Source organism: Typha latifolia, chromosome 8, assembly GCF_019914945.1.
Source record: "Typha latifolia isolate L0001 chromosome 8, TyphaL0001v2, whole genome shotgun sequence".
In the NCBI taxonomy this organism is placed as follows: Eukaryota; Viridiplantae; Streptophyta; class Magnoliopsida; order Poales; family Typhaceae; genus Typha; species Typha latifolia.
In genome coordinates this window covers 8,370,631-8,487,777 of record NC_133093.1, presented here as the reverse complement: position 1 = coordinate 8,487,777, position 117,147 = coordinate 8,370,631, and the positions used below count along the sequence as shown (strand labels likewise).

General features: G+C 35.5%; 10 protein-coding genes across 20 annotated transcripts; 9 read left to right on the top strand and 1 right to left on the bottom strand.

Annotated features, from left to right (window-relative positions):
• The first annotated feature begins 18,332 nt into the window (after nucleotides 1-18,332).
• On the top strand, nucleotides 18,333-19,117 carry LOC140794014 (auxin-responsive protein SAUR71-like). Its single transcript, XM_073145821.1, has one exon. The coding sequence runs from the start codon at nucleotides 18,411-18,413 to the stop codon at nucleotides 18,768-18,770; it is 360 nt and encodes a 119-aa protein (XP_073001922.1). The 5' UTR covers nucleotides 18,333-18,410; the 3' UTR covers nucleotides 18,771-19,117.
• Nucleotides 19,118-22,152: 3,035 nt separating this feature from the next.
• On the top strand, nucleotides 22,153-36,588 carry LOC140794090 (probable LRR receptor-like serine/threonine-protein kinase At1g56140). 3 transcript variants are annotated; one of them, XM_073145951.1, is made up of 24 exons: nucleotides 22,158-22,391; nucleotides 23,387-23,573; nucleotides 24,032-24,103; nucleotides 29,455-29,526; nucleotides 29,624-29,695; nucleotides 30,301-30,372; nucleotides 30,480-30,551; nucleotides 30,637-30,708; nucleotides 31,166-31,237; nucleotides 31,337-31,408; nucleotides 31,498-31,566; nucleotides 31,709-31,780; nucleotides 31,905-31,970; nucleotides 32,225-32,290; nucleotides 32,994-33,038; nucleotides 33,129-33,193; nucleotides 33,301-33,680; nucleotides 34,212-34,413; nucleotides 34,495-34,656; nucleotides 34,736-34,854; nucleotides 35,027-35,237; nucleotides 35,421-35,652; nucleotides 35,738-35,888; nucleotides 35,998-36,588. In XM_073145951.1, exons 1-24 carry the CDS (start codon nucleotides 22,280-22,282, stop codon nucleotides 36,382-36,384), a joined length of 3,102 nt encoding a protein of 1,033 aa, XP_073002052.1. In that variant the 5' UTR covers nucleotides 22,158-22,279; the 3' UTR covers nucleotides 36,385-36,588. The 3 variants fall into 3 exon arrangements, with proteins under 3 accessions (XP_073002051.1, XP_073002050.1, XP_073002052.1); XM_073145950.1 differs by having other exon boundaries at nucleotides 22,153-22,391; nucleotides 34,212-34,656; XM_073145949.1 differs by having other exon boundaries at nucleotides 22,154-22,391; nucleotides 32,994-33,193.
• Nucleotides 36,589-39,488: 2,900 nt separating this feature from the next.
• LOC140794091 (probable LRR receptor-like serine/threonine-protein kinase At1g56130) lies at nucleotides 39,489-57,377 on the top strand. Of its 2 annotated transcripts, XM_073145953.1 has the most exons (24): nucleotides 39,489-39,673; nucleotides 40,934-41,117; nucleotides 41,571-41,642; nucleotides 42,261-42,332; nucleotides 42,416-42,487; nucleotides 43,191-43,262; nucleotides 43,373-43,444; nucleotides 43,531-43,602; nucleotides 44,043-44,114; nucleotides 44,232-44,303; nucleotides 44,399-44,467; nucleotides 44,615-44,686; nucleotides 44,813-44,878; nucleotides 53,239-53,304; nucleotides 53,762-53,806; nucleotides 53,897-53,961; nucleotides 54,064-54,443; nucleotides 54,980-55,181; nucleotides 55,271-55,438; nucleotides 55,518-55,636; nucleotides 55,822-56,032; nucleotides 56,214-56,445; nucleotides 56,531-56,681; nucleotides 56,804-57,377. In XM_073145953.1, exons 1-24 carry the CDS (start codon nucleotides 39,553-39,555, stop codon nucleotides 57,185-57,187), a joined length of 3,111 nt encoding a protein of 1,036 aa, XP_073002054.1. In that variant the 5' UTR covers nucleotides 39,489-39,552; the 3' UTR covers nucleotides 57,188-57,377. The 2 variants fall into 2 exon arrangements, with proteins under 2 accessions (XP_073002054.1, XP_073002055.1); XM_073145954.1 differs by having other exon boundaries at nucleotides 53,762-53,961.
• A 4,841-nt stretch (nucleotides 57,378-62,218) lies between these two features.
• Nucleotides 62,219-75,915, top strand: LOC140794089 (probable LRR receptor-like serine/threonine-protein kinase At1g56130). Of its 2 annotated transcripts, XM_073145948.1 has the most exons (24): nucleotides 62,219-62,511; nucleotides 64,983-65,172; nucleotides 66,773-66,844; nucleotides 67,291-67,362; nucleotides 67,460-67,531; nucleotides 68,044-68,115; nucleotides 68,228-68,299; nucleotides 68,386-68,457; nucleotides 70,921-70,992; nucleotides 71,079-71,150; nucleotides 71,240-71,308; nucleotides 71,450-71,521; nucleotides 71,645-71,710; nucleotides 71,970-72,035; nucleotides 72,488-72,532; nucleotides 72,623-72,687; nucleotides 72,790-73,169; nucleotides 73,624-73,825; nucleotides 73,912-74,076; nucleotides 74,155-74,273; nucleotides 74,465-74,675; nucleotides 74,770-75,001; nucleotides 75,101-75,251; nucleotides 75,352-75,915. In XM_073145948.1, exons 1-24 carry the CDS (start codon nucleotides 62,388-62,390, stop codon nucleotides 75,745-75,747), a joined length of 3,129 nt encoding a protein of 1,042 aa, XP_073002049.1. In that variant the 5' UTR covers nucleotides 62,219-62,387; the 3' UTR covers nucleotides 75,748-75,915. The 2 variants fall into 2 exon arrangements, with proteins under 2 accessions (XP_073002049.1, XP_073002048.1); XM_073145947.1 differs by having other exon boundaries at nucleotides 72,488-72,687.
• A 2,956-nt stretch (nucleotides 75,916-78,871) lies between these two features.
• Nucleotides 78,872-85,623, top strand: LOC140794088 (urease accessory protein F). 7 transcript variants are annotated; one of them, XM_073145939.1, is made up of 4 exons: nucleotides 78,872-79,009; nucleotides 79,186-79,442; nucleotides 84,173-84,372; nucleotides 84,495-85,623. In XM_073145939.1, the coding sequence occupies exons 3-4, from the start codon at nucleotides 84,305-84,307 to the stop codon at nucleotides 85,231-85,233; spliced, it is 807 nt and encodes a 268-aa protein (XP_073002040.1). In that variant the 5' UTR covers nucleotides 78,872-79,009; nucleotides 79,186-79,442; nucleotides 84,173-84,304; the 3' UTR covers nucleotides 85,234-85,623. The 7 variants fall into 7 exon arrangements, with proteins under 7 accessions (XP_073002040.1, XP_073002046.1, XP_073002042.1 ...); XM_073145945.1 differs by having other exon boundaries at nucleotides 78,874-79,009; nucleotides 84,490-85,623; XM_073145941.1 differs by lacking the exon at nucleotides 84,173-84,372 and having other exon boundaries at nucleotides 78,875-79,009.
• A 549-nt stretch (nucleotides 85,624-86,172) lies between these two features.
• On the top strand, nucleotides 86,173-89,893 carry LOC140794518 (uncharacterized). The gene is made up of 4 exons (XM_073146613.1): nucleotides 86,173-86,646; nucleotides 88,566-88,754; nucleotides 88,889-89,495; nucleotides 89,596-89,893. The coding sequence occupies exons 1-3, from the start codon at nucleotides 86,461-86,463 to the stop codon at nucleotides 89,231-89,233; spliced, it is 720 nt and encodes a 239-aa protein (XP_073002714.1). The 5' UTR covers nucleotides 86,173-86,460; the 3' UTR covers nucleotides 89,234-89,495; nucleotides 89,596-89,893.
• A 939-nt stretch (nucleotides 89,894-90,832) lies between these two features.
• On the top strand, nucleotides 90,833-94,469 carry LOC140793453 (4-hydroxyphenylpyruvate dioxygenase). Its single transcript, XM_073144934.1, has 2 exons — nucleotides 90,833-92,299; nucleotides 94,081-94,469. Exons 1-2 carry the CDS (start codon nucleotides 91,131-91,133, stop codon nucleotides 94,265-94,267), a joined length of 1,356 nt encoding a protein of 451 aa, XP_073001035.1. The 5' UTR covers nucleotides 90,833-91,130; the 3' UTR covers nucleotides 94,268-94,469.
• Nucleotides 94,470-94,866: 397 nt separating this feature from the next.
• On the bottom strand, nucleotides 94,867-102,779 carry LOC140793452 (peptidyl-prolyl cis-trans isomerase CYP59). The gene is made up of 14 exons (XM_073144933.1): nucleotides 102,580-102,779; nucleotides 102,257-102,361; nucleotides 101,908-102,025; nucleotides 100,996-101,046; nucleotides 100,807-100,904; nucleotides 100,400-100,499; nucleotides 99,629-99,748; nucleotides 99,453-99,530; nucleotides 99,164-99,210; nucleotides 99,024-99,079; nucleotides 98,578-98,618; nucleotides 97,096-97,201; nucleotides 95,778-95,901; nucleotides 94,867-95,623 (listed from the first exon to the last, which is right to left on the bottom strand). Exons 1-14 carry the CDS (start codon nucleotides 102,675-102,677, stop codon nucleotides 95,104-95,106), a joined length of 1,662 nt encoding a protein of 553 aa, XP_073001034.1. The 5' UTR covers nucleotides 102,678-102,779; the 3' UTR covers nucleotides 94,867-95,103.
• Nucleotides 102,780-105,614: 2,835 nt separating this feature from the next.
• On the top strand, nucleotides 105,615-107,444 carry LOC140793320 (uncharacterized). Its single transcript, XM_073144732.1, has one exon. The coding sequence runs from the start codon at nucleotides 106,351-106,353 to the stop codon at nucleotides 107,272-107,274; it is 924 nt and encodes a 307-aa protein (XP_073000833.1). The 5' UTR covers nucleotides 105,615-106,350; the 3' UTR covers nucleotides 107,275-107,444.
• Nucleotides 107,445-109,861: 2,417 nt separating this feature from the next.
• Nucleotides 109,862-113,430, top strand: LOC140794457 (uncharacterized). Its single transcript, XM_073146491.1, has 3 exons — nucleotides 109,862-110,495; nucleotides 110,696-111,329; nucleotides 112,132-113,430. The coding sequence occupies exons 1-3, from the start codon at nucleotides 110,167-110,169 to the stop codon at nucleotides 113,170-113,172; spliced, it is 2,004 nt and encodes a 667-aa protein (XP_073002592.1). The 5' UTR covers nucleotides 109,862-110,166; the 3' UTR covers nucleotides 113,173-113,430.
• Nucleotides 113,431-117,147: the final 3,717 nt, after the last annotated feature.

The following is a 117,147-nucleotide window of genomic DNA, read 5'->3' as shown; positions in this document are numbered from 1 at the left end:
TTATTTTAAACTACTTTATTTTTTATAGATACATATAATTTAACCCAATTTTTATTCTAACCGCAGCCATAGAATAAAGAATATTTTATTTCCTTTGAAATAAGAAACTATGTATTAAAAAAAAATTCTCATGTGATCTTAAAATCTAATTCCACGTTATCTTTTAACGTTAATTATAAAATATTTAAATACTCGTTATAATCGAGGGATGAAGAAATAAATACAATAAAAAGAAAAGGCTGAGAGAGAATGAAACTACACGGGAATAAAGTGATGTATTTTCAAAAATAAATAGGTTTTGAATTTTATTAATAAATATTTTAATAAAAGAAAAATAAATTAATAAATTAATATCAAGATAATTTTTTATCCGATTAATATACTAAAATATGATAATGCTTATTTCACAACCAAATCGGGCCAAAATATAACATGAGAAAAAAAAAGATATCATATCTCTCTCGCATTATTTGATAAATAATCCCTTTTTTTTTCTTAATCTTTGTGCCACATCGATCCACTGCCTTTCATTTCACTAAACATAAGATAAAAGAAAGAATCTCTTTTCAAAGAAAGAATTTAATATGCCTGGCTAAACAAGCCAGACACACACACACACACACACACACACACACATATATATATATATATATATATATATATTCTGGTGGGATTCATCAAAGCAATAGACCAATTAAAAATTTGAAAGGTAATGGCATGTAATGCCCAACCACCAAGTGACCCACTGGATCAAGTATTTGAAAGATCTAGGCCATTTTAAAGGACCACTTTTATCTCATCTAGACATGCATGGGAGTCTATTTGCTTGATCCATAGTTTTTCTGAATTAGTGACAATATCTTAAATATCCTTTTCATCAGGTATAAAATTCCTTTTCATTAGGAATTTTATATATCACATAAAAAGTTCACGATAGGTATATAAAAACGGTGATAGTTCAGAGGGTCTAAATATAATTATTTATTTTTTATATTTTTTAGTTAATATATTTTAATTATTTGGATGGAAATTCTAGTTATTTATTTTAGTCATAAGTATAGAGAATAATTTAGTACAAAATAATTTTATACATAAGTATTAACGAGGTTTGCTTAAATGACCGAGATTACCAAACTGCTTAAGATTCTTAGAAATAGTGGTAACTAAGTTAATGCTCACGGAAACTACTACTGGAAGCAAACATTAGTTAATCGATCCATTAATTCTTATTCGTACATGTACATGTATATGAATCTTTGTATACAAAGGAAAAAAGAACAAACAAAAAAAAAAACTATAACTATCCCTTTAGTTTATTTATTATAAATTAATATTTTTTAATCTCTATACTTATGCATAAAATTACTTTGTACTAAATTATTCCCTATGATAGAGTTTCCATCCAAATTAATAAAGTTTGCTTGAATTACCAAGATTACCAAACTGCTTAAGATTCTTAAAAATAGTGATTAACTACCACTGGAAGCAAACATCAATTAATCGATCCATTAATAATTCATATAGGTACATGTACATTTATATGAATCTTTGTATACAAAAAAGAAACAAACAAAAAAAAAATTATAACTATCCCTTTAGTTTATTTATAATATTTTTTGGTTAATATTTTTTAATCTCTATACTTATGACTAGAGTTTCCATCACCAAAATTACCAAACTACTTAGGATTCTTAAAACTAGTGGTAATCAAGTTATTATTGCTCACAGAAACTACTACTGGAACTGGAATCAAACATGAATTAATCGATTCCATTAATTCTTATACGTACATGTACATGTATACAAAGAAGAAAAAGAAAAAGAAGTACACATTCTATTCTTCTACGTTAGGAGACGAAGCTGATCACTTTCTGGAAATATGCAACATCACAAGGAATACTAAGCACCCCTACCTGCTGATGCCCATACTCTTCAGCTGCCATATCTAACAAAACCTTGATGCATGGACTCTTAAACACTCTCACATGAACTAAAAACTTCTCCGTTGGTCCTCCAGTCTTTCCGACGATCACCGGGACGTAACCTTTGGGAAAACTCCTCTCCGGTTGCTCGTCGCAGCTCTCGAGTAATCGAGGGCTTTTATCCATAGCCTCCTTATCTTTCTTCTTCCAGTGCACCATCCTCTCTTATCAACTAGTAAAAAGAATAATTAAGGTGCATAGATAGGTAGGGTTAGAGCATGATAAGATAATGAAGCTAAAGACATGGAGGTCTTATTCTTATATAGGACGAAGAGAGGTTGACCACTGCTGCATTAGTATGCCAAAGGATTTAATTTGGTCTAATTTGCACGGTTGTTGTTGTCTCCTACGCAAACTTAGTCAAAACACATTAAACAAACGAGCCATCAGTTTTAGGAACGTCGAACGAGAAGTTTTGACGTAGATGGTTTGCTAGCGGGAGGACTGTAGGAATGTACTACAACTGAGTACTCGGCAGCATGTGATTGGAAATCATTCATGTCCTCCCCCAAGTATCTGATTAGATGGTCATAAACAATTTATTTCCACGTGTCCACCAACCGACGTATATATTATCATTCTACGAGATTTCTTTGGAAGAATGCACACACACACACGCACGCACACTAAAATGACTACAACGTCATGGGTCCAAATATTAAATAAAAAATATATATAGTTTGCATAAGATTTGCACAGGTACTTTGACCCATATAGCCTAATCAAACTTTATCACCATCATCAACCAACAAAACCATCATCTTCTTCGTCATCTTCTTCGTCATCACAGTCATCGTCCTCACCAACACCGTCAAACTTATAGAATAAGACTGTATAGTTATTCTAACGTACTTAAAAATGTAACTAATTATATTATACTTATGAAATTAACAAGTTTAACATGGAATTAACTTTCTTGTGTTTAAATCTTTAGGTAATCAAAGATGGATTAGCCATCAAGGTTGTGGTCAAACATTTAAGCGGTCTACGGTCAGCTTAGGATCGTAGTTCATGCAAAATTTCACACTCGGAGGTGCAAGTTGTGGTCCATACTCCAATTAATAATCTGTACATTTTATTACCAATTTGGACGAAACTTCCCACTAATTAATCTATGGTCAGAGTTTGAGTCATGGATTTTTCCTTTTCGGCGCCGTGTTTAATAACTCCTCACTAGTCACTACTCCATATATTTAAGTCCATATATATAGAGAGAGAAGCATAAGAGCACTTATTGATGTTAGTGACGTGAAGGAACAAATACTTTCTTTTTTTATTTTTTTTATTAAAAACACTTAAAATTTTTTTAATCATTCATATTATATCATATCGATATTTATTGGTAAACCCTATATTATTCTTTTATTTTCTAAAATAAAATTTAGAGTGCACTTAAGAGGCTGCACTTGTGCAAATTATGGCCTCCAACTCTAAGCTTCTATTCACTTGTGAAATAAAAATAGCCCTTTTTTTTTAATAAGCCTCCTTATTTTAACATAATAATTAAATAATAACTTAGCTTATTTAGTATACTAATTCATCGTCCTTTCAACTCTTATTACATATAATTAAAAACCAATTTAACAATAATTTAAAATTATTATTTTACTCTTAAAATTAGACAACATCTAATTACTATAACTACCTCACATACAATCAAGGATATTTTTATTATTTAGTTTAAAATATTACTAATTCCTAGTATAAATATTCCTCGTTACTTTAATATCAACTTTACGTCACACCAAACATAATAATTATTCATTATGTTAATATTCAATTAAATAATAGAATAGTTAGTACTATTATTAGCTCTCTTTTTCTAATATTAAAAAAATTAGAATATTTCTTCTATAATTGATCTTATTTCACAAGTGAAGTGAAGTGAAGGAGTGCATAGGGTGAGACTTTTGTAATCACTAGGCTTAATTTTTAGAATAATTCATTTTAAAAAAGCACTCACTCTCATGGCATCGATTTAGAGGACGAAAGGGAAGCTCAGATACTGTGTTCATTCACCTGCTTTAAAAAGATTAAGATATTAAAAATATATATAATTTTTATATTTTATATTGTAACATTATCTACTTTAATGCCTATCTCGATTAAGATTTCAGTTTGGTTTCAATTCCGGCCCCTAGGAAATAAAAATTACAAAATTTCGAAAGAAAATAGATTGGTTTCTTATCCATAGTAGTCCAAAACCAATGTCCAAATTGCTGGTTGGTTTAGACCTTGATTAATTACTAAGCTTAGCCTTTAGAGAAAGAAAGAAAAATACATAGATTATCAATCTTCATGGTTTGATGAGAATTCTTTTGTCAAAATTTATCAGAAACATTGTATATTTTAGTTGTTTATTGTTCGACTTCTATATTTTGTTTTTAATGTCTTAAAAATATTCTAAAAATTATCGCCTAACAGTAGCTAACGATTACTTTGAGAACTAAAAAGAAAATTAAAATACCTAAAATTATCACCTAATAACAGCAGCTAACTGGGAATTAAGAGAAAAATTAGGAAAGAAAGATCATGACAATTAACTTTCAAATCTATCGCTTTACTTACCTTGCATCAATCTAGACTGTGGATTTTTAATCGATAGTCAAGATAATTTACATCTTAAAACTCATATTTGATTAGCTATCTTACGGGTTACATCCTAAAATAGTGCATATAATGCAGAAATGACTCACTATATTACAATGAGGGAAATCTAGAATATAGTCGTTAATTAAATTTGTGACGCACTAATGACGTTTTTGACCCGGTAACGTCTCGCTATCTTAATAAATACCTTAATAAATAATTATACCTAATTATTAACCATGATTAGCTCTCACAATCAACTTTTTATACGTAGCATACCTGCATAGTTTATTTTTTTAATGAAAAGTACGTAGATTGATGATTGACTCGATTACTAGAATATAAAATGTTATATACCTATATATATATATATATATATATATATATATCTATGCCTATTAAATTATGCCTGCAAAAATTGATAATTATGTATATACCCCTCCAAAACTCATGTTTATTCATGGATACACATCAAATTTAATTAAATATTTGTTTGTAAATATTTGCTTTATTTAAGAGTTTTTATATTAATCCATCATTCTAATTACTAAGATTATAAGTTATAGCTGTCGAAAAGTAATATAAAAGATACCCACATAAAAAATTATGGATTCAAAGAATATAAAATTTAGAAGAATAGACACAAAATAACTGTTATTATGTAAAAAGCCCTATATTAAAAAGGATTAATTAAAACCCAAGGCTTTAATCATTTTTTTGTGTCACTATGGACCCCTTAATTATCTAATATCTTTCAATACTTTGACAGAATAGACTGAGAACATCCGATGATTATCTTACTATCAATTATCCTTTCTTTCCTTCTTTTTTTCCTGTAAACTAGGAGTGAAATAATTCTTAGAGCACCTAAAATTTACTACATGATATTTTCTTAATGAAAAATTAAGTAGACAACTAACAAAATGGCATTTGAAGGATTTTATATAGCTTAGATGATCAATGTACTAAGATAAATAAAAAATCTCCATGTGAAAATAGGCAACGGTTAAGATATCTAAACATAATTATCTCTATAAAAATACATATATAACATTATAATATATAAATGAATTATGTATAACATAAAGAGTAATTTTTCTCAATCTACAGGGAAAAATATAAACATATAAATAAATTTGCCCAATCTGTAGATATAATTCTGAAGCATCAAATGCATGATTCACTCAATATTATCGCATGTTAATATAACATATAAAGCATTTCAGTTTTTCTTTTTTCTATCATAATTCACTTCAATAGATTTCTCTTCTTACCTTTGAAATACTTCCACAAGAGAGAGAGAGAGAGAGAGAGAGAGAGATTAATACTTCTAACATCTATAGCCTTCTTTTAATTAGGAAAATTGAAAAAGAAGTGCAACATAGTTGGTAGTAATTAATCACTTAGCCCCTCTAGAGATCAACTCAAGCACATTCTTAAAGTGATCAACCTCACACGCTATCCTAAGAACCCCTTCTTGTTTATAACCAAACTCTTGAGCAGTCCTCTCTAGCAAAGCCATGAGAGATGGATGGTTGAAGAGCTTGAGTTGCACCACAAACCTCTCCATCTCCTTCTCCACTCCGACGAGCACCGGGACGTGCCCTTCCGGCACTCGCCGCTCCGAGCCCTTGCCCCCTTTTCCCATGCTCGTCATGCTCCCTTCCGGCCATGGCTTTATATCGCAGTGCAGTATGAACTGAGAACATGGTAGGACCAATTAAGTATGATATTTTTGACTGAGAGAAATTTTGTAGAAGGTTTCTAGATGATGAGTTGGTGATAGAACTTAGTTTTGGGTCATGAGTCAGTATTGAGCTACTACTACTAGTCTACTGCCAAAGTGCGAATCGTTGATAAAAGACTCAAAGAGAGTCACCATCTTGTGATGACTTGACTTGGCAAATGCTTGTGTGAAGACCAAACCACTGACAGGAACAATTAATTTCCATGTCTTGGAGAATAAAAATTAGTTGTTTTAGTTCTATTAGTATTAACACCTGTTATTCGACTCTAAATTTTACTTTTTACTTAACCAATAATTATCATATAGATAAGTTAAATTAATTATGCAGTATATATATATATATATATATAACTATAAAACTTCTGTAAGTCGATTTTAATGAGAAGTATCTTGATAACTTAATATTTTTTTTTTAAATAATAAAATAATCTTTAGGTATCATAGTATATCTATAGAATTCACGTTAAGTTTTTTTTGTTTTTTTTTTTCAAATCAATATATATGAGTCGTATTTTGTTTTTAATGTTTTTAATAAATTTCTCTACAAATGAACAAGCCTGGCTTACTCTTTTTCACTTTAATTACTTTAATAACTAAGATCTTGATATAAAATTCAACTTGTTAGGTAAAGAGAAAAAGTTTATTTGCATCCTACTGTCCTTTTCACTATTGTTATCTATCCATTATTATTTTAAACTAAGGGAATGATAATTTTAAAAGAGTTTAGTTATTCTTAAGAATGTGATGATAATTATGAATATGATATTTGAAGATCATTTAGTGGCCATTATGCACACAAAAAAACTAAATATAAACTATGATCAGGTATCATAAAGTCCTAAAATAATCAAACAGTTTAGAAGTTAATAATTCTAAGTAAAAAAAAACTACATTGTGGATGAGATAAAGTAGCGTTCAACTCCCAAAGTCTTTGTCTTCGCATTCCAAGTCTCGTACTCAGTCTATGTTTTCTTCGTTATTAGATTCGGATCTATCGGTTTTACACTTCTCTTTCTATTCAAAACTGAGGAAAAGTCTACTTGATATTTTTACAACAATGCTATTAATTTGTTAGTGGCATAGTAGTTTAAACTTTTAGGTTAATTACAATTTAAATTTTAAATCTTGAAATATCCGTCTTTAAATATACGTGCCCATATCGTGGATAAAACTCACATAGTTTGTCACTATTCTATATATTATATATGATAAATATCTAAAAATTTTACAAATGGCACAAACAAAAAGACGCCCAAAAATCTACGATCATCTAGTTTATTTTACAAAAATATGTAAATAAATAAATTATAAAACTAATATATGTCAATTTTTTCATAGACTCAAAATTATCTACTAATCTAAGAATATTTCTATTAAAATATGGTAAGCATAAAGTCCAATAAATATGTACTCCAACAATTTAAAAATAATATGAAAATAATATAATATGGTATACAAATGCTAACCATAATTATAATAATGTATTCAATCACATACTTATCATGTCCATAATTATAGCCCATATATATTATTAACAATAAGCATAATTCGGAAATATAAACTTTTCTTTCGTAAGCTCATGTATAGCTACAATCATAAACATTAACATCCACTAAGGAGGAAAGACATTTAGCGGTATAATTATTTACCCAACACTCGGCAAACAATATAATCGATAGTTCATCACTGTAGACTATGGACCTCAATCCAACCCAAATCCACAACCTTAGGCTGGGTCAAACTTTACCCAAGTGTCACACTTGAGTTGGGTCAAATCTAACCCAAATCCACAGCCTTCTCTCCTTTTTCACTCCCCCTTCCCTCCACTAAAGATAGTAGAGTGAGGAGGAGTTGGCTGTCGGTGAACATCGTCGCAGACAGTCAAGGCCAACATACCAAACGGCACCCACATGTGGGAAAAGAGCACATGAGGTGCGGACCAAGGCAAAGATGGAGAATGAAGCCCATCTCAATTAGAAAGAGTCCGACCGATTGCCTACCGTATGATAATAGTTATGATTATAGACAAAGAATCATGTTTAAATTCTATTATACATGGATACACAAATATTCCTACTAGATACCATATTGCAAATCACCTCTTTTGATAGCTTCTCAATTATATTGGACTTAATTTCTGCGAGATAATAATTTAGATCATAATGAAAAATTGTACATGTTTTATTCATTGTTTTAGAAATATTGTCCGCCTAAAAACAATCTCAAAAAAGGCTCATTTGTTGTATTTTTGCAACTAAATTGGGTGCATTTCAAAATGGGGTTTTTGTGATTTAGTTACATTTGTTTTTATTATTTATAATAGTGGACTCTAATATACACTACATATATAAAATATACATACTTTATTATAATAAAATGTGCATTAAAATTGAAAGGCTATATATATAAGTAAATTGTCAAAAGCTCATCTCAAAACACACCATCTAAAATGGTTTCAGCCATATTTACAAAGTATAACTAATTTAATCCACCGTGTATACTATTAATTTTCTCTCTCAACTATGCAAGTAATATTTAACAAAAAATAATTTTATAATACATAATTAACTAGACGATGCTTATGAATCTTCAAATACAACATCTATGTATTTTTCTAATACATATGCATTTCCAGATAGAAGGAACCAAAATTAATCTTACATAATTATTTCAAGAGAAAGTTACAAAAAAAAAAAAACCTACATATTATAAATAAAGCACTTTCTTTATTATTTGTAAATAAAAGCCTCATATTCGTTAAAAGAAATACCTATCAATACCAGAGTTAAGTTTACTTTAATTAGAATCCGAATGAAAGATTGAATACTTCGTCCATTTTAAATGATATTATTATATTTTTTCTATATTATATTTATCTTACTAATCTAAAACAATCTTTGAGACTAAATAATAGTAATTTTGAATCCATTGATTTTGTGGGATATAGAATAGTTTTGTAAGAAGAAATTTTGGGATTCTGTGTTTTGGATGTAATTTTAGTATTTTATAGATTTAATTTAGGGCTGTAAAAATAATCGAGTCGGCTCTAGCTTGAGTTGATAAGTAAAGCTTGATCTTGAAACTAAGCTCAAAATTAAATTAGGGCCAAGCTTAATCTTGAGTACGGCTCGATTGAGTCGGCTCAATAAGACTCAAATATATATATATAAAGATCTAATGACTTAGCTTCTTTTAGTATTTAGTTATATCAAACCATTATATTCTCTCTCTCCCACTACCAGCCCACTCAATGCCGACACCGACAGCACCAACTCCGCACGCTGATACCTCCGTATGACGGCACCTCCGCACATTAGCACCTCCGCACACCCTTGTCAACTCTTTCCTCCGTGTCGGCACGCTGCTCCACGCTCTCATAGTCTTCCTCGATTTCGATCGTCCCTAATTGAGCAGCTCGTTTAAACTCGAGCTCAGCTCGAGTTAAAAATAAGCTCAAAATTTGTTCAAATTGAAATTATTTCAATTTTAGCTTGATCAGAGAGTCAAGCTCAAAATTAATTTCAACCCAAGCTTGATTATAGCTAGGCTCGTTTACAGCTTAATTTGATTTGATCCTATTTTATAGAAAATTGATGTTTTTATTTATCTCCAAGATATTTTGGAGGCTTTTTATTCTATAAATAAGCTAATATGATGATCAAAATAAATTACACCTATCTATCAAACAATAGAGTGGCTTGATATATTTTTTTTTTTGGGAGATAGAGGATTCTATTTAGAAATAAGAAAAGAGTTAACTTTATTTATTAGGTTTTTTTACATATTTGCCCCCAAAACTTTTAAAATATCATATTGTAAAAAAAAAAAAAAAAAAGCATGGGCCATAACCTACATGGGCTTTTAATTCTCTTTGTTAAATAAGTTCAAATGTGGACATGGAGATAGAAACATAAATTTGTCACGAGTCCTCTTCAATACAAGTAATTTTAACATATAAATACATTTATCTCAACAAGAACAACAAACAACAACAACAAAAAAGTTGGTTTAGAAGTACAGTTGACTAAAGTGGTAGATCTTATCTCTCTACTGTTGTAGAGAAACCGTGACGTTTGGCGAGTTGCTATTAGGTTGTGTGTGAAGGTGGGCCTTTGTTTTAGCTTAGTAATAGCTCTTGTCATATTATAGATAAACAGGCAATGGCCAATGGATATTTCTTGCCTGCCATAATTATCACTTAGCTGGTATTTTATTCTGGTGATGGCTGAGATAATCAATTTTTTTTTAAATATGTTTGGTTCATTTATGATGTTTGATAAAATATAGGACTTTTTCTTAAGGAAAAAAAAATATAATATAGGATTCAAATCATAAAATACTCATAATATAGGAGTTTTTCTTTTTGTGAATAGTCCTTTATTTGCGTAAAGATACTAAGTCACACCCTATTCGATCGATCGATAGATAGATAAAATTTAACCTAATAATTAGGTTAACTAAATTGTAGAATCTAATTAAACATTGAAAATAGCTTGAAGACAAACTATTTTACTTTGTAATAGCTTGAAGATACTAAGTCACACCCTATCATTTTGATTATTTTAACAATAATAAAAAGAGAAGGCTTTATTTTAACAATAATTTATTAGTTTCTCTAGATTTTTTTATAAAGAGTAAAAACTAAATATTATGCTAAGTAGACTCATACAACAACATAGGCTCTTTTAGTACTCAATAGTTGTGATGATCATCTAAAATATCAAATTAAGCTCATCTTCTTTGTGGTATTCGCCATCCCTAGGGCTAACACTTGCTTGACAAATAAACACAAAAGGACACAAGTTGGTAGATATCCTCATGAGACTTTGTGACAGTGGGAAACTCCAAATCAAATCTTATACTTAGGATCATGACCAAAGCACGGAAGAAAACCTAGCAGTAGTCCTTTGCCATGGAAGTAGAAGCCAAGGAGGATGGCGTTTGGCCAAATTAATATGTAGTCATGTGAGTTGTGAGTAGTATTCCCATGAAATCTTCTTTGGGATTCCATCAAACTTAATTTTGTATTTATCTTAGAATTTTTTTTTTTTGGGGAGATGTTTGACTTCTTCATCAACATCTATATCCAAAAAAAATAAAAAAATTAGACTAAACTAGCCCTTTCAAAAATATTATTTACGCATCTATTACACTTCGAAACATAAATATATAATTATATATATTTTATCACGTTAGTAAAATCTCTGATTAATAGTTTTGTAATCCATCTCATTTAAGTTTCGAAGTAAACATATAATAATAAAAAAACTTTAATTTTTTTAGTAAAATTTCCATACTAATGTTTATATTTCAAACTTAGAAACTCAACAAATGCTATAGTAAATATAGTGATTTGTAATGGTTATATTTATTGTTTATATGATTATTTTAGTTTTTTTATTCTAGATATTTATTATTTTATTTCTATATTTTTATTTTCAATATCTCAAAAAAGTCATGAGGTTAAACGACTTAATAAGTTTGTAAGGTTTAGGTAAAAGAAAAAGTGTTACCAAATATTAACGATAAATTTTTAGAGTATTTTTATTTTTGTTATAAAAGTATAGAATATTCTATATTTCATCAGGTCACATAATAAAAACCACGTAAAATGTCTGGCATATAGACTCTATTTATTTCATAGAATAAGAATATATTTATTCTGGTATAAGCCTTCTTATACTAGTATAGCAAGTAAACAAAACCGGCTCAATAGCTAAGCAATTGAGATAGCTGGCTAGGGCCCCACTTAGAAAGATTATCCTATTTTCTAAATACATATAATTTATTATATATAGAGATGTACTTTTATAAATAAGTTATATTCTCCACAGATACATTTTCATATAAGTAGATCACTTTGTTCTATTTTAGTAATAAAAAAGTAATTTTAATGTGTATTATAATTTTTATAATTCAGCGTTATTTAATTTAGGTAATAACCTACTTAGAATTTTTATTTAGTACTCCTGTAAATATTGAGAAGACTGTACAAATAACCACCACTTAAGTCTATATCAATATAGTAATATATTATTTTAATTATTTATTATATATTATATTAGTATATAACTAAATACTATAATAACTATGACATGGTAGGTAAAGAACAACACCTCAAGCAACCAGAAAAGATCCAAACTATATTATATATAAAGCCTTCCAAATATATCTCTTATCCCAACGAGATATCATTAATATTCAAGGATTACGTGACAACCCAAGTCATCAGTCAAACAAATATTTCGTATCATCTGTGACAATACCAAAAAAGCTTCTAGATTATTCATACTAGTGGTATTTAATATAATATAACATTATAAGTGCATTACCTTGTTATGGTTATAATAATAATTATATATATATATATATATCAAATTTATGGTTAGTGGAAGAATAAAGTTAGGCCCGTGATCCGGACTGTACGGTCAGACGAAAAGGACTTTTGGCCGTTTCGGAAGAAGTTAAAGCTGACAGGTTGTCTTATTAGTGAATCGTGTCATGTTGTTGTTATAAATATATCTGTTATGAAATGACATTTTTACCCCCCTTGTATCGTCATCCGATTAGGTCTTCATATATTTCATCCTTTTATAATTTTATTTATATCACATTAATTTTTTTTATAATTGGGCTAAATATATTTTAGCATCCAATATTTATGTCTAAAATTACTTTACTCACTCTGGTGTATATTTTAAAAAGTCTCAAATTAGCCGTTACACTTATAATTAAAATGGGAGCGTTAGTTTTTCTGTTAAATTTAACTAAACGGTAACAAAATAACTAAAATACCCCCTTACATTTATTAGATAAAATATGTATATTTTTGAGATAATATTGTTAAATAACTAAATAGTCATTCTGTACAGTTAAATTAAAAAAAAAAAAACTAGCAGTCTTACTTTATTTATAATACAAAAATTTGTTTGATACTTTTAAAGTACACAGAATAAAATCATGAATTTAAATATAAGTACAGGTTAGTAATCTATTTAACCTTTTATAGTTATAAACAAACTAATAATAATTACATTTTTTATTATATAATTAAATTAGAGGTTGAATTTTAATATATTTATTAGAGACAAAATTATAGAAGGTTAAATAAGATTTTCAAAGCATCTAAAATAATAATAATATGACAAAAACATATATCTCATTAATATATTTATCATATCTTTATCATCTGAAATTCGATCGGTATTATTTTATAATCGTTGAAATCTTATTCAATCATCTACAATTTACTATATAATGAATATTTTAAATTCGACTTGTGATTTAGTTAAACGTCGATATGATTGTCCAAATAGACACACTAGATAAATAGATAGATATTTCCAGCCATCGACACCAGAGGAGCAATAAGTGACGTTGAGAAAGATCTCTAATCTAAACTATAAAGGTCGCGAAGTGACACAATAAAATAATACGAGGATGCATTTAGTGAGTTATGTTCGTCTTAATAAAATAAGTTAAATAGATTTAACCGTTCAATATTTATGTCTAAATTTATGTGTCATAATATGTCAAGTCCAATATTATATTAATATATACTCTATTTGATTTGTGTTACTCTTTGATAATTTATGAGAGGAGGTTGCTAGGTTGAATTATCATGCTATGCGTTCATATATTTGATTCATTCTATCCCATTTTTCTGAAGTATTAACTGACTTTGCTAATTTATGTAACGTAGGGGTTTAGCCTTTCTATTTAGTTCATAACTAACTTAAATGAAAAATATTTATTTAAAGACTCATGGACTATAAAAAGATATTTTTTTATTATTGTCAGTACTGACCGAATATATAATTATTATTTGACCGCTATATTATTATTATTATGCATATATAATTAATTTAACTCATCTATATTGTATCTATTGGTTAAGAAGTTAACAAAAGTAATAGATATTGTTGGCGTCAATAATATTAAAAGAATTAAAAATTTTATAAATTTGAAAAGATGTAGAGTGTTTGTGGGCATAATATTACTCACGTATTAAAGCTATAAAAAAGTTTATATTTTATTTCTCGTACTTAGATTTAGATTCACTTTACCGTTACGTAATTAATTTATTTAATTCGTATAACATATTTATTAACCATTTTTACATCCGCCTAAGAGGTTAATTTTTGTTTAAAAAAAAATCGGAAATATATAATCGTAAACTCGATCGAACCTTTTGACGGTGGCGGAATGAATCTGTGCTTTAAATTTTGATGGCCAATTGGCTAGTCCACTTGCAGTGGTATGATGCTCCTCAGTGTCAATCTGAATGCCACGTGGTGGGCCCTGGAACGTTTAGCTCGTAAGTGAAGGATCAAAGCTCTAGCGAAAGTTAAACTGCTGGAGGCACATCACAACGCACTCCTGGTGCTCATCACGTGGCCGTGACAACGAAGCAACGCGCAAGACCACCTGCTAATGTCGGGCTAACGAGCTTCAGTCATCACGTACTCCGGCGGATATTCTACCTTAACTTGCACCGTCCTATACGACAAAAGGATTCGATGGCCGCGTAGAGTAGCTCACTGTGCGCACGTGAGCGGCTGCGACGAGATATTAATGGGGCCTAACCACAGATCGCGACCGTCTACTAAATGGAATGGTAAATTCGTGAATAAAGTGAAATAAGAGGACCTTTCGTAGCGCTCCTTCGACTCGGAGATTATTTTAATGGCATTTAACGGTCTCGGTGGTGGTTGGGACCGCGTCGTCCATCCAACGGAACCGAGCGCGTGACCACGAATATGGTGTCCCCGGTGGACCAACGGAGGAAACCAAAGCCGGTGGATTCCTGGAGCGCCACGTCATCATCTTACCCGTACGGACCATTGCACTACCCGAGGTGGCAGCTCCTTTTACCAAACGTACCGCTGAAAGCCGACCTAATTACAGAAACACCCTTGCTCTTCTCTCTCTCTCTCTCTCTCTCTTGACGTAATTGCGATAAGGCCAGCAAATTACTCTACTACAAGGTTGTCACAGTCTAACGTGCAAACGACATGCAACCATACTAACCACCATGCTCGGAATGGAATGAATAGAGCTGCACTTTAGAGAAGGAAGCAATTCAAATATCTGGTACTCAACTTTGATAGCTACTGTTTTCTAATAATCAAACCCTAAAATACTAGGTTTCGCCGTTAAGGTTCTCTTTGTGGGTTGCATAGGAGAACTATATATATGTGATATTTTTTCTAAATGTTAGATGTGATGTTTTATGATAGTGTTGCCATTGATTGTGACTAATTAACTAGTAGTGCTATAGATATTTGTGTTAGGTTTTGTAATTTACAAATCGGTGACTAAACAAAGTTAATTATAATGTACTTTTTTAGTTTTTGCTGTATAAGCTATGACATAATGTCTTATGGAATTTAAAAGAAAAATGGAGTTGTGCGACAAAGATTGAAGTTCATTTTAGCTCGTTCAAAATTCGTTTGAATCTTGTTTGAAGTTCGTTTGAAACCTATTTGAAGCTTGTTCGAAGTGTGTTCAAAGATTATTTGACAAGTTCGAACGAAATTTTCTCGAGAGCTTCCAAAAAAAATATTGAGTAGTTTGCTCGAAGTTATTCAAATAAGACTTTCCCGAGAGCTCTAGAAAAATAACGCTGAGTAGTTTGTTCGAACAAACGTCGAACAAATTTTGCTCAATAACTTTATAAGTCATTCAAAGCAGTTTTCAATGGGTTTGTTCGAACTTGTTCGAACATGTCGGAAACCTTTTCAGTTCAGATTAGAATTTGAGAACCTTACCTTTCAGGGGCTATAAAAGGGAAATTTTTTAAAGAAATGGATAACTCCTAGAGGTAAAAAATCTCCTCGGAGATCATTCAAAGGAGGAGTTAGGGAGATTAATATTTTATCTTGTTATAATTCTACTATATTGAAGATTCAATTCGACATTGTCTCAACGGTAATAGAGGTAAGTCTACAACGTTAAGGCTTATCAAGGTTAGGTACCAAGCATGAGAATCAATGTATTGAGGGAGAGTCAAGCAAAGCATCATTAATAGAATTGTAAGAAATAATAATCGGGCTATAAATATTTTGTAATTTTTATTTTTATAATACTTAATTTGTTCTCATAATAAGAGATTTGTGATTTTTTACCCTTAGTTGAGAAGAAAATTTTCTACCTTAAAATTGTGTTTGATTGTAATTTGTGTTTCGTACTTTAAGAGATAATCAAATATTTTCAATCTGTGTCAGTAATACTTGGATAGTGGCATGCATGTGGTTTGCATAGTGAAGTACATGATGACATGATTTGCTAGCTGAGACTCACCTTATAATGTATATATGCTCCTGTGATTGTGACAAGCATATTGAGCATATATATTTATAGCCTACTTGCTATTCTTGTTATACTCTGGCAATATTAGCAGGAAAGAAAAAAAAAAAAAATTGGAGTATGAGTATATATATTTATAGCTTAATATATATATCTAGCATTGTCAAAAATATGAAACATTAGCGAAGCAGCAGCCAGAAGGTGGTGGAATTATGCTATTCTAGTATGGTATGGCTCACCTAAAATCGAGTCAATCTACCATGAAATTGGCAACATTAATAGCAAAATGGTTGTAGAAAGTTCTTGCACCTACTCATCTGACCAACTCTAACCTAATGCTACATTTAGAATTACAATACTCAAATCTCATTAATTGCCATTTTTTTTTCTATTACAGGGCCAGTAACCTAATAGGCTTTTCTATTATATCATAACTTGATTTCCATAAAATTTTCAACTTTTAGTGACATTAATGAGTTTTAGAAATTAGGAGAATTTATCAAAAACAATAGTGTCATTTTTAGGCATTTAAAGCAAAACATAATGATAAAAAAAAATAAATATTCAAAGAAAATATGAAAGCTAAAGTGCCTTCCTGGACATTTTAGTCAGAATTAATGGTGAAGATAATTTTCTGTGAATCTTATTAAAAATTTATGACTACTTTGCCTTTTGTATTATTTCTTTTCTCAAATTTTTGCAATGTCTGGAATGTGAAAAATGAGAAATAAAAAAATAGATTTCACCAAATTACTTTTATATAATTGGTTGATGTAAAACAAAAGGGACATTTTTTTTTTACTTTAAATTTTGGCATAAATTGTATATTTTTTCCCCAAATATTTTGTGGGTGAGGTGTGTATGCGGTAATAAAAACGAAAGATAGATTTTTTTTTTTTTTTAATATAAGTCCCTGGAAACTAGCAACTAACAAGGGAAGCGCCAGAGGAGAGAGGGGCAGTTTGGTCAAATCATTCATATGGCAGCTTTCCTCACTCTGCTGCTTTTGTCGGAATTACGGCGATAAATGGGATGTGGAAAGCGGGACCCACATGCCACGTTTTACAATAATCGTGTCGCTCACGGACGCCGTACTACAACGGACTACGGAAGCAATAAGATATATATATATATATATATAAATATATCGTGCTTATTCGATATCGGCGTTTTCTCGCGATCCACTGGGAATCGAGCTAATCCCGCGGTCCAACCCAATTGAAAATGAACCGGTTCTACTCCTCTTGTCTAACGGGCCTGAACTCAAACCAAACCGGGCCATAGGATTATTTATTCCATATTATTTCCCTTCATTTAACTTTTAAAATATCCTTAACTAAAGTACTAGTACTATTAGAAACTTCACAATAGTAATTGAACCCGGTTCTTAAATAAATAGCCGGTGGGCATCTTTAAAACGTATCGTCGGAATGTAGTAATCCCCAAAAGCGAAAAGAAAGGGTGAACGATATTTTTTTCTCTTCTCCGTGGGCCCGTGAACTTGGCAGGGACACGTGGCAATCACCTATGAGGGGAACAAGCTGTTTCCTTCTCGTCCAATAGATCTCTCCCTCCACACTAATACCCGCCGAGTACTCTCCTCGTCCTCTTCGTACCTCCTATTATTCCATTTTCAATAAATCCCAAATTTTTTACAATTTTTTAAATATTTCCCAACTAATATAAATACCCCCATAGAGCCAACATTTCGCCCTGCTCCTTTCACCTCTCTTTACACTCCTGTCGATCGATCTCAAGCCCTAACTCTCGCCGATCTCCGAGCGATGAAGCGCCTTCTCCGGCGGATCTCGAGGGTAGCGGACTCCTCGCAGTACCACCATCTCCGTCCCGGAAAGGCAGCGGCCGCGGAAGAGGGGTGGATCCCCCGCCGCCGGCGAACGCCGGAGGGGCACGTCCCGGTCTACGTCGGCGAAGAGATGGAGCGGTTCGCCGTCCGGGCCGATCTCCTCGGCCGGCCGGCGTTCGTCGAGCTCCTCCAGCGATCCGCTCAGGAGTACGGCTACGAGCAGCGCGGCGTCCTCCGGATCCCCTGCCCCGTCCCCCTCTTCCGCCGCGTCCTCCTCTCACTCTCCGACGACGCCGATATCGCCGTCGACGAGCTGTTCAGGTCGCCCTCCGACTAGATCCACGCCCCGATCGCATCCCAACCTTAGGGATTCTCTCGGATCTCGTCTTGCGCTCTCTCTACTCCCCCTCCTTTTCCAATTTTTCCCTATGTTTCCAGTTTTGCCCCTTGCTTTGTTGCTGTACATAGGTGGCAGGCTGGCAGCTGAGACGGAGTAGTAGAAGGGTGGTCTGGGAATTTTCCAATTTCTTTTCTTGTCTTTTATGATTTTTGTAATTGTTAAAAGGAGAAAAAAAGAATTAGTTATGATTCCAGATTTTTAGCTACCTGTGATGTAATCGTCAACTTGCTGATATTTGTAGTCCTGTAATTATTATACGTTTAATGGACTGAAAACTTAAGACATTTTAGCCTCCCTAAATTTGACCTAATTTATTAGTAATATTCTTTTGCAGAGAGAAATCTGGGAAAAAAAAGGACAACAATCCCCCTTTCAATCTTCTGAGTACTATCATTTAACATCAGCGGTTTTTAATTCCTCTTTAAATATTAATAGTTCATGAGCTGATAGGATATTTATTATCAGGCTACACAAAAGAGTCAAGTAGTAATGGTTTTTTTAGTTCGACAATAAATTATTTTAGAAAAGCTGACGGTGAGAAGCAGGGGAAGAGATTGAATATAATAATAAAAATAATTATTAGAATATATTTTATCCTAATTTAATTAATGGGTTGTGTAAAGATTACAAAGCCATTTAGATACATATAACTGCTACATAAGCTGAAATTTTTTTGACGGTACACTAACGAAAAAGTGACATTATAGTTTAAAAAGCTGAAATTTAGGGGGTCTTTATGAAAATTAGGTATAGAGGTGTTGATGTAATTAACCCTAATAATAAAACCAAAGAGTATCAACTATTTTCCATTAATTTCCCAAAAATTGAACATACTCTTTTCCTCTATTTTATAAATTTATGTAGTAAGATGTTCTAGAGCTCTTTACTTTAGTATATGGAATCCTAATCTCATGGAACTTTCAAAGAATACAACGAAGACTCAAATTTGGATGCCAACTAACATATTTTCTATGCCAATTGCCACCCATGGCTGTGCATGTGCTAAGTCTTTGCCTAAGAGCAAATGCCAACTGCCTCGTAACTGTGGCTTGTGGTGGTGATGATAGGCGAGGAAATTTAATACACACAACCTTAGTCAATCATTAGCTGGTATACATTAATAAATCACCTCTTCTAATCATTATCAAGTGATATAATACGTTTTGGATACCTTTCTCCCCTTCTTTTGTGGGCTTTATTAAAAAATTAATTCAATCCAGAGAAGACTAGAGGATAGAATCCCAAATAATGTGAAGAGAGGAATGCTTTATGCACCCATCCATCTTTACTTAGTTTAATCATGTTAAGATATGATCAGATTTCTCTTTCTTTATGCAAGCTGGAAAATTCACTTGAAATTGGAGTACTAGATATTAAGACAATTATACCTGAAATAATGGCAATCTGGAACTAAGTTTTGGGCCTAATTTGGAGCCCGGCCCAATTATTCACATCCTTAGCTAATATCCCCTTGGTAGATTAGCTAGAATAATTTTTGGGGGAGTGTTTAAATAACACTATATCTTAGTGATTTTATTTTAAATCCTACTTTTGAGCTATTTGTAATTTGATAAACTTTTTTTATCTCTATAATCCTAGATTATGGTTTATCTAACTCTATGAATGAAGTTATAAAAGTATTCTTGAGATTCTAAAATCTCGCTAAAGAAATTTGGTTTTTGTAACAATACTTTAAGTTAAAAAATGTAATTAGAGGTTAAAAGAGAAGATAAGAGTATTTCTTAAAAGATAAACTAGTCTCAGTAAAGAAATATTTTAATTTAGATACTGTAGTTTATAGATTGGTTAGTCTAAGTTAATTTAGGATGTTGAATTAATCATAAAACTACTAAAATATATAAGACGTCATTTGAAAATTATTTTCCATTTTCATATTCATTCATGGAATATCTACATAGATTTAAAGGAAAATAATGCGTAGATTTAAAGGACGTTTCCAAAGAAATTGTAGCAACTCATTTAGTCAAAAGGTGGATGTGATAGTAGTTGGTACAATCCTTATACTTTTATCTTAGTTGACCATTCTTAACATAATAGAAAATTTATTTTGTATTAACTTTATAGCATTTAATTAACATTTAATGTATCCTACAAAGCCTAACAACATCAAAATGAAAGATTAAAAAACAATTGAAGTCAATGAGCTACTGGAATAATTAACCTATCAGATGCAACATTTCAATACATGAGTGAAGGAATCCCTAGAATAATGGATAAATACAAACAATATTAAACTATTTTAGAAGGATTCTCTGACCACCATTTGAGATTGGATGAGTACGATGGAAGATAATATTATTCCACACAATAGACAAGTCAAATGGGCTTCTATATCTTCTATTGAACTTAATATTTCTTATTTGATATTATATTAACTCACTAATGAATTTATAATTAAGTTGTTAGATAAACGGTAAATTTTTTTTTTATATCTTTTATATTCCAACAAGACCCAAAATGTGGAAAAGAATAAGTTGTATTTTATTTTCTATTTAAACAACATATATATATCTACACAGATTTAACTCAGGGATCTCCTGTTCTAATACTATGAGATGATCATCATCTTCATCTTCAAAACACAGGCTTACTAACAAATTCATTAATTATTTTATATCCTAATAATCTTAATTTTCTAAAATTCTTCCCAAGTTGTGGCAAATGAAAGCCTGTTTAAAGCTTAGAGCTTTTTTAATTTATTATAGATGTATACAGAGGTCAACCCACACCCTACTTGTATTTTTCAAATCCTAACCATCCTAACTCCCTCGAACTGTCTGTTATACCCTTTCATTTAATATTAAAATTTCTATTAATAAATAATCTGTCTGTATTGAATCATCATTCTTAATTTTTTTTTTTTATCATTTATGAGCTCGAAGGCTAGATATGAGTTGAACAAAGGCTCCACTGAGCTTTTAGCTGTCTAGTATAGATTTCAAACTATATGCATTGCCGAACACCGAGACCTACTCTAAGCCATTGCGTTGCTAAGCTGTTCCTCCAAGTAATCGCACTGTCGAGCCATCAATCGAATCGAGCCAAGCTATCAAACTACTAACCACCAAATAATTTCTCCATAATTTTATTTTATCATCGTTCTTAAAATTAATAAAATTATTGGTTCTTAGATATATGTATATATATATATATATATATATAATTTAAGAAAAGAGGAGAAAAAACACAAAGGTAGTCGTTGAGGTGTGAATCCATGCCTTCCCATCTTTTTCCCTGACAACACCTTGATGCAACCAAAACACACAACCTCTTCCACATAAGAAGTCTCTTAAAATACATCAATATTCCAATCCGAAGACATGCCGATGTCAACTTCAACTCCAAATTAATAGCTTAAAAGCAGCCATCATCTCCCCCAACTCTGCCATAGAAGAGAGGAGGAAGGAGGAAGGAGAGAAGAGAGGATGATGGTGGTGTTAAGATTCCTACTGCAAGCTTTTGTGCTCTGCCTCATTCTATGCCTCTTCTCCTCTGTGGAGAGAGCTGCAGCTCAAGCTAAGACTGACCCATCTGAAGGTATGCATCTCTATCATCTTGCTCTTTTTCGCTCCTTCTTTGCCAACATATAGTACGGAAGCAACGATTTGGATGGAGTTTTTAAGAAGATTAGGATTGATAGCAAGTGATTTAGTCAAGTAGTTTGATAGGATTTTCATACTCGATCCTCTCTCTCTTTTTTTTTTGTAAGAACTCGATCCTTTCTTCTAGCTCTCTTTTTTTTCTTGATTTTTTATAGTAAATATTGTAGCTATTTTTTAATTTTATTTTTATCATTCATAAGTCCAAAGTTTAGATATGTTCCAAGCTAAAAACTATCAAATAAAATTTTCTATAATAATTATTTAAAATAATTTTTTCGATAATAATTATTTGCTGGTTGCTTTTTATTATATATATATATATATATATTTTTTTTTTTCCTCTTTATAATCTCCGTACACTCCCTTTTTTTGAGTTAAAATACACTCACATCTTTATCGTATGACTCCATCGGCCTGCTTAAAAATAAATAAAAAATGGCGACTGTTGCTGTAGTCAAATGAAATCTTGCTTTCATATTTACATCTATTTGACTTTTTAGTTATTTTATAAATATTTTTATATTCGTAGCATGTCCGAGGGAGTCACTTGGTGTAATAAATAATAAGACTATCTCGTTGTCATAATGACTCCCATAATTTTCTTTTAATACATGAGAACTCTGAGTTAAGTTAAGTGAGTTATTTTTTATAATTAAGAATGTCATTATATAACCTAATAATTTTCAAAAGGTCATTATGAAAAAGGATAATAATTCAGGGGTGAAAAGCTAATTATCACTTTATAACATAGCAATATTTGATAAGAAAGAGGACACTTTATTTGAAATCATAAGCAGAGGTGACAGGAAATTATTGGGCAAATTTGCTATCAGAGTGGATAAATCATAATGACTATTGTGTGTTGCACGTTAATTAGCATGATTATTTGGGATGATGCTAAGATGAGATCAAATGGTAATGCCACTGCAGTGGTGGCGCTGAACACAATACTGGGGAGGTGGGGGAAGAAGGCTCAGTCGACTTGGAACATCAGCGGTGAACCCTGCAGCGGCGCGGCCATCGACAACACTGAGATTGATAACAACCCGGTGTTCAACCCGGGAATCAAGTGCGATTGCAGTTTTGATAACCAAACTACTTGCCACATCGTCAAGTTGTATGATTCTTTCTCTTCTTTCTTTTCCTTTCCTAATCTATACTTATCTCTGATGTGATAAAAGATTAACAAGTAATTATAATCTTCTATTGCTGATGCTTTGTATGGCGTGGAAAACATGATTTTACATAAATAAAAAGAGCAAATTCGAACATCGGATTACCATTTACAGGATTAGGGGATGTTTTGGGGGAGATGTAGTAGTAGTTTCTTTTATGCAGACAGATGTGTTTTACCTGCGAGAATGGATGCCAATACATTACTAGTGGTTGAGTTAAACAGTGTTCTTTAAAAAAAAAAAATCTTTGCCTTAATCTGATGCAACTCTCTGAACTTCTCATGCCTGATTGGTTGAGTACTTGATCAACAAAAGTAGGGATAATGCTCAATTATTTTATTTTTAATAAGCAATTCATACTCTTTCTCATGGGTTACTCTCTTTATTTGTGTGCTAGCAGGAGAGTATATGCCTTGAATGTGGTGGGTCCAATTCCTCAGGAGCTTCAAAATTTCACTTATCTTAATAACCTGTAAGTTCTCTATCTCTATTGCCACATTCTAGGATCTTAGGAATTGGAAAAAGTTATATGTTAATACCAAACTTATTGAGAAACACAAACATATATAAAAAAAAAAAGCAGAATGAAAAAAAAAAAAGCAATGCAAATACACAAAAATTTTATGTGGAAAACCCCGTAAACGTACGGGTAAAAACCACATATCCTTTTTCCTAGGATGAAATCAATCATTAAAAGTGTTGCAAATACAAGAACCACTTAAATACTACCCATTGAATTTTATAATTCTATCAGAAGTTTTCTTGGCAGTTAGAACCTGCGATGAATTGCTTTAAGTGGTTCATCAACTCAATCTTGATGACTCTCGAAATTGGGCATCTTGTCTCGGTGATCCTTGAGACTCCTATTACAGTTCATCATATGATGACTTTACATCACAATCCAAAATCGAAATCATAACTGACCATGTACCTCAATATACTTGAGATACATGGATTTTCAAACAGGCTTGGATTACTATAGAAAGTCGCAGAGCGATCTATGTTAGAACTGTTATCTAAGTCACACTAATCATCGATTATACTTTTTAATAATACCTATGATCATTAAATTTTCTATTTGCACGAAGTACAACAATTGCACAAGTCATATATTTATTGGTATCAGGACAGATCCACTAAAAAATGAATTTTCCCAGATAAGGGCAATCCACCGTTAGACCTTCATTGCTCAATGAATTAAATTATCCACACCGAAAGCCAGAATGCGAGCATACCTTAAATTGATGGTGGGTTGCGTGCTAGCTATAGCTCAATTTATGAAATTTGTGGGGTTTGGGTCTTAAGTCCATACCGTTTATTGGGTCTTAGATTGTGGGCTAACTAAGTCCAACCCAAATCGAATTATTGGGTGGCAGTCCAACCCAACTCTTTGGGCTTAATTTATCCCATTTTAGCAATTTAGTTAGTCTTAAACTTTAGAAATCATGATATTGGTCAAATTAAAATTTGTTATTATTTATTTTTAAAGGTCAACAACAATGATCAGTGAAGCACAATTCTTTAATATTCTCTAATCACAAAGAACAATCCAGCAAGTCTTTTCTAGGGCTTCAAAATGTGTTCTCATTGATGAAACTCAAACTAGGGCTATTTGGCTTATATGTGTGTAGAGGGTGTAAAAGAGCTGAGCTTGAGTGAGCTGGGTCTAGCTCGGCTCGGCTCGATAGAATTTTTCCTAGCACAAGCTCAAGACGAGTTGGATAAGACTGGCTCGAGCTCAGCTAGGATCATCTCAAGCTCGAGCTCGGCTCGGTAGCTCATTTATCCTCAAGCTTCTCATAGTACAACCTCTCCTGAAAATTTATACTCTAACTCTAATATACGAGATAACGGCTTACCGCGAAAATGCAAAAATAAGGTAAGCACAAGATTTTTAAGTGGAGAACCCAGTAAAATCTACGAGTAAAAAATCACAGATCTTTTTTCCGGGGATCAAATCACCACTAAATAAACGTTGCAAATCCCACAATTTTATATGAATTTTTCTTGCAATCACTGAACAGGACATCCGATTTCGAGGGTCACTAAGATTGAGGTGATAAACCTCTTGAAGTAATTCATCATGGGTTTTAGCGTTCATCTCTCGTGGCGATGTATCCCTCGACACAGGCAAAGAAGAAGAAGAGTAAGGTTATCGCTCCTGTGGCATTGGTAGGGTCCTCGCCTAGAGTTATTGTAGTTCGATGCGCCGCCAATAAGACATGAATATTTTGGCGGCAATGGTAGCAAGGTCGGTTAGAACCTTAGGCCTTCCCTTGCTTTGCTCGAGATGAAGAAGAGGAGGGTTTTGGCGGTAGCAGAATGGTGGCGGAACAATTGAGGTGTAGTAAGTGAGAAGATTGGAATATGAGAAGTTGGAGAAGGAGAGTACGAAGTGGATAGAGTGGTCATGGCCTCGTGCACTCATGGTGGCTTGTCCATGTGTTGTCACTTCCATAGTAGTTATAATGAAGAATGGAAGAACAGGATTTTTTACAGGATTCTTATGTACTTAAGGCTAGGCTATAGTCATTAAGGCTTATATAATAATAATAATAATAATAATAATAATAATAAATAAATAATAATAAATAATAATAATTTTTACTGTTCAAAATGTTGTGGCACTGTTCCAACATTTGAGAACTAGCTTTGTACTGTTTGACACGTTTTAAGCATTCAAACACCCTCCCAATGGTGCAAGTTCTTACAAACCATGTGATAAATGTCACGACCCAAAATAGGAATCATGACCGGCCATGCATCTCAATATGCTTGAGATGCACGAAGCCTTATTAATACTCTCTACGTGTACGATGGCAAATTAAATAAATAAAATGAGAACGTGCTTTATTAAATTTTATAACTAATTGCAATAAAAATATAAAACAATGTTAATGTTTTTGAGTCTCTAAACTAAATAAATAAAATGTCTAATCTAAAGCATAAAATCAAAAGAGCGAAAAGGTAAATAGGTGAAACCTAAGTGGAAGTGGAGTCCGAATACATCTCGCTCAGTCGCCCCGCTGACTATTACCTGAAATAAATAAACAAAAACAAAAAAACAATAGAACCCATGAGCTAACAACTATAGCTCAGTGAGTGGAATCCACTCACTAACCAAATAAATTTTAAATTCATATTAATGCTGAATAAATTAAACTAAAAGCAACAATATCCGTCACAATATGCAATAGGCATGCTCTCTAAATAATAACAATGATAACAATAGAGAGAGATGTTACAACTTGTAACCTTGCACGTTTTCAACATATTAACATCTTTTGATATTTATACTGTCATATGTCTCAATAGGTCTAAACCCTATGGATCCACATCAACTAGAAGTCACCTCGAGATGACGCTCGAGACTTTTCTTCATAGCTGATTCAGTTAGGGTCATCAGAGGGTATCATCCTGTGATTAACACACTCTGTCTTTTCCTCTAACCGTTGAGAAAAGTTAGAGTCACCTAGGAATTTTTCTCATTCATCCTAGGACTGTTCCCTAGCCCCACCAGAGTTACCTAAGAAAGTCACTGCAGTGATCTAATTTAGGACTTTCCCCTGGACTTCCAAATAGACTTGAGTCACCACGGAAAATCGCAAACGATTTATACCGGGATTGTTCTCTAATTCGTATCAATACTAGTGTAATTTTTTTCTTTTCACAAATTTCAATATTTGCACGAAGTATAGTGATGCACTGAATATAATAATTAAATGCACACAGAAAATAAAACAATTAAATTTCCGCACGTACGGATGAAATAAAATAGATTTGCACATAGAATTTGCAACAATTTAATTTTTACACATAAGGGTGAAATAAATAATTTGCACACAGAAAATTTACATGGTCTGACACAAATACGAAATACAATGAAATAAACATGTGAGTGAACCCACTCACCTGAGTCTAGGCAAGACAACCAAAATCTTAAATCTCTAACTCACGTACTAAAAATCGCCACCTTAAACAATAAATAATAATCAACTTTTTAATTTGAATAATAACAATATTTTTTTAAAATTTAAAAACCAAAAAGAACTAAAATGGGTTTAAAATTACCCATTGGATTGGGCTGGGCTGCTGCTGGCCCGGCCCAATCCAAAAAGAAATCAACTAAATCGAATTGGGCCGAGGCCCAGCCGAATTAATTGAATTGGGCTCGGCTAACCCACAGCCCACCAAAATAATGGTTCGGGTCGGGTCCCTTGGATTCGGATTCAACCCGACCTGAATCCAAACACTTAATGGGAGAAAGCCAGACTCGGGTTGCCCGAGTCTGTCTTCTCCAAACCGAAGAGAGAGAGAGAGAGAAAAAGAGAGAGAGAGAGAGAGAGAGAGAGAGAGAGAGAAAGAGAAAGGAAAAAGAGAGAGAAAATGAGAAAAGGTGCCGGCGGTCACCGCTGACGATGAACCACCCGCCGCACCCTAACCTCCTCTACACACTCGCGACCCAGCATACCATGAGAGGTGGAGGAGGAACCGTAGATGGCGGTTGACGGCTCGACTCAATGGCCGGCGGTCGACGGCTCAACTCAATGGCCGGCGGCCCTGGAGTCGTCTCCTCCACACCTCAAGCTATGAAGACTTCAGGGGAGTGCGCCTACGACACGAGGTCAACGACGCAAGACTTTGGCATACGAGCAACAGCGACCCGAAGCCGCCGACCGGCGTGAGTCGCCGATGAAGCCGAAATCCCAAATTAGGTATTTTCGTTTTACTCTATTAAACTTTAATTAAATTTGAGGGGTGAGAGAAGGCTTATGAAGGAGTCACGAGGTGGTCTCCGATGGCTCCGACGACGCTCCAGTAGGCCGATTCCACGGCGTGACTCCGTCGGCGAGAAAAGAAAGAAAACAGTGGAGGAGAAGAAGGCTGGGAGGGGGGTGTTGAGGAGAGAGAGAGGATTATGGTTAATTTATAGATTAGAAGAGAATCAAACCTAATCCGATTCGGATTAGATGAAATCCACCCTTATCTGCGCTTCGTTGCGTACCGGAGAGGGAGAGGGGAGGGGCTGCACGTGCAGAGCACGTGCACCCTCCTCTCTCAACCCCAATTTTTTTTTTTCTTTCTTTCTAGTTCTAACAATAAACAGAAATTCAAGCCTTCTATAATCATGTGTCATGTGCATACAAAATATTCTAAATACATTCAAATAGGTTTTTTTATACACGAATTGCCAACACAAAAAATCTTACAAGAATCCTTGGTTCTGTTGAGTGAGGGTAATTTGTATCATGGTTTGTAGTTTCTTTTTCAGTTTTGATCCCCAAAGGAGGAAAATTTTGATCCAAGTGGATCGACTTCTGCATATTTCTGTCGGGAACCAAGGTCACAACCAGAAGTTTTATTGATTGCACCATGACCACTAAGTTCTGCCTCAGTTTTGGATAAGTTTCGGTTGAAACTGTTCCGTCTCATATGAAACTTCAAACTATGATTTTTCATGCAAACTAAGCAGAATTTCTCTTGTTTTTAGTTTAGATTCATATAGTATACTTCTAGGATAGAGACAGTAGTAGTAAATGCGTGTATTCTTGATTCCCAGAACTATAGAACTCAATGCCAGTAAGGCAGCAAACATCAGACTATAGTACTCCCACTAGGCCCCTAATATGTGGCAATTTACAGACTACTGAGTCTGTCATGCTCATAAAATTGTTGATAATTCGATTAATTGTCAGGAAATTTCTGCCTTTTTCTATTAAATATTCAGATATGAACATTGATCACAAAATCTCTTTTTTCTGGTAGCTAGCACCGATGTGCATGCAATTCTGATACTAACATGGTGGTGTTATGTATTTGCAGGGATTTAAGGCAAAATTACTTGTTTGGTCCCTTACCAGCATTTATCGGAAACTTCCGTGCCATGCTATATTTGTATGATTTGTTTGGAGGAGACTGTAGATGGTAGCAACATAGTTATGAATCATGTCTTTGGTGTTGTCTTACCCTTTCCTCTTCTTTCCGTTACTAGGACTGTTGGGATTAATTCATTATCAGGTCCCATACCAAAGGAGCTTGGAAAGCTTCAGAATCTCATCTCATTGTAAGTCAGCTCTTGTTGCTTTCCCAAGCAACTGCTTAATTTCCAGAGATAGGACTGCTTGTCATGATGCATGCTCGTTTTTCTTTTGTACATCAAGTAAAATGGTGACATCTGTTTGTCATTATAGTATTATACAGTGTATACTGAGAAAATGGTTCCCACAATCCTTCCAGAGAAGCATTTCCATTTTGATATAGTTTGTGGTGTCCAATATAATGTTCATATGTTATTTTCCCTTTTGAGATAATAAATTACTCAAGTCAAGAATACTCAAGTTCGGATTGTTTGTCATGGTAAAATGAAGTTAAGGATACCTCTGGAAACCAACCATATAAACTATAAATTTGTCACGCTCTTAAGATTGTCTAGATTTTATTTGATTGAAAAGCATGGAACTTGTAGGCTGAAATAGGGTTTGCTTTTCAAAGATTTGGCTCATTGTGCAATCAGCTAGTTGCTTCTAATGTAAATCATTCTTGGATCCATTAAAAGCAAACTCCATTTCTCTTTAGAATCTATGCATAAACATACAGTATTGTTGATCCATTACATATTTCCATCTTTCTGGACAACTATTTGAAAGATTTTCTCTAATATTTTCTCAGGGGGCTGGGTACTAACAATTTCAGTGGATCAATCCCTCCAGAGTTCGGAAATTTGACAAGCCTAGAGCAATTGTGAAGTATCATTTCCTATTATAGCATTACATCTCGAGCATTGATGAACTACATTATTCTTCTCTCTTTATGTTTAGGCCAGTTATAATGGACAAATCTTTGTGCAGGTACCTTAGTAGTTCTGGTCTTAGGGGTGACCTACCATCAACACTATCTCGTCTTAAAAGGATGAGGATACTGTAACATTCATAAAAGCATATAATATTTACTAACATATGAGGAGATAAATATTAAGCATGTTGTGGGCTGTCATTGTGGTTGCAGGTGGGCACTAGACAACGATTTTACTGGAAAAATACCCGATTTTATTGGGAGCTGGACAAACATGACTGATTTGTAAGTTCATTTACTAAAGATTGCATTTGCATATTCAGTAATAGGTAATAACTATTTTAACTACATGATACTGAATTGCATGGAACCTCTTCTTCATATTTTTGTCATGGTAAATCCTTATGAACTCACCTTTTGTTATATGAATCCATCCATCTCTGAGCAAATTGCTTGTGTAAAGGTTCAGTTCTATGCACTTATTTAGAGTTTTCTTCAGATAATAGTTACTAATTCATCGACAGTATTAGGTTCTAGTCAATAATCATATAGTCATTGCATGTCATCCAGGGACAGCATAGAATATTCTAATTGAACTAACAGGGTATCTTTTCATATTATTGCATTATTCTCTGCCCTTAAATTTCAACCAATTTAGTTTCTCTAATTTTCATATTCAACTAATAATTTCTGAACCATATGTTCTTTCACTGAAGTACTGATTATTCAGTTGCTTCTGCAGGAGATTCCAGGGCAATTCTTTCCAAGGCCCCATTCCATCGAGTCTTTCTAATCTTGTTAAACTGACTAGCTTGTAAGTCTCTGATATCTTGATATACATCTTTTAGAATGTAGTAGAGGTTCCAATTATCTTAGATAGTATCATTAACATATTTAATTATTTGTTATGCAGGCGGATAGGTGATATAATAAATGGAAGCTCTTCTTTGGCCTTCATAAGTAATTTGACTTCTTTGAGCACTCTGTACGGTCCAATACTCCATATTGTAATTTATATTTGATGCACTTCTATATGCATTTAATAAGACCCGAATATTCATTTTCATGTTACAGGATCTTAAGGAATAGCAAGATATCTGATACCATTCCAAACTTTGCCACATTTACAAGTTTGCAAAAATTGTGAGATTTCTCTAATGTGTATGACTTTTGTTGATGATGTTGATGCCTAATAGCAATCTTATCTATGGATTTACTGAAATAATATGCTACTTTTTTGTTCTTTATGTAGCATTACAATGTTTAAATATTTTTGACTGTCCAGGGATTTGAGTTTTAACAATATAACAGGCCAACTTCCACAGCCTCTCTTCAATTTGAGTTCACTCGTGTACTTGTAAGGAAACAATGATCTGTCTCCCTGCAGAAAATTAAGCTTATCTTATTTCAATTTGTTCAATTAATTTTCTCAAGGAATTAAGCTTTTTTTTTTTAAATTCCTTTGATATTTATTTGAGCAGATTTCTTGGGAACAATAGCCTATCTGGTAGCTTGCCAGTTCAGAAAAGCACATCACTTGTCAATATGTATGGCTTTCTATTTCACTTTACTTGAGATAGCCTCAAAATTTTACTGTTTCTAAATTGGTATACATGTTCTTATCCTCGATCAAATATTTCCGACTTTTATCTAAGAATGTTGTTCACTGGTGTTTATCAAATATCAAGCTTTCCATTATTAAAAATTCATCTATGTTTTTGTTCTTTACAAATGAATGTTCAACATCTGTTCTTCCTTTTTCTTTTTGCATATTAACTCAAAATAATTTGTCTCCTTGTAGAGATTTGTCATACAATCAACTTTCAGGGAGCTTTCCTTCTTGGGCTAGCCAAAATAATTTGCAGCTGTAAGTTGTAGGACTGAAATCTTCTCATTCATATTTCTTAAGTTACTGTATAATGTCAAGCTGTCTCCAATGTTTAGATTCTTTACTTATATGATGGAGAAGAACGAAACCAAAACTTTCTACAATTCATTAGAAGGTTAAACTAAGCTTATGAACATCTCCCGACTCTTCTTCTGCTGCAACATGATGCCAACATTTCTGTATTTTTCATGCCCTTACTGGAAAAAATGGAGGTTTTCTCTGCTATTCTTCAAAATATGAAAGGGAAGCAATTTAATTAGGTTAACCTTTTTAAGAAATTAAAAGAAGAAGTGTGCTTAGTTCACCATTCTTTTTGTCTTTCTATCTCACAAATGCCTTAAACTTCCAAGACTTGAGCAGTTAGATAGTAATGGTTTTTATATTTTATACTCTAACGCTCCTCCTCATGTCTAAGTTTGTGACATTTTGGTAGGCCCAAGAAATAGATTTGGGGGTGGAGATCTTATATTTTTAAACAATAGAGGAGCCCAATAGATCCAAACTTAGAAATTATGCTCTAATACTATGTTAAAATACTAACTGTTCTAAAAGCTCAAGCTATTAATTAATAGTGGTTTCAATATTTTATACTCTAACATGTGAAATTGCACTGATTAGATCTGTTATAATTTTTTTTGAAATGCCATTTCTCCATAAACTCGATCTGGTGCATTCTTCTCAGGAACTTGGTGGCAAACAACTTCGTGATAGATAGCTCCAACAGTAGGTATTTACTACTTTTTAACTCTCTATGTAAAATTTCAAGTATTCTTCTTCTCCTCAGCATTCTCTTTAATTTTGCGGTGTTGTCGGACAGTGGTTTGCCCTCTGGATTGAATTGTCTTCAGCGAGATACACCATGCAATCGTGGTTCTCCTATCTGTGAGCCCCTTCCTTTAAAATTTTCATCAGCTATTTTAGTTAATAATGGTTTAAGTGCAGAGGTAAACTTTTAAGTACTCATCTGCAGAGTACTTGTTAATTTGCAGATTATTCCTTTGGGATAAAATGTGGTGGTAATAGAGCAATAACAGCATCTGATGGAATTGTATATGAAGTAGACAATGCCACTCTCACGTCTGCATCATATTATGTAACTGACCCAACAAAGTGGGGTGTAAGCAGTGTTGGAAGCTTTGCGGACTCCCCGGTTAACAATTATATTATTAACAGTTCATCCCAGTTCCAGAACACTTTGGATTCGGAATTGTTTCAGACTGCAAGACTCTCACCTTCATCCCTTAGATACTATGGTCTTGGGCTTCAGAATGGAAATTACACTGTCAAACTCCAATTTGCTGAGACAGCATTCCCCGACTCCCGAACTTGGAAAAGTGTGGGAAGGAAGGTTTTTGACATCTACATTCAGGTTGTTATTTGCTTAGTTAGATACTGCACGTACAAGTTTGACAATTATGTATTGAAAAGCTAAAGGTACATCAATAAGGAAAAGGGAAGAAAGGCTATACAAATCAAATTGCTAAGCTTGAGACTGAAAGCATCAGAAGTATATAGCAAACAAATGAATAAATAACTCGTCTTTATGCTTGCCGTACATTTTGACCAATTATTTAGTCTTATTATGCATATCATAATTTGGTTCTCCACATGTTAGGCTTGTAACATTTAAACTTATTTCTTTCGGAACTTGATCTGTGATGTCTATAGCCCATTAGTAAAATCAAGATGAAGATGCCTTGTACTGTCACTAACCAACTGGGAAGTTCAAGTAGGTTAGCACTCGTTGATTTCAAATCTCCTCTAAGATCATTCCAAGAATTTCACATATTAGTTAGTGAAAATCTGCTTTAGGATATAAAATTAGCAACCATATCTGTTCAGATTTTGGAATTATTTCAGATTGTCATGACTCTAAATATTTATTGTTCATTTGCATTAGGGTGATCTCAAAGTGAAAGACTTTGATATAAGAAAGGAGGCTGGTGGAAAATCTTTTACAGCTGTTGTGAAGAATTTCACAGCTCCGGTAACCAATAACTTCCTCGAAGTTCATTTCTTTTGGGCGGGAAAGGGAACTTGTTGTGTCCCTACTCAAGGCTACTATGGTCCATCCGTTTCAGCTATCAGTGTATCTCCATTTGGTACTAGCTTATGCAAACTTATGCACATAATTCTGAGAAACAATGTGATACATCTTACTAATTATTGTTATAATTATTCAGACTTCACTCCTACAGTCCCTAATAAAGAACCAAGTACTAGCTCAACAAAGAGCAAAGCAGGTCTAGTTGCGGGAGTTGTAGCTGGTGTTGTAGTTTTAGGATTGCTGACAGTGCTAGGAATATTTATATGGAGACAAAAAAGGCAAGAAAATGATGACAAAGGTAATACATATTTCTGAATAATCATCAGTAGTTACATTATGGAGGACTAGACTAAATGAAGCTTGACTATTCTGGACAGAACTATTGGAATTAGTTGGAAGGCCTGATGTCTTCAGTTATGCTGAACTTAGGGCTGCAACAGTGGGCTTCGTTCAATCAAATATTCTTGGAAAAGGAGGCTTCGGGACAGTGTTCAAGGTCTGCTATTTTCCCCTTGCTTTGTGTGAAAGAACTCCATTTCCCCTTGTCTATCTTATTGTGATCTTATGTTATTAATCATACAATTTGGGATCTCACAGATAGAAGTAGATCTTATGACCCTCAAAGAGATACATGCAAACATTTACCTGGACTAATTATGTTTTCGTAGGGTAAACTGTCTGATGGAAGAACTGTAGCTGTAAAGCAACTATCAGTTACATCATCCCAAGGAAAGAGTCAATTTGTGGCAGAGATTGCAGCTATATCTGCGGTGCAGCATCGGAACCTAGTGAAGTTGTATGGTTGCTGCATCGAGGGAAACAAGCGCCTCTTGGTTTATGAGTACCTTGAAAACAAAAGCCTTGATCAAGCAATCTTTGGTATCTTATACAAAAATCACTCACTGTTTTCATTTTCCAGCAAAATAGTAGCTAGGCAAGCAGTGCTCACAGTAATCTCACCAACAGTTAGAGAAATAGAATTCATTGGAGAACTGAACTGCACTGCCTATCTGTGTCATTGAGTAACGAAGTTCAATACTTTCTCAACTCTGTGGATCACAGGGAAGAACAACTTGCGCATTGATTGGCCAACACGCTTCGAGATATGCTTGGGAGTTGCAAGGGGTTTAGCTTATCTCCACGAGGACTCCAGTGTGCGGATTGTACATAGAGACGTCAAGGCGAGTAATATCCTACTTGATGCTGATCTTAACCCAAAAATCTCTGACTTTGGGCTAGCTAAGCTTTATGATGACAAGAAGACTCACATTAGCACTAGGGTTGCTGGTACAATGTAAGAAGGCATCATCAAGCTGTTATTTAAGATCTCTTAATACAACCATGTCTAGTTTTCATAAGCTGATATTTGTTTTTCTCAGTGGTTATCTCGCACCGGAGTATGCAATGAGAGGACATCTCACTGAGAAGGCGGACGTGTTCAGTTATGGGGTTGTGGCCTTGGAAATCTTATGTGGAAGGCCAAATTCTGATTCAGACCTCAATCAGGATAAGATGTATCTTCTTGAATGGGTAAGCTAGTTCTTCATTTAATTAACTTGACAATATGATTCACACCATACATTATAAAGGTGGTGCAAGAGCTCTCTAGTACCATAACTTTTCTGCTCTCTTGTTGCAGGCCTGGCAATTATACGAGAGCAAATGTGCACTCCAAATGGTGGACGCGAAGCTACCATCATATGAAAAGGAGGAAGCCACCCGTGTCATCGGTGTAGCGCTTCTATGCACGCAGGCATCACCACTGCAACGACCATCAATGTCAAGGGTGGTGGCAATGCTGACAGGAGATATCGAGGTTAGTGAGGTTACGACGAGGCCTAGTTACTTAACAGAATGGCAGTTCAAGGAGATCACTAGCAGCTTCGCATCTGACTTATCTGGAACCTCAACACAACAATCTGGAAATAACCAAGTGCTATCAAGCTCAAGCACAGAAGCTACAATGACCAGAACGCCATCACCTTCTTGGCCACTGATGAAAACAGTCATTACTGAGGAAAGGTGACTGTCCAAGTTAAAAGTGATCTCATATTATCAGCAAACACAATAAAAAGATTTGATTGCAGAAATTTTTTTACTTGAACAATATTTGAGACTAAAGCTTATTCATAAGGCTAGTTCCAAAGCATGTAAAATATCAATTAAATATGTATGATTGCAATCTTTGTTGAAATGAATAACTTCTGTATGGATTTCTTTTGCCTGCTTATTTTGGTGTTTGCCCATGGTAGAATCTCTCCTTCCTGACTGCTTCTATGTAATATGTGAAAAGACAAGTAGAATTTTTCGATTAGGCTAATTTACTGAATTAGATCAAGATATTTTGAGAACAATGGTGGAGTTGGAGTGATTTAAAAACGATGCAGTGGTTCCCAACAAATGCTTGATTCACAATGTTTCAATATGATTCCCTGATAATTAAGGAATTTATCCGGGCATAAGCCTCTGAAAAGGGAGGGGTTTAGCAGGAATAAAAGGGTCAGATAAAGATAAAAGGATCCATCGAGATTATAATAAAATACACATAATTTATAGAGGAGAATGATGCGCACAAGAGCTTATTTTTATTATTTTAAAAATTAAAATTTTTTTTTATTGCAAATGGCCCCCCTAAGGAGTGACTCTTGCTATAGTCAAATGAAATCGGTGACTCTTTCTATTGTCAAATAAAATTGGTGAATTTGCACTAAAGACAATTTATTTTCAATCTTGGACGACATACTCACTTCATGTGTTTCCAATCTTGTAGCAATAAAAAAAATAAAGTTCTTGCTACATCGTAAGGGGGATTTGATGTCGGTGTGGAACATTTCTCCGGGTCATTTTTTTTTTGTTTCTCCAAATGTCTCTATGTCTCTGTTTTTCCTCTGTTGTTTGGTAGATTTTTTCCCACTTAACTCAATTACCACTATGATTAAGAAGCCTAAGCACTGCCAAATGGATCACTCTTCAAATGCCAAAGTATTCATACTCCTCAAGTCGGACAGGAAACCAACAATTGATCATTAAAAACATTAGAAATCACGGAAATCCCGCCTAGTTTATGCAATTTCTTTAAAGTGCATAACAGAGTCTTGGTGCATGCGAGAATGAAGACCATAAAATTAATTAATTTCTCAAAAGAGTCTTAGTTTGAAACGCATGATCAATATAGCATAAGACCTAACTACTGTGCTAGATTGACTAGATATAACTAAAATCGTTACGGAAGTGTTGGTCGTTGAAGCCATCGAGGTCGAAAAAGTGGCCATCTCTACGTTATTGACTTTTTCTTTTTGGTAAAAAAAAAGGTATTATATGACCTCAAAAATCTTGACTATATTCATTGTGTGTGTATATATATATATATATATATATATAAATAAAGAAAGTTGGCAGACTAATCATATCATTCAATTCAAGCAACCAATTACAAGGTGATACAAAAAAAGAGAGAGAAAAAATGAATAAATGCTTTAAGAACAAGTCTCACACTTGGCTGTATTATAGATTAAATAGCAGATGTGGCAGAGTAAGAGCCTCATAAAGGGGAGGAATAGAAAGCTGAAAACAAAATTACGTATGCTAGTCTCAACTGCATTGATTTAGTTGAGACATCATAGTTTGTTTTTTTCTTTCTCTCTAATAATAATAATAGAAGGTAAATAAATAGAAAAAACGGTGGCATAATTGGTGTGTTTGGGCCCTTTAATCCTTTATCCATGTCTGAAGGTCTAGTCCAAATGACTAGGCTTCCATTTTTTATAGATGAGAGAGAAGTTGTCCTCCTCTACCTACTTCTTTTCAAATGTTTAGGTAGATGATCGTTGTTAGTCTTGATGGATGTCTCTGGACTGCCTCACTTGGTCACTTGGTGGGGGTAGTTGACTCAGTGCGTGGGACTGCCATATTCTTTTCTTTGAATAAAATAATGCTTTCTTTTATTTTATATTTAGTGAAATAAAAGGCTCTGGATGTGCCACCAAGTCCTAAAGATTAAAAAAAAAGATTATCTATCTAATAATGAAAGGGCTATATATATATATATATATATTACAAATTGAGCTCTATATTTAACATCAAGCATATTAGATACAGATCGGATAGTGCTCAACCCATATTCGGATCCATATTTTTAGTCTGGATACGGATTCGGATACGAATGTTGGACGGATAGCAAAATTTAAAACCATATCCGTTTAGTTATATCCTAACTAAACGGATATGGATAATTTTCGCATCAGATCTTAAATATATATTAATTGAATTTAAAATAATTATAATATTTTATTTAGATATAATTAACACAAAATTATTAAGAGTTTTACAACAAATAATTTTTTTGTATGTCAAATATATAAAATTAGAGAAATTAATCTCTATAAATAATATATAACGTATTATTAGTAACAATATTAATATTTATTATTTAAATTAGCAAACTAAAAACTGTAAATCATTTAAAAAAATATGTGGGTAAACTGATATCTGAAATCTCTATCAGAATCCGAAAAATATATCCCACCGTATCCGAATCGTATCCGGAATTTTTTTTAAAAATTCTATCCGTATCCGAATCCGTATCCGAATTGGATAGAAATTTGATCAATTTTCACCCCTAATTTGGAGACTTCTTGATAAGTAAATTCAAGCATAGCATATTTTAACTCAAGCTTGAATCTAGCTTGAAATAAATCTTAGGTCATTTATATTTTATAAAATCAAATCAAATATATTCCTAAATTAAATCTTATTATATATATTATTTGGATGGAGAGAATATGAGATAAAAAGAAAAAAAAAAGGAGAAGAGAAGAGAAAATAATTTTTACTATGTTTGGTATGAGGAGAGAAAATAAATATTTACTATTATACCATTCTTCTAATATTTAATAAAACAAATTAGCACAAACTGTTATATTAATAAGATTATTCTTTAGAATAAATAAAAGTAATATAAACGAGTGATAATATCTACAAGCCATAATATCCAGCAAAAACTAATCATTCTTCTTTAGATAAATATATTAATAAATCTCAATAAATTTAAAGTATCTCCTCCTACCCTTGTGAGTTGACCCATGACCATGCGAAGGTCTCTCTTGAGATAAATAACCCACACCAAAACCCCAACACACACACATACACACCAAACTCTGCCACACAAGGGAAGAGGAAGGAGAGAAAAAGCATAATGGTGGTGTTAAGATCCCTACGCACTTCATCACTGCAAGCTTTTGTGCTCTGCCTCATTCTATGCCTCTTCTCCTCTGTGGAGAGAGCTGCAGTTCAAGCTAAGACTGACCCATCTGAAGGTATGCATCTCTATAATCTTGTTAGTTTTTGCTCTTTCTTTGCCAAAACATAGTAAGGAAGCAACGATTTGGATGGAGTTTTTTTCTTCTTCTTATAGTTTTATTTGGGTAGAGATTACTATGAGATAATGGAGCAGGTTATCTGCAGGAATTTCCTGCAACTTGGCAACCTGTCATTTACTGCCAAACAGACTAAAAATCATAATTTTTTTTAATAATCACCGTGCATTCTCGTCCTTATCATGTAGTATGAGAAGGTTGAAATGGGCTCTTAAAGAAATATTAGTTTAGGGAAAAAAAAAAGAAATGTTAACTTTTTACTCGAAAAAGAAAAAGAAAAAGAAAAAGAAACGTTAAGTTAAACTCCCATATTTTATCGTATGATTTTATATTGAGCGGCGGGTGGACTCGTGGAGTCGTACGATAAAACATGGGAGTTCAACTTAACGTTTCTTTGTCTTTTCTTCTTCTTTTTTTTCGAGTAAAAAGTTAACATTTCTTCTTCTTCTTCTTCTTCTCTAAATTAACCTTTCTTAACGGCCCATTCCTAAAGAGTGATTCTGGCTATAGTTACATGAGTTCTTCGTTTTTTTGTTAAAAGAGTTCTTTGCTTTTTAAAAAAATCGTTGCTTTCATATCACATCCATTTGAATTTTTTTTTTTTTTTTACCTTTTGTTAAACATTTGACCTTTTTAGTTCATATGGCATTTGAGGGATCACCTGGTGAAATAATGAGACTATCTCCTTGCATTATTCAATGGGTATGAGTTTGAATTATGAGAACAATATCACATATTTTGTATGTCTTGGCCTCTGCTGCGTACCTTTAAAACCATCAACTAGTTGACTTATAAAACCTTCACCTTATCCCCAGAGAAATATTTCGTACAAGGCCAAATAAGATCCCTCGTAAAGCTCATTTAAAGCAGCAATGAGGGATCTTATTTGACCTTAGGTGAGTCAATTGATTCAATTATACTCAATTTTTCTCTTAGCCTAACAATTTTAAGCTGTGGAGTGGAAAAAATTAGAGAGTGAAATTTAACGTAGCAATGTTTGATAAGCAGAAGACAAGTGTATTTGAAATCAGAAAGTAATCAAATTGATAGCCATTGGAGAAAATAACAGAAGTGACACGAAATAACTGGACAAATTTGCCATCAGAGTAGATGAATTACAAGAGATATTGATATGCTCGATTAGCATGATTGTGTAGGATGATGCTAAGATCAGCTTAAGTGATAATCTATGCACTGCAGTGGTGGCACTGAACACAATGTTGGGAAGATGGGGGAAGAAGGCACAGTCGAATTGGAACATCAGCGGTGACCCATGCAGCGGTGTTGCCATCGACAACACTGAGATCGATAACAACCCGGTGTTCAACCCGGGAATCAAGTGCGACTGCAGCTTTGACAATCAAACTTGCCATATCATCAAGCTGTATGCTTCTCTTTCTTCATCCTTCTTATCTAATGTATATGTATATATATATATATATATATGACGTGACAGAAATATAAAAACAATATTTATACTATTTCATTGCTTATGCTTTGCATGGAGTGGAAAACATTGCTAAGTGATGATATTGAGAGGCATGACAGAAATAAAAAGAGTAAATTTGGGCACCCAATTGCCATTTGCAGGTTGAGGGGTTGTTTTTGGTAGAGTTTGTTCTTTGTATGTAGATAGAAGTGCTTTAACCTACAAGTAGGAGTGGATGCCAACATAGTAGGGGTTGCATTAAGCAGTGTCCCTCTTTTTTTTATTTGCTTTATCTGATTCAAGATTGGTTGAGTATCTGATCGACAAAAGTAGGGTAATGTTCAGTTATTTATTTTTACTAAGTAATTCATAATCAAATGGTTACTCTCTTTGTTTGTGTGTTTGCAGGAAAGTATATGCGTTGGATGTGGTGGGTCCAATTCCGCAGGAGCTCCAACATTTCCCCTACCTTAGTGACCTGTAAGTTCTCTATCTCTCTTTCCTCAATCTAGGATTATGAGAATCCGTAGTCTGTAGTTTTTGTTTCGGTTTTGACCCATAAAGAAGGGGAATTTTAACCCAAAAGGATCGATTTCAGCATATACTGATTGGGAACTAAGGTCAAAACCAGAAATCTTATTGATTGCACTATGAACACTGAGTTCTGTGTCAGTTTTGGATAATTTTCAGCTGAAACTGTTCCTTCTTGGGCAAAACTTCAAACCATGAGTTTCTTCTTTTTGTTTTCTTAGTCTAGAGTCATATATTAGGATTTCTAGAATAGAAAACATTCCTTTCACTAAGCTTATATAATAAACAGAGTGGTAGTGAATGTGTGTATTATTGATTACCAGAACTAATAGAACTCTATGCCAGCAAGGCAGCAACCTTCAGACAAGAAATAGTGCTCTTCCCAGTAGGCCTTAAATGAGATTGGCGCACTCATGAAATGGTTGATGATATGATTAATTTTCAGGAAATTTCTGCCTTTTTCTTGTAAATATACAGATATGAGCACTGAATACAGAATCTCTTTTTTCTAGTTAGCTAGCATGAATGTGTTTGCAGTTGTGATCCTAACATGTTATTTATTTGCAGGAATTTAGATCAAAATTACTTAAGTGGTCCCATACCAGCATTTCTTGGAAACCTAAGTGCCATGCAATATATGTAAGATTTGTTTCAGAGTAGACTGGAGAATAATAGTATGTCTTTGATGTTGCCTTATCCTTTCCTCTTCTTTTGATTTCTAGAGGTATCGGATTTAATCCATTATCAGGTCCCATACCAAAGGAGCTCGGAAAGCTTCAGAATCTCATTAAATTGTAAGTAAGCTCTTCTTACATTCTGAAATCTGAAGTGGCTACTTAATTTTGCAGAGATAGGACTGCTCATCATGATGCATGCTCATTGGTATCTGTACATCAGGAAACTGCATGGTTACATATATTTGTCATTAGATACTGAGAATAGCGGCTCATTTGACTCAATCCCTCTAGATGAGCATTTGCATTTTGATATAGTTTTTACCATTCCAGTATAATACTCATAAGTTATTTTCTCTTTTAAGAGAATAAATGCCACATATCAAGAACATTCAAGTTTGAACCATTTAACAAAGTAAAATGAAGGTAAGGATATTTCTGGAAACCAACTATATAAATTGGTCAAGATCTTCATATTGTCTAGATTTTATATGATTGGAGAGCTTGGAACTTGTAGGATGAAGAATTAATTTCTTTCCAAAGATTTGGCTCAGCATGAAATCTTGAAATTTGTTAGTTTTTGTAAATATAAAACATTGAGGGTTAATTATAAGCAAAATCATTTCCTTTTTATTTTAGAATATATGCATAAACATACGTTCTTGTGCTATCTTTATAGAGAACTTTTTGTAAATATAAAGCATTGAGGGTTAATTATAAGCAAAATCATTTTCTTTTTATTTTAGAATATATGCATAAACATACGTTCTTGTGCTATCTTTATAGAGAACTTTTTGAATTCTTTCCTCTAATTCTTTTTCAGGGGGATCAGTTTATGCAACTTTAGTGGTTCAATCCCTCCAGAGTTTGGGAATTTGACCAAGCTAGAGAAATGGTTAAGTTTCATTTTCCATTATAGCGCTAAATCTGCAGCATTAGTGAACTACATTGTTCTCCTCTCTTCATGTTTAGACAGTCATAATGGACAAATCTTCTTATGTGCAGGTACCTGGATAGTTCTGGCCTTAGTGGTGAGCTACCATCAACACTATCTAAACTTAAAAACATGCAGATAATGTAACATCCATAAAAGGACCTATTATTTACTATATCTATGAGAAGCCAAATATTGATAATGTTATGGGCTGTCACTATGGTTGCAGGATCGCATCGGACAATGATTTTACCGGAAAAATACCAGACTTTATTGGAAGCTGGACAAACATGACCGAGTTGTAAGTTACGTAGCAATAGATTGCATTTGCATATTCAGTAATAACTATATAACTACATGATACTGAACTGCATGAAGCCAATTCTTTATGTATTTGCCACCACAAATCCTTATAAACTCATCTCTTTATCATATTATATTAACTCATCAATCTCTGGGTAAATTGTGTGTTAAAAGAATCAGTTCTCCAAACTTATTAACTCATCAATCTCAGTATTACATTATAGTCAATAGTAGTATAGTGTCTGCATATCATCTAGGAAACAGCACATAGTACACTAATTGAGCAGCAGGGTATCTTTTCTATATTAGTGCATGATTGGGTTCTCTTTAATTGCAACCAATTTAGTTTCTTTGATTCCCAATGCAACTAATAGTCTAATACTGTCTAAAACATATGTTTCGTTCCTTGAAGTAATGATTGTTGAGTTTCTTCGGTAGGAGGTTACAGGGAAATTCTTTCCAAGGCCCCATTCCCTCGAGTCTTTCTAATCTTGTTCAAATGACCGATTTGTAAGTGTCTTATATCTTTTTATATCACATCTTTTATGATGATGTAGAGGTTCTAATTATCTTCAATTGTATCACTGTTAAAGACTGCCTAACCATATTTAATTATTTATTATGCAGGCGGATAGGTGACATAATAAATGGAAGCTCTTCTTTGGCCTTCATAAGTAATATGACTTCTTTGAGCACTCTGTACGGTCCATAGCTCCTAATGTAATTTGTATCTAATGTACTTTTATATGTTTTTAATAAGATTAAGACCCTAATATGTGGTTCTTATCTTACAGGATCTTAAGGAACAGCAAGATATCTGATACTATTCCAGACTTTTCCACATTTATAAATTTGCAGAAATTGTGAGGTTTCTCTATCGTGTAGGACTTATGTTGATGATGTTGACGCTCAATAGCAATCTTATCTGTGAATTTATATAAATTATATGTTGCTCTTTGTTCTTTATGTGGCATTAAAAGTTTAAAATTTTATATATTTTAACTGCCCAGGGATTTGAGTTTTAACAATATAACAGGCCAACTTCCACAGCCTCTCTTCAATTTGAATTCACTAGTCTACTTGTAAGGAAACACTGATCTCTCTCCCTCAGAAAATTAAACTTATCTTACTTCAATTTGATGTTCACTTAATTTTCCCAAGGGATTGAGCATTTTTTGTGTATTTTCCTTTGATATTTATTTGAGCAGATTTCTTGGGAACAATAGCCTATCCGGTAGCTTGCCAGTTCAGAAAAGCACATCACTTGTCAATATGTATGGCTTTCTGGTTCATTTTACTTGAAATAGCTACAAACTTTATTCTTTTTGTGCTGTTTGTAAATCGGTATACATGTCTTATCCTTAAATAGAATCCGACTTTTATCTAGGAATATTGTACACTAGCTTTTATTAGGAGAAGGTGGTAGAAAACTCTAGAGAAGATTATTCTTTTGATACTTAACACAAGATGAAGTAGATCAAAATTTTAAACTTTTTTAGTCACTTACTTCCAATGATGGTTGTGCTGACCGGCACGGGGTGTGCCGACGACGTACCATCACATGGCACGAGGGGTGCCGCACGACACCCCTCCTAGCAGCACTTCACTGAAGATTCTTTGTCATCGTAGTCATTGTTCGTTGCTTGTCATCGCCCATCGTGCCCGAGGTCGCTGATCGCGACGCGGATGCCCTAGCCTTTGCTAGCTCGAGAAGGAAGACAACTCGAGTGGGTTGGGTTGTCGGGTCGATTTCGAATAAAAACTTAAGTTACAGATTATTCGAAATCAACTTGACAACCCAACCCACTTGGATTGTCTTCCTCCTCGAGCCAGCAAAGGTTAGGGCATCCACGTCGTGATTGACGACGACAAGCGGCGGAGATGATAACAATGACAAAGTGCTACTAATCTCCTTCCTCTTTTTCTCTCCCTCTCTTGCGGCACGGCTGGCAAGTGCCACGGCATATGTCGTGCCATGGCATGGCCATCCATGCTTACTTCACTTACTTGCCATTATATAAAATAAGAGCACATATATATAGTGATTTATATGACTCTTAGTTATCCTATATAACTCTTAGTTATACTATGTAACTCTTTAATTTCTAACATCTACAAAATTGAAAATGTTATTATAGTTTAAAGACAGAGAAGACTAAGAGTCACCTCAAAACCAAAGCACCAGTATTAAATTATTCTTGAATTCTCCACTAGCCAATTTCTAATTGACCGATCAAATGGGCTAGCTTAATATTCCAACATTCTCCTGTTAAGCTAGACCATTTCCACACTGGGCTTCTTCTTCAATTTGGTAAAGATATCCATCTTGAGAGTTTTGGTGAATATGTTTGCTAATTGATCTTGAGTCTTGCAATACTTGACCTCGATTTCGCCATTTTTGTGATTGCAATTGCAGATTTATTATCACAAATTAATTTTTTGCATTTTCCTAGTGGATATTTGAGTTTTTTCAAAATCCACTTTAGCCACAATGCTTGACAACTTGCTAATGAAAGGAAATATACTCTGCTTTCGCAGTAGAGAGAGCGACAACATCTTGCTTCTTTGAAAACCATGAGATTGCACCGGAGTCGACATTAAAAATATAGCTGAAAGTGATCTTGCTATTGATGATGCTTCCACCCTAATCACTATCACAATAGCCAACTAAACATAAATTGTTAGTATTTTTGTAAGTAATACCTTCATCCAAGGTACCACTAATATATGTCAAATTTTTTTTCCCAGCCTTCCAATGACATCTTCTTGATGTTTTCATGAATCTACTCAAAAGACTAACATAGTACAAAATATCTGATCTTATACGTATTAAATATATGAGACTACCAATAAGGCTTCTATAAAGAGTAGCATCAACAAGTTTATCATCACCTTGCCTGCTTAATTTCAAACCAACCTCCATAGGTGTGCTTTGAGTCCATTTGGAATCTCTTCAAGAGATCTGTTGCATACTTCTATTGTGAGATGAAAATTTTATCTCCACTTTGTTTAATTTTATGCCAAAAAAAATATAGAAATTCCATACTTGTCATCTCAAATTCATGCATCATGCTTCTCTTGAAAGCTTCTAGATAATTTGGATCATTGTCAATGAAGATCAAATCATCAACATAGATGCATGTAATTAAGAACTCATCATGTGTACCTTCTTTGATGTAAAAAGTATGCTCAAATGGACACCTCTTGAATTCATTTTTCAAGAAGAATTGACCGGTGCGATTGTACCATGCCCCTAGTGCTTGCTTTAAGCAAGATTTTCTTCAAGTTGCAGAATTTATGCTCTTCACTTTTCTTCATATAGCCTGGAGGTTGATATATGGGGTTCTTCTTCAAGAATATCATTTAGGAATGCTGATTTGATATCCATTTGATATACCTTCTATCTAATTTGAGCCGCCAAAGTCAAAACCATGCAAATAATCTCAAGTCAAACAAGAGGGGCAAAGACTTCATCATAGTAAATGCCATTCTTTTGATTGTAGCCTTTTGCAACCAATCAGGACTTGTGCTTCTTAATTTCACCTTTTTCATTCAACTTAGTCTTATCGATCTATTTAACACTTATTGTTTTGTGCCCAATAGAAAGATCTATAAGATCCTAAGTATCATTCTTTGTGATTGAATCAATTTCTTGATCCATAGCATGCCTTCAATTTTATTGGTCTGAAGCCTCCTCAAAATTGATAGAATCTGCATCAATAAAAAGTGCAAAGTTGCTCATATTTTCATATGATATTTCCTTTTTCATAGATTTCTTTAATGCTCCTTGTCTTCCTTCGCGAAGAGTTTGATGATGAAGACAACAAGGAAGATATGGAAGAAGATGACAGGGACGTTGGTGAAGTCCTTTCTTTTTCTCCTCCAAAATCACCGCCTTAATCCCTTGACATTCTTCTTCCAAGAATAGAAGATTTTTTTTCTTTTTTCCATCCCACCCTCAGATTCTCCTTCATTAAATTCTGCTTCTCTACTCATAATAACCTTTTTCTTAAGGAGACTAAAAATGTTTATAGACTCTAGATCTTTCACTATAGCCTATAAGAATACATTTTTAGATTTGTCATCCAATCTCTTCTTCTTTTCATCGAGCATATGCACATAGGTAATGCTTCTAAAAACTCTCAAATGAGGGACACAAGATTTGTGTCCACTCCAAGCCTGTTGAGATGTCATGTCATTCGTACTTTTCGAAGTTGTAGGATTCAAAAGATAGATTGCACATTAAATGGCTTCGGCCCAAAATATATTAGCCATCCCTTTAGCCTTTAGCATACTTCTAGCAAACTCCATATAGTTTAGTTCTTCCTTTCCACCACCCTATTTTATTGTGGTGTGTTCGGATAGTAACTTGATATTTTATGTCATGCCTCTTTGAAAAAGGAGATAAAATCTTGTTAATAATACCCACCTCCTTAGTCGGAATGCAAAATTTTTAAGGTATACACATTTTACTTTTCAACCAAGGTCTTGAATTCTTTTAATTGGTTCAACACATGTCTCTTTTCTTTATGAAAATAAATCTGTCTTTCTGGATATAAGAAAATAACGATTACCTCCAATAGATGTTGTGTGCATAAAGCCATATAGATTGGTATGAATAAGCTCAAGAGGTTTAGATGCCCTCCAAGCTTTTCTACTTGGAAAAGAGTCCCGGTGACCAAGTACACATCTTTCACATACTTGTTCATGTTGATGAATATTTGGCATGCCTTGTACCATATATTTCTTGTACATATAACAAAGAGAGCTAAAACTCAAATGACTATACTGGAGATGGCAAAGTCGTGACTCTCCCTTTACGATGGTGTTGAAGCATGGAAGGGCTTCACTTTGCATTTTCAAGGAAAACATCTTATTTGGTGTCATCTTCACTTTAATTATAAGATTATTGCTCTTGTCTTTGATCTTGCATGTGTCTTCCTTGAAGAGGACATCATGATCTTTAGAGGGAAGCTATTCAACACTGAAAAGATTATGCTTAAGACCTAGAACATAGAAGACATTAGTAATGCACTTAACACCTTTTTTTGTTTTGAACACAAATGTCACTATTTCCTTTGATCGGTAGTTTGTTGTCATTGCGTTGAATAGATTCATCCAAAGTGATGAAAACATCTTTGTTCCCTATCCTGTGGTTGCTACAACTATTATTAATATAATAAATATCATTAATAACATCTTCTTGTACATTACAAATAAGAAAAGGAGCCATTCTTTTTCTTTTGATCATTTTCTTGAGCATAGTTTGTATCTTTATTTTCCTCAGTTATCCTTTTTGCCATGCTTGCCACAATATTAGGCGTCTGCATACTTTTCTCGTTATCTACCTTTACTTCTAGTTGAAGTAAATGGACCCTCTTCTACCATTGCTTTTACCTCTCCCATGCCAAAATGCGGTCCTCCTCTCCCTCTAAAACCTCATCTAAATGAAACTTGAGATTGAAAGTCTTGCTTTAAGGGAGGAGAATCAAGTTCATATATATGATATTCATGAGATTGGAGTGATTCGATAAATTTTCGCTGGAGGAAGTAGATAAATCTTTAAATTCTTCAATAGTAACAACAATATGCTCATTCTTTCTAGTTAAACTTCTAAGAATATTTTCAACTATTCCTTGGTCTGAAATTTTCTCACAAGTAGTCCTCACTTGGTTGATGATAAAGATTACCCGATTGAAGTAGTCTTCAACTATTTTGGAGTCTTTCATGTGAAGAGTATCAAATTCCCCTTCTCTTCTCTTTTGTAAGACACTTTAAGTGTATCCCATGCTTATTTCGCTGTCGACATAGTTGAGGTTCATTCAAAGATTGCTTCGTCTGCCATTTGATAAATGAGAACAATACCTTCTTGTCCTTCTTGCGAGTCTCCTTCAACTCATTGAGTTGATGTGATGCGAGCGTTGTCATGTTTTCTGACTTAATGTAGTCGTTCTTTACAATATCCTAAAGATTTTGAGATTCATAGAGAACCTTCATTTGGATACTCCAGACATGAGAAAGTTGGGATTGCAACAAGCTATTGGAAGTCATTGTACTTCAACGAAAGCTAGCTTGATATGACTTTGTTAGGAGAAGGTGGTAACAAACTCAAGAGAAGAAAATTATTCTCTTGATACTTAACACAAGATTAAGTGGATAAAAATTTAAAACTTTCTTACTTTACTTGCCATTACATAAGATAAGACCACATATATATAGTGGTTTAAATGACTCTTAATTATACTATATGACTCTTAGTTATCTTACATGATTCTTAGTTATACTACATAATACTTTAATTTCAAATATTTGGAGAACCCAAAAGGTTACTATAATTTAAAAATATAGAGAAAACTAAGAGTCACCTCAAAATCTGTAATGGTTAGATAATAGTTGCTTATGAAGGAAATAAATATTCCAGCAGTCAAAAGAGCCAATCTCAAGATTGGGTGTTCGAACAGGCCCTTTAGGCATTTGAATGCAAATTCCCGAGAGCAGAAAATTAAATAGGTTTTTGAATGCTCCCTAGACCGTTCGAATGCATTCACTCGAAAGCCAGAAAATAAATTAGGCGTTCGAATGCCTTCAAGACCGTTCAAATGTCCAACAGCGAGGAACCTCAGTTTAGGTGTTTTAATTAAGTATTTTTGCTTATGTTAGACAATAAAATTCGAGCCTGATCGATTATATTACTAAGTCTAGTCAAGTCAAGGAGCCACCTATAAATAGATATGTGTGCACTTGGATAGTCATTTTGGATTATTAAAGTTAATTTACAAGATTATCTCCTTCCTCCTTGTTCGACTACCTTTAAACCTTGGAACTCTAGCCACCATCTAGGATCTTCATTGGTGCCTTCCTTTTTATCTGGCAGCAGCCCCTTGACTCTAAAAAAGGCCCTCCTTCTTGATCCCTTCTCAATTGATTTTATCGATTTTCCCCATTGTCATCTCCACCACCTTGTCTGCCATTCACCACCATGCTTTTTCGGTCTCTCTTTCCATGATTCACTGTCACGACCCAAAATAGGAATCATGACCGGCCATGCATCTCAATATGCTTGAGATGCATGAAGCCTTACCAATCCTCTCTACGTATAGATGACAAGATAAATAAATAAAATGAGAATGTGCTTTATTAAAATATTATTACTAAATGCAATTAAAATAAAAACAATGTTAATATTTTTGAGTCTCTAAAATAAAATAAAAATAAAATAAATATTCTAATCTAAAGCACAAAATCTAAAAGAGCGGAAGGGTAAATAGGTGAATCCTAAGTGGAGGTGGAATCCGGGTACATCACGCTCAGTCGCCCCGCTGTCTATTACCTGAAATAAATAAACAAATACAAAAAAAACAATAGAACTCGTGAGCCAACAACTATAGCTCAGTGAGTGGAATCCACTCGAACCAAATAAATTTTAAAACATATTAATGCTGAATAAATTAAACTAAAAGCAACAATATCCATCATAATATGCAATAGGCATGCTCTCTACATAGTAACAATGATAACAATAGAGAAATGTCACAACTTGTAATCTTGCACATTTTCAACATATTAACATCTTTTTGATATTTATATTGTCATATGTCTCAATGGGTCTAAACCCTGTGGATCCACATCAACTAGAAGTCACCTCGAGATGACGCTCGGGACTTTTCTTCGTAGCTGATCTGGTTAGGGTCATCAGAGGGTATCACCCTGTGATCAACACACTCTGTCTTTTCCTCTAACCGTTGAGAGAAGTTAGAGTCACCTAGGAAATTTTCTCATTTTTCCTAGGACTGTTCCATAACCCCGCCAGAGTCACCTAAGAAAGTCACCGCAGTGATCTAATTTAGGACTTTCCCCTGGACTTCCAAATAGACTTGAGTCACCACGGAAAAATCGGGTCTATTCTCTAAGTCATATCAATACTAGTCTCATTTTCTTTTTAAAATTCTCAATATTAGCACGAAGTATGGTAATGCACTGAATATAATAATTAAATGCATACAGAAAATAAAGCAATTAAATTTTTACACATGAGGGTGAAATAAATAATTTGCACGCAGAAGATTTACATGGTCTGGCAAAAATACAAAATACAATAAAATAAACACGTGAGTGAACCCACTCACCTGAGTCTAGGCAAGACAACCAAAATCTCAAATCTCTAGCCCACGTACTAAAAATCACCACCTTAAATAATAAATAACAATATCATTTTTTTTAATCAAAATAATTATTAAAAATGTTTATACAATTTAACCTAAGAATAATTAATTTGGGCTAAAATAAGCCCAAATCAATTGGGCTGGGCTGCTGGCCCGACCCAATTCAAAAGAAATCAACTAAATCGGATTGGGCCGAGGCCCAGCCGAATTAACTGAATTGGGCTCGGGCTAACCCGCAGCCCACCAACTTAAGTGGTTCGGTTCGGATTTGTGGATCCGAAATCCAAACCCGAACCGAACCCGACTTAAAAGGAAAAGGTGGTTGGCTCGGGTGAAACCCGAGCCCAGCCAACCCTTTTCTCCCCTCCCCCCCTCCCTCGCGACCGACGCGAGAAGATGGCTGAGGGAGAGGGTGACCGCCGGCGACCTCTCGCCGGCGACCCCTTCACGACCACCTTCAACCTCTCCTCTCCCTCTCACCCTTCCTCTATCGTCCTCACGAGGTGGAGGAAGACTCAGCACCGATGGCCGACGCGAAATCCAACGCCGATCAGAGCCACGAGGGCCTCGTAGAAGACATCTCCGACACCAGGCTTGAAGCACGAAGCCTCCGGTGACGATGCGGTTGCGACTCGAAGCCGCCGGCCGGCCAGATTTGCCGACGAGGCCGAATTCCGCAAATTAGGTATTTCGGATTTACCTATTTAATCTTTAATTAAATTAGAGGGGTGGAAGAGGGCTTACGGGGGAGTCGTGTGGTGGTCTCTGCTGGCTCCGGCGATGCTCTGGCTTGCCGATTCCACGGTGACGACTCCGTCGATGAAGGAGGAAGAAAAGAGGGAGAGAGAGAGAGAGAGAAAAGAGGGCTTAGGGTTCCAGAGAGAGAGGATTAGGGCTAATTATAGATTATGAGAGGATTAAATCTAATCCAATTCGGATTAGATGAAATCCCCCCAAATCAGCTGCGTGTGCTGGAGAGGGAGAGGGGAGGGGCTGCACGTGCAGAGCACGTGCACTTACCTCTATTTTTTTTTTTTTTGTGGTTTTGACATTCACTCTAATAGATTTGTTCTCCATCCCGAATCTATCTCATTCCCAAAAATATTTTACCATTCAACCGTAGAATTTCTAATTCATTAACTTTGGAGATCCGCGGTAACCATAACTATCTCTACGTGAGTTGGAATTCAGTTCCGCCTTCGGATTTGGACTCGTAGTGATCATGGGATTAGGAAGGTGATCATTACAATACCAAAGCACCAATAATAAATTATTCTTGAATTCTACATAAGCCAATTAATCTAATTGACTAGTCAAATGGGCTAGCTTAATATTCAAACAGATTTTATCAAATATCATTTCCATTATTATAATTCATCAATGTTTTTGTTTTATACATATGAATGTTCAAGATCTGCTCTTATTTATTCTTTTTTGCATATTGGCTGAAAATAATATGTATTTCCTTGTAGAGATCTGTCATACAATCAGCTTTCAGGAAGCTTTCCTCTCTGGGTTAGCGAAAATAATTTGCAGCTGTAAGTTGTAGGGCCAAGATCTCCTATTTTATATTTCCTAATTAACTGAATAATATAATGCTGTCTCCAGTGCTGATAGACTCTTTTCTTATATGATGGAGAAGAAGGAAAACAGTACTTCCTACCGTTAATGAGAAGATTAAACTTTAGCTTATGAATCTCCTAGCTCTTCTTCTGGTGCAACCTGACACCAACATTTCTATATTATACCATGCCCTTAATGGAAAAATGGAAATTTTCTCTGCTATTATCCACAAGATGAAAGGGCAGCAATTTAATTAGGTTAGCTTTTTAAGGAATGAAAATAAGTGCACTTAGTTCACCATTCTTGTCTTTCCATCTTGCAAGCACCTTCAATTTCCAAGAAAGTTTTGGTGAAATTGCACCAATTAGGTCTGTTATAAGTTATTTTGAAATGCCTTTTCTTCATAAACTCCATCTTGTATATTCTTCTCAGGAACTTGGTAGCAAACAACTTCCTGATGGATAGCTCCAACAGTAGGTATTTACTACATTTTAACTCTCTACGTAAAATGTCAAATAGTATTCTTCACCTCAGCATTCTCTTTAATTTTACAACGTTGTACGACAGTGGTTTGCCTGCAGGATTGTATTGTCTTCAACGAAATGTACCATGCTACCGCGATTCTCCTATCTGTGAGCCCCTTCCTTTAAATTTTCATCAACTATTTTGATTAATGATGATTTAATTGCAGAAGTAAAATCCAATGTACTCATCTATACATTACTTGCTTACAGATTACTCCTTTGGAATAAATTGTGGTGGAAATAGAGCAATAACAGCATCTGATGGAACTGTATATGAAGTAGACAATGCCACTGTCACATCTGCATCATATTTTGTAACTGACCCAACAAAGTGGGGTGTAAGCAGTGTTGGAAGTTTTGCAAACTCCCCGACTGACAATTATCTTATTAACAGTTCATCCCAGTTCCAGAACACTCTGGATTCAGAATTGTTTCAGACTGCAAGACTCTCACCTTCATCCCTTAGATACTATGGTCTTGGGCTTCAGAATGGAAATTACACCATAAAACTCCAATTTGCTGAGACAGCATTCCCCGATGCTCCTACTTGGAAAAGTTTGGGAAGGAAGGTTTTTGACATCTACATTCAGGTTGTTTATTCACGTATATTAGATATGTACAAGTTTTATGATTTGGAAAGCTAAAGTTAAAACAAAGAGCAGGAGGAAGAAAGACTATACAAATTTAATTGCTAAGCTTGAGATCTCTGAAATCATTAGAAGTAGACAGTAAACAATGAATAAATAACTTATCTTTATGCTTGCTGTACACTTGTACCAATTACGAGTCTTATATGCGTATTATAATTTGCTTCTCCACATAGTATATTTGCAAAATTTGAACTTCTTCTTTTGTAGCTTGATCTGTGATGTCTATTACCCATTAGTAAAATCAAGATGCAGATGCCTCATACAATTACTAACCAACCAGGAAATTCAAATAGGTTATCACTCATTGTTGCATGAATTTTCTCTAAGATTATGCCATTCCAAGTATTTTACATATTAATATTATTATGCATATCATTTCTCCTCCAGGATATAAAATTAGGAACTGTAATTTTTTCAGATTTTGGAATTATTTCAGATTGTTACGGCTCGAAATATATTTTTTTCATTTGCATTAGGGTGATCTGAAAGTGAAAGACTTTGATATAAGAAAGGCGGCTGGCGGTAAATCTTTTGCAGCTGTTGTGAAGAATTTCACAGCTCCAGTAACCAATAACTTCCTCGAAGTTCATCTCTTTTGGGCGGGGAAGGGAACTTGTTGTATCCCTACTCAAGGTTACTATGGTGCAACCGTTTCAGCTATCAGTGTATCTCCATTTGGTATTAGCTTACAGTCTTACACAAATTTATGCACATAGTTCTGAGAAACGGTACGATACATCTTACTAACTATTGTTGCAATTATTCAGGCTTCAAGCCTACTGTCCCTAATAAAGTGCCAAGTACTAGTTCAACAAAGAGCAAAGCAGGCCTAATTGCAGGAGTTGTAGCTGGTGTTGTAGTTTTAGGGTTGCTGACACTGCTAGGATTATTTATATGGAGACAAAAGAAAAGAAGGCTAGAAAAGGATGACAATGGTAGTACATATTTCTGAATAAACATCAGTAGTAATATTATGGACGACTAGACTAAGTGAAGCTCGACTATTCTGTGCAGAACTCTCGGAACTGGTCGGAAGACCTGATATCTTCAGTTATGCTGAACTTAGGGCTGCAACAGAAGGCTTCATTCAATCAAATATTCTTGGACAAGGAGGCTTTGGTACAGTGTTTAAGGTCCGTTACTTTTCCCTTGCTTTTTGTGAATGAATTCCTTTGGCCTTTTTCTATCTTATTGTGATCTTATGTTATTAATCATACAGTTTGGGATCTCACAGATAGAAGTAGATCTTATGACCTTCAAAGAGGTATATGCAAAGTTGAAAACATTTACCTGGACTAATCATGTTTTGTAAATGTAGGGCAAACTTTCTGATGGAAGAACTGTAGCTGTAAAGCAACTATCAGTTGCATCTCCCCATGGAAAGAGTCAATTTGTGGCAGAGATTGCAACTATATCTGCGGTGCAACACCGGAACCTAGTGAAGTTGTATGGTTGTTGCATTGAGGGGAACAAGCGGCTCTTGGTTTATGAGTATCTTGAAAACAAAAGCCTTGATCAATCAATCTTTGGTATCTTCTACTAAAATCACTCATTGTTTTCATTTCCAGCAATATAGTAGCTAGGCAAGCAATGCTCACAGTAATCTCACCAACAGTTAGAGTATAGAATTCACTGGAGAACTAAATTGCACCCTGTATCTGCATAATTGAGTAATGAAGTTCAATGCTTTCTCAACTCTGTGGATCACAGGGAAGAACAACTTGCGCATTGATTGGCCAACACGCTTCGAGATATGCTTGGGAGTTGCAAGGGGTTTAGCTTATCTCCACGAGGACTCCAGTGTGCGGATTGTACATAGAGATGTCAAGGCGAGTAATATCCTACTTGATGCTGATCTTAACCCAAAAATCTCTGACTTTGGGCTAGCTAAGCTTTATGATGACAAGAAGACTCACATTAGCACTAGGATTGCTGGTACAATGTAAGAAGGCATCATTAAGTTATTCTTTAAGATCTCTTAATACAACCATGTCTAGTTTGCAGAAGCTGATATTTGTTTTTCTCAGTGGCTATCTCGCACCAGAGTATGCAATGAGAGGACATCTCACTGAGAAGGCGGATGTGTTCAGTTTCGGTGTTGTGGCTTTGGAAATCATATGTGGACGGTCAAATTCTGATTCAGACCTCAATCAGGATAAGATGTATCTTCTTGATTGGGTAAGATGATCAAATTAACTAGTTCTTCATTTAATTAACTTGACAATATGATTCACACCATACATTATGAAGGTGGTGCAAGAGCACTCTAGCACCATAACTTGTCTGTTCTTTCGTCGCAGGCTTGGCAATTATACGAGAGTGAATGTGCCCTGGAAATGGTGGATCCTAGGCTAACATCATATGATAAGGAGGCGGCCAGCCGTGTTATTGGTGTAGCGCTCCTTTGCACACAGGCATCACCACTGCAAAGACCTTCAATGTCAAGGGTGGTGGCAATGCTGACAGGAGATATGGAGGTCAGCAAGGTTATGACAAGGCCTAGTTACCTAACAGAATGGCAGTTCAAGGAGATTAGTAGCAGCTTTGCAACTGACTTCTCTGGAGCCTCATCACAGCAATCTGGAAATAGCCAAGTGATATCAAGCTCAAGCACAGAACCTACGACCGGAACGCCATCACCTTCTTGGTCACTGATCAAAACAGCCATTGCTGAGGAAAGGTGACTGTCCAAGTTGACAATGATTTAATGTTCTTATAAAAGATTCCATTGCAGTTTACTTAAAACAATATTTGAGACTAAAACTTATTCATAAGCTAGTTCCAAAACATTTAAAATATCAATTAAATATGTATGATTGATTGCATGATGATTTTAATACTCTTTGTTGAAATGAACAACTTCTATTTTGATTTCTTTTGCCTGCTGCTTATTTTGGTGTTTGCTAATGGTAGAATCTCTCCTCCCTGACTGTTTTCGCTATGTAATATGTGAAAAGATAAGGTAGAATCTTATGATCAGGATAGAATATTGAATTAGATCAAGATATTTTAAGTACAATGGTGGAGTTGGAGTGATCTAAAAGGGCTCCAAAATGCCCAGTTATATATGTATGCATTAAGAGGGACGATGCTAGTGGCAATGGGGTGAAGGACAAGCCCAGCGATGCCGAGGGCAATGTGACGACGGAGAAAGAAAGTGAAAAAAATCTCACGACGACGAAAGAAGAAGGAGAAGGAGATAGAAAGCGATAAAGTAGATCATAGAAGAAAGAAGAGGAGGCGCCTCTTCTCTTAGCCCATGGAGCCAGAGGAAGGATGTGGAAGAGTCCACCAACAACTAGGGAGGAGAAATTCTCATTAGGGTTAGGGAAGAAAAATCACCCTAACCCTAGCTAGAGTTCTCTAGTAGGGTCCATGCAGAAGAGAATAGTACAAAGAAAAGTCACTCGCTATAGAAAAAAAATAAAGTTGTCTTGTCAAAAGAATGACACTACCATTTAAAAATAGAGAAATAAATATCAAAATGATCTGACGCCCGAGCCAACGACATCGTTGATGCTATAGTTGGGTTAGTGTCAGTTTGACCTAAAACCTCAAATCAACCTAGAAATGATAGAATTTGTCATGTATTGCAAGAAATCGGTACAGCTGAATAAAATAAGGAACTATTGCCATGGGTCAAAGCTACTTGTACACATGGGGTTTTTGGGGAAAAAAAATTCTATTAGCCAAAAAAATCTCGCGGTCATTAGATAATCCTATTACAAACAGGAAATTTATTTCGAATTTAAGTGAACTTAAGTGATTTTGATTAACAATTATCTCCCCTCTTCCTCACTTATCTTTTAGCATGAGTCTTTGTATTATTACATTTATGATAATAGCTTTTTATTATGGCTCCATTTGAAAATGATTAACTCTTACTAGATCAAGATCAAAGTTTCCCTTTTTTAAATCTAACCTTTAGAGCGCACTCAAACTTTTTTCAAGTTTCTCTTTTATATGCCCAGAAAGAAAGCCCTAACTAGAAACAATAAGTGTCAACTAAACAAAACCGTTTGAACGAAATCTGGACGTTCGAACTATTTGAGTTCCAACCAATGGTGTTCCATGGACGGTCTTCCAACGTTCAAAGTCTTTAACTCATATATTCGAACATCTTTGTTGGATACAGTGAGCTTTTTAGAAAATCATGTTCGAATGCCTTTCCCATGCTGAATACAGTAAACTCTTTAGAAAATTTCATTCGAACGTCTTTTCCATGTTAGATACAGTGAGCTCTCTAAAAAATCTCGTTCGAACGTTATTCCCACGTTCGATAGCTATTTGTCTCGTGTATCTCGTTCAAACAAAGTAGCGTTTCGGGAATTTGTGAGAACGCCTTTCCCACTCTTATGAAAAAATATTTTGTGGGAAAATTCGTTCGAACGGAAAGTCTTCTTACCTCTAAAACATATTTTTGGTCCTTACAATTCACTCTAGAGCATCTCCAAAGGAGGGCTCTATATTTGGAGCTTAAAGGCCCGATATGCACTCTAATGCACCGGGTTCTATATTTATTAAAAAAAGTAATATAATATTATATATATATTTTAATTATTTAATACGTTCTCGTAGTGTTATTATTTTTTAATAAAAAATATATGATTAGAAAACTCTCATTGCGATCTTTAAAATAAAACTAATATTCAATAGTTTTAGAAGTAATTTTAAATAATTATATTTTTTAAATAAACGCATCGAAATTATATTACACGACATAAACTTCAAAATAAGTATTACACATCATTACTAAAATATCAACATTACATTAAAAACAATAAGCAGAATTAATATTTAATAATAGATATAATAAATATTTAATAATCTCGTAAGTTATCTTCATAGCCACCTCCTCTTTCTTGACTGTATCCATCTCCTCTAGATCATTCGGCAAACCTTTGACGTAAAAATGAAAATTGCTTATACTAATTTTATGTCTTTCTTTAAAAGAAAGCACGTTCATTCAGATCTTCAATCTTGTTTGATGTATATCATGTCGGATGTATTTTAAGTTTAAAATATTCTATATTTGGTGTATTTTATGTCTGATGTATTTCATATTTAATGTATTTTAATATTTAGCATTTACATTGGAAAATAATTTTGAGCCATTATTCGAATAATTTTAGGACACATCGATTTTAAATAAAAAATATATATATTATATATTTTAAAATTTTAAAATTTTAGATTAACTCAAATTTTTTTTTAATATTATACTCATTTTAAAGCTCTCAATGAGATATTTTCAACCGTACTATTGTTATTAAAATTAATTATATACTCTATTTAACTAAATAGATTATTTAATAAAAAATAAAATAAAATTAAAACTATTGAATTAAATATCTATAGGGCAAAGTTGAAATTTTAAATAGTATTGCTAGCTCTAATTTAGAGCTAGTATTGGAACCTCGTTGAAGCTCCACCCATCTCCAAATTTAGAGATTTGGAGTCATATATATATATATATATATATATATATATATATATATATATATAATGAGTACATAATAAATTGCCCCAGTGACTTTGCGTAAAATTAAACTACCCTTAAACTTTTATTTGTATTTTGCCCTCCTCCTATGGTTCAGACTGATATAAAACTACTAACTTCTCTATCTAAATATTACATGAAGTACATTAATATAAATACAAGCTGGTAATTTATAAACTTTTAGCATATGGTCCAAGTTGGTAGCTAAGAGTCACGTTGCTTGCGTAATAAAAGAATAGGTAGTGGCCACCTACCGTACCGTGAGACCAACTTGGAAGTGCATAAAGAACACGATGCCCGCACGATGTACACAAAGTACAAGATGCCAGCACAACATTTGGAAGAAATTTTCAGCATTAAAATAAAGCTTATTCAATGTTATTTAAGGGTACCAAAGTAATTCTATATCTATAATTATAGGCGTTGTTTGATTCGAGACTAAGCTCCGAACTCTATTAGTTAGTTTCATTTCTCAGTCTTAATTTTTTAAAAATAAACTTAATTAGATATGAATAGGATAAAAAAATATTTAATTACTAAACTAGTTTAAGAGTCTCTAAACTACAATGGGGTCTCTAAACTCAAAGCAAACAAGTCCTTAGCTCATTTATATGATAATGGACTTTAAGAAAACTAAACATTTTAGAACAATAGTGGAATAATAAATATTCATATAATAAAACATAAATTTAATAATAAAAACTGTTTTTAATAATAAAATTTACTTTTCTCTTAGGATTATAATTCTATTTATATAACATGGTTATACGAGATATACTTAATCTCGTATTTAAATAGTCAAAAAAAAAAAAGGAAACTCTCATCAATTTGTCAATAAGAAGGATGTGATGGTAGTTGGTAGAACCACCAACTACTTGCTTGTATTAACGTTGATGTCTCCTAATTAAAAGCCTAATACCATAAGAGGAGACTCCACAGAATTGAAATCTATGGGCTAATGAATTGACTAACCCATTAATTGCCACATTTCCCTATCAAAAATATAGGAGTGAAAGCCAATTCTCCTATAAATAATTCAACATTGGATGCGATTAGAACGATGGTCAACCTCAAATTTAATTTTATTCTATACAAATTAAAATAATTAATACTCCATTACTAACACAAAACTATTTAAAAGTGTCTCTCTTGTTACTCCCCTTCATTAACTTTTAAAAGTGCTACTAGAAAATCCAAACTTCTCAAGAGTATTTTAGTAGGGGTAACGTGGGATTAGGTTAGAAATTAACTAAGGATACTTTGTAATGTTAGTTATAGAGTTAACTAAATTATGTTCTAAGCTTAATGGTAGCTAGTCAAACAAGGAACGTTTGGAATACAAATTGCGTAAAAAATATTAAATGCCAACTATGATATTTAATAAATTTTCACAAGCAAATATGTAGATAAATTTTTTATATCAATAGATAACTAAAGAAAAATTATAAGTAAGTATTTTTTTTTAATAAGTTATAGTTTCGAAAGATTAATTATCATTAATTTTTTGAATAACTAAGTAATTTTTTTTCTTCTATAATAATCTGGATGGCGAGTGCTTTTGACTTTAAAGAACGGTCTGAATCCTTGCCTTCTGACCTTTTCTATTTCCCAGATTACAACCTCTTTAATCTTTGAATTACTTTATTCTTCTCTATTTGGGTGTCTTATATGAGTGTCCGGGATTGGTTTGTAATTTGACTTTCATATAGGAATCTTTTCTTTTTACTAAAATAGCCCTCTTCCAAACTTAATTTACTAAACTAGATCGTGCTCTTAAATTTAATACCAAAATGTGTTCTATGTATCTGTGTTCAAAAAAATACTGAATTTATCAGCATTTTACTTATAAGTTAAGTTAAGTTGATAATTTTATCAGTATTTTTATTATGGTAGCGAGACATTTGAAAAAATAAATATTAAGTCACGGACTCGTGCCTTGTAAAAAGAAAATTCTCAATTTTTATTTTTTTTCTTTTTGCGGTCAGCGTGAAAATATGAAAAAAAAAACACTGATTAATTCAACATTTTACTAACGGATGCAGACATCCTGATAAAAATAAATTACTTTTGGTATTAAATTTGGAGTGCTATCAATTTCAATAAATAAAATTCGGAAGAGGGCTAATTTGGTCAAAACATTTCCAAATCATATGTCGAACTTTCCTAAATTAATATTAAATAAACAGATGAAAAAAACTCTCTTCCACCTCATTCTTAGAGATCTTCTTGCTCATCCAAATGGCCATGTGAACGCCTCTTTAATAGTAGAGATAAATACCCCCCCCAAGTTCTCCTTTGCAACCCTCAATTAGTAGAGATTAATAGGCAGCCACCGTCTTCCTCCAACTCTGCTACAGAAGGGAAGAGGAAGGAGAGAAGAAAGGATGATGGTGGTGTTAGGATTCCTACCCACTTCATCGCCGCAGGCTTTTGTGCTCTGCCTCATTCTATGCCTCTTCCTCTCTGCGGAGAGAGCTGCAGCTCAAGCTAAGACGAACCCATCTGAAGGTATGCATCTCTGTAATCCTGTCCTTTTTTGCTCTTTTCTTTGACAAAACATAGTAAGGAATCAATAATTCGAATGCTATTTTTGAGAAGATAATGATTGATAGCAAGTGATTTAGCCAGTAGTTTGATAGGATTTTGATACTTGCTCCTCCTCCTCCTCTGCTCTTTGGGATATTTTCTTGGGTTACTGCAGCTTGTATTTCTCCCAATTTGTGTCAAACTTCATTGGGAGAAGAAGAAAAAAGAAACTAGTTTTGTTCGATGGAAGTTTACATCACTGCCACTGAAAGATTTTAAAATATCATAATTGCTACTAAATTTCCTTGACTTCTCAATAGATAATTTTCTTGATTCTTTTTTCTTACTAAATAGCTTTCGAATTAGTTTAATCAATTTGTAGTAAGAGTAAAATAGTCTTTTTCTTCAATCAAAGTTCAGTTTTAACAGTGATTATTTAAACTTGATCGACTTAATATTTTGATGGTTAAACAATGCAGCAGTACTTATGATAATTTTTCAAAGATAAGATAAATCGTTATCAGATCTAGGAGGAAATGGGCCCCTTGACAGATGTTAGTGGGCATGGAGGGATATTTTCTTTTTTCTGATAGCAAAAAGTTCTTATTTTATATTTCTCGTACATCTCCCCTGTTCTTCATCATGAGCTAAACGATAATTTAAAAATGAGAAAAGTTACACTTTACCCTTTGTTTTGGCCGAATTAAAGGAATAATCTATACTTTAAGTTAAGCATTTAATTTAATTCCTCTCGGGACCAAAAATACAATCATTATCGCCATAAAACTATATTTATATGACAAATATTACTCCTACTAAACAGGAATTATTGTTCACCTATAATTCAATGCATAGGAGCAAAATTTCTATTTCAGGCTAATACTTGTACTCTAGTCGGGACCACAAGTGTGTCGAATGCTTTAGTTAGGACCACAAAGTGTTTAGTATAATTGGGCAAACTACATAGGATAATAATTTTCTTTTAGAATATCAACCGATGCTTTCATATCACATCCATTTGGCCTTCTTTTAGCTAATGGTGTACCCTATCTAACCACTTCAAGAATGTTAGAAAATATCTGCATATAAGTTTATTTTATATTCATTAAAAAATTATTAAAAATATCTGTGTTTTATCTTTATTATCATTTATAGTAAAATATAGAGGTCGAATTATAAATATTCTGATGTTGAGTGTGAATGATAATAAAAGCAAAAATAGAGTGTTTTTATGAAAACAAAAATGGTATTCTTTTATTAGTAGATTTACTTTTCAAAACTGTCAATTTGGTTGATTTTAGTGTAGAGGATTGAATAAGATCCCTCGTAAAGCTCATTCTACTCAAACGGGCATATTTTTAGGTGGCTTAATTACTTAACAAGTTTCATTTTGGTTTGATACGAGATTTATACAACTGTGACCGAGATAGTGATATTCTGATATTTAATAAGAAGACAAGCTGTATAAAAATCATATAAGTAATAAAATGGACAGCCAATAAACGTAATGAGAGTGACAACAAGAATTAGCGCTTTAATGTCAACTTAACAAATAGCACCCTATATTTTAAGTATATTGTAAATAAACTTTCTTTTATGTATTAGAAATAAATAGATAGATATAATAACCCACACCTAATCGTAAAATCAGATCAAACCTCGAGAGTCATTAGAGCAAAGAGATAAGAATAACTCAAAAAATATAAAAATACTATTTGAAATGAATAAATATATTACTTTTGATTGCATCATGATAGATGGTATACTCGTTCAGATAAGCTTACTTGAGGGTGCTAGATTGGTAATTTTTTAATAAAGAGGGAGCTCAATTTGTAAATAATAGTAAATAAAAGAGAACTTTGCATATAACACCTTGCATTTTAACGAAATTTTGATTTATATCCTACATTTTCATTATTTACAGATTGAGTATTATAATTTAACGAATATGTGCAGAAAATACCCTGAATTAGATTTGAACTAACACCATTTGATTAGATGAAAATATTTATCAAATTTAAATTTTTTTAAGAAAATGACTAAAATGCCCTTAGTATAGGTTGAGTAAGTATAATTTAGCTGAGAGTATTTTTGTAATCTTTCTTGTATAGTTCAGTTAGCCTATTAAAGTTTAGTTAACAAAACTAACAACAAATGTGTTTTTTGTACGTATGTGCGAAATCATATGATTTGATTTACAAATAGTGAAAATATAAAGTGTAAACCGCAAATTCATTATAAAACAAGTTTGTCATATGCAAATTTTCCTAAATAAAAAGAGCTTTATCCGTAAATACAGTCAAGATATACAAAGTTCTATTTATGATTTTCTTAGTAACATTGTTTAGGGTGGATCAATCACGATTCACGAGAGTTATTTGGTATGCGCATAGTTAGCATGATTATGTAGGATTGTGCTAAAATGAGCTTAAGTGGTAAGGTGTGCACTGCAGTGGTGGCGTTGAATACAATACTAGGGAGATGGGGAAAGAAGGCACAGTCGACTTGGAACATTAGCGGCGAGCCATGCAGTGGCATCGCCAGCGACACCACCACCATGCTCGATAATAACCAGCAGTTCAACCCAGGCATCAAGTGTGACTGCAGCTATAACAACGGAACCACTTGCCACATCACCAAGCTGTAAACCTCTTTTCTCCGCCTCTTTATTTAATTTGTAATTAGTATATAACTTGATAGTGAGTAAAAAATTAATAATAAAAGAGAAAATATAATTTATGCTCATGTACATGACTATGCCAAAATTTAGAGTGTTTTTGAACTTTCATTTGTGCCGCTTAATCTCCTTATTATGATAACTTGTGAGCATATTTAGTTATTAAGAAGTGAGGGAATTTCACAACATTAATTTTAATATTAAAAAACTAAAATGCCCATTTTGTTTTGCAATAACTAATTAGAAAAATATGATCTTTTATGAAAATGTTTTTGTGTGTGCTTCTTCTGTCATAATCTTTTTCAATTTGATATTTTGGATGTTATAATTATTCCAAAAATAAATAATATAAAGGCAAATTGCTCAAAATTTAATAGTTTTGACAAAAGAATTATCTGCACTATTAGTTTTTGGATGGAAAACTAATGCTTACACATCGACTAAAACTATAAAGGAAGTAAGTTGCATTAATGAAAATATAGCAGGCACTACAGGGGATAAATAAATTTGCCTAAAAAATAAATATGATCTTATGTTGCTGATGCTTTGCATGATGTAGAAAACATCCCCTTAATCCGTGATGAATTGATATCCTAGAAGACAAATGTTTACTTACAAACATGAATGCCAACATAGGGGTTGCATTAAGCAGCATTACTTTTTTATGTTTAGTTTTTTTGTTTTATATTTTGATGTTTTATTTGTCTTTTCCGATGCAACTCCGAACTTGTTACGAACCAGATCTGGACTGATTCGGACGTAAGAAAATTATAAAAATTTAGGTGGTGGTAGTCTTATGAGTTAGGATTCTAATAGCTCTAGTTTCACCTAACGGAGGTCGGGATAAAAAGTTAAATATAAAATAGTGAAAATAGATTAGAATAAGGCAGAACGGTAAATATTCGACGTTACGACGATCGTCAGAGGGGGTGGAGGACAGCTAAGAGTGGTGGTGGCCGGTCATAGGTTCGGGTGGCTGCAGGAGGAAGGTGGTGGCTAGGGTTTGAAAGCTTTGGAGGTTCTTCGGCTATGATCTACTCCTAGAAAGGTAAAAACGATCTAACGGCTACGATAAAATGATAAATACAGTAATAAAAAAATAACTAAACTCAATTAATTCTCAATGCTTGGATGCTTAACAAATAGCCCAACCCCTCTATATATAGAGGTAGGTTACAACTAGTTTCACTAAGACTAGCTCTATGATGCAGCTCGAATTAGGATTTGCCTTAAAGACTTGTATGACTTAATTGGACTTACCTTAAAGGCTTACTTGACTTAACTAGACTTGCCTTAAAGGTTGTCATGACTTATTTCAACTTATCTTAGTGGCTCATATGACTAAACTAGACTTACCTAAAAAACTTACATTATGAAATAATTAAAAGATAAATAGACTCGATCAATTGAGCCCAATATCCTTGTGAATTGATCCGATCAGACTCGAGTCGCATTAGAACTGTTCATGCCTGATGAGAAAAAGGTTGGGAGAATGCTCAGTTAATGTTACTTTTAATAAGCAACTCACAATCTTATGAGTTACTCTCTTTGTTTGTGTTCTTGCAGGAAAGTATATGCTTTGGATGTGGTGGGCTCAATTCCTCAGGAGCTTCAAAATCTCACTTACCTTACCAACCTGTAAGTTCTCTCTCTCTTACCTCATTGTGCAATTTTTAGGAAGTAGAATCCAATTTCATGCAAACAATGCAAGATTTGTTTTCTCTTTCTTTAGAATCGTATAGTAGGAAATCTAGAAGAAACACAGTAATGGTGAATGTTTCTATTATTGGTTTCCAGAGCTAATAGAGCTCAAAACCAGAGATCATCAGACAAGAATAGTTCTGCCACAGGCCATTAGGCCCCTAAGTCTAGCAATTTGCAGGCCATCGCACCCATGAAGTACTTGACAATATGATTAATTTTCAAGAAATTGCTGCTTTCTAAGTAAATTATAGGCACTAAACTTGTGCAATTTAAACTAAACGATGGCATCAGAGCATCAAACATCACGTCTCTTTTCTTGTTAGCTAGCATGAATGTGTTTGCAGTTGTGACCCTAACACAGCAGTGTTATGTATTTGCAGGAATTTAGATCAAAATTACTTAACTGGTCCCATACCAGCATTTCTCGGAAACTTAAGTGCCATGCAATATATGTAAGTTTTGTTTTACAGGAGACTGGAGATGGTAATAACGTAGTTATGCATAATGTCTTTGATGTTGTTTACAATTTCCTCTTCTTCCCATTAATAGGAGTATGGGGATTAATGCATTATCAGGTCCCATACCAAAGGAGCTTGGAAAGCTTCAGAATCTCATTTTATTGTAAGTAAGCTCTATTTACTTTCCGAAAAGACTGCTTAATTTTGCGGAGTCAGGACTGTTCATCATGATGCATACTCTTTGGTATCTGTATATCAAATAAAATGGTGGCATAAATACTGAGACTAATGGCTCATTCAATTCAATCCCTTTAGAAAAGCATTTGCATTTTGATATAGTTTGTAGTATTCCAGTATAATAATCATATGTTATTTTCTCTTTTTAAGAGAATAAATAACACATATTGCGAACATTCAAGTTTGAACCATTTAACGAGGTAAAATGAAGATAAGGATACTTTTGGATCAACTATATAAATTGGTCAAGATCTTGAGGTCGTCTAGATTTGGCTCAGCATGAAATCTTGAAATCAGCTGATTGTTGCTAAATGTGAAGTGTTGAGGGGTCAATTAAAAGCAAATTCCATTTCTCTTTAGAATCTATCCTTAAATATATGTTCTTGTGCCATCTTTATAGACAAATTTTTGAATTTTTTTTCTCTAATTCTTTTTCAGGGGCATGGGTACAAACTTCTTTAATGGTTCAATCCCTCCAGAGTTTGGGAATTTGACCAAGCTAAAGCAATGGTTAACTTTCATTTTCTATTATAGCACTAATACTCCAGCAATAATGAACTACTTTGTTCTTCTCTCTTTCATGTTTAGGTCAGTCATAATTGACAAATCTCCTTATGTGCAGGTATCTGGATAGTTCTGGCCTTAGTGGTGACCTACCATCAACGCTATCTAACTTGAAAAGCATGGAGATAATGTAACGTCCATAAAAACACCTAATTTTTACCATACATATGAGAAACCAAATATTAAGCATGTTATGGGCTGTCACTATGGTTGCAGGTGGGCATCAGACAATGATTTTACTGGAAAAATACCGGATTTTATTGGAAGCTGGACAAACATGACCGAGTTGTAAGTTACCTTACAAAAAATTGCATTTGTGTATTCAGTAATAACTAGTTAACTGCATGATAGTAACTTGCATAAAGCCACTTCTTCATGTATTAGCCATGACAAATCCTTATAAACTCGTCTTTCATCATATAAACTCATCAATCTCTGAGCAAATTGCCTGTGTAAAGCTGCAGTTCTATGGACTTATTTTGAAGTACCTTCAGCTTATAGTTTACTAATTCAGGCACAATGTTAGATTCTAGTCAATAGTTACATAGGATTTGCTTATCATTCAGGAAACAGCGCAGAGTGCACCGATTGAACAAGCAAGGTATCTTTTTAATATTAGTGCATGATTGTTTTCTCATAATGTTACGAACCATATCTTGACTGATCTGTTTGTAAAATTTTTTTGAGATTTTAAGAGTGGTAGCTCAGTGAGTTAGGAATCTTTTAGCTCTAGTTTCCCGTAATTCTGAGGTCGAGGTGAAAAGATTTGACTAAAATAGTGGAGATAGGTCAAAACGGAATAGAAATAAAAATAGGAAAAATTTCCTTTTCACCCTCTAAACTATTACCCATTTTATCAATGACCTCCTAATTTTTTTTTGGTACACACTGATCCTTGAACTATCAGAAATACCTCACCCTTCTAACGTTGTTGACTGAATTGATAAGTTGACCAAATTACCCCTCCACTTATAATGACGGAATAATTAAGTGGCTTAACTAAATTCAAATATTTAATTTTTTTTTTAAATTCCTTCATTACCCTCTTCCCTAATCTCCTTTCTAAACAAAAAAAATCCTTCGTCCCTTTCCTCTTTGAGCGCATCCCACCCTAACGGCACAACCTAGGGTGGTTGGCCGCGGTTTGGCGGCGGATGAGGTCGGCGAAGGCCGGTGGGCCGAGGGTCTCAAGGTCAGCATGAGCTTGTCGAGCTTAGTGCTGGCCTCGTCGTGCATGAAGTCGAAGTGGAGGCAGTCGAGGTCGATAGAGAAGTCGCGGTCAACGGCCTTGGGGTCGGCAGAAGTGTAGGAGCTGGTCTTGCGACCGATGGCATCGCACTCGAGGCACTGCACATCAGCAATGCTAAACTTCTTGACACCGAGGCGACGCAAGTAGAGGTCCACCACCAGAGGCGGATTAGAGGGAAGGAGAGCCCGACGCTTATCCCTTCTCCCTTCTCTATCTCCTCATTCGCATGTTGCTAACGATGATTTTCCCGACATTGCGCCAGTTCGGGAGCTAACGAGGTTAGCGGAGATGGGTTTCATTTCTTTCCCTTTTCGATGGCATCCGAGGTCAATTACCGCTGCTTCGTCAGTGGGTTGACATGGGCTACCTACGATCGAGCCCTCGAGGAGGTGTTCAAGCCCTCGACGGGAGACAGGGAGGTGCAATATTGAATCGAGCGTTCCGAAATGCATCATCACCATGGATGAATCGGCCGAGGAGGGAGTCAGGGGGGAGGTAGAACACAACACTATAAAGCTTCGGCCTAGCCGGGACGTTTAGGAAGGAGGCATTGCCTCTTCGTTGGTGGTGGAAGGCCAAGGTAACGTGGTTGTCGAGGCAAGAGAGGACGTGGTCGAGGTAGGAGGCAGAGCAGAGCCAGTTGATTTTGACAGGAAGGAGGAGCTAGTCGTCGGACGACGACTTCTTCCAGCGAGAGATGGAGAGGGATGTCGCCCACTCGAGAGCCCCGCAGCTATGGAAGAAGAGGAGGAGGTTTATTTTCGTCAACCTAAAATTTTCTTTGACTTGCATGTAACTTGCACATGCACATGAGGGTTAAAATTGTCATATATGTGTCATATGACTATCACGTGATATTTTATGAATGAAAATAAGTAACAAAATCCTAATATAAGGGGTCAAGTGAGGTATTTCTGATAATTCAGGGGGTCAATGTGTACTAAAAAAATTCAGCAGGTCATTGTGAAAATGTGTGATAGTTCAGGGGGTGAAAAAGAAATTATCTCATAAAAATTTCCAATATTACGGTGGTCGTCGGAGGGTGGTGGTCGGTTGGAAGATGGTGGTAGACGGCTGTAAGAGTAGGTAGCTCGTGGAGGGTGATGGTGGCTAAAATTTAAAAGCTTGGAAGGATTCTACAAGAAATTAAGATGATCTAACGGCTATGAATAAATGGTAAATACAAGATAAATAATAACAATTTAACTCAATTCTCATTCTGCACCTCTTCATTAACCCATAACATCTCCTATTTATAAAAGTAGAGTTATAGTGAGTTAGATCAAATTCGCTCTATTGAGCTTACATCGCTTTGATTTAAAATTAAAAGTAATAAGCAAATATAACCGATTAGACTTGACTAGACTGATTCGGCCCACGTAGATGGATCATAACACTTAAATTCCAACTATTTTATTTTCTCTAATTTGAAGAAGCAACTAATACTGTCAGAAAGATATGTTTCTTTCCCAGTAGTACTGATCATTGAGTTTCTTCTGCAGGAGATTCCAGGGCAATTCTTTCCAAGGCCCCATTCCTTCGAGTCTTTCTAATCTTGTTCAACTGACTGACTTGTAATTGTCTGATAACTTTTTATATTATATCTTTTAATTATTTAATTAAAGTACCATATAGTCATATTTAATTATTTATTATGCAGGAGGATAGGTGATATAATCAATGGAAGCTCCTCTCTGGCCTTCATAAGTAATATGACTTCTTTGAGCACTCTGTACGGTCTCAGCTCCATATTGTAATTTGTATTTAGTCTACTTCTGTATGCTTTTAGTAAGACCTTAATATTTACTTCTCATCTTACAGGATCTTAAGGAATAGCAAAATATCTGATACCATTCCAAACTTTGCCAGCTTTACACGTTTACTGAAATTGTGAGATTTCTCTAATGTGTACAACTTATTTTGATTATATTGACGCCTAATAGCATTCTATCTGTGGATTTACTCAAATGATATGCTACTCGTTTGTTCTTTATGTAGCATTATAATGTTTAAATATTTTTCATTGCCCAGGGATTTGAGTTTTAACAATATAACAGGCCAACTTCCACAGCCTCTCTTCAATTTGAGTTCACTTGTCTACTTGTAAGGAAACACTTGTCTGTTCCCCTCAGAAAATTAAGTTTATCTTATTTCAATTTTCTGTTCAATTAATTGTCCCAAAGGATTGATCTTTTTATTATTTTCCTTTGATATTTATTCGAGCAGATTTCTTGGGAACAATAGCTTATCTGGTAGCTTGCCAGTTCGGAAAAGCACATCACTTGTCAATGTGTATGGCTATCTTGTTCACCTTACTTGAGATAGATTGAAACGTTATTTTCTTTGTGCTGTATGTAAATTGGTATATATGTTCTTTATCTTCAAATATAACCCGACTATTCTCTGGAAGGCTTTTATCAAATATCAACCTTTATTGTTTCCATTATCATAATGTGTCGATCTTTTGTTTCTTTACAAATGGATGTTTAAGCTCTGTTCTTATTTATTCTTTTTTGCATATTTACTGAAAATAATATGTATTTCCTTGCAGAGATTTGTCATACAATCAACTTTCAGGAAGCTTTCCTTCTTGGATTAGCGAAAACAATTTGCAGTTGTAAGTTGTAGGACTGCAAGCTTCTCTTTTATATTTCTTAAGTTACTGCATAATGTCATGCTGTCTCCAATGCTGACAAACCTCTTATATTATCAGATAGATAAGAATGAAATCAAAATTTCCTACAGTTCATAATACAAGATTAAACTTTATCTCATGAATCTCCCAGCTCTTCTTCTGGTGCACCCAGACGCCAATATTTCTGTATTTTCATGTCCTTAATGGAAAAGTGGAGATTTTCTCTGTTATTATACAAATGATGAAGGGGAAGCAATTTAATTAGGTTAACCTTTTTGTTAGGAATGAAAAGAAGTGTGCTTAGTTCACCACTCTTTGGTCTTTCTATCTGACAACCACCTTCAATTTCCAAGAAATTTTTTGCACTAATTAGGTCTGTTATAAATTATTTAAATGCCTTTTATCTCAAGCTTCATCTGACATACTCTTCTCAGGAATTTGGTGGCAAACAACTTTGTGATAGACAACTCCAACACTAGGTATTTACAACTTTTTAACTCACTATGTAAAATTTCAAGTATTATCCTTCTCTGGAGCATTCTCTTTAATTTTGCAACATTGTTGGACAGTGGTTTGCCCTCTGGATTGAATTGCCTTCAACGAGATGTGCCATGCCATCGTGGTTCTCCTATCTGTGAGCTCCTTCCTTAAAATTTTTCATCAGCTATTTTAGTTAATGAAAATTTAATTGCAGAAGTAAAATCCAAGTACTCATCTATACATTACTTGCTTACAGATTCTTCCTTTGGAATAAAGTGTGGTGGTAGTAGAGCAATAACAGCATCTGATGGAATTGTATATGAAGTAGATGATGCCACTCTCAAAGCTGCATCATATTTTGTAACTGAGCCAGCAAAGTGGGGTGTAAGCAGTGTTGGAAGTTTTGCAGAGTCCCCAAATAATAGTTATATTATTGGCAGTTTATCCCAGTTCCAAAACACTCTGGATTCAGAATTGTTTCAGAATGCAAGACTTTCACCTTCATCCCTTAGATACTACGGTCTTGGGCTTCAGAATGGAAATTACACCATAAAACTCCAATTCGCTGAGATAAATTTCCCCGATCCCCCTACTTGGAAAAGTGTTGGAAGGAGGGTTTTTGATATCTATATTCAGGTTGGTTATTTTAGATATCGCAGATACAAATTTGATAAGATAAATGAATAGATAACAAAATGAAGAAGACTTCATATATGAAATTCCCAAGTTTGATATTGAAAGCATTAGAGGCATACACGAAACTGATGAATAAATAACAATCTCTTTGTGCTTGTGGCACAATTTATTTTGTTGCATTACATAAGTTCTTCACTCAATGTAATGCTTACATGTTTGAACTTCTTGTTAATTTAGAGCTTGATCTATGATGTCTATTGGCCATTACTAAAATCAAGATGAAGTTGCACTCGTTGAATGAATTTCCTGTGAGATTATGCCATTCCAAGTACTTGCATATTAGTTAGTGAAAAGTTGCTTTAGGATATAAAAAGTAGCAACTAAATTTGCTAAGGTTTTATGATTATAGTTCAGATTTTTATGGTTTTAAATATCTATTTTTCATTTGCTTTAGGGTGATCTCAAAGCAAAAGACTTTGATATAAGAAAGGCCGCCGGTGGTAAATCTTTTACAGCTGTTGTGAGGGAGTTCCAAGCTCCAGTTACCAATAATTTCCTCGACATTCATTTCTTTTGGGCGGGGAAGGGTACTTGTTGCGTCCCTTTTCAAGGCTACTATGGTGCATCCATTTCAGCTATTAGTGTGTCTCCATATGGTATAATTACCTATATACAAATTTATGCATACAGTTTTCAGGAACCAATGTGATATACCGTACTAACTATTGATGCAAATATTCAGACTTCACTTCCAATGTCCCTAATGTAGCACCAACTACTAGCTCATCAAAGAGCAAAGCAGGTCTTGTTGCGGGAGTAGTAGCTGGTGTTGTAGTTTTAGGGTTGTTAGCAGTGCTTGGAATTTTTATGTGGAGAAGGAAAAGAAGGCTTGAAATGCAGGATGATGGTAATTCATATTTCTGATTAAACTTCAGCAGTCACACTAAGGAGGACTAGACTAAATGAAGCTTGTATTTCTGTGCAGTGCTATTGGGGCTTATTGAAAGGCCCGATGTCTTCAGTTATGCTGAACTAAGGACCGCAACAGAAGGCTTCAGTCAATCAAATATTCTTGGAGAAGGAGGCTTTGGGCCAGTGTTTAAAGTCAGTTCTTTCCCCTTTTCTTTGCATGAAAGAACTCCATTGCCTCTTGTCTATTTTATTGTGATCTTATGTCATTAACTGATGCAATCTGGGATTTCACTGGTTGAAGTAGATATTATGACCTTCAGACTAGTGTATGCAAACCAGTACTTGTCAACGACCACTACACTAAGACTCGTCATTTTTTGTAGGGGAAAATGTCTGATGGAAGAATTGTGGCTGTAAAGCAACTATCAGTATCATCTCACCAAGGAAAGGGTCAATTCGTGGCAGAGATCGCAACCATATCTGCGGTGCAGCATCGGAACCTAGTGAAATTGTATGGTTGCTGCATTGAGGGAAACAAGCGGCTCTTGGTTTATGAGTACCTTGAAAACAAAAGTCTTGATCAAGCAATCTTTGGTATCTTTAGTTAAATCACTAATTGTTTTCACTTCCAGAAATATAGTAGTAGTTGAGAAAGCACTGAACTCATTCAATTCTCCATGGATCCCAGGGAAGAGCAATTTGCACCTTGATTGGCCAACACGCTTTGAGATATGCTTGGGTGTTGCAAGAGGTTTAGCGTACCTCCATGAGGATTCCAGCGTGCGGATTGTACATAGAGATGTCAAGGCCAGTAATATCCTACTTGATTCTGATCTTACCCCAAAGATCTCTGACTTTGGGCTGGCTAAACTTTATGATGACAAGAAGACGCACATTAGCACTAGAGTTGCTGGTACAATGTAAGAAGGCATCATTAATTAAAAGCTTGCTCTTTGATTAAGATCTCTTAGGTAAAACCATATCTAGGAAAACTAGAAGCTGATATTTGTTTCTCTCAGCGGTTACCTCGCACCGGAGTACGCTATGAGAGGGCACCTCACTGAGAAGGCGGATGTGTTCGGCTTCGGGGTTGTGGCCTTGGAAATCGTATGTGGACGGCCAAATTCTGATTCAAACCTGGAACAGGATAAGATCTATCTTCTTGAATGGGTAAGCTGATAAAAAAAACTAGTTCTTCAGTTCACTGGCTTGACAATATGATTTACACCATGCATTATGACACAGTAACTTGCCTGTTCTTCCTTGGCAGGCTTGGCATTTATATGAAAGCAAAAATGCACTGGAAATGGTAGACCCCAGGCTAATATCATATAACACTGAAGAGATCACCCGCGTCATCGGTGTTGCACTCCTTTGCACGCAAGGATCACCGCTGCAGCGACCACCAATGTCAAGGGTGGTGGCAATGCTGACAGGAGATATCGAGGTAACTGAGGTCACGACGAGGCCTAGTTACTTAACGGAGTGGCAACTCAAGGATGTCAGCAGCAGCTTCGCAACCGATTTCTCTGAAGCCCCAACACAACAATCTGGAAGTAGCCAAGTTAGTGTGCCAGCAAGCTCAAGCGCAGATGCTACCATGACCGGCACTACGCCGTCGACGTCTCGGTCACTGCTGCATGCAGGCATTGCTGAGGGAAGGTGAACCATCCAGTTGGTGATACATTGATACTGATCTTCTTCTTTTTACCAGCAAACACATTGTGTTTCTTGAACGATATTTGAGAATAATAAAACTCGTCCGTAAGCTAGTTCCAATTGAGCATGTACAATATCAATGAACCATGGTTTGAATAAATTCCCTTTATTGAAATGAAGTCCTTCGATTCGTCTTGTTACAATCGAGACAACCCTCGATTAATTCCTTCCTACTGATGCGCTTACCTCGCTAACTGTGGTCTTTTCTACGGTGGAATCTAGAATTTCCCAATTTTGGTGAAAAATGTTGAGATTAGATTAAAGGCCGCATTTGTACATCGGAGAAGCGCCGCCGTGTCGTTTTGACTCCTCAGCGCGCCGTCGGCACCTTCTCCTCCCCCTCTTTTCCGTAGCTTTCTCGGCTAGGTGGACTTTTCCCCTCTTCTCCCTTCTCCTTAAATTGTCTTTCTAATCACTCCCTACGTGTCATCGGCATTGTCACTGCCTCTCTCTTCTTCCCCTTCGGGAGAGGGAAGCGTCGACGTTCTCCCATCTCATCTATTCTCTCTTTCCTCTCTCCTCCTGTCCTCATCTTGCTCTGCCCATGCCGCCACCGGACCGGAGCGATCTAGCGTGCTGAGAGAAGGTACGTACGCTAGCTCTCTCTCTCTCTCTCTCTCTCTTGTAGGGTGTCTGTTGCACGAGACATTCATTTTAAAAACAGTCATTTTTTAAGAATAGATATTCTTCTTTTGTTATTCTTAAAAAAAAAGAGATATTTATTCTAGAAATTAAAAGATGTTTTATTTGATCCTACTAATTTATGTATAACAAAGGTCTTATGCATTTTGTTGAACATCTTACTAATTATTGTTAATTGCCTCTATTATATGTATTAATTGGCGTGCACTGTACTGCTTTTAATCATAAGAATGTATCTCATTTGAATTACTCAATCTTTTCATTTTCTTGGTTTTTTATGATCATTAGAATATGTGAGTTTTAGAAATGCAGTACAAATATATATTATATTATTATTTTAATATATATGGAGCCCGGTGCACTGGGCTCTTGCTCTTTGGGCTCCAAATATGGAGCCACGGTTGGAGATGCTCTAATAAACATAGGTTTAGAGTTCAAAAAATTTCGATTGATTTGAGCATGTCTTTAGTTACTCTTTTTAGCTTAAATATATTATGATTGGATTTCACTACCTGAGAGAGTGCTCGATTGCTGAAAGTGATATACTTTGTGTCACATAAATTTTTTTTTAGTTTTATCCCCCTGAGTCAAATTATAAGTAGTTGTGATTTGCATCTTTTTTATTACATCCAGAAAATAGAAAGAAACACTAGGTTTGCTATTAGCTAACCTCTATTTTAAAATATTATAAAATAGTGGCATAAAAGATATTTTTGCATGTAGATTTTAAAAATTATTTTTTATATATTTAGAAAATAAATAAGGATTCAATTGATTTTCTATCCATATATATAATCATTAAGTTATGTATCCCTTTATTGTAAGTTTTCTTTACTATTATCTGCTCTATTTTTGTTTCTATCCTTGAGTAAAATTTTTAAATTAAAATAAAAATTAATGGTGGAACCAAATTTTAAAGTAAATTTAGGGATATTTTAATTATTGATATATTTTATACTTAAAAGTCATGAAAATTTCTAATTGATTGGTTGCTAGCATATAACATTGAATGTACCTTTTAGCATTAAAAATAAAATATAGGACAGAAAGATAAATATCTATGCATTCTCATGTGTTTTTCCGGAGGAAGTTGCTCAGTATATTCTGAGCCTTCACATTGTGCCAAATGCAAGATCTTTCTAATTGTTTGATCTGGAATCCCTCTTCAAGAAAAAAGCTTCTTGGCCAAGTTTGTTTATAGTGCTCTCTCTAATGGCGGCTAAGTTAGTTTCTCTCTGTCTCCACACTTGAAGAATTTATGGAAATATGTTTGGGATAGAAAGCAGTTTTGCTAAAGATTAAAATCTTTTTGTGGCACTGCTTGGTTGATGCCTTGCTGGTGAAAGCGTCCCTCCATCAGCGTGTCTAAATGATCGACCCTAGCTATCCCTGCTGCTTAGCTAATGAAGAATCTATTGTCCACATTCTGTTTAACTGTTAGTTTGGTCAAGTCACATGGTTCCATAGCAAGCTTGGGTTGAGGCTAGAAAAGTTGGTTGTGTAGTTGGACGAGTGGATCTGAGATACAGTAGATTCTACTACCGAAGTTCTTGGACTATGCTCTTGTCCTTATGTGGGGCTTGTGGAAATATGGGAATGAGCTGATATTCGGGAAATAAAAGGCCCTTACGTGGAGACTATTTGAAGGGCAAACCTCCTTTGGATCGAGTCTTATCACCAGATGGATAGCCTTACTCCCCTTGAAGAAGTTCTAATTGACAGGTTGCCCAGAATAGATCTTTGTGATAAGCTTAACAATATTCTTATATTAAGGGAGTATGTTGCATGAGTGGAAGCAACATGGCGATGCTCATATTTTGGTTGGGTCAGCATTTTGATGGCTCGCTATCCTAATGACCTATTTTAGGGGAACACTTTTCTGGAGCAGTGCTCTAATGCCCAACATAGGGAGGCGCTCGTGATTCTAACTAGGCTGAAGCTTCTTCTCTTGAAGTTCTCGGATAGGACCAGTTGGATCTTTATTGATTCGACTATGATAATTAACATTATTAATGACAAACCTAATGAGATTCATTGGTCTATTAAGCTAATCATTTTGTAATGTACTAGATGAGTTTTTTTTAATTCTTCTTGTAAGGTGTATTATATAAGTAGGTCTAACAAGTTTGAGGCTCATATTTGGTGGATTTATAATTCGATATTGTATTAGTAGGGAATGAACCTTTTGGTTTAGATCATGAATAAATGAAAAGTAATTGTTGCAATAAGAAAAAAAAGTACAAATGATAACAAATATAAAATGTTGGGTGTTTTTTAATAAAATCCCCTTTTTCAGATAAAATCAGAGGATATTGCTATTAATTACAAAATTTGGGCTTGCTCACGCCAATTAAATTGGAGAACGAACTTGTACTTACCTATATATTTAATAAGTTAATCGAAATGGCTATCTATTAATTTTCACGAATTCAAAGAAAATATTTGTTTCGAATTTTGAATTTAACTATTTCGATGTAGGTGGGGAAGTTGTTGAGAATTAACCCGAGAGGGGAATGCGGTAATACCTTCCTACTTCCTAGAAAATGGAAGTGATGCTCTCTGCACGAGTATTTCAACTCCTCTCTCTCTCTCTCTCTCTCTCTCTCTCTCTCTCTCTCTGACTTGCGGCCGAATACAACTTTACGATTCCTCGAATAGAATACCCAAAATCTTTCCCCTCTTTTGCCATCCCATCTCGAATTATTATCTGATCTCTATATCTTTCTCTTGATTTCCGGTGTAGATCACTCGACCCCAATTGGGCTCTTCTTAAAATTGGGAAATTTCTCTTCCATCTCTATTTATCAAATTGATGGCTGCGGCGGCGGCAGCGACGGCTTCGGCTTTGGGCAAACTTGAGAGGGCCCACCAGATGTACCGCTAGGGGCAGCACAAGGAGGCGCTCGGGCTCTACACGGAGGCCTGCGAAGACGAAAGCTCAGAAAATTGCGCTCACAGCAATAGGGCTGGGGCTATTTGAAGCTGCATGATTTCAAGAAGGTCAATTTGAGCATCTCCTTTACAAAGCATTCTTAATTCTCAACTTTTTTTTAAAGCATTGACTTGTGATATGGGCAATCGGTAGATGATACGAATTAGGCAATATATATAAGAAAGATTCAAACTTTAACCTTTTTTTCCCAGTAATCCTGTTTTTTGTACCTTGGTAATCTATGATCATGTGCGATATTGATCAGATGACATTGCAAGGATGTATCAAATGAAGATGGGAATTGAAGAGTGATGAGTGGAACTGATAACATTTTTGAAATATAAGAAATCGTTGAGAAAGGGTGATGTGTGAAATAAATAATGCTAATTATCTGTTTGAAGGTTATGGTCTTTTTATCAGCAAAAACAGAAGACGGTTATGTTCTAAAATTTCAGTCATGGTAAGATGCTGGTTTATTATGTTGATATGGTTTAGTAGACTATCATTGAAAGTACCAGAGCATGCATCTATATACCCATGACTCTGTTTGGACAATGTGTAAGCAATCCAAGGTGTCGTGTTTGCTTCGTGCCTTAGCTCTGCACATCATTCAGAGAGAAAGAGAGAACAAGTTCAATAGGAGTTTTGGGAAGGTGCATATTTTATTTCTTTTTATAATCTAAATTTTTCCTTGACTGGAGGTTTTTAAATTAATGCTGGAACATAAAACCATGGATACCGAGTGGTAATGGACAATTTTGTCCTATTTTATATGCCAATGTCCCATATGACGCAAATCTGCATCTCATTACTTGGTCTAACTACAGCACAATTATCACATTTGTTTTTGAGATGTCAAAATACTATGAGAGTAGCAACATCATTGGCTTCTTATTATTTTTGGAAGAAAATTTCGGGACGCCTTAGGTTTTTCCAGTATTTCTAGCCTTGAACGAGCCAAGCCTGGGGATATATTGATTAGGATAGATATTGATAGTTCTCTCTGGTCTTTATAGAGCCAAACAACCCAAAGAGTTTGGACCGCAAAGATTGTTTGGCTTGGGCTTGGTTACAAGTAAATCTCGGGTTTGAGCCTCTTGTACAAGGAATCATGTCGTGATTGGTGCAAGTAGGCAAAGAAAAGAAGAGAGGGAGGTAGAGGCTAAGTGAGAGGGGAGGGAGGGAGAGATGTGAGAAGTAGAGGAAGAAGATGATCTATTTTACAAATCATCAGTTTCATTAACCATCAGCATATCATTAAGTGGTGAGCGGTGTCAATCAAATCATCAATCATTTTTCCAATCTTTCCTAACCCTTGAGATGAGTGCTCAGTGGCAATGAGCGATGAGACTGGCCGGACTAGTGGCAAAGAGCATTAGTATGTCCATAACCTCTCGTCTCCCTCGATTCTCATATCGGCGTCTCATGGCACAAAGATGATTATCGTGTTGGCATCTCAAAGAAAAAGCATATCCCAAGTACAAAATATGTTGCCCCACATGCACAGTGTCAAGCAACATTTGAATCCTAAACATTTGCACTTTTTTGTTGATTTGACATACATGATTATTACTAGTATTTAACTTTCATTCTGTCTCCTAATGCCTTTTCTTTTGAAAAGTTATTTTTTATCTTGACCAACTTAGGCTATCTATTGATTGTTATTTGAAAGGTAAAAGTTTCTAATAATATAATTGTAAACAGCTCCTCAGATATGCAGTACTATTTGAGGCTAATCGACATACACATTTAAAATGAGCATAAACAATTTTATGTACTGCTTCAAAATGATTGTTGATTACTGCTCAGGAGGTGATGCTAATGGACATAGTCAATTTCTTCCTAAGCCTTTGTATTGAAGTTGTAGGTCATTGTAGTCAACATCGATATCAAAGTATTAAGATTCGACCATTGAATTTTGGAGATGAAGAGCAGTGCATTTCATGCAAAATATATGTTTTTTTTCAGCTTCATATTTTTTGTTTTTTGTTTTTTTTTTTGACATATTGGGGTTGTGACAAGAAGAAAGTTGAATATACAATTGAAAATTTTAAAGTTAGCAGTAGTACTAGTACTACATATCTCTTTCTTATTAGTTTAACTGACAACTTTGCTTATTGAAAGTTTAATAGAAAATGGTCATTGCCTACTATCATAGGCAGCAGAAGAATGTAGATTTATTTTTGAGTTAGATCACCAGCTTACAGAAGCTTTGATGTTGCGTGCACAAACTGCACTTAGAATTGCAAAATAAAGTCCGATCCAATCCAGACGACTGATACTGCCGATACGGCCGATCCGATTCCAATTCCGATCCCGATTTTTTGAACCTTGATTTGAGCCTCATTCTCAAAGCGAAAATCAGCCCAAAACCAACAAAGAGAGATCACAATTAATGGCCATCTTTTAGATAGGCTTCTAACCATTTTAAATGATATTTTTACTTTCCTAAATTGCTCTTATCTCTTATCTCTAATATGATTTTCGAGATTAGACAAGAATAGTTTTGAAATTATTGATCTTATGAGATTCAAAGTTTGGCTGTGATTTTAGTATTTAGATGCTTGATTTAATAATATTTTATTAGAAATAGGTTTTCTCATCTATTTTCAAATTAGTATGTTTATAAATATTTTTAAAAAAATGATGATATTACATCTTATCAACTCTTAATTTTCTTCTCTCTAATTTACAATTATTATTTTCCATTCGAAGGTAAGGTGTTTGATATTTTTTTTTGAAATACAAGGCCATTTATAAATAATGAGAACAGACAATTTTATTTATAATATAGTAAACTTCCAGGTGTTATATGTAATTTTCTTTCTAATTCTGCAGTTTGGATTCTATATATGATCCCCTATTCCCATGCCCTTCAAACTTATTTGCGAAACAGATTGGATTCCATCCATTTAACTGCTCAAAGTGGATTACATTTATCCGCTTGAACTTATTCTCAAAACAGGTCTTTGAGTTCTCCATGGTTAATTTCTTACTTATTTTGGGGGTTTTAGCCATAGTGAAGAGATAAAAGGTGCGACTTTTTCTTTTCCTATTCCTGTGTGCTTTTCTTCTATTGTTTTTTAAAATTTGCCAGATCCTTTCTTTTTCCTGATATTAAGTGGGCTTTTTATTTAATTCTAAGAATTTATGTATAACTTTGCCTGATGCATCTTGCTAAAGATCTCACTAAAGCTTTGCTAATTGCCGCTTAATCCTTACCATTTATATGCATTAGTTGGCATGCATTGTAGTGCTTTTAAGCATAAGAATATATCCCATTTGAATTACTCAGTCTTTTCTTGGTCTTTATGATCAAAAGAATGTGTGAGTTTTAGAAATGTAGATTTGACTTTCCCTAAAGAACATAGATTTGGAGTTCAAAAAGTTTCCATTGATTTGAGCATGTCTTTGGTTACTCTTTCTAGCTTAAATATTTTATGACTGGATTTCATTATTGGAGAGAGTGCTTGATTGCTAAAAGTGATATGCTATGTGTTACATGAAAAAAAATCTTATAATTTTATTCGGCAAGTCGAACTATAAGTAGTTGTGATTTGCATCCTCTAGGATTGTGATTCCCTAAACCTGCCGAACCGCTTTAGTACATCCAGAAAGTAGACAAGTAGAGGAACATGAGGTTGCTACTTGCTAGCCTCTATGTTAATGGGGTGCATAGTTATAGAATTACACTGTACTATTCTTCTAGTGTACCTACATAGTTTGGAAATGAGGTTACATGTAATTAGGAATTAATTTAAGAAAAAAGAAAGGAGAAATTTGACTGTCTCCATTCTGAGCCATTATTCTAGAAGCATCTTTTATCCTTGAACTGCGACATTCTTTTGGTACTCCTTTTGTGAACCTTGTTCTACTTTCCATTCCTTTCTTAACCTGGTTAATGGTTTGAGTTTGAGATATAAATGGTTTAGGATTTGGTATCCAATTTTCAACCCAAATGGTCAGGTATGATCAAGGGCCTTTGGACAATCCAATCACCCAACTATTTGCCACCCATCATATCCTCTTGAAGAAATAGCTTGTTGATATGAACAACACATGTAACAAATTTTGCTCATTGTTTTATCTACTTGTCAGTTTTAAAATATGTAGATTTTGAAGGTTAGTTATCTACCAGGCAGTGACTTCCATCCTTATATGTTTTAAAAAATGTACATGGTTTCAATCACTTTACAATATACTTCCTTGCTGAGGCACACAAATTATTTTTTCTATTTTTCCATTTCTCTATCTTGTTTGTATTTTTATTGAATATTAGTTATCTTCTTCTTCACATTAGACCTTCTGTAATCGAACTTCATTTCAAAATGCTCTCTTGGAATTTAGTAGTGTATATTTATTTGATGGGAGCATATTTTATATTAAAAAATGTTACTGTTTCTAGAGTTTTAAATGGATTTGGGTATATCAAATGTATAGGAAAGGCATTTTCTTACTATCCTCTAATATTTCACTAAATTCAGTTAAGTCCAACTTGGAGAATCTTATTTTAGGCTGTCTTAATTCTTGGATTTGTTTTATAAGGGAGATATCCTGTGTCACCCTGAAGTACTTTTCTTTTTCAGTTCAAATTGCAGTTACAGAACCACAACTATTTCAGGTGCACGAAGCATCTGTTGTTCATTAGCATATATCATCTCAATATGATTCACTAGCCTATGAAATTGTCCTGAGAACTCAAAAGAGAAAAGAAAAGAGAGGAGAAAGCTGATATGCTTCACTTATGTGTTCCAAAAGGAAATTCTGATAATATCTTTATAATGTCCACTTTTTGTAGGTTTATTTGGACTAGATGATGACATGTATCCAGTTCATATTAGCAGCATTCATATTGGTTTGATCAGATGAATTCTTCTATGGTTTCTACTGACTTTGTTATGGCCTATAATCCCTAAAAGAGATTTTCTGCATGCTACTAGTAAGCCGAGTTATATTTCCTCATAACTTTGGTGCCAGTGAGAATTATCTAGTTGAGAGGTAATGACGGTTCCAGCTGTGAAAAAAAAGGAAAAACCATTGATATATGTGTGTATAGTTTAGTGACACCCGATGAAACCACATTTGCTTCTGTTATTGACAAGGCTGTTTTACCAGTGCAGTAGGAATTACAAAATGGAGTGCGATCAAGATGAAATGAATGTAAATTGTGTGAATACCAATGATATTCTTCAATGGAGCCAATGGCAGCTACTGGATTCCATTCTTCCCACTGGTGGTTTTGCTCATTCTTATGGCCTTGAGGCTGCTGTCCAAGCTCGCATTGTGATGGGACCTGAAGATCTGAAATCCTTTACAGTCCAAGTCTTGGAGAACACTGGAAGCCTACTTCTTCCATTTGTTTATTCTGCAAGCAAATCTCCTAATATCGGAACCTGGGTTAAGCTTGATAAATTGCTTGAAGCGACGCTAACAAATGAAGTTAGTCGAAAGGCATCCGTATCTCAAGGCTCAGCACTTCTAAGAGTTGCTGCTTCTGTATTTTCAGAATTTCCATATCTCAAAGAAGTGCGGAATACTTACCTAGGTTCAGGGGCTGTCTCGTTCCATCATGCACCCATATTTGGACTCATATGCGGAGTTACTGGTTTCAACAGTATGACCTCCCAGCGTGCTTACTTGTTCATTACGATGAGAGATGTAATCTCTGCTGCGACGAGGCTGAATTTGATCGGTCCCCTCGGAGCATCAGTCTTGCAGCATCAAATTGCTCCTATAGCTGAACAATTGGTGAAGAGATATATGGACCGCCCTGTCGAGGATGCGTTCCAGGTTGCCCCTTTGCTCGACGCCGTGCAGGGCTGTCATGGATACCTGTTTTCCAGACTATTTTGTTCTTGATAACAAAGCACAGTTTCATCCTCGTCTGTTACTTTGGATGTATATATGTCTTCTCTTTTCCTCTTGACAAGGAAGCACAGGGACTTTTAACAATTCTTACAGGACAAAGATGAGTAGGAGAGCAGAATAATTTTGATGAGTATTCCATTATTCATCTTTGGTCAGTTGACATAGAATGTACCTGTTCAAAGGAGCAAACTTATAGTCAGATTTTTCTTGTCATTTCCTTTTCCTAGTAATTTGCATCTAAGATGCAATATGGCTTAATTTCTTCTACAATTGTGTACCATTTCCTGACTTTGCCATCTCTCATATTTGATTTTGGAGTTGTAAATTATTCTCTAACAATGGTATGCAATCACTAAAAGCATCTCTTCTTCTGTGGTTTAACAGCTGCCATTACAATATAACATAATGTTGAATGGGAATTTCCTAACTGATCGTGACAGGAGTAAAAGCGTAGTAATAATATAAAAGATATTTTTTGCATATGTATTTGTTGATTGTCTATAGATTCTAATAATTTTTTCTTATATATTGGAAAATAAACATGGATACAATTGATTTTCTATCCATATATACAATAATTAAGTTCTGTATCTATCTGATCCATTTTCACTTCTACCTTTTTAAAATTGAGATAAAAAAATTTAAAGATGAACCAAATTTTAAAGTAAATTAAGGGATATTTTAATTATTGAAATATTTTACACCTAAAAGTAACAGAATTCTTTATTCTTTTGGTTGCTACTCAGTACTCACGCCAATTAAATTGGAAAACGAACTCTACTTACCTATATATTTAATAAGTTAATTGAATGGCTATCGATTAATTTTCATGGATTCAAAAAAAAAATTTTGTTTCGAATTTTGAATCCAACTATTTTGGTGTAGGTGGGGAAGTTGTTGAGAACAACTACCCAAGAGGAGTAATGTGGTAATGCCTTCCTAGAAAGTAGAAAGTGATGCTCTCTGCACGAGTGCTTCAAATCCGACTCCTCTTTTCTCTCTCTTTCTAACTTGCGGCCGAATCCAATTGACGATTCCTCGAATAATCTCCCCAAAATCTTTCCTCCTATATGTCATCCCGTCTCGAATTATCATCTGCTCTCTAGATCTCTCTCTCTCTCTCTCGATTTCCGGTGTAGATCACTCGAGCTTATCTCGAAGTCAATTGGGTTCTTCTTAAAATTGGGAATTTCTCTTCCATCTCTATCGATCAAATCGATGGCCGCGGCGGCGACGGCTTTGGGCAAGATTGAGAGTGCCCACCAGATGTACCGCGAGGGGCAGCACGAGGAGGCGCTCGGGCTCTACACGGAGGCCTTGGCGATGGCGAAGACGAAAGCTCAGAGGATTGCGCTCCACAGCAATAGGGCTGCGTGCTATTTGAAGCTGCATGATTTCAAGAAGGTTTATTTCAGCATCTCCTTCACAAAGCGATTCTTAATTCTCATATCGTTTTTAAAAGCATTGACTTGTGAAATGGCAATTGGTAGATGATCCGAGTTAGGCAATATATGTAAGAAAGATTCAAATTTTAACCTTTTTTCCGTTAATCCTGTTTCTTGTAAGCGATCATCATAAGCGATATTGAAGTAGAACTGATAACATTTTTTAAATGTAGGAAATCGTTGATAAAGGGTGACATGTGAAATAAATAATGCTGATTAATCTGTTTGAAGGTTATTGTCTTTTTATCAACAAAAAGAGAAAAAGGTTATGTTCTAAATTCAGTCATGGTAAGATGTTGGTTTATTATGTTGATATGGCTTACTAGATTATATTTGGAAGTACCAGAACATGCATCTATATACCCATGATTTTGTTTGGACAATGTGTAAACAATCCAAGATGTCGTGTTTGCTTCGTGCCTTAGCTCTGCACGTCATTCAGGGAGAAAGAGAGAACAAGTTCAATAGGACTTTTGGGAAGGTGCATATTTTAATTCTTTTTTTTATCTAAATTTTTCCTTGCATGGAGGTTATTAAATTAATACTGGAACATAAAACCATGGATACCGAATGGTAATGGACAATTTTGTCCTATTTTATATGCCAATATCCCCATATGATGCAAATCTGCATCTCACTAAGTCTAACTACAGCACAATTATCACATTTGTTTGAGATGTCAAAATACTATGAGAATAGCAACATTATTGGTTTCTTATTATTTTCGAAAGAAAATTTCAGGACGCCTTAAGGTTTTTCAATATTTCTAGCCTTGAACAAGCCTAGCCTGGGGATATATTAATTAGGATAGATATTGATGGGTCTATCAGGTCTTTATGGAGCCAAACAACCCGAAGAATTTGGGCCACAAAGATCTTTGGATTGGGCTTGATTACAAGTAAATCTCAGGTCCGAACCTCTTGCACAAGGAATCATGTCGTGGTTGGCACAAGGAGGCAAAGAAAAGAAGAGAGGGAGGTAGAGGCAGAGTGAGAAGGGAGGGAAGGAGAGATGTGGGAAGTAGAGGAAGAAGATGATCTATTTTACAAATCATCAGTCTCCTTGACCATCACAGATCATTAAGCGGCGAGTGGTGACAATCAAATTATCAATCATTTCTCCAATCTTTCATAACCCTTGAGATGAGCGCTCACTGGCAATGGGCGGTGAGACAGGCCAGACTAGTGGCAAAGAGCATTAGTATGTCCATAACCTCTCATCTCCCTCGACTTCTCCTGTTGGCATCTCATGGCACAAAGATGATTATCGTGTCGGCATCTGAGAAAAAGCATCTCCCAAGTACAAAATATGTTGCCCCACATGCATAGTGTCAAGCAACACTTGAATCATAAACATTTGCGCTTTTTTGTTGATTTGACATACATGATTATTACTATTATTTTACTTTCTTTTCCATCTCCTAATGCCTAATGCCTTTTCTTTTTCTTTTCTTACTATTTGAGTCTAATCAACATACATATTTAAAATGAGCATTAACAATTTTATATATGTTGCTTCAAAGTGATTGTTGATTACTGCTCAGGAGATGATGCTAATGGACATAGTCGATTTCTTCCTAAGCCTTTGTATCGAAGTTGCAAGTCATTGTAGTCAGTATTGATATTAAAGTATAGAGTATGATTCAACTATTGAATTTTGGAGATGAGCAGTGCATTTCATGCAAAATATTATTTTTCTTTTGTCAACTTCATAATTTTTTGACATATTGGGGTTATGACAAGAAGAAAGTCAAATATACAATTGAACAATTTAAAGTTAGCAGTAGTACTAGTACTACATATCTCTTTCTTGTTAGTTTAACTGACAAGTTTGCTCATCGAAAGTTTTGCTGAAAATGGTCATTGCCTACTATCACAGGCAGCAGAAGAATGTACATCTGTTCTTGAGTTAGATCGCCAGCATACAGGAGCTCTGATGTTGCGTGCACAAACATTGGTCACCCTGAAGGACTATCAATCTGCACTCTTTGATGTGAACAGGCTGATGGAGCTAAATCCGTCATCTGAAGTGTATAGAAACCTACAAGCACGACTAAGAACACAAGTTGTAAGTACTTTTGTCCATTTGTCCTTGTGCTACTAGTTTTCTGTCGCTTCATTCATACTTATTTACACAAGCATGTATCCTATGTCCTATTATCTGCTCCTCCCCTCCCTATTTAGTTATCTTTTTTCTTGAAGTCACTAGCTCCAATACCTGAATCTGAAGAAGAAATGCTGGATCTTGAAGAAGACGAGGAAGAAGCCCCTCCGAAAGGGAACAAAGAAACTGTCTCTCCCATAAATAAGCTTGAAGCCCATGTAACTCAGCCTCCAAACCTTGAAGCCTCTGTTAATTTGCCATCAAAACCGAGGGGTTGGGAAGCAATCCCAAAACCAAAAGGGCACTCAGGTCTTGATTACTCTCGTTGGGACAAGGTCGAAGATGACTCGAGTGAAGAAGAAGAAGATGATGATGATGCAGAAGAGCAGAAACCCCAGTACCGGTTCCGAGTGAGAACTGTTGGTGTACGGTCTGTGAAGTAAGAATGCACGATGGTGAAGTGTATAGTAGATATGTGATAAATGGATAGGACAAGGCTCCACAATTCTATCGCCTTCCTTTCATGCATCCATTATTTACCCTAGGGTAGCATGCTCATATCTCGAACTAAATGGCAGAAGTTTATAAAGATTTAGACTAGAAGATCAGTTAGCTATGATGTGTGCAGAAGGAATTGGGATTGGCCCTTAACTCTGATGGATGAACTAAGGCAATGACTCAAGACTTTAGATTGTAGGTCTACAGGTATTTCATGTGCTTAATATACCTGGCCTTTGTTTTCTGAAAATTTATTATCATGCAACCTTTATGAGCTATATTTATCTTCTTCTTTTTTGCAATGCAGGACTTTTGGGTTCCAGAATTACAGCTCACATGCTTAATGGAAGTTCTAAGCATGAGAAGGGCTTTACTTCTATTAGCAGCCATCAGAAATCTTCAAATGATTGTTGATAAGCGTGATTAAACATCTCTAATAATTTTACAATTTAGACTTCTTGGGAGAGCTAAACGACCCTGCAGATATTATATGTATGTAAAATATCTGGTGTCCTCTAGGATGATAACTTTGATCTACTATTTATCTGTTGATAGGTGGATTGCAATGTGAGCAACTGATGAATGATTAGAGCTACTCTTTTGTATGCTTGATTACTGCAACTCATTAAATTTCATGATCACCCATCAATTTAACTGGCCCAACAATTCCTCGCTATTAATTTTTTTGAGGAAAACAATATCAATATTATTGGTTCAAGATTATGTTATGACAGTGGAATTATAAATACGAGAAATGGGGGTGATAGGATTTCTATGGGTATTAATTTATGTCTGCTTTTGGAACCAATTATAGATGGAATTTGATTGGTTTTATTTGGATAAAATTTAATTCATTTCATTTGGAAGTGTATTATGTTGTTTGGAAAATAGTGGAATTGAAATGAAATCCATTTAATACATTTCATTAGGAATTCATTTTGGCATCAATAATAATATAACAAGATAAGAGTTAGATTTTAGGTATTTGAAAAGTTAATGCTAATTTACAAATAAATCCATTCAAATTAAAATCAATTGAAATCTCATCACTTATCAGTTCTAATTAGTAGATTTTAAAGAATCAGAATTTCGAATCAATTAAATTTCACGAATTTAGAGTTTTCGAACAGGCCCCCAAGCCCCAAAGGCTTAAAAAAAGATTTAAAAAAAGAAGACTACGACCCATTCCTAACAGAGAAACGTAGTCAAAGTAATCGTTACAGTTCAAAGATAAGCTTAGATTTGCCACCTCATAAATAAGTCACACGTGTACCAGAAACCATCATACTGGCCCTCTATATCATCTCAGTTGAAAACAAAGACTATTTTACTCATATAAATGCTCCAATATAGCTTTAAAGGTATATACTATTACCAATATCATAGTAAAAAGAAAAAAAATTATATATATTTTTTTACTAAGAAGAAGAATTACTATAATATTTATAATAATTAAAAAAAATTAGTGTCAATTATGTAAAAAGCTCAAATACAAAAGAGAGAAAAATCCGGACGTCGATGAGTGCACGTATGTATTATGTTCGTTAACAGTGAGGTTTTGTCTTGTTTATGATAAGTCTAAAGTGTTGGTAGTGATATGCAAAATTACCACGTAACTACTGGCAGCCGCCAGGCAAGCTCCATAAAAGCTTATCTTCCCTCTCTGTCCGGTTCCCACTTTCCACCACCAACGACAAACCCCAGTCTCATCGTCCACGTGTCTCCCTCCGCCTACTCTTCCCCATATGTGGCCGCCCACAGAATCGTAGATTACTACAAATCCCATCCCATCCCATCCGAAGCCCAAATCCACCCCAATCCCCCAAAAGCTAGTTATTTACGATGGCGAAGTCCGCGAAGGATACGGCGGGCAATGAAGAAGACGGCGCGGGGAACGGGTTCAAGCTTGTGGGCCACACCAACTTCGTCCGGTCCAATCCCAAGTCGGACCGGTTCCCGGTTTACGCCTTCCACCACATCGAGTTCTGGACCAGCGACGCCACGTCGGCCGCCGGACGCTTCTCCTTCTCCCTCGGCATGCCGTTGGCTTCCAAGTCCGACCTCTCCACCGGGAACCCCGTCCACGCCTCCTACCTCCTCCGCTCCCACTCCCTCCTCTTCCTTTTCTCCGCCCCCTACCCATCCTACGCCGCCGCGGCCGCGGGTTTCTCTGACGGCGGCCCAGCCGCCGCCATCCCCTCATTCTCCGCCTCCGCCGCCCGCCGCTTCTCCACCTCCCATGGCCTCGCCGTCCGCGCCGTCGCCATCCACGTCGCCGACGCCGCCGAGGCCTTCCACGTCAGCGTGTCCCGCGGCGCCCGCCCGGCGTTCCCCCCTGCCGACCTCGGCGAGGGCTTCGCCCTCTCCGAGGTCGAGCTCTACGGGGACGTCGTCCTCCGGTTCATCAGCTCTCCCCCCAAAAACTCCGAAAGCCCTAAAAAGATCCCATCTTTCCTACCCGGATTTGAGGATCTCCCCGATTCAAATCCACATCCGCTCGATTACGGCATCCGGAGACTCGACCACGCGGTAGGGAACGTCGAGAACCTCGCGGCGACGGTGGAGTACATCGCCGGATTTACGGGGTTCCACGAGTTCGCGGAGTTTACCGCGGAAGACGTGGGCACGGCGGAGAGCGGGCTCAACTCGGTGGTCCTCGCGAACAACGAGGAAGACGTGCTGATCCCAGTGAACGAGCCAGTGCACGGGATGAAGCGGCGGAGCCAGATACAGACGTACCTGGACCACAACGGCGGGCCCGGAGTGCAGCACCTGGCGCTGGCGAGCGACGACGTGCTCAGGACGCTGAGGGAGATGAGGAGCAAGTCGGTGATGGGCGGGTTCGAGTTCTTGGAGCCGCCGCCGTCGAATTACTACGACGGGGTGCGGCGGAGGGCCGGGGACATACTCTCAGAGGAGAAGATCAGGGAGTGTCAGGAGCTGGGGGTGCTGGTGGATAGGGATGACCAGGGTGTGCTGCTGCAGATCTTTACTAAGCCAGTGGGGGACAGGTATGTCATGCCTCTCTGTGTGTTTGTGCCTCTGTGGAATATTCAGGTGGGGTTTGGTTGGGAGTTCCTTATATTTATTCATGAATTAGGTTTCTTTTTCTTAAATATATTCTATAACCAAGCATTTATTTATGCATACTTTGATCGTTTACACACGATAAGTTATACACAATTTTATCACAAAGTGTGATAAAGTTATGCATATTTTTTAAATAAAATTTTCATTACAGGTAACATACTTATTTATAATAATTATTATGTTTTATAATCAAATAATATAATATGATGTATCTAGTTAACATTTAAGAGGTGTGCAGAAAATTATCTTTAAAAAATCTTATGCACGAATCAAATAAAGCCTTAGTGTTAGTGTTGTTCTAACTTTGATGAATTATGATAATATTACTGGTGATAATAATGATGATGATGATCTAAATTGCATGATCTAGTTGGTCAAATTATCAGATTTGGGATCTCTATCAGACTTTAATTTTATGATCCATTACTAGTCTTCCAAGAGAGGAATTGATCTGAATTTGATTCATTCTGAGTTCGGTCGAGTTCAATTAGATATGTGGCTAAGCATTGGTTAAGTCATTTATAGCTGGGACTTGATATCTAATGCATCTTATGAGGGGATCTTGATATTTAAAATCCATGTCCATCTCAATAAGAGTCAAATTAGAATCTTGGATAATCTAGATCCATGTTAATTAGGTTCCGTTGGATAAACCATATCCATCTCAGTTATCCTACTTGATGGAGAGCTTGTAGGCATACCCGAGATAGAGATCGTCTTCATATTTATAAGGTAATGAATAGGTATTCTGATCCTTCAAAGAACTCTATTTTAGTCCCAATTTGAAGTGAGAGATCTATCAGATTAGATCTTTATCTAAATTCGTATCTTTATAGGATATAGATCAATATGTTGGTGGCAATTGTCTTATACCAATTAAAAAGATGAAGTCTACCATATGCAAATGCTTTCTTTTTAGTATTCAATACCTTAAGCATATTGTCAACAAGAAAAGTTAGTCATTTTATAATAATAATCAACACTGGCTTTGAAGCTACTTGATTCTCGACAAGTATACTTGGAATGTATGATTTTTAGGTACTGTAGATGTAGTAGATTATGTGCGACGTGTTGATTTTGAAATTCAAGGACAGTTTGAGCTCTTTAATAGTTCAATTTATGCCTTATAATTCCTAGTTTGCAAGTAATATATGAGTCAATTTCTTCCTATATATCAGATGAGATCAAACTTTTTTATCTTGCTGCTATATTAAGAGATACTGAAACATGAATCTCTTATCTAAGAGAGGAGGAAAGAAAAATAATTAAGGGAGGAACTTGTCCTGAGTTTTCCAATGCTGGCACATTGCCAATGATTACAATTACTTATGATTCTTTACATGCCAAATGTGGATTTGAATGCTGTGCTACTGCTGTAAATTAGAAACCTCTAGAGCTAATGTGTTTTCGTAATGTTCATGTTATCTTAAACATTTATGGAGACAAGTATGCCAGATTGCCAGTAATGTGTCCATATCTTTTACTACGATAATAGACGCTAAATTTCTTGTCGTTTCTAGACAACAAGGTTGATTTTCCTAAAAGCACATTCACTAGTAATTTTGGAATTGGTGGATGATCACCTTTTGGTTGAATTATGGGTCTCTATGTTTCCTGTTAACATCTTTTATTTACGGTATGTATGTATTACCATTGTGAAGTATATGCCGACATCTAATTGTTTTCAGTGATTTCTCTTTAGGCCAACAATATTCTTAGAGATCATACAAAGGATTGGATGCATGACCAAGGACAAGGATGGGAGGGAGTATCAGAAGGGTGGATGTGGTGGATTTGGTAAGGGTAACTTCTCTGAGCTCTTTAAGTCCATTGAGGAATATGAGAAGTCCCTTGAAGCCAAGCAATCTACACTAGTCCCAGCTGCATAGGTTTAATTCAAGATGGAAATTTGCTCTTTTCTTATCCTTGCCCTTGCTTCTGGGGGTTTCTCTGAGATGGCCTTTTCTAGGTTTTGATGCTCATCAGCTTAATCGATGTATGATTTCATGTTGTGATATGTGAAACATGGATCAGTAGATATTGTTATCCATTGGCACTTAATTAATCAATTGGCATTGTCATCTATTTCTACATCCTTTTCTAATCCATGCATTAGTTACACATATTTTCCAGTCAAGTGAACTTTGTATTTCTACTTTTCTTTTTAATTTTATTTTATTTTTTAATTAAACTTGTATAGAGATTTGAGGACCATTCATCATAGAGGCCACTTGAGTTCCATAGTTTAACCAGGCAACTAATTTGTTACTGTATCTAGGATCTGACCAAGACTATTAAACCGTGTATCATGATATGGTGTATCAGATTGATCACATTAGTAATGAGCTTAGTTTGTACTGTGAGAAATGGACTAGCCCAGCCTTGGATCAGTTATGTTTTAAAAAAAGCAGCGATTTAGTGCTCATTGTGAAGAACAATTCAGTAGTCAAAATTATAAATAACAGGAAATAATGGAGAATTCCGAGAGTTTTTAACTGCATTCTATCAAAATTATAGCAAGCAGTCATCACATATGATAATGTATTACATCATTTCACCTCAAGTTCATTTGGAAATCGGCATGGTAAAAAATTATTATAATTTCAACCATTAGCACGAAAATTTTGTTTTCTATGCAAGCCCCTAATGACATCGTAAGTCATATACATAAAAGGATGGTAAGATACAATACATAAACAGCAGAACGGCGTGCAGATATCATTCACTATCTTCTATCATCTACACGCCTTCTTTTCCTGTAAGACTCATCATCAAAACCTCTAGCTTTTCTTTCAAGGTATACATCATCTCTCGAATATCTGTCACTATGTGTGCTTTTCTTTCTATGATCACCATCGTCTCTCCTGTGTTGATCGCTCTTTCTATGTTCTCTGTCATCTCTCTTGTCCCTATCACCATCTAACCTATCCTTTTCGTGTTGATGGTTGCCTGAGCTTCTCCTGTAATCCCCATCATTTTTCCTGTCTCTACTACTGTCATGGTGCCTTCGGTGCTCTCTAACTTCATCTTTCTCAGAGCTTTGATGTCCAGATAGCTTATCGCTTCGACTCTCATCGTGCCTCCTACTTCCTCGACTCCTATCATCTTCTTTATGATCCCTATTTCCATTACCTTCATGTCTACTTCTGTCTGAGCCCTTTTGGTAGTCCAATTTCTGTTTCTTAGTATCTTGCCTTTCACGTTCTTGGTGACTGACGTTATCTTCTTCGAAAACCATGTCGTACCTGCACAAGAGCAGGAAGCATGAGATAAATTAGAATGGATTTAGAGGCTTTCCAGCAACACACAGTAACAATGCGCAAACGCGAACAAACACATGCACACACACACACACACACACACACACACACACACACACACACACACACACACACAGACCTTTGACGATCATGGCCACCCCGCTGAGCGTTGTCATCTTTCAGAACATATTTTGGGCCGCTATCTGGACCTTGATCACAGTCCCTTGCAAGATGATCAGGAGCACCACATTTGAAGCAGCCATCTGCAATTGTTTTTGGCAAGAAAGAGGGCCATATCAAAATGCAGCATTTAAGAATGTCAGGGAGGTACTACCAATCGCCCAACAAGTACAAGATGACATTCTGAAGAGAGAACAAGAGGGGTTTTATTCTGAATTATCAATCAATTCTACACAGTCCAAGCATTTCATTGAATGCCCAACACAGGGAGAGTTACTGAAGATGAAGAAACAGAACACATCTTTATCAACCATAAACAACAGAAGCTGTCCAGCCAATATCACATATGACATTTCAAAAAGCAAGTTTATTTTCTTTTTGTTTCTCATAGTTGGGACAGTAATTATTGTTTTGTTGTCTCTTTGTGTGTAGTTTTGTCGTGTCTTCTTTACTTTCTTGAGGCTAATCAACTATTAGTAAAGCCTCAAGGAAAAAAGAGAGTTGCAAATGCCAGAATCACCATAAAAATGGAAAAGTGAAAATTTGCCTTATCCTTGTGACCATTGAACCACTAACTGAAATAGAAAGAGCTGCCCTCTGAACAAAAGACATATCTTAGCCCAACAAACTATAAAATTCACTTTCATCCCACACAAGGAAATTAATACTTCCATCATCTCCGCAGACCCATATGTTTACTTGTCTAGTCATGTAAAAGCAAAATTGCTATTGTCTTCCAGTTTATCGCAACAATGTTAGTACTGAACAATCCTAGACAACAAATGGATTTACAATATTGCACCAAATGATAGACAACTGCTTGCATATCGACGTATCAAGTTCATAGTAATTTCACAAATAAGAGAGGACATTTAAAATCTCCCCAGAAATTCATTTACTGAAGAATACAAGGACAGGATAGTTTAATAGAAAAGGGACAAAAACCAGATATATATATGACTAAATTTACATTTAGACCTCCTTAATTTCAAAAGTATATTAGCTCAACTACATCTATGGCTTTATTCTCTACACTTCACATTTTTCAAAGACAATCTAAGATTCCCTGCTCAACAGCATAAGTGCTGCTTCTTTCTTACATCAAGAAACAAAGTCTCTCATATATAAATTTCATATGCTCAAGAAGTCTTAACAAGAAAGAAGAATACATGAGGACTCTTCTCATTTATTTCAAGTCAAGTAGTTTAGATCAACAATATGAAGTTTGAATGAATGAATGATGTCATTGAAAGAACACAGGCAAACTTCAAAAATACCTTTATTGGCATTTCTTTTGCCATGTCTAAATTGGCCCCACAGCTTTGAGACACTTTGACTGAAATCTACGTGTATCCTCCGGTCATCAATTAAAGTATTGTCCATCTGCCACATTCCAGAGTTATATATTAGCAAGTATTTAAAAGATCCAAGATCATAGATAACTTAAAACCTGCAAGGAACAGTGGTTTAATTTAGTGGGAAACAGAGATCCGTGATGCTGCTCTCATGATGCAGCTTGTTACAATAAAGAAAGTGCACAATCCTAAAGCAAAAGTTGGCATAAAAATACAATTCTCAACGTCCTATACATCCAAATTACTTCACAAGTGAAATTCTTTGATCAATCGAACATAACTAAACTAGAATCAGGCACCAAATTACAGAACCCTTGATATATTAAAGTCATCTTACCAGAGAGTCAACTTTATTCAACATTTCATCTGCTCAAAATGGGAATTTTACTCCAAGATAACTTATGGAATTTCATAGCTCTTCATTTCATTTTTGCACAATTCTCCATCACCATGTCAAAACTTCAAATTAAACTATTATGTGGATACCTACAGCAGCAGTTGCCATTTCATGCTTAAGCTCTCAAAGCATCAACGTTGGGGTTGGATTGGAGAGATGGGGTCGGGGTCACGGTCGGGGTCGGAGTTGGAATTGGGGTTTGGATGAGAGCGAGTGTCATGATGAATAAGGGATCAAATACATGCCGGACATACTGTATTCTCAATAAATCACAGTTCTGGGCATTGCTAACTCATGGTACAAGGTTTTAACCAGCATGTATTGGGTGTTCAAGGCAGACCAATTTGAATCAGACTAGAGGTATTTCATAAAAGATGCATGGCTTTATTCATAATTTCTCGCATCACCAGTGATTAAGGAATCAAATGTAAAGGGATAGCCACAAAAATGTGCCACGAGTGTACTAGATATATGCTAGTGGCAATAGACTGTCTCCAAGTGCCAGTACAGTGCACCTGACATGCCATGGCAAGTTGCCAACCTATTGACCAAAGACCAGCACACAAAACACTAATTTCTGGTGACCTTATATACTAATATACAATAGCTCAATAATATGATATGAAGCACCAGTGGTGATGTAACAAACCCAAGGATTTCTAGTATAATTGAAGGTTAAGAGTTGAAGACTTAAAAAGTTTAGAGATTTTTAAATTCCTCCAATGCAAAGACAAGTCTTCTTGACAATTTTACTTCTTCACTCATGCCAAAACTACTATAATAAGTACAATTCAGTGAAAACCTTAAAACGTTACAATAGATTCCCTCTTACCAGTATTTAGCATGCTAAAAGCAATATAATGGTGTTACTTGCCTTGAAATATGCTCGTTCACATGCCTCCCAAAACTACTTTAATAAGTACATTTCAGTGAAAACCTTAAAACATTATAAAAGATTCCCTCTACAGTATTTAACATGCTAAAAGCAATATAATGGTGTTACTTGCCTTGAAATATGCTCGTTCACATGCCTCCTTTGTTTCAAACTCTGACAAAAAAAGGGAAAAAAATTCTCAACATGTATGATTACTATGACGTAATAATATTGCCGTTAGAAGATCAGTCATGACTACATTAACCATTAGTAATCCAAAGTTCAGCTAAAAACTATACAGAAATGTGTGTATGTTTATATATCTATATAAGCTTAGGTTGCAACTCATTTATGAGACCCTTCAATTAGAGCTACTTAAAAATTTCTCCACAAATTTCTTCTGGAGAATGTGAGAGGAAATACTCAGGCTACAGAAGATGAAGGTATGAAAAAAAAACCCACAACCAATTCGCAGAAAAGGGGTGTAAGCTTGTGCGTGTCTACAACTCTACATACATCTGAATGCTATTACACTATTGTGTACATACATGCATATGTAAATAGAGAGGAGATTTATACCAATGAAAGCGTAACATAAGCTATCTCCAGTCTTATAGTCACGAATTATATCAGCTCTGCAGGCAGAATTGAAGAAATTATGTAACAAAGACCAAAACAAATGCAGCAACAGATCTAATTGCCAAGAAATTATTACTCACGATGTGACATTTCCAAAACGAGAAAATATTGTATACAGATCTTCATCCTGCAATATTTGAAATATATAGTTAGGGATCATCTACCATTGTAGTCTGAGTTGAAACTGGACGAATGTACAATAATAGTGTTAGCAGTACATTTGGTGAGTGCCTTATGATGTTTGATCAAGAGACTGCAAAGATATAAAGTAATGCATATTCTGAAGAAACTAGAGATATTGACAGTTTAGTGAATATGCATAAAATCTTAAGCCAAGGAAATATTAAAACTATCAGATTAGTCACTAACTTGTGTAACTGGGTTGAGTTTGCAAACAAATAAGACATTATCAGGTGGCCTGATATCCGCATCCGGAATATCCCCTATCTGCAAACACACAAAAGTTGAATGTATGTGATTGAAAAATATATAATTGGCATATATAGCTAGACATGAAACAAAAGAACCTGGGAAGCAGTTCTTACACTCTCAAGGATAGCTGCATTAGTATGTGCCTCTTTAGAGCGGATCTTCTCCTCGAGCTCATCTGCACCTAATGTCTCATCCAATGGGACCCAATTATCCTCCAAACGCTCTTCTGCTACCTACGCCCAAAGAGAAACAGAAGTTTGAGAGATAAATTAATAACTTTTACCCAGTTATTTAGAGTTGAGAAGATAAGAGTAGATGCACCTGAAAGCGAAAAAGTACAATACATGAAATAAGGTAAACTAGTTCTATTACATTATGATGGTAGTATCTAATTCAATGGCTTCAACCCAGATACTACAAAGGTTTCATATAGGAGCTTCCAATATTCCCAGCATTCTTCTATGCTATAGGTATATTAGGAGTAAGATCGACTTATTAAGAAATAAGAATATAAGATAATCTGCTACAATTGTCTGAGAAGTGAGAACATCTTTAGCTCCATCTGCAAGATCATACTTATCCATCATGATATAAGCATGATGCTTCCTCGATCAAAAGAAAAGTTACTCAAGAGCTTGGATATCTATCAACATTTTTTTGAAAATATGATCCATCAATTAGCAGATATAAATAAGTAAGTAAATAAGACATTTTACTAGGAAAGGATAAAAAGCAAAAGTAAAATAAAGTAGAATGAAAATTGATTTCCAATAAAGGACAAGGATATAATATAAGGTGAATAACATTGAAACTGAATGATGACAAACATTTCAGTTGTCCTAAATGACGGATGTCCAATCAAGTTGATCCAAATTTCAAAGTACCTCATCACGTGGTTTGCCCTCGGGAGATTTTTCAGGAATAAAGTCAGCAAGCTGAGGTGGGTCATCAAAAGGGTCATCCAAAATGTAGGTATGCTTGATTCTGTTAGGGTGCACATTGCAAAAATTTAGCATCTCAAACAAACATGAGGAAGGGGGAAAAAAAGAGAGTGTAGAGATAAAAAAGCTAGCATAGAAAGCATAATTCAAGTAAAATAAGGGAAAATTTAAAATCATATCCTTTTATCTTCTTTCACTTTTGTTGTCTATTCTAGCAACACTACAACTCCTGCACTTAGCTCTTTTGATATTCTTAGTAATTTAAGAATGGTCATAATCTTAGAAATTCACCAGTGCTGTAATGTTGGTCACTGCAGAAACATAGTAATAAAAGTAGGAAGAAACATTACCTTATGTCTTTAAACGGCCTTCCTTTATCATCAGCATATGCATCATTTATCTTAGCCAAGGTCTCCAGACCTTCTTTTTCTTCAACAACTCCAAATACCTATGTTGTTGGAACGGATACAACTTACTTTTGAAACACGAGCATCTATTGACTAAAAAATAACAGGAAAGTCTGATCATAGACAACTTACAGTGTGTTTCCCATCAAGATAGTCAAGGTTATCTCGCAGGGTGAAGTAGAACTGAAAGAAATAAATACACAAGTAAACAGTTCTCCAGGTTAGAAAATACAGTGTTGTAAGAAGAGTAGAAGATTCAGCCTCACAAGTGCCAAAAAAGTTCAAGATAGACAAACTTCACTCCCATGAATATAGAGAGCACATAACCACAAGATGTTCTATAAACATTTACAGAACAAAATCCATCGATTGAATCTACAAACTTCACCATCAACTCAAATATATAGCATTTAAGAATAAGTTCTGTTAATGCAACAGTATTCCCTTCTGATCAACTCACCATCCTGGTCCGACAATATACCAGAAGAGAAAATTCTATCCCTTTTCACCTTACTGGCACCAACAACACTCCAAAATCAGATACAGATTAGCTTAGCTCAGAATCTCCAACTATTTCCTGTGATTTCACTACTAAGGACAATAGCGACAAACTATAATATGTCACTTTCAATTAGTACAACACATCAATTAGATTTCAAACATGCCATAAATTTAGAAGTTCCTTACCACACAATTACTACCATTTTAAGTACTGGTCATTCTTGCGTATCGGAAATCACAAAGATAGGCACCTTATATGTCAAGAAAACCATTCCATAGAAGAAGAGTACGAGTCTAGGTTTCAGTGATGCTTATTTAACATACATGATGTGGGACAATCCATATATAGGCCTGGCGTTGAACTAGAAGCAGAATGTTTTCAAAGCTTGCACTATCAGAGGTTAACATATTTCTGATGTCCAGTGCGAGACGAAATCTTCTCTACTTAAAATATATAGTCTCCCATGGTTTAGCATGCTTCATACAAAGGGCACAGGTGATATTAGCATGCTTCGGGAGAAAAGGAGAAGTTATAAAACTAACCTGAGAAGCATTGCAATTTTCACCAGCACTAGCCATAGCTACAGTTCCCATTTTAGAATGCTTCAAGTCTGGATGAATTTCGTCCTCAAAAAAGCGTGCTTGCTCACCATATAGAAACCTAAAAGTACGCCATACACATCAGGAAAACAAAAACATCATTTTCAAGTGGAAAATAAATTGCAAATATGTTAGTTATACAGCTCCTAAATTTCGATCACGTATGCACTAACAAATCCCACAAAACCAATCATCCACTTGATTTCATCAGTAGCAATTTTAACTCCAATGTTAAATTTTCCTACATTGATTCACCAAATATTCAGCAACTCTGAGAAAATGAAGCACTTACTTGTACACCGAATCGCCTCCAGTGCCGGTCCCCGTAGGATCACCCGCCTGCGCCAAGAAGTCCTTCTCCACTTTGTGAAATAAACAACCATTGTAATACTTCATCCTGCCCACATCAACCCAATCATAAACAAGAATCCAGCGTCCCAGCAAAAAAAGATTAGGGTTTAGGGCTTAATGTATCACATAGATGAGCAAAATTCAAGAAAGTTAGTGCCGCTTAAATCAAAAAACCAAACAGCGAATTGGAGATCCAAGAGCAAAACCAACTCCATTAAGAATCTTAAGAAATGGAAATGAGGAGAGAGGATAGTGATTTCTTACTTGCAGAGCTTGAGGAAATTCTTGGTCGTCAAAGGGCATCGATCCGTGTGGAGATCCACCACGAAATCTCCTACGCTCGTAACGAACAGCACCGACATCTCTCTCCCTCTCCGATTTTTTCCTTCTCCTCTCTCTCCCTCTTCGATTTTTTCTTTTTCTCGCTCTCGGAGAAGAAAGAGCTCAGCGGTTTGGCTCGAGATGGATATAGATCCGAACCAAATAGGGCGTATGTATTCAACAAGCTGACGTCCTGAGTCCTGACACGGGTGAAAACGGATCGGAATTCGGTCCACGCGGGGTGAAATGGATCCGATAATATGTGGATAGGATAACTATATCACTTTTTCTTTTTTTTAATAATTCATAAGCCAAAGACTATATATGGGCCGGATAAAGGGTCAACCCTCCCATATAGAGGCACTTAGGCCCCACTGAGCTTTTAGCTGTCTAGTCTAGGTTTCAAGTCATATGCATTACGAACAATTATTCCTGAATCAAACGCCACCGAGATCTGCTCTAAGCCATTGTCGAGTTGTTCCTCTATGCTAACCGCATTGCCGAGCTATCAACCGAATTGAGCCAAGCCACTAAATCATCAAACAATTTTTCCATAATATTGTTTGAAGTTGGAGTTGAATTCATAACCTCCTTGGTCATGCGGATATTCTCTAAACTTTTTTTTGTAACACATAGATCTTCTAAACTATTCAAAATATATTAAATATTATTTTTATTATATTTTTTTTATCCATAAATTATTACATGCAAGTTATATGAGCATATCTTTACCCATATGTATATTTTAGCAAGATACTCTTATTTTTCTAGAGGTTTTTTTAGGTTTTTTTTAAGCTTTCCAACCTCCGGTGACAAATGGTGAGACATTTTCAATAGTTTTAATAGTTCAAAAGGGTTATATGTTAGAATTTTTTTGAAAATGGTGATAGTTCAAGAAGTTCAAATATAATTATATCAAGATACAATAGGATTGTAAATTTTCTATCCAACTCAGTATTCGATTTAGATGAGAATAGATAGGGAATTTTGAAAAAAAATAAATTGAGTCCAGAACCGAATAAACTTTACTTGAATATAAATTCTAATATTTATTTGTCCGCAAAAATATGACTTGAATCTATTAATATTAAATAGATAGTTCTTTCATCTTCCATAATTAACATTTCATAATTAGATATGGATTTGGATACGTATTCAAATATCAATTATCCGCAAATGTATAACAAATGAATTTATTATATTACATATCCTTAAATTTCACAACTCATACTATCCTCAAACTTCATATATGTATTCAAATTGGTTTAATGTCTAGTTCATACTCGAATTCGTTTAAGATCTGATTTGTATTCTAATTATATCATTGCTTATTTTAAATTTATTTTATATCTTAATTATAGCCATCACTTTTTTTATCTAGATATAATTTTAAGTTTTGGAATCCATCCAGTATCTCTATTCCGATCAATAGTATAAATTCAGATGTTGGTTGATAGCCATTCTATCCATTTTAACCCCTAATTTTGGATCAAGTACACGTTGGACTGAGTCTCAAACCCATTAATCCAATGGATGAATGCTTTAACGCCAAAAACAACTGCACTAAAAATATCTGAACAAGAATGACATTATGTCAATCATAAGATATTATTTGATTTATTCAATTAAGCTGGAGCTTTCCATCATATTTATGAGAATGTGGACAGATTTTTATGATCTAATTGGGCTGCTCATATTTTTCAAAATTACCTAATTGTCTTTAGTGTTTAATTATATTAGTATTTTCTCTAAAATGAAAGTAATTTTATTTTTAAAATTAAAAGTGTAATTAAGATATGATTTTGTATGAGTCATATGATTTGAATGTATTTAAACCCAAATATTAGTTAAAATGGCTAAGTAATAGAAGAAAAACAGGTGTATCATTTTTTAGATTTTTTAGCTTTCAAAATTAATTATAACTATAGATATACTATTTAAAATATTTTTAAATAAATTATTCATATTAAGGAAAGGAGAGTGAGAGAAAGTGTTGTCACCCATATTGTTTGCCCGTGGTCTTATTGTAGTGACCTGACCTCTAATAAAGTCAATGTCCTATCCACTATTGATAACTATGCTTTTAGTAGTAATTATATTTCAAAATTTTATAGTATCACCATATAGCCTATTTCATTTATTTCATTGAAAAAGGGCAATTTAAGAATATGTATTTATTTTTGTTATTCATAAAATAAGGTATTTATTCTAAAAAAAATTTGGATGTTCACTTATATCTTAGAACAATGGTGTAGTAATTATCTTTGTTTTGACCTAAAGTGAGAACAAAATGAGAAAATTATCTTTTATTTTTTATAAATTTATGATAAATATATTTTGATTTGATATAAAGTAGGTTGATGAAATAAATGTCACGAGTAAATTAATAGTTTGGTTAGTATGTGATATAAAATATAATTTGGTGAATAATATTTATATTTTAGAATATCACAATTATAATATTTAGCTTTATTAAAAGGAAAATTTGTATATAACATCCTACTTTATAACGTAATTGTGGTTTACACCCTATATTTTTATTATTTGCAAATCGAGCTCTCTAATTTAGCGAATATGTGCATAAAACACCCAGGGTTAGATTTGAACTAACACCGTTAGAATATTCCGTTAAGTAGAAATATTTTATTTTTAAAATAACTAAAATATTCTTATTTTTAAAATAACTAAAATGCCCGTATGACTTAGTTGAAGATATTTTTATAATTTTTTAGTTTAGTTAACTTAACTTAGAGATTTGGTTAAGTTTAACTAACTAATCTAAATGACGGGTGTTTTTTTGCACATATTCACTAAATTATAGAGCTCGATTTGCAAATAGTAAAAATATAGAATATAAACTATAATTTCATTAAAATAATGGGTGTTATATGCAAATTTTTGTTATTTAAAATAAGAGGTTATATATTAGAATTAAAAAAAAATCTAAAGCTAAAATGAATAGAGGCTAAATATAGATCTTGGCTGGCTAAATAATTACTCCGGACCAACATACTACGACACATTGCGAGGCAGTTTGTTGGTAGACGAATGATTTGAAAGTTAGTTGTTACATTCAACAGACCAAAGCCGACACAAGTTGGTCTCTTTTATTAGTAGTAGATGAGCGTTGAACAGAATCAATTATCGTTTCATTTTTTCTTCTTTAGAAAGGAGCGAGCCTATTTGCTATCTTAAATAATGGCAGCCAATGCCAATCACACGTTGGTAACTGCAGCTAATTAGTCGAATTCTACTCGTTTTAATTATTTTACTAAAAAGATTAATCTAATTGTTTAATATATATATATATTAAAAGGGTCTAATCTCATTGTTTAGTATTTAATTAGTTTAAAACTCATCGTCTATAAAAAAAATTATCCTAGGAGAGGAAAATTACCGCTGGAATATCCGAAATATTGTGATTGAGTGTTTTATTTTAATCTTTTAATTAATAAAAAAATATATAAAATTTCCCCCTTCCTATCCTTTGTCCACACCCCGTTTGTACGATTTCCTATGATCTCGATTTTACGGCTCTAACTTGTCCACGTGTCACACCGGCATCCTCACGTGATCGCTCCTGAAGACCGCTCTCTCCGACTCACCCTATCCCTCCCGCCACCTCGACGTCCCCGCTCCTCCTCGAAACCCTTAACCCTAATAACCTGGGATTTGTTCTTTCCACGGCGATCTAAGCCCTCGATCGAGAAACCCATGAAGGCATCCATCAAGCTCCGGCAAGACCGTAGCCCCCTCGTTACCGCCAAGATCCCCTTCTCCGCCGCCGGAATTCCCCTCCTCTCCAAGATCTCCACCGGCGACGCGGCGGATCTCGGATTCGATCTCACCACTGCCTCTGAATGCGGCCCCTCCTTTCGCTTCTCGTATCGCCCCAACGACGCCGGGATCCCATTCGCCGTCGGCGTCCGGATTGGATCCGGGTCCATGGGGTCTCCGATCTCCTCCGTCATGACGATGACGGCGGTGCTCGGCCTTGGAAGGGCGCCTACTTTCTCCATCGTTTTTAAGCCCCGCCTCGGCGACTTCCGGATCAAGAAGGCGATCGGGTCGGAATCAGGTGCTCCGCCGGTGACGCTACAGCCGGAGATCAACGGGTTAGATGGCTGCGCAGAGGAGAACGGGATCCCGGCGGAGATCCGACCGGACAGCGCCGGTGAGGGAATCTTGAGGGCGTTCTCCGGGGCGGAGATGACGGCGAGTAGCTTTCTCCCGCTTCGGAGCTGCACGGCGGTGAGGTTCCGGTGGGGGGTGAGGATACCGGCTGAGGTCCATACGGCCATCGGGGAACATCCGGCGGCCAGCGTATCTTTCCGGCGGCTCCCGCACCTCGTGATGCGCAAGCTCTCGATCGAACGCGTGGCAGCAGATCCGAGACCGAATGAGATGGATCGGACAGCGCCGGAGATCGCCGTCCAGAGGAAGGCTACGGCTGACATCCGAGATGATGTAGAAGAGCGGAAGGAAGGGGCGAATCCGCCTCCCGCTCCGGATGGACGGAGGGATCGCCGGAGAAGTTGGAGTTCGTCGGATAACTCGGCCAAGGCGAAGCTTGAAGACGATGTTAGCGAGGAGTTGAAGAAGGCCTTGATGGGCGTTGATCCGCGTACGAGGAAGTAATCCTATCCGTCTCATTTAAATTTGTTACGCGTGAAAATTCTAAAAGATGTAAATCTTATATAACATTTTCACGTAAAGACCTGTAGAATGTGAATATTACTACGAAAGCCTGAGTTAGGTTTGTCTTTGCCTTTTGGGCATTTAAAAATAGGATTGGGTCAGTTTGGTCATCTTTGCCAAGTCTTAGATATGGTTTGAGTAATTAGCTTAAATCTAGTTGTGTTGATCGTATAGGGTTATTTTTCTTAGGATTGATTTAATATATCAAACAGTGGAAATTTTGGAGGAAAAAAAAATTGGACAGAACAGAGATGGGATGGGTGGTGGAGGAGTATGAGTTGGTGGTGGTGGTGGTGGTGAGGAGGAGGAGGAGGAGGAGGAGGAGGAGGAGGAGGAGGAGGAGGTGGTGGTGGGTGGAGGAGAAGGAGAAGACGGTGGTGGTGTGGTGGGCGATGGAGGAGAAGAAAAAAAGAATTAGAGAGAATTTTTTCTTAGGAAAGGGGGTAATTTATATGCAAATATTTTCTTTGAAAAAGTCATCCAAAACCCTCACATTGTGAAATTTTTCTATTCCTCTTAAATTCGTCTAAGAAAGCCTAATTCCCATATATAACCCGATGGGAATTTGGGCTATTTTCTTTTTCTCAAAAAAAAAAGATTTTGATATACCAACTTTGGGTTACAAACCACTATGCTAGAGTCAAGAGTCTTAGTCATGGAGATCAAAGCCGATAGAGTTCAGAGGGAAAAAAAACAAAAAGAGTCCATAATCCCAAGTATAATATAGCTTATAGTTCTATCGTAATTAGTAAGGCAATCTGTATCTCGATTGGTTTTTTTATAATTTTAAAAATTATGTCGTTAAACTTTTGGTATTGTTCATAAGACGACAGACCAAGTAGACTTGGTGACTCTTTCAAGCAATTAACTAAGATAAGAAAATTAGATTCATAATGATTTTGTGGATGTTTTTGTCATTTAAGAAAAAGCAATGCTTGGCGAACTACTATAGCCTCAACCGTTAGTATTGATTTGTATATTTTGCATTTAATCACTGCATAGGTAGAGAGGCATATTAAGCTGTTGAATGCGAAGCTAGCCCCTGGGCTTCATCTAGGCTTGAAAAAAGCCATCAGTATTCACTTACACCCATCAAAGAGTCAAGTCCATCGAGTGAGAACGTCAAAGGAGACAAATATTGTCAATTTCATCAATTCGATAAAAACGATGGTTAACGTATTCGTTAGTTAAGGATAAGATGTAAGTAAAACCTAATCTAAGTTTTCTTTTTTTAATATTAAAAAAATCAACTACAGTAATCAAGTCACTTAACCAAAGCCTTATCTTTAGTAGCAAGCCATCACCCTCTCTAAACCAGAGCCCATATGCTCCCAAAAAAAATTGAGCTGAGTAGGTAAACAGATGAGTAATAACCCCTCGCAGGTTGTTCACATTCATTTTACTATAAAATTATTAAACAAAAGAGACTAAATGTGTAGTAAAAGAGTAGTAATTACTTTTATCATCAATGAGATGCCTTGCTTTGATATATCGGTACTTAAATAGTTAAATAGACTAGATTTTTTTTTATAAAAGAAATTAAACACCTTCATATCTATGATTATGATTATACTCTCTATCTTAGAATTGCAATAAAACATAAAAATATATATGACTAAGGCCAATTCTCTTCTAAACATAAAAATTATGTATAATACTATCCATGACTTACCTTATTTTTCAATCAAATGAGATTTAATAGTAAATTATGAGAAATATATACTACCATTGTGTACTTATACACTTTACCTCTTGTATAAGTTTTTTTTTACCAAATAATCATTGTACTCATGATTAAAGCCAGAATGTTTGATTTTTCAATTGTTTTAAATGACTTGGCAAACTCTATTTCCTCAGTTTCTTATATTTCATGGACAATAGTTTCTCTGACTTGTTTCCTTTTCTATAGGCAAATTGTTTGGTTAATTATGGCTTAGTTTTAATTTGATAGCTCAACTCGTCTTAATTTAATAGCTCAGCGATGTATAAATTTTAAAAAATAATTAGGCAATAATTAATCAAGAGCAATAGCTCCACAACATAACTATATATATATATATATTTTTTTTTTTTTTGAGACAACATAACTATTTAAAGCTTAGATCGAATATTTTTACGTTGGCGAAAATTATTTTTATATCAAGAAAAAGTTAGCTAATTTCGGAGCTCTTGAATAAGAGAGAGAGAGAGAGAGAAAAGCTCACCCTATCACTTTCCTCTCTCTCTCGCCCTCGAAAGGCCACCGTGGTACAACTCGACACGTCATTGGAAACCAACTCACACTCGTGTTCCGTGTTCGAACCGACCAGCTATTTGAATCCCACAAATATCTCGTAGAAAGCCAAACCAACGGCCAAGATGGCAGATCTCCCAATCCGAAGGCTAATGTCCTCTCACGTCGATCAACCCCGGCCTCGGCGTACCCACCCACCACAGCAAGGCAGCACTAAGGGGCAATTTCGCCATTTTGGTGAATCAACCGCTTTATTGATTTTTTAAATAATTCCCAGACACAGTCCCTAATTACGGAGTTAACCTATGGGCAATTTAGACATTAGAGTTATCCTTGTTCTTCAAGGACTAAGAGGAAGGAAGCAGCAGAAATCCCTCTCCCCATTCGACTTTCCCCCTCCCCCCTTATATATCCGGAGGAAGAGAAAGCGAGAACGAAGAAGAGAAGAGGAAACGAAAACCTAACTCGAAACAAGCGAAGGGAGGAACCTAACGAAACAAGAGAAGGGAGGGAGGGAGGGAGGGAGGGAGGTAGAGAGAAAGAGAGTCTAGGGTTTCAAGGGAAAGAGGAAGAGGAGATGGAGAGATGAAAGGCGATCGATGGATAGATCGGCAGATCCGGAGATCTGGGGGACGCTAGAGGAGCTTCTCCTCGCGTTCGCCATCAGCCGCCACGGGAGCCAGAGCTGGGAATCTGTCGCCATGGAGGTCCGCTCCCGGAGCCCCGCCGCCGTTGCCACCGCCGACTCCTGCCGCCGCCGATACCTCGATCTCCGCCGCCGCTTCGCCGACTCCGACGACGCCTCCACCGCCGGAGACGGCGAAGACGACCTCCCTCCCGGCGCCTCCATCCCCTGGCTCGAGGACCTGCGCCGCCTCCGCGTCGCCGAGCTCCGCCGCGAGCTCCACCGCTATGACGTCTCGATCCTGTAAAGAAATCATATCAACTTAGAAATTGTTCTCCTCTTACCATTTTAGTTTTCTCTCCTATTGTTGGATTTTCTTTTTCTTTTTCTTTTTCCTTTTTTCAATCAGATCAGGATCTAACGGTCTTCATTAGTCATTTGACGATCTTAAAATTTTATTATTATATATATTATTTAAAGTTATTTCGTCATATTATTTTTAGGTCTTTGCAATCAAAGGTAAAAAGGCTAAAAGATGAGCACGAACGGAGCGTCCGAGAAGATGACGGCGGCGAGGTCGGACCCGATCCGAAAGATGAGGAGGAGGTTAAGGACGCTGGATCGCCGAGATCCAAACCCAAGGACGGCCCCCGAGATCGGATCTCCGGCAGTTCGTACGAGTCCAACTCCACGGATCCAGGCGGCGACCCGAAACCCATGAAAGAAATAGGTGATCAAGCCGGGGACGGCGGAGGAGGACCCTATGCCGATCTCACACGTGGGAAGCCGACGGAGGAAGCATCGTATAACGGGAGTTCGGACACCATGGCTCGAGCCATAGCCGAGTCTAATCCAGCGCGGCTTGGGGAGTCGGTGGCCGAGTCGAAGGGGCGGAAGGAGGAGGAGGAGGAGGTCTCGAAGGAGACAAGCGACGTGCAGAGCTCGGCGAGTCTCTCGCGTCGGCGACGGCGCCGATGGCGGCTGAGGAAGGCGGCTTCAGGCAGCAGCAGCAGCAGTGGCGGAGCCGATGAGCCGGAAGCCGAAGCCGAAGCCGAGCCGCAATCGCTGGTCGGCTTCCTGGATGTGATTCGCTCGGACGAGTACGGTATCGTTTTCGACCGCCGGCTCGACAGCCAGGTATTTTCACGATCCATTTCGCGATTAATCACGTTCTTTACCGATCTCAAAATAAATTTAAAACGAAATAATGACGTTATTATTCACGTACTTCCCGCGGTGCAACTCCATTAATAATTGCGAATTTTACCTTTGAAAATAAAGGAAAAAACAACTGTAAATTATTAGCTACCAAATTAAACCATGGATATCATAGGTGGTGCCATACAGGCATACAGCGCAACCGTCGATATCATGCACGAGTGTTGAAGCGTGTGTTATCTCTTGGGGTTGTGCTTTGTTTTTCGATGCGGATAATGACGAATTGGTTGGACGGCCCCTAATTTATGAAAGGGGCCTAAGCTTGTATATCCAATGAAATTTCGCCACGTGCACATGCCTTGAGGTGCCACGTTGTATCCCTGGTGGTCGTGATTGTTCGCCGCGCGGTAAGTTGCTCCAGCGGTGCAGCTTAACGTCGTATCCACCTGCAGCCCTTTTTAAACCATATAAAAACTGTAGAGGCTTTTTTTTTATAAAAAAATTCAATTGAAAAGGCTGATAGCCGATAGCCTAACTCCTCCGGCTGACGTGGACCACGATTTGTCCGATTCGCCTTAAAATTTGCCCCCCCGGGTATTCGAACTCCCGCGTCTTTCGTTTCAGGGTCGTCGATAAGCTCACCCTACTATTACTTTATTTACTCCTAGTGCGCCTACCTCCTATGACTGTAAACAGGGTGTAATTATAAGAGAAGGGAGTATCTGTAGATGTTTATTTTAAGGTCTTCTAATTTTTGCTGTATTATTGTTTTCTTTTTCAGGAGAGCGCAGAGTACAAAAGTTTGATCAGGCGACACGTGGACCTGGAGATGGTGCGATCAAAGCTCGAAGGGAGGAGAGGCCGTGCCGACGGCGCTTACACGCGCATGGAGTTCTTCCGCGATTTACTCCTCCTGTGCACGAATGCCATCGTCTTCTACCCCAAAGACTCCCACGAATCCATCGCAGCGGCCCATCTCCGGGAACTCGTCCGCAAGGAGATGGATAAAAGCATCATGAACCGTCCGCGGCGCCCGCGCCGGCGCCCTCCTTCGCCTCCCGAGATGGCGGCGGAGGTTGAACACTTCCCTCCTCCGCCGCCTCCAGTGCCCGTACCCGCCAAGCTCAAGTCCGAGCCAGCAAGAGCCAGCTCGCCTCTCGAGAAGCCATCGACGTTGGGCCCCTTGGTCACGTGCAAGAAGCGGAGCTCCATCTCGGCTAAGGCGGCAGCCGCAGTGGCGGCTGCTGCGGCGGAAGCGGCGAAGGAGGAGAAGGCAAAAGAGGAGAAACCCAGTCCGATCCAAAAGGAGGAGCAATCCCCTTTGAGAAAGAGGACCAAGGAGAGGCCTACTCTCTCCGGACCGAGAGGATTGAGGAGCAACAAAGCCCGGGCCAAGAACCCTAACCCACCTGCTCCGCCGACTCAGAAACCGACCACCCAAGCGGAGACCTCATCGGAGAAGAAGACTGAGTCCACAGCGAAGAAGCAGCGAAACGCTGCCCCCTCGCCGAGTACCCCGTCCCGGGTAAAGCGGACCTGGCCGTCGTCGAAAGCGCCGCTTCTCGAGTCACTCAAGAAGGAAACCGCCTCCGGCGGGAGGGCGGCGGCGGAAACGAAGAAGGGCGGCCGGGCGGCCGAGGGGAAGAAGGATTCCGCCGGCCGGCAGGGGAGCGGCTCTTCGAAGAAGTTGGCCGAGCAGACTCCTCCGGCGAGGCGGAGCGTTGGGAGGCCGCCTAAGAAGACGGCGGCGCCTCCACCGCCGTCGAAGAGGGCGAGGGAAGAGGCTCCGCCACCCGCGAAGAGGAAGCGAGGAAAGAAGTAGTAGCGCTTGGGGTGAGGGTTAGAGAGTAGGGTCGGGATGTAAATTATCCGATTATTAACCTCAGCAAGTAGGGAAGACTTTTTATTAGTTTAGTTTAGTTTTAGTTTAATTTGATTGCGTTTCCTCGTTTTAGTCGCTTTAGCCGTAGGCGTAGCCTTTTGTTGTGTAATTTGACCTCTTTTTTTCTTTTCTTTTCCCCTCTTTCTGTTGTAGTTGAGATCAAAATTTGATTGGGGGACAATTGGGAGAGTTGGACAAGAGAAGAGTTTAAGGGGCAGTGAGTGGAGCATCAAATAGCACTAAAAGAAAAAAAAAATTAAAAATTAAAAATTCTCAGATCAAGCATCAGCCGTCCATTTCTTAGATGATAAATGCAATTGGATGGACAGGACGACACAACAATTTATATAATTAAAGATTGTTGTTATGTCGCATATGACTCCAAAGGACAAATAATTAAAATTTGATTGGTTCTATATAAGAGGAAAGCAAGCAAGAAGATTACTAGTACAAGTTTATATCCTTTGGAGTCATATGCCCTAAATCCCGGGCACTTGTTTAAAGTTATTCTCCATGTGAATTGTGAAGTGGTTGCAACTTGCAAGCCTTTGTACATTGAATTCGGATAGGGATGGTTTTATCCAAATGGATATGGTTTTAAAAGTTTTGTTCATGTGTAGATCCAGAGATCCATGCACTTCTAATATTTCAAAAGGTAAAAAAAATTATGTATGTATATATATATATATATATATATATATTGTGCAAGTATAGTTAGTATTTATCAACTTGTGCGTGGTGACCAATCTGAAATAGAATATATGGATCACTAATTTCATATGCGACCAACTTGTTCTAGTTATGGATCACTCATTACATTTGTAGACACTCTAGACGGTTGACACAAGTGGACTTACTCTTAATGGCCATAAGCTTCTCTCTCAAATTTATTTAGTATAGGTTTTGCTTTTTAATTCCTTATCTTCTCTCACGGTGGTTAGAACTTACGTTGGAAAATATCAAAGATTTATCCAATAACGATTTCATCTCTCTCTCTCTCTCTCTCTCTCTCTCTCTCTCTCTCTCTCTCTCTCTCTCTCTCTCTCTCTCTCTCTCTCTCTCTCTCTCTCTCTCTCTCTCTCTCTCTCTCTCTCTCTCTCTCTCTCTCTCTCTCTCTCTCTCTCTCTCTCTCTCTCTCTTAATTTTGAGCATATATTTATTATCAAGTTTGAATTAAAATTATTTTGAGCCATATACAACCTTATCGAGTTTATTTGATTGAGGTGGTTTATGATCACGCTTGGCTTGAAATTATGTTTCAAACTATTTTGAAGATCAATAGCTCTTTGAGCCAAGCTTAATCGAGATTTATCGAGTTGAGTTTAAGCTAGCTTAATTATTTTGACAGCCCTAAATCGAAACTAGTTTTAATCAAGCTTGAATTGAAATTAATTTTGAGCCTATATTTATTATCAAGTTTGAATTAAAATTATTTTAATTCAAACTAATTTCAAACTAATTTCAAGCTCGAGCTGAGTTCAAACCTAAACAAGCTTATTAATAAGTAATTTCAAGTGTGAATCAATTCAAATCAAATTTCAATCCCGAAAAAAAAAAGACAATCTATCACAACAATAATAAATATGCATTAATTAAAAAATAAATAATAAATAGTAAATAATATGCATAGGCCGCTTCAGCCTCCCTTAATTATTGAAATATTGTTATAAGATACAATTATTATGGGCGAGAAGGCTAAAACTAACACTATTAATCTAGAGAGAATTTTTTAAGTACCCCTTCGCATTTCTTACATATTTAGATTAATTCTCATTTCTTCCAATTATTAGTGGGGTTTTCTTCTATAATAATTGAAAAAGAAAGGGAATCGATTTAGATTGGTAAAAGGAAAAAAGAAAAAAGAAAAACACAAATATGTACTCAAAGAACCGGAAAATTAAAAGGATAGGAATTGGAATACCAATTGTTAGTAATTGTTAAATTTTTTTCATCCAAAATTAAATGCTAGAAAAATGTGATTTGTTAGCGTCAATATTTTCCACCCTAAATAAATTGCTAAATAATTAATACATTATACCATCCTTAAATTAGGCTGTATTTATGTGAAAAATTAAGTAAGATATTTTATATTTCTAATACTGACCGTTTCAACTTGGTGTGTATCTCATAGGGATTACGATGTTAAAGTAATTAAGTTTAAAATATATTAAAGTAATTAAAATTCGGTCAAACTAGCTACATGGAGAAAAAAAAGATTCAAACATCCTGTTATCAGATGGTTGCTTATTATTTTCTTCGGTGTGTTCATCCTGTCAGTTTTTTTTTTTTTTTGCTTGTTTTCTATCAACAAATTTTTTTTTTGGATCCCATGGAGGTTTGATGAAGGAAAGTGGGGAAGATTGTTCTTTCTTGAAGAAAGAGCTCTTGATTCAGGCATGGAAGAAGGCCACTTTATCTAATTGCTTCTTTGATAGATGGGTATCTCCTGGTTACCATGCATGGTGGAAATTTATGTGTAGAAATTTATTAGCAACGAAGAATAATTCTTGCTGTTCTATTTTTTTGAATTCTTCATATTTTGGGCCATCTATTTTTTAAATTAAATATGTATGGATGCAATGGGATGTAATAGTCAGCAGATCCTTGCTCTTCCCCTCACTGTTTGTTTTATTTTTCTCCTCCTTGTTTGCTTGTGTTGTTTATTTTTCTCCTCCTTATTTGCTTGTGTTGTTTTTGGATTCACAGATCTATTCAAATGAGGTTTTCATGTGTTTTGTTAAATTTATCGGACTTCGTCACTAGCGTGCTTATATCCCTATCGAAGCTTGCTCCTTAGTTGGGTGCTTAACTTCTCATGACTGATGTTGTTCTACCTATAGTGCTGCCATCTAGCTAAGCAAGATGTTTGTTATTAAAGCATTACTCTGCCTCCTCTATTTTTACTGTGCTTGAGTACTTATTATGATACATGCATTAACTGTCGTTCAGTATGTACTATAGCCAAGTGTGAGGCTTGCTTCTAGGACTCTTGTTCTATTTTTTTTAATTATTTTTTGTACCAAGTTGTAATCGAAATATTAAAATCAATGATATGAATGTTCTGCGAACTTTCTTAAAATAAAACATAGAGTAATTGTTAGCATACAGTAGAAAGGATTAGATTCATAAGAAATTTATATATAATCTTACTTTTATATAATCTAATAGTTCATTAATTAGGAGGTCAATTGCATCTAATTTCTCGGCTTAAAGGAAGGATTATGATGATGCGTATATTCTTCTACTAGAATAAGATATAAAAAAAAAGGTATTAAAGTTATGTTTTTCTTTCTTGGGATATATCATATAGACCTGCTAAAAATATATAGATGATATATAATATTCATTGATAGTAAAAAGTTTGAAGATAATATCTTTATTAGTTAAAGGAAAAATAGTTATTAGTATAGTACTTGATAATTTCAAATATGATCATATTATTTTGTATAAGGATTAACACAAGGATGTCTTCTAGTAGATGCCAAAGGATCATCTATAAGGTGGTCATAAAAAATACTATTTGATGTGATTACATATTCTTTTAAGAAATTTTTGTAATTCCACTATGATTAATGGCACTGAATTTATTTGGTGGAGTCTTTCTCATAATCATATTTATATATTAATTAGATAATAGTGGAGAATATGTGATAAGAGGATAGGAAATAATCATTTATTAAATAGTTGAAATAATTTGATACATTATCATTAATTAAGTTTCTTGCTTTAATTAATGAAACAAGTACACTATGTCGTACTTATAGCGAAAAGGATAGTGTCGGTTATTCCTCTACGTGATTACTTTGCATTGAGTATAAATGAGAATAAATATGTTACTTATAAGAGACTAAAATTAAGTTAAAGAGATGTAGTAAAATTGATTCTCTTATGAATTAATCACCTAAACTGTTATGA

Excerpts from the sequence above, each read along its gene's own strand:
- LOC140794014 (XM_073145821.1), top strand. The coding sequence starts at position 18,411 with ATGAAGCGCCTTCTCCGGCGGATCTCGAGGGTAGCGGACTCCTCGCAG.
- LOC140794090 (XM_073145949.1), top strand. The coding sequence starts at position 22,280 with ATGATGGTGGTGTTAAGATTCCTACTGCAAGCTTTTGTGCTCTGCCTC. Across the intron at positions 31,409-31,497 it reads TTGACTTCTTTGAGCACTCT|GATCTTAAGGAATAGCAAGA; the intron begins GTACGGTCCAAT and ends TTCATGTTACAG. Across the intron at positions 31,971-32,224 it reads AGCACATCACTTGTCAATAT|AGATTTGTCATACAATCAAC; the intron begins GTATGGCTTTCT and ends GTCTCCTTGTAG.
- LOC140794091 (XM_073145954.1), top strand. The coding sequence starts at position 39,553 with ATGGTGGTGTTAAGATCCCTACGCACTTCATCACTGCAAGCTTTTGTG. Across the intron at positions 42,333-42,415 it reads CTAAGTGCCATGCAATATAT|AGGTATCGGATTTAATCCAT; the intron begins GTAAGATTTGTT and ends TTTGATTTCTAG. Across the intron at positions 43,603-44,042 it reads TGGACAAACATGACCGAGTT|GAGGTTACAGGGAAATTCTT; the intron begins GTAAGTTACGTA and ends TTTCTTCGGTAG.
- LOC140794089 (XM_073145947.1), top strand. The coding sequence starts at position 62,388 with ATGATGGTGGTGTTAGGATTCCTACCCACTTCATCGCCGCAGGCTTTT. Across the intron at positions 72,688-72,789 it reads CCATCGTGGTTCTCCTATCT|ATTCTTCCTTTGGAATAAAG; the intron begins GTGAGCTCCTTC and ends ACTTGCTTACAG. Across the intron at positions 75,002-75,100 it reads ACTAGAGTTGCTGGTACAAT|CGGTTACCTCGCACCGGAGT; the intron begins GTAAGAAGGCAT and ends TGTTTCTCTCAG.
- LOC140794088 (XM_073145939.1), top strand. The coding sequence starts at position 84,305 with ATGCTACTAGTAAGCCGAGTTATATTTCCTCATAACTTTGGTGCCAGT. Across the intron at positions 84,373-84,494 it reads GAGAATTATCTAGTTGAGAG|TAGGAATTACAAAATGGAGT; the intron begins GTAATGACGGTT and ends TTACCAGTGCAG.
- LOC140794518 (XM_073146613.1), top strand. The coding sequence starts at position 86,461 with ATGGCCGCGGCGGCGACGGCTTTGGGCAAGATTGAGAGTGCCCACCAG. Across the intron at positions 86,647-88,565 it reads AGCTGCATGATTTCAAGAAG|GCAGCAGAAGAATGTACATC; the intron begins GTTTATTTCAGC and ends CTACTATCACAG. Across the intron at positions 88,755-88,888 it reads CACGACTAAGAACACAAGTT|TCACTAGCTCCAATACCTGA; the intron begins GTAAGTACTTTT and ends TTTTTCTTGAAG.
- LOC140793453 (XM_073144934.1), top strand. The coding sequence starts at position 91,131 with ATGGCGAAGTCCGCGAAGGATACGGCGGGCAATGAAGAAGACGGCGCG. Across the intron at positions 92,300-94,080 it reads ACTAAGCCAGTGGGGGACAG|GCCAACAATATTCTTAGAGA; the intron begins GTATGTCATGCC and ends ATTTCTCTTTAG.
- LOC140793452 (XM_073144933.1), bottom strand. The coding sequence starts at position 102,677 with ATGTCGGTGCTGTTCGTTACGAGCGTAGGAGATTTCGTGGTGGATCTC. Across the intron at positions 102,362-102,579 it reads AATTTCCTCAAGCTCTGCAA|GATGAAGTATTACAATGGTT; the intron begins GTAAGAAATCAC and ends TGATGTGGGCAG. Across the intron at positions 101,047-101,907 it reads AAAATTGCAATGCTTCTCAG|TTCTACTTCACCCTGCGAGA; the intron begins GTTAGTTTTATA and ends TATTTCTTTCAG.
- LOC140793320 (XM_073144732.1), top strand. The coding sequence starts at position 106,351 with ATGAAGGCATCCATCAAGCTCCGGCAAGACCGTAGCCCCCTCGTTACC.
- LOC140794457 (XM_073146491.1), top strand. The coding sequence starts at position 110,167 with ATGGATAGATCGGCAGATCCGGAGATCTGGGGGACGCTAGAGGAGCTT. Across the intron at positions 110,496-110,695 it reads CGCTATGACGTCTCGATCCT|GTCTTTGCAATCAAAGGTAA; the intron begins GTAAAGAAATCA and ends TATTATTTTTAG. Across the intron at positions 111,330-112,131 it reads ACCGCCGGCTCGACAGCCAG|GAGAGCGCAGAGTACAAAAG; the intron begins GTATTTTCACGA and ends TTTCTTTTTCAG.